Source organism: Ascaphus truei, chromosome 3, assembly GCF_040206685.1.
Source record: "Ascaphus truei isolate aAscTru1 chromosome 3, aAscTru1.hap1, whole genome shotgun sequence".
Classification (NCBI taxonomy): domain Eukaryota; kingdom Metazoa; phylum Chordata; class Amphibia; order Anura; family Ascaphidae; genus Ascaphus; species Ascaphus truei.
In genome coordinates, this window is record NC_134485.1 from 216,773,992 (window position 1) to 216,918,170 (window position 144,179).

Here is a 144,179-nt window from a genome sequence, read left to right on the forward strand (position 1 = left end):
GGAGGTGCAAGGGGGGGGTGATTGGAGGTGCAGGGTGGGTGATTGGAGGTGCAGGGGGTGGGGTGATTGGAGGTGCAGAGGGGGTGATTGGAGGTGCAGGGGGGGTGATTGGAGGTGCAGAGGGGGGTGATTGGAGGTGCAGGGGGGGGTGATTGGAGGTGCAGGGGGGGTGATTGGAGGTGCAGGGGGGGTGATTGGAGGTGCGGGGGGGTGATTGGAGGTGCAGGGGGGTGATTGGAGGTGCAGGGGGGGTGATTGGAGGTGCAGGGGGGTGATTGGAGGTGCAGGGGGGTGATTGGAGGTGCAGGGGGGTGATTGGAGGTGCAGGCGGGGGTCACTGGAGGTGAAGGGTTTTTTTGGAGGTGCAGCGGGGGTCATTGGAGGTGCAGGGGGAGGTCATTGGAGGTGTAGGGGGATTCATTGGAGGTGCAGGGGAGGGTGGTTGGAGGTGCAGGGGGGTGATTGGAGGTGCAGGGGGGATGGTTGGAGATGCAAGGGGGAGAATGATGTGAGGTACAGGGGGAGAGTGATGTGAGGTGCAGGGGGAGAGTGCTGTGAGGTGCAGGGGGGGAGAGTGATGTGAGGTGCAGGGGGGGAGAGTGATGTGAGGTGCAGGGGGGAGAGTGATGTGAGGTGCAGGGGGGGAGAGTGATGTGAGGTGCAGGGGGGAGAGTGATGTGAAGTGCAGGGGGAGAATGATGTGAGATGCAAGGGGGAGAATGATGTGAGGTACAGGGGGGGAGAGTGATGTGAGGTGCAGAGGGGGAGAGTGCTGTGAGGTGCAGGGGGGGAGAGTGATGTGAGGTGCAGGGGGGGAGAGTGATGTGAGGTGCAGGGGGGAGAGTGATGTGAGGTGCAGGGGGGGAGAGTGATGTGAGGTGCAGGGGGGGAGAGTGATGTGAAGTGCAGGGGGGAGAATGATGTGAGGTGCAGGGGGGGAGAGTTATTTGAGGTGCAGGGGGGGAGAATGATGTGAGGTGCAGGGGGGAGAATGATGTGAGGTGCAGGGGGGGAGAATGATGTGAGGTGCAGGGGGGGAGAAGGACGTGAGGTGCAGGGGGGGAGAATGATGTGAGGTGCAGGGGGGAGAAGTATGTGAGGTGCAGGGGGGTGGCATGTGTGTGGTTTGCAGGGGGGTATTGTGTGTTTGATGTGGAGAGGGAGTATTATGTGTGTGGGTGAGGGGGAGAGATGGGGGTATGAGAGATAGATGGGGAGTATCGCAAAGGTTGATAGTGAGGGGTTCTGGGGGAGATATGAGGATGATGATGAGAGGTGCTGGAGGAGAGATGATGATGATGATGATGATGATGATGATGATGATGATGATGATGATGATGATGATGATGATGATGATGATGATGATGATGATGATGATGATGATGATGATGATGATGATGATGATGATGATGATGATGATGATGATGATGATGAGTTTACCCGTGCGGCCCAATTTTTTTTTCCTTGGAGCAGTTCAGCCCTTCTCGCTTTACGAGTTGTGCAGGCCTGGTTTACATGATGCACAGATAATTTATATCATGTATACATTGTCAAATTCACTGTTTTTATTTTCATTTCTTAGATATTGATTTGGCTTGGTGTTGTTTGATATTGGGAGATGTGATATTTTTATTTCGGCATGTATATCCTTAACCATTTCTTTGTATATTGGTTAATCATGCACATATATAATATATAATATATTATATATATATATATATATATATATATATATATATTTATTTATTTATTTATTTTTATATATATATATATATATTTATATATATATATATATATATATATATATATATATATATATATATATATAGAGGTATCAGTACCGTGTTAGCCGAGCTTCAATAATCAAAAAAATAAAAAAATAAATAGATGATACCGTTCTGTGGTTAACGAAATGCTTTTATTTGTGCGAGCTTTCGAGATACACTGATCTCTTCTTCCGGCGATGTTACAATGAATGAAGCAAAAGGTAAACTTAAAAACAGTGTCTCTTGGAATGTTATCAGCACAGATAAAATTCCAAGAGACACTGTTTTTAAGTTTACCTTTTGCTTCATTCATTGTAACATCGCCGGAAGAAGAGATCAGTGTATCTCGAAAGATCGCACAAATAAAAGCATTTCGTTAGCCACAGAACGGTATCATCTATTTATTTTTTTATTTTTTTGATTATATATATATATATATATATATATATATATATATATATATATATATATATATTATATAGGCACGATGAAGCCACTGTACAAAAGAATGGATGAAGGGTGGGTATCGGGGCAGGGTGGCTTAGCCCCTTAATTACCTTTGTGGTTATTAACCGATAAGGTGATTAAGGGGTTAAGTGATATCACAATGTATTTGCTATGTATTTTTTTGGCAACGAAGGACAGAGGGCAATTGCTGACGGAGGGGATTCATATTGCTGAGGTTAGTAGAGCTGTATTTATTTTATTATGCTAGTTAATGTTAATTTGTTTAATAATGGACAAATAATCTATTATCCATATGTTATTATTTATTTCTTTAAATGTATAGGACAGGTTTATTTTTTTGACATACAGGGTTGGTTCCTTAGGTCTGCGGGGACCTCTGGAGACCACCTGAGGACTCCCCGGACACCAACGGGTACAAGGCTGCGGACCCACGGGGGACACCTGCGGGGAAGAACCGAAGGCTCCGCGGACCAATAGGGACCACCCGAGGGCCCCCAGCCCCCTGTGGGAACCACCGAGGACCCCCAGACACCACGGGCCCACCCGTGAAAACCCCATTTGGGGTCCACAGTGACCCGCGGAGACCACCTGGAGGCCCACGGCACCTGACGGGGACAACCCGTAGGCCTCCAGACCATGTGGGCACCCTACCGGGTGGGTAGTGGGTGAGGGTGGTTAGGCCTCACAGGTGGGGGTAGTGGGGGGTATTTAGGCATCCTGAGTGAGTGGTGAGTAAGGGTGGGTTAACCCCCTTAATGACTGTCACGGTTTATAACCGCTAAGGTGATTAAGGGGTTAGGGGACATTAGATTGGCTCTTTTTATTCTTGTGTATGTTTTTCAGCACCCGAGGGTATGGACGACGATGAAGATGGGGATGGCCTTCATCGTGGGTGCCGGACAAGGGTAAGTGCAAAATGTATTTCTTTTATTTATTGTGATTAATGTATTTTTAAAGGGCAAATGCATTATTATCCATATGTGGATAATAGTAATTTTGCCCTTTACGGTATTGTATGTGTTAGGGGCAGGGGGGTGGGGGAATGTCCCCATTAAACATGCTATTGTGCCTTAACCCCTTCATTGCCTTAGCGAATAGCCACTAAGGTAATGAAGCTGCTTTAATATATTTTATTAATAGTGTGCGGGAGCAGGGGGTCTCCTGAGCTGAACCACATTGATTTGTGGCTCAGGGTCCCACTGCTTCCCGAGTTACAGTCCCCGGTATGGGGCATCGGATGCCAGTGTCACCGCCATCTTTATAGCGTCCAAGATGCAACCTGGGCTCTATAAAGATGGCTACGACACTGGCATCCGATGCCCCATACCGGGGACTGTAACTCGGGAAGCAGGGGGATCCTGAGCCACAAATCAATGCGGATCAGCTCAGGAGACCCCCTGCTCCTGCATAATATTAATACAATTTACATGAAAGCAGCTTCATTACCATAGCTGCTGTCCGCTACGGTAATGAATTATTGTTTATTGGTATTGGTGTTTTAATTATAGTGTACATGTGCAGGTGGTCTCCAGAGCTGAACTGCATTGGTTTCAGCCTCGGGGACCCCCTACTTCAGGAGATACAGGCCCCGTTATGGGGTGCCGGTATCCCCATAACTTGTAAAGCTCCCGCGTCACGTGACTGGGACATTAAAATTTTGCAGGGGATACCGGCACCCTATAACAGGGCCTGTATCTCCTGAAGTAGGGTGTCCCCAAGGCTGAAACCAATGCGGTTCAGCTCAGGAGACCCCCTGCACATGTACACTATTAAATAAAAATAATACTTGTACAGCACGATCGTCTGTAAGAGCCGTGCATTGAGACACAGCGTCTCCATGCAGTTCTTAGAGGCTGCTTTATTTATATCAGTTGTCATGCTATATAACTTTAAGCACGATAGCAGGGGGGAAAGAAGGTGCTCGCGCAATATGGCACTTTTTGGCAAGGCAGGCCGAAAATGCGCCGAGCAGCTTTAGTAAATAGCGCATTTGGCTTCACCCTTTTGTGCCCAAGCTAATTTTTCCCATTTCAGTGCAAATAATCGGAGCTTAATAAATCACCCCCATAGTATCTGCGCTCCTCCCTTTGTGAAGTATGCAGCTGGTAAAAGAATTGAAACAACAGAGGGATGGGGAGTGATCACAGGACCATACCAATTGTATAATGTAGTTAAATATGTAAGTGAGGTAATCAAAAAGATGGGTGCAAACTGTGAACTGAAAAGTGAATCAGAAAAGGGGAAGGGAAACACAAAATGGATGTGCACCCTAAAAGAATTCACTTATATGCACACCAAACTAATGTAAGAATTAACTTTTAATAAGTACCTTAAAACATATATTACCAAAGTAATGTGTAATGTGGATTAAAAATATATTAAATCAGAAATATCTGGCATCCGTGTCTTTAATTATTGAGTCGTGCTGTCCCAGATGTCCACTTAGTATTAGTGGGGTACAAAAGACAGAGGATGCTTGGAGTCAGGGTGTTACCCCCTCTGGAGCAACGATGAGACCCAGTAGTGAGAATATATAGTAGTTCACAGATAGAGCTTCCTTGCTAGATAGACCAGCGCTGCGCACTGCAATAAGGGCTTGGTGTGTTAAAGTGCAGGTGCCTGGGTAGTAAAGTTAGCACATACAGTGTAATGATAATACAGACACTGCAACATACATCCACCAGACACAGCAGTGCTGGGGTGAATAACACAGAGATAACTGAGAAAGCACCTCACATAGAGTGCAAGGAAAGCAGGTACACAAACTGTAGAAATAAATAAATAAACGACTAACTGCTATGGTCTGCAAAGTTAGAACCAGGAGACTACAGACACTACATTAAAACAGCTCCAAGTAGGAGACTGACAACATTGCGCGTCCAACGCGCGTTTCCCTCCAGCAAAGGAGCTTCTTCAGGGACAAATTTTACTGGGGGAGAGAGGTCTGAGCCCTTTTATACCCCTTCAATACCCTAATTACAAAATCAATTGCTGTCAGCTGTTGCACATGCGCACTGATCTGTGCAGTTAAAAGCATGACAAAGCCAGTAACAAAGTTTCCATATTATATGGAGCGCCTTACCAACTCTTCAATTAGCATACAGGTATTATAGATCTCATTTTCAATCTTCCCTTCATCCTCCACTGTAGAGAAGGTGAGTGTATATGGCTGACAGAGAGAAGTATATGTCTAAGTATTAATATTTCACATTAGGATATTTGTGCACCCACATTTTACTTTTAGGCCAACTTTCAAACTGCACCAAATCACAAATAAGCATATGCTTCATTTATTTAACCTCTTCAGGGCACTTTCATATACTTGTTACAGTGTTTTCCCCACCCCCTGGGAGATTATGCTATTACTGGTCTTTGGTGCATGATACCAGCTGGTAACAGGAGGGCTGAGCTGTACGCCGATGGTAGTGGGGACACAGGATCAGGTTTCTGGGGTACATTACCCACATGGTTCTCTAGCAGTGCAGCGCCTCCATCTGCTGTAGGCTCCAAATAGGTGAAGATAATCTCCTACCATAGAACTATCACCTCTCCCCCCAGTAAGATCACACACTAGGCGAGAGTATAACAACAGGAACAGTTTATTCTCTCTCTTTGTGCAGCACAGTACATGGCAGGGTTCTGCCCAATGCAGCAACTGTCAGCTACTCACTGAAGTATGGTCCCTGGACATTCACTACAGGCAAAGGGAACCTGCAGCAGACCCAGATCATCCTTGCCCATCTAGCAGGGGCATCGGTATGGAACACACTCACTCTCCCCTGAGGGGAAGAGAACCAGAGAAGGCCCAATAGTCAGGCTCTTGGCAGTGTGACTTGCCTCTCTCAAGTAGGTAGAGGCACTGCCAAATCTGGGGTGGCACTGCCCTCAAGCAAAGCTGGGAGGAGGGCACCAGGTCTGTTCCATGATTGGATATGCTCAGGCCGGATGTCACCGCCTCCCACTGTCACACAAGTGCAGCTCCAGTGAGTGGAAAAAACCCATATTGACTATTGGCAGCCTGATTGTACCAGGACTTACTGCCAGGAGTAGGGCAGTTTAGTAGCCATAGATGGCATGGCTACATACTTCACAAGTTTAGTTCACTGGACAATAAGAAATTGTATATATTCAGTGTAGGTACCTGCTAAACGGACGAGGTTGGCAGACTTGAATCATGTTTTGATCAAAAGATACAAGCAAGTGACTCCTTTGTTACACAGACTTAGGATCTAAATGTAGAAATGTCACTAATATACAGTATTTTAACCCAATTGGTAGGAGTGCAGGAATTGTTCTTTGGTTTCCAAGGATACATATTGTGTGTACACCTTTTGTAGCTAAAACCCTCTCCCGTCTGAAACCTCTCACTTGCTGTCACACACCTTTGGAATGCCCTTCACCTCAATATCTGGTAAGAACCCTTACTTTCTACTTTAAGGCTCATCTTAAAAAAACCTCTTTGATGACGTATTTGAGTAGGCACAAAGTACTAGATCCATGGCTAATACTATATTGTATATGTCAGTTGCACTTGCTATAACACCATCGTACTGTTTCTGTTATCCTACTTGCCACTTATATTGTAAGCTCTTCGTGGGACGGCATCCTTTTCCAAATGTTAACATTTATGTCTGTAGTGCTTTTTCCCACTATGTCACTTATTATTGTGTTATATTTATACTACTGCTGTGAAGCGCTATGCACGTGGGTGGTGCTGTACAAATAAAGATATAAATACATACTGTACATAATATCAATGTATGCTTCTTCAACATTTTGACTTCTTAATGCATTTAAAACCGGCAAGACCTACATAGAATCAAATGCTTTTTCATAATCTATGAAATCTAAGATGACTGGCAGATCATATTCACTACTTTAGGAAATCACTTCTTGTGCAACTTGAATGTCATCCATTGGGTTGTATCCACTGCAAACCCTTGCTTGTTCTCTAGGCTGTGCAAAGCCCATGGTCTGTAGCATTTTATTAGTGAGTATCTTCTTAAAAGTGATTGGAAGTTGACTGATTTGTTTGTGGTTCTTGACACCTTCTTTGTCTCTTTTCTTGTGAATGAGGATAACTATGGAATTGCTCTATCGTTCTGGAAAGAGCTTTGCAAGGATTATCTCTACTTCTTTTACAGTTTCTTTCAAGATTTCTTTCTTTTATTAGCTTCTTCCCCAGTGTGTGTGTGTGTATACAGATGCAGCGGCCGTTATTCGAACATTTCACGCGTTGTATCCTTTTGCTTATCAGGTCATGGTGCGTGATTTCTCGAAATATTCTCATGTTAAAACGCGAGATTACTAGTGTTTTGATCGAGTGCAGAAAATAGCATGTTAGTGTTGTCTGCAATACCATTGACTAACTGAAGTGGGCGATCGCGAATTGTTGTCTTAAAAATCTTATTGCAATTCAACCTGTCTTTTATTACCGGACAGCACTTCAAGTGTGTGTAATTGTAATTTGAAGATTAACCTTATGAGTTTATACAGTATACATGGGAAAGGAGTCCTTTCTGAGGCTCCTTAGCCAAAAATACATCACCTCTTCTGCCGAATGTAAAATATGTTTTCTGCAAATGAGTGTTTCTCAAATTGGAACCTTGTTGAAACCCATATGCTTGTCATCACATTTCTGCGCATGCGTGTCCTGATGTTCCTAATTAAATATCTGTACAAACACAAGGTAAGGAGGGCAAGGGGGGAGGAGAGAAAATCCTCGCTACAGCCTAACTGTAGGTGCATCGATCAGGGGCAAAAACTGAACAAATACACAAAGAGGAGAAAATAATCCCCTATGTTGAGAGCACTCTAGAATGGCTAAGTAACTGATATCACCAGATAAGAGACCTACAACTAAAGATGTAGGGCTCTATGCACTAAGCGCCGAAAAAATGCATTCGGCAAGTGTTCCCTATCGGCATGATTTTGGCGATTTGCCCTCGCAGTATTCAGTAAGGGCCGAATCCATGCCGATCCCTGCTGAATCACTGCGAAAGCAAAACGCAGATGAGCCGGTGATAAAAGAGCCTGGCTCCAGATTGCCTGGCGATAGGCCGTTTCTGCCGATATTTGTTTGCAGCAGAGAGAGACCCGCCGCTCTCTCTGCGCAAACATCGGCAAAATAAAAACATATCAAAACCACTTTTACCCATAGTGTACATGTGCAGGGGGTCTCCTGAGCTGAACCGCATTGGTTTCAGGTCCGGGGACCTCCTGCTTCCCGAGATACAGGCCCCTTTATGAGGTGCCGGTATCCCTCTGCATTTAAATGTCCCGATCACGTGATCGCGGAATGTAAACAAAGCAGAGGGATACTGGCACCCCATAAAGTGGCTTGTATCTCGGGAAGCAGAGGGTCCCCGGACCTAAAACCAAAGCGGTTCAGCTCCGGAGACCCTCTGCACATTTACATCATGTGTAAAACACACATATAAGTAAACAATCATTCCTTACCTTAGCGGATAGCCGCTATGGTAATTAGGCAGCCTTAATGTATTTTTAATAATAGGGTGCGGAAGCAGGGGGTCCCCTGAGGTGAACCGCATTGATTTTTGGCTCAGGGACCCCCTGCTTCCCGAGTTACTGGCCCCGGTAAGGGGCATCGGGTGCCAGTGTCGCCGCCATCTTTATAGAGCCCACGTCGCATCTTGGATGCTATAAAGATGGCGGCGACACTGAAACCAATGCCCCAAATCGGGGCCTGTAACTCGGGAAGCAGGGGGTCCCTGAGCCAAAAATCAATGCGGTTCAGCTCAGGGGACCCCCTGCTTCCACACAATATTATTACAATACATTAATGCTGCTTCATTACCATAGCGGATAGCCGCTAAGGCAATGGAGGGGTTAAGGCATAATACAGTAATGGGCAAAGTTACTATTATCCACAAATGGATTATAGTGCATTTGCCCATTTTAAATACATAAAGAACAATAAATACATAAAATACATATTGCACTCACCCATGTCCGGCTGCCACGATGAAGGCCATCCTCATCTTCATCCTGGCCATGCCCCCTCCATTGCTGCAAAACAGAAACAAGAATAAAAACATCCAATGTAATGTCCCTAACCCCTTAATCACCATAGCGGTTAATAACCGCTACAGTCATTAAGGGGTTAACCCACCCTCACTCACCACTCAGGAGGCCTACATACCCTCCCCCACCAATCCCCCACCCCGTGAGGCCTAACCACCCTCACCCACTACCCACAAGGGAGGCCTACCCACACACCCTTGGGGCCAATACCCCCTCCCCCCACCCCCAGTACCCACAATAAAAACAACACACAGCCCCACAATAAACATCATTCTATTTATTAAATATATTACCCAACCCCTTGTGACCCCCCATAAATACATGATTTATACTTCTACATACAGGGTTCATACCACAGCCCCACGCGAGTCCCCGGCGGGCTGACGGGTCACCTGACAGACCTACATGGTACCAGCAACTTGTTTCATACAGGTTCTGGAGGCCTATTGGTGGGTCCCGCCAAGCGCCATGGCCCCCAGGTGGTCTCCATGGGTCACCGTGGGCCACAATTGGGTCCCCACGGTAGGCCCGCGGATGTCTGGGAGCCCTGGGTCAGACCCACAGGTGTCTGAGGGGCCTCGGGTGGTTCTCACGGTGATCTGGGGACTCACGGGTGCTCACTACGGGTCCGCGGTGCCCCCACGGATGTGGGACCACCGGTTCTACCCCGCACACTACAGGTCCACGGTGCCCCCATGGATGTGAGGCCACCGGTTCTTCCCCGCAGACTACGGGTCCGCGGTGCCCCCACAGATGTGGGACCACCGCTTCATCCTCGCAGGTTTTACCCGCGGAACCACCAGCCTGATACCCGTGAGATACCTGAGGATACCGCAGGTGGTCTCCAGAGGTCTCACGCAGAACCAAGGAACCAACCCTGAATGTAAAATAAATAAACCTGACCTATACATTCAATACATACAGCCCCCCCCAAAACCAAAGGTACAATAATGTGCAAAATAACTATTATCCAGATAGGGATAATAGATTATTTGCCCATTATTAAACACATTAACTAGCATATTAAAATAAATAAAGTACTACTGACCTCATCAATAAGAAGCCCCCATCGCCAGCAACATCCTTGTCTTTCGTTGCCCACAAAATACATAGCCAATACATAGCCAATACATTGCAATTACATTCAGATATCAATTAACCCCTTAATCACCTTTTCGGATAATAACCGCAAAGGTAATTAAGGGGTTAAGCCACACTGGCCCGATACCCACCCTTCACCTCTTCATTTGTACAGTGGCTTCATCATGCAACTATATATATACACATATATATATATATATATATATATATATATATATATATATATATATATATATATATATATATACACACGAAGGTCAGTCAGCACACTGTAGTAGAAAAGGTTGTAATAGCAGATGCTAGTCCCATAGAGAATAAGTATGATACGAACCAATCCAAAGACCAGTAAAGAGACAGCAGACCGCACGGGGTTAATCCAAAAATCTATATTCACAACATGAAATACACGTAAGCCAACGTTTCGGTCCCACAGAGAGACCTTCCTCAGGGCCGTGCAACCCACAAGTGCAAGTGACCAAACATATATACCCTCACCCATAGTGCAATGCAAACAAAGGGAACCAATCACCAACATGCAATCAGACAAAATATGCAACATAGCTGTGCTCCGTGCCCCCTCCCCTATTACCTGATTATCCAAATGACTCATCATGACATGAGAGTAGGCACTTAAACTATTAGGAGAGAGACACCCTTAGACACTGGTCCCAGGGTCTACTGCCATTGCGGGGGAAAGTCGCGCGCCGCGCATGTGCAGTGGGCCAAAACATATTGACTGCCGGAGCGCCAGCAGTTAATGAGGCGTCTGCTCACAGCTGTGATGCGCGGCGCACTCGCCCTGCTGGCGCTCCGGCAGTCAATATGTTTTGGCCCACTGCACATGCGCGGCGCGCGACTTTCCCCCGCAATGGCAGTCCAATCTCATCTCATCTTCCAATCAAAATCCTCAAATGTCAATCAAAAGCCTCAAATGCCACTCAAAACATTGCATTTACATTGTATACATGATGCATACAATCTATGCACCATACATTCTGCAAATGAATGTTAACAATAACATATTCCAAACAAAATACCAATACATCCAAACAAGTATACTATTTAAACCAATCCAGTAACCATAAATCAATTAGCATTCATTAATTAAATCACTAAACAATTTAAATTCCATCCATAACAATTAAACAATTAAGTAATTCAATCGTTGAACAGAACAAGTTATCCTGTACCAAAAATAATACAATATACAAAAGCAAGCCTCACCCTGACCTAAAGTACACCATACAATAGCAAAAATTACATCTATCTAATTTTAAAATACATGACACAACACATTTATGCATAGCAGCAAACCAAAATCATTTTAAACACAGCAAAACAAGCTTTTAAAACAACATCATTTCTTACTCTGTATGTATATATCGATCTAGACATACATACATACATACATACAGTGGCAAGAAATGAGATAGCCAAAAAATAAAAAAATACACATGTAAAAAACCTTAAAAAAAAATGAACAAGTTAAATAAAATACATTTCTTTAGTTCACTTACCATTACTTGACCCACTCACCGACTCCCGTTGAACAGCTTACTCTCGAACCAATCAACGCACAGGAACCCATAAAATAATAAACCATAAAATAAAAAAACATAAAATAATAAAACACGACAATCCAGGGGTCTTCTATTTGTAATCCATCTTCATCTGTATTCTTCTTTCTTGTATCTTCTTCCGGGGTCTTCTTGTCGTCTTCAGCCACACCCTGGTCTTCTTTCTTCTCTGGAGGTCCTTCCTCCTCAGTATCTGCCTCCAAAATGAGACGACATAGGCTTTTAAAGGCCTATGACTTCACATTTTCGTCATGGTTCCCATGGCCCTGATTGGGCCGTGAAAACCATGTGTTTTGGCCGAGAAAAAAAAAATTGATGACGTCATTTAAAGGCAATGAAAGCACAGCCAATCAGAATGGCTTTGCTTCAATTGCCTTTAAGATGACGTCATGAAATGAAACATGGCCGGCCTCACATGGTACAATAGCCAATCAGAGCGTGGGAACTCCATCCCAACTCTGATTGGCTCTAGTACCATGTGACAGGCTTTCAAAGATGTCACATCCGTTCTCCCCCAAGCCTCTGTCACATGGTGACAAGTTTGGGGCATCGGTGCCAGTGCGGACGCCATCTTTATAGAGCCCACGTCGCGTCTTGGATGCTATAAAGATGGTGGCGGCACTGGCACCCGATGCCCCATTCCGGGGCCTGTAACTCGGGAAGCAGGGGGTCTCTGAGGCAGAAATCAATGCGTTTCAGCTCAGGGGACCCCCTGCTCCCGCACACTATTATTAAAAATACATTAATGCTGCTTCATTACCATAGCGTATAGCCGCTACGGTAATGAATTATTGTTTATTGTTATGTGTGTTTTAATACTAGTGTAGATGTGCAGGGGGTCTCCTGAGCTGAACCGCATTGGTTTCAGGTCCGAGGACCCCCTACTTCAGGAGATACAGGCCCCTTTATGGGGTGCCTGTATCCCCTGCAGAATATAACTAACCCGGTCATGTGACGCGGGAGATTTAAACTGCAGGGGATACCGGCACCCCATAACGGGGACTATATCTCCTGAAGTAGGGGGTCCTCGGACCTGAAACCAATGCGGTTCAGCTCAGGAGACCCCTGCTCATGTACACTGGCGACACACTTTATTCGAGCTCGGCTAGTCCCACGAATTCGGGTATACTCGGTTGTATTGAGGTTTGTGACTGTTTTCTGCCCGAGTGCATTGCGTTATTTTCCAGGCAGGGATTGAAGCATTTTATTCCCGCTGGCTGCAATACTGCACAGTATATATATATATATACTGCATTACAATTCATGAATTTATGCCATTTGGTAGACACGCGAAGCATTGCAGCCTATTAAATCCTAATCATTATCATTTAACAGATCAGCCGCCCGTCAGCCAGGCATGAACCATGGCTGGGAAGGCAAACGCAACGGGGCTTGTCTGAGGTGAGGAGCGGCGCATTCCAGGTATCTGCCAGGTACATACTGGGTATTTGCTCGAATAAAGTGTGTCGCAGCAGTACACTATTATTAAAATGTATTTATTTAGTGTACGATCGCCTGTAACAGTCTTGCATGGAGATGGCATATCTCCATGCAAATGTTACATGTGGCTATTTTTTCAATCAGCTAGTGAACGGAAAGGTTCAGAACGCTAGCAGGGGGAGAAAAGCAACTCATACGCTGTGGCTGTTCTGAGCTATTTTGAGCAGGTACGTTAAAAAATGGCCTCAAGTCCTTAGTGCATCGCGTCCCGGCTTCACTTTTTAACGAACCTGTTTTTTGGCCAAATCAGAACGCGAAGCCATTGAGCTTAGTGCATAGCCGCCTAAGTATACTGTCCCTCAGTATGAACCAGAAAGGTACTACATTTCCAAATAGTGGAATATGTGGTTACAATATTAACTGATGTAACCAGCGCATAAGAGATAAATATGTTCAGTTTTTGCCCCTAATCGAAGCAACTACAGTTAGGCTGTAGCGAGGGTCTTCCCCTCCTCCCCCTTTCCCCTCCTTACCTTGTGTTTGAATCATATTTGGAGTGTCTTCTGCTCCTTTCCCCCTCAGCACGCCCACTGATTATGGCAGGTTTTTTATCAAATAAACCAAATCTCACCAAATGGCAAACTGAAGCCAAGGATTTTTTTTACAACACACTTACTGTAGGCGAAACTGATACACCAGGACAACCTCCTGTGGTTAATATTAAAGACTTCTTTCAGGATCTCGATTTTCATTTAAAAAAACAGACTAGACTCTGGTCGTTAGCTATGAGACATACATTACGGATGGTCTAATTCCATGAGGACTTACTGCTGCGGCTCATTTTATTCTAACACCGCCGGGTTTTCCCTGGCTTTTTCCTGGAATGCGACGCACTTCACCGTGAGCATGCCGCATTCATTTTGCGTTCTCAGTCACATGTCATGCGCTGGTCATGCGCGGTTGACGCGCGGTTGATGCGTTTATTGAGAATGGTTCGGATTTAATAGGTTGCAATTCTTCACGTGTCCGCCAGATGGCAGATATTCATGAATTGTAATGCGCATGCGCTTCAGTAATGTGTCGACTTGCAGGTGTTTCGTTTAAAAAAGATACCACAGTGTGCTATTGTAAATTGGCCTTGAGACTGTAGGAAGAGGTTGCAATAATGTATCAATTTAGGCTTTTCATATTAAAGAAAGACAAAGACCAGTTTCTGTTACAGTATTCTCCAGAGAGCCGCCGCCATGAGTGTTCAAGTGCAGCCAATTTTCCAAAAACCCGACAGAAGTTACGCGTATTTGATATGGGCTGCGATGCGCAGTAAGCAACTAGCTCCCATCTCAAAAAGGATTACACGCAGGCACAGTGAGGCTTTGTAGCTCGGCTATGGACGGATTAAGAACACAATGTCAAGATTCAGAAAATTAACGACTCTGTGGAAGGGGGGGGGGTTTGGTGAGTCATGCGCAGTAAGCAGCTAGCTCCCATCTCAAAAAGGATTACATGCAGGCGCAGTGAGGCTTTGTAGCTCTGCTATGGATGGATTAAGGACACAATGGCAAGATTCAGAAATTAACGACTCCGTGGAATTTCAAATCCTTGAGCTAGCCTTGTGTGTGTTCATGGGGGAGGGGGCTACAGCTGCATGAATTTCAAAGCTAAAACATACTTTAATTTCAAAAGGCAGTTCATCATAATAATACACCCCTAAATACAGTACGTAAAAAGCACACAAATCAACCATGTGCAGTCAGACGCACAGGGTCGCAGTCAAAAGCTACAGCACAGATTGAATATCGTAATACAGTAAGATGGTTTTTGCAGGCTTGTGAAGAAAAAAAAAATTACAATAAAAAATAATTTTTTAATTTTTTTTTGGTCACTCACTCAGGCAAGCAAGCAGTAGTGGGCGAAGTAACAGGTGCATGCGTAGTAATCACCTGCTGTCAAGCAGGAATGTGATTGAAACCAGACACATGTTCAAAGGAATGGTGTGGGAGAGATGTACTGCATTGTAGAGAAGATAAGAAGTTGAAATACCCTGCAGTGCAGTTAATTATCCTGAGCGAGGGGAGAGCGCTGTATATGCTGAAATGTGACACTGTACTGTACACACCTACTGTATGCGTTGCAACAATTTTCACATGACACATACTGTACAGCAGCACAGCACTGCAAATGCATGTATACTTTAAATATGCAAATTTACAATTACTGTGCGCGCACACACAGATTGTGTACTGACGTAGGTTGAACCGCGAAGGTATTAGACTTCCAAGACAACAGCTCGCAAACGCCCCCCTGAGTTTTTACATGGCATTGCAATATTGCAGGCAGCGAGAATAAAATGCTAATATCACGAGCGCGAAAATAACGCAATTCATTCCGGGCGAAAAAAACGCACCTAACCGGGATAATCTGAGAGCCGCGGATCTAGCCGACTTAGACTCAGGTCGGCCGTCACTGTAGAATCAATTTAGCCCCTGCTCACAATATCACAGATGAACAGTTTATGAAGGACTGGGATATCATTCTGGGCAAATGCTCTAAGTCACTTTTGCAGCTATTAGTAGACTACCAAACAATACAATTGAAACACCAGAACTCCAAAGTTGATCAAATATTGGTAGAAGTGGAACAGTGGAAAACACACTCAGAATTTATTGACCTAGAAAATAAATTACAGTTCAATATAGACAAATACACCAGGGACCTCAAAGAAAGGAAATACAAAAAATATCAGAGAGATAAAAAGATAAGTAATATAACCACACAACAGGAGACATTAGAAACCTCAACTGAATGGGAGACCTCAGACGTGGAGGAAGAAGCTTCTAAGCATCCAAAACACCATATGCAAACGCGGTTCCAAGAATCAAATCCTTTTTTAGAGGATACCAGGCCTCCAAACCCATAAAGGGGCAGAGGAAAACCAGGAGGGGCAGAAGACGGCCAGGAAGAAACAGGGGGGATTGGGAACACAGGAGGAACAGAGGCAGGAGGCACAATTAAACGAGGGGGTGGTGTAAGGAATCCACACCTCAGTTTACTGTTTGCCTTGCCTTATATAAGCTTGCTGCATCCGGGACTTAAAGCGGTCTCTAGCTGATTGTATACGCTCCCCTGATTCCCCTTTAACCTGGGATAACGTGTACCCTTTGGAACTGCTTGACGCCCAAGAGGCACTCTATGCCCTGGCCTCATCACTGGACATTCATCTAGTACAACAGGGCGCCCTCCTCATGTTGGATCAATATCAGGATATACTCCATGTACTTTCCTTAACACTTGACATTTGTATAAAAGAACAGGACCCCCTCCCTGCCAGCTACGCTGCTGCTTGGCAGATCTCCTATGCTGCCAGACCTGTTGCTAAACCTGTGGGGGTACCTCCCTCTCCTAAGAATGGCCAAACCATCTCTCTGTCGCTGCCCACTAAGGAAGAAGCTGCCACGTTCCCTAATCCTGAGTTAACCTCCCTAAATTCTGTCCCTGAGGTTATTCCGATCTTAACCCCTGCTAGTCAGGCCTATGAGTCCCCCACTGTAAATCCCTGCATTCCCCAGGTCAGTGTGTCTTCCCTAGCACCAGAGAATGAATCCTGTTTGCCCTCTTATTCTAACCCAAAAATTCTAAGCTCTGTTCCCGAGGTTTTTTCGGTTTTAACCCCTGCTAGTCTGCTCTGTGAGGTCCCCACTGCTAACCCTAGTATTCCACAGTTTAATGTTAGGTCCCTAGGGCAAGAGGCAGAACCCCCTATGACCCCACTCTCGGAGACTAGCTTCTATTTCCCTGATTCTTGGGTACAGAGTAATTTAACCCTTGAGGTTTTTCCTATGTTAACCCCTACAGGTCAGCCCTATGAATCTCCCTTGGTAAATCCCTGTAGTCCGTCAGTCAGGGATACCTCCTTAGCCTCAGAGGATGAACCCCTTATGTCCCCTGACTCAGCTAAAAATCACGGGGCTACGCCCCCTGAACTTTCGGCAATAATACTGGCTCCAGTTAAGAGTATTCTGGAGCCGTTTGTTTCTCTAAACCTGTTCGCAGAATCCCTACTCCTAGGTATTTTGCTGACCCCGTCTGTCACTCAGAGAGCTGAAACCCCTGCTTCCGAGCATAGATCCCTTTTCGTGGAATCTGTTGTCGTTTCTGATGTCCCAGACACTCTTTCCCAAATACCCACTTCAGAGACCAGCACAGTCGTGGTTGCCCCACTTGCACTGTCTGTGGTCTCCTTTTCTCAAATCCTAGGGTTTAAAGTGAACAGTACATATTATGTCCCTTTCCAAGTGACCCCTTCGTACATCAGCATATCTGCTGTTGCTCCCTGAGTACAATTACAGTCAGGGTTCCCCTTTTTGAAGGATCAAGTTTTCAAATGTAAAACTCCCTTTATCCCTGATTTTGTAAACCTGCAGTCCCTTCTCACTGTAGTTAAAGGTTCTCAAGCAGCCGCTGAGTTAAGCTCTGCCGCTGCAAAATCTTCTGTTGTAGAAGCAATCTTGCCTAGCTTACTTCTGTCTGTCCTTTCTGTGATGCCTATCACCTTTACTAAAATTTCTGTTTTGCAAGGTATTTCTCCTATTAAGTCTGTGATACCTGCAATTTCTTTAATTGGTTCCAAAAACCCTGTCACTAAGTTTCCCATGGAGTCTGATGCCCTCACTAGGGATTCTCTGTGACCCAATTCTGAAACAAGCGCAATGTTCTCTGATTTCATTACAAGCAAGATGTCCCTTGTTTCTATTGGAAAGTCTACCCCAGTTTCTCTCACGGATCATGCCACAGCCTCCGGGATCATTAAAAATGACTTTAAGTCTGGGATGCCCACTCCTGTAATAATACTGTTTCACGCTGATTCACCCACAGTATTTGGGGTATCCACTACTGACTGTATGTCTACTACCACAAACTCAGGGTTATCGCATTTGGAACTTTCCCTTTTTTCAAAAGATCCCGTCTTTGAGATGGACGTATATTTCTCTGTGTCTTCCACAATACTTGGGGTACTTGCTATTGACTGTCCTGTCCCAAAACTAGGGTTACCTCTCAAGAAGGTGCCTGGAGCTACCGATGTTAAAGACCCTATGTTTAAAACAGTAACAATTTGCATTGCTTCTCCCACAGTATCATGTGAAACCTGGGTACCTGGGACCTCCACTCCGAAGCCAAGCTCTAGTTCTCTGTCTTCTTTCTCTGTGTTGGAGGTACCCAGCTTTAACCCCAAGACTTTTTTTCCCTAAGGCTGATGCACCGTTTAACCGCCTGCCTTTTTTTTTGGATAAGATCTGTTTTCTCACCTTTCAAACAGACTCCTTACACGCAGGTCTCTGTGCGGTGCCCAAAGTGCCCTTTCTGGATGGCATATGGCCTTTCTCTAAGACGAAGATACCCTTACTGGACCTCGTCGCTTTACCTGAAGCGTCCGTCCCTATTCTCTATGGGTCCATTATGGGTATAGACATGCTTACTATGTCCTTCACCAAGGCCACAATTTCGGAGTTGATTCTCTCTAAAGATCACAAAACAAAGGAAGCGGATCCTTCTTCAACTGCCAGTACCATGACCAAGGGTTGCATACACACTGCTACAGACTCTTGGAAATTGCCTCGGATAGCAACCCTGTTTTGTATCAAAAGTACCGCTGCTATGGTGTGTAGTGAACCCTCCCGCCCCATTCCCTCGCTAACCATCACCCGGAATTCCTTGGAAGCTAAAGACTTTCTCAACTTCCTCCGTGCTGATTTCACTATAGACATTGCCTTCTCTGAAGATCCCTCTGCCAATTTTGTCCGACAATCTGTGTCCTGTGTCCCGTACTCTTGGACTATTACTATGCACCGGACACCGGACTACTGTCCTTCTGATGATCCCATTCTGAAGCCCTCAGGTCCCATTGTCCATGTACCAAGAACTGCAGTGCCACCGCTGTCTTTTATGGCACTCGCCAATGTACACCTGGATTGTGGACTTCATTTTCGCCGGAGACACTTCAGGAACAACTCAATGTCTCCCAGACCTATGAATGGTCCTGTCCACCCAGGCTTCTCACCCAGTGGTGGGGGTACTGTAAGGAATCCCAACAAACTATGGGATTTCAACGCCACCTCTTACCTAAGGAGGTTTAGGAACAATTCCATGTCCCCCAAATCTGTGATGGTTCCTGTTCGTCCAGAGGTCTCACCTGAAGGGGGGGGTACTGTAAGGAATCCACTGCTGGCTTTGACTATAGCCTTGCAGAATCATGCAGTTGCAAGCTTCCCCTGGCAATCAAAGGCACATGTGCTGCCTCTTATTGCAACTTCTGCCCTGTGCTACTTCATTGGAGGAATACTCACACACCCTCCTCCTGTGATTGGATCTCCGCCCTTTATATTCTAGGCGTTGGCACTGAACCAGCGCCGAGCATAATTTCCTACCTGGACGTTACTGTCTCTGCCACAAACCGCCCCAGGCCTCACTCCAAGTGTTCTTACCTTCCAAGTTCCTGAGTATCCAGAGGCCTGTTCCTGGATGTCCGTGCTGAAGCGTTGTTGCCAGCACTGGTACCTGCTGCATTCCCTCCTAGCAGTGGCTACCCTTCCTCTCCTGCGGCCTGCTGCTATCTCCTTGCAGTGGCCTGCCCTGGACGTCTGTGCTGAAGTGTTGTTGCCAGCACTGGTACCTGCTGCATTCCCTCCTAGCAGTGGCTACCCTTTCTGTTCCTGCGGCCTGCTGCTATCCCCCTGCAGTGGCCTGTCCTGGACGTCTGTGCTGAAGCGTTGTTGCCAGCACTGGTACCTGCTGCATTCCCTCCTAGCAGTGGCTACCCTTCCTTTCCTGCGACCTGCTGCTATCCTCTTGCAGAGGCCTGCCTTGGACTTCTGCACTGAAGCGTTGGTTCTTCCCGACGCTGCCCTGCGGTGAACTTCGGCCAGCCTGCTGTCTCCTCCTGCTGAGATCGGCGTCATGGGCCGAGGCCGCTCCTCGCGCAGAAGCCACCCCCGCGCTCACGCTCCTAAGCTGTAACGGGGAACTCCTGACTTCCTATTGCCGAACTCCTGCTTCATTAACGACGATGCTGCCTTCTCCAATCCTGACCCTGCGATGTACGACTATGAACTGCACACTCCGGATCAGTCTGCGTGGACTAAGGTCGTGATTATATAACCCCACCTCAGCCCCGCGGTCCGGTCCCGGTTTGTGGCGAGCATCGGCGTAACAGAATAATACCGCATACCTAAAAATAAAAGAAACATGGGTTAAAAAACAATTTTAGTCCATATCGAATTGGATGAATATAAATATTTATATGTATTTTCTTTTTTGTATTGTGTAATCAAAACAGTAGACTAATGTATATTGTTGTTGGTGTTGTTTTGTTCCTACTACATACAGGGAGTTATATATATTTATTTTATATTATATATATATATATATATATATTTTGAGTTGATGTTATAGTAAATATTAAATATTAGTTAAAATCATTTATAGATGTAGGTTCCAATTTAATTGGTTAATTTTTCATATTTGATGAATGTTAGATTGGTTTTAGTAGGATACTTCTTTTGCACTTTATGCATTGTGAGTGTTTAAATTAAATTAATTAAGTGGTTAGGTTATTCTCAGTGTTTGGTGCGAACAATACAATTGTTTATGATTTATTGTGAAGTTTTATAATTTATTAATGTTTATTTAATTCTGTTAATTACCGTTTTGTGGTGAATCAGTAATCAAGGCATGAGCTTTATATCATCCAGCCTATTTCATTGGCTGTTACTGACCAATCAGATCCCCCTGATGAAGTCTCTTTTACGTGACGAAACGCGTAGGGCTGGTGACGTCATCACGTGTGGGTGCGTGCACGTGGAGTCCTGGGCGTCCTTGCGATCCAGTCAGCTGAATTTCCAAGTGCTGGCATCTGATTTATGCAGGAGCAGAGTTCACGGAGGCACTGACAGGCTTAGCGATTTGGCGCCAGGTCTTGACAGGAGTTGGTTGTGGCTATAAGCTGTTCAGGAGTACTCTGCCCTTCTTGGACTCCCCCACCCCCATAGATGACTACACACAGAGATTTCTCTCTCACGTATGGTTGCGTTTTTTAATCCTGTAAGTGCATTACCTTTGGGCTGCAGTTTTATAATAAATGTACTCTATTGTTTAAACAGTTACATGCTATGGAGCTTGCGCTTCTGTTTGTTTATTGTTTATATATATATATATATATATATATATATATATATATATATAAGGAAAAAAAGAGGAGAGAGCGCACGCCCATAGCGAAGGGAAATCCCTTTGAAAAAGTTAGCCGTGACTGACGAAACGCGTCAGGGAGCGTCATTACGTCAGACGCACTGACATTGAAGTCAATACCAAGCGCTGGAGCGAACTTATCCACGCGCGAGTGCTACAGATACCTACACTATACGGAGCTACTTTCTTGGACTTTCAAACAGCACACCAGCCCTGGATATCTGCGGGGACGTCGTTCCTTTACAATCGGAGCCTGGGACTGCCCCAAGAGTATGCAGTATTAACCGGATGGTGGTTATTATTATCACATATGCTTGATTTTATTGTACTTTTGTAAGTACGTTTTTTACCCCCCCTCCCCCCCTTCCCCTCATTAAATCTACCATTTTACGCTATGGGCGTGCGCTCTCTCCTCTTTTTTTCCTTTTAGATATCCTGTGGACGTGGTTTGTCCACATTGAGAGCTGCCGGAGACCCTCCATACCAGCACCCATACATTATTACTGGAACCATTTGAGGACTGGTTTACCTTTTTTTTTTTTTTGCTTTTTTCTTTATATGTTGTTTTGTATTTTGTATGGGCCTATTATATGATTTTTAGGTCTATTTTGCTTATGTCATTCAGGGATACACCCACAATAGTTCACATTTGATTTAGATCATTTTTAGCAATTACATCTACACTGGTTCACTTCAATCAGAGGCGCAGCTTTTTTCTTTTTCTGTTTGTCATATATATATATATATATATATATAAAACAAAAAAGTGTGGCGCCAAAAAATAAAAATATAATAGTGATATAATAAATTAAATATGACTATAGTTAATGAATAAAAAGTTGTGTAAAGTGAATGATGTATGAAAGGGTTAATATCTCAATTACACTAATGTGACCTAGTGCATATTGATACAACACAGCCAATAAAAGTGTACAAAACAGTGCATGAACGTGCTCAAAAAAGAGAAAAAGAAAGACACAAAAATCAAAGGAGTCCACGGAGACGTGTTGCAGTATCCAGAACCGGATGGTGGTGATATAATCACAAATTGCCTTTTAACCATTTGCATCCTGTGAGTGCGATTCCTACCCCCCCCCATTTCCCATCCCCTTCCTTGTTTTAATAAATTTTATGCAGTATTATGCTATGGGGCGTGCGCTCTCTCTCTCTTTTTTTTTTGTCTATATATATATATATATATATATATATTGTGACAAACAGCTTACTCCGGGGCTCCGCTGCTTGTCCGGGACGGTTAGAACACGGTCTTTTGGGGTAGGTTAAATGAGGAGGCGTCACGTACTGTTCCTTTAAACAGGCTGTGCCTGGTTTATTCAGTCCCAGGCACTGAGACTGCCACAGTGCATACAACAAAACACATCAAAACAAAAGCTGCTCACCTGAGCGATAACTTAACTTAGATTTCCCTAACTCAGGGTGGAAGTGGCTTTTCCACTTTCCAACAACAAAACAAGGTACTTTTGCAGAGTTAGCCAAATGAATAGAACAATTGAACCTGTGTGGGGAAGGGGCTTCTCCCCACTGTGTTCAGCAGCCTTCCAGGCTCTGGAGAAGAGACAAGAGCAAACAGGAAATCAGTCTTACATACCTGATTTCTAATTAGCATGACAGGTGACAGAAATCCCTCAGTTCCAGCGCTTGCCCAAAACTGTGGGATGGAGTGCATGTATTATAAGGCTGCACTCCCAGGCCAGACAGGATAGAAACTGTTCAGTATCCTGGGAGCCCTATATATGGAATTTATTACCATCCCCTGGTTTCTGTCACATATCCTCCCCCCCAGCTCAGACCCTGAGGGATGAGCGACCATGGATATTAGGGAGTGCATCCTTGACAACCCGTCAGCATTGCCATGTTTGTGCCCTGACCTGTGTTCCACAGAAAATTTAAAGGGTTGTAGGCTTAGGAACCACCTGGTCACTCTAGCATTCTTTTCCCTGTTTTGACACATCCAGGTAAGGGGTGCATGATCTGTGACCAACCGGAATTTTCTCCCCAACAGGTAGTATTTGAGCGTCTCTACAGCCCACTTTATTGCGAGACACTCTTTCTCTACTATGGAGTAATTTTTCTCCTGGGGATTTAGTTTCCTACTTAAATAAAGGATGGGGTGTTCCTCACCTTGAGACTCCTGGGAGAGTACCGCCCCCAGCCCTACCTCAGATGCGTCGGTTTGGACTACGAACTCTTTGGAGAAGTCAGGTGTGACCAACACTGGTTGGGCACAGAGAGCTTCTTTCAGGCTTCTAAAGGCCTGTTCGGTTTCGGGGGACCACTTTACCATAAGTGGTCCTCTTGCTTTTGTGAGGTCGGTTAGTGGGGTTGCCTTAGTCGCAAAATTGGGAATAAACCTTCTATAGTACCCAATTAACCCCAAAAAGGTCCTTACTTGTTTTTTTGTAACTGGCCTTGGCCAACCTTGTATCGCCTCCACTTTGAGTGTTTGGGGTTTGAGTAAACCTCTGCCAATAGAATACCCCAGATACTTGGCCTCCTCCAGACCAATGGTGCATTTAGCGGGGTTAGCAGTTAGTCCAGCAGACCGAACTGCGTCGAGCACAGCTTGGACCTTTGGAAGGTGGGATTGCCAATCTTCACTATGGATTACCACATCATCCAGGTAGGCAGCAGCATACCGAGCATGTGGTTTTAAAATTTTATCCATCATTCTTTGGAATGTGGCGGGAGCTCCATGTAAGCCAAAAGGCAGCACCCTATACTGAAAGAGGCCGTCTGGGGTTGAGAAGGCTGTCTTTTCTTTTGCCCTTTCTGTGAGGGGAACCTGCCAGTACCCTTTTGTTAGGTCTAGGGTTGTGAGATATCGGGCTTTACCCAGTCTCTCTACAAGTTCATCTACCCTGGGCATAGGGTAAGTATCAAATTTTGACACCGCGTTTAGTTTCCGGTAGTCATTACAAAACCTTGTTGTACCATCTGGCTTTGGGACTAAGACTATAGGGCTGTTCCACCCACTTTGGGATTCCTCAATTACGCCTAGTTTTAGCATTTTTTTAACCTCTAAACTTATAGCCTCTCTTTTGGCCTCTGGGATTCGGTACGGTTTAAGGTTAACTCGGACCCCCGGTTCAGAGACTAGGTCATGTTCAATTACGCTAGTTCTACCTGGCTGTGTAGAGAAGATTTCTTTGTTTCTGCTCACTAAATTCTGAACCTCTTGTTTCTGATGAACGGACAGGGTTTCAGCTATGCTAACCTCTGGGTCAGTTTCTTGACTCTCTGACGGACCTGGGGTTACTAGGGTTGACAAGACTTCTCTATCTTTCCAGGGCTTGAGTAGGTTTATATGGTAAATTTGCTCAGGTTTCCTCCTACCTGGCTGTCTTACCTTATAATTTACTTCTCCCACTCTTTCCAAGACCTCATATGGCCCATGCCATTTAGCAAGGAATTTACTTTCCACGGTGGGAACCAGAACTAGTACCCTATCACCTGGAAAAAAATTCTGACCCTAGCACCCTTATTATACGTATTCCTCTGTGCTTCTTGAGCTTTCTCCATGTGTTCCCTCACTATGGGTAGGACTGCAGCAATGCGGTCCTGCATCTGGGCAACATGCTCTATTACACTTCTGTAAGGGGTAACCTCGTGTTCCCAAGTCTCTTTGGCTATATCCAGTAAGCCCCTTGGGTGTCGGCCATACAATAGTTCAAACGGGGAGAAGCCTGTGGATGATTGGGGAACTTCCCTAATGGCAAATAACAGGTACGGTAACAAACAATCCCAGTTTTTCCCATCTTTATCGACCGCCCGCCGTAACATGCTCTTTAAGGTTTTATTGAACCTTTCCACTAAACCATCTGTTTGTGGATGATAGACTGAGGTTCTGAGGTGCTTGATTTTTAGGAGTTTACATAACTCTTTTGTTACTTGGGACATAAACGGTGTTCCCTGGTCAGATAGAATCTCTTTAGGAATTCCAACCCGGGAAAACAGAACTACTAACTCTTTTGCTATGTTTTTGGCAGAGGTGCTACGTAGGGGAACTGCCTCCGGATATCGGGTGGCATAATCTAATATTACCAATATATGCTGATGTCCCCTAGCAGACTTTATTAGGGGTCCTACTAGATCCATAGCAATCCGGTCAAATGGTACCTCTATTATGGGAAGGGGTACCAATGGGCTGCGGTACGCCTTGAACGGGGCGGTGATCTGACATGCTGGGCATGAGGAACAATAATTCTTAATTTCTGCCAGAACCCCAGGCCAATAGAAGCTTCGGAGAACCTTTTCTTTTGTCTTTTCCACCCCTAGGTGTCCCCCCAATGGATGACTATGTGCGAGGTGTAACACTACATTACGGAATGTCCGTGGTACCAACAATTGTTTAGTTGTAACTGATTTTCTTTTATCAACCCGATATACTAGGTCGTTCTCTACCTCGAAGTAGGGGTAAGCAAGCGACCTATCTGGTTGGCCAAGAGTACTATTCAGGTCCCGTATATTTCCCCTTGCTACCTCTAATGTGGGGTCCTCCCACTGGGCCTTCTTAAAACTCCCAGGACTGACCTCTAGGTCAGCGAGGGTCTTATCCGGTTCTGGGGTGGTAAGTGTCTGATCAACATCCTGATTTGGGGTATTCCCTACCAAAGTAGTGATGGGGAAGGGAATTTTACAGCACTCCTCCTTTTCCCCCTTCTTATTTGGGCCCTCGTCAACCTCCATTTCTGAAAACGGGAAAGGATTTATTTCTTCTAATACTTCGTTATGGTCCGCTATTGAACTCTGGGCGCTATTCTGAGCGGGGGACCACATTTTTAGAAAATGGGGAAAGTCGGTCCCTATTAACACATCATGTGCCAGTTTGGGTACAATACCCACCTTGAAATCTAAAGAACCAAACTCTGTTTCAAAAAAAACATCAACAGTGGAATATTCATGATTATCCCCATGTATACAACAAATTGCCATTCTTTGTGAACTGTTTCCCTGTTTCTTCTTAATGGGCAAGAGGTATTCGGACACTAGTGTGACCATGCTCCCAGAGTCCAGAAGTGCCCGAACCCTCCTACCATTAACCTTTACAGATGCCCACAGATGGTTATTCAAGGGGTCCTCTGGGCTAGGGCCCATACATTGGGACAACAGCGAATAAGGTTCCACGCTGTTGCATTGCATGGGCTCATCATTTAGTGGGCAGATTTTTGCTGTGTGGCCCCTCTCATGACAATTTACACATTTAGGTACATAGTCTGTGTCCCACTTAGAGCCTTTTCCCGGCTCCCCATGTTGGCTATTGCCCTTAGTGTGCGAACCACTGTTGCTGGTGCTGCGTGAAGGTGGTCGCCGCTCTTCAGCTCCCCTTAACCCCGGTACCCTTTTACCGTCTCTGGAAGAGTCCTGGAACCTCGGGTAGTGGGGTTGCTCCACGACTGTGGGTTGCGGGTGCTCTCCTGCTGCATTGTACCTTTCTACGAGGGCCACAAGCTCATCCGCATTGTGGGGGTCACTCCGACTGACCCAATGGCGTAAGGCAGAGGGAAGTTTCCTCAAGAACTGGTCCATGACCAACCGTTCCACGATGTGGCTTGCTGAGTTGATCTCGGGTTGTAGCCACTTCCGGGCGAGGTGGATGAGGTCATACATCTGGCTTCGGGTGGCTTTATCCATTGTGAAGGACCATGCGTGAAACCTTTGGGCGCGAACAGCCGTGGTTACGCCGAGGCGGGCGAGGATCTCGAACTTCAATTTTGCATAGACGTTAGCTTCGGCTGGCTCTAGATCAAAGTAAGCCTTCTGGGGTTCGCCGCTTAGGAAGGGTGCGATTAGACCAGCCCACTCAGCTTCTGGCCATCCCTCTCTCTGTGCCGTGCGTTCAAACGTGAGAAGATAGGCTTCCACATCATCCGAGGGTCCCATCTTCTGAAGGTAGTGGCTTGCCCTGGTCATTTTCGGAACTGGGGCTGCCGCTGCCAGTGGAAGGTTACTGATAGTCCCCCTCAGGATCTCGAGTTCCTGCTGTAAGCCCTGAGCGAACCGCTGTTGCTCCTCTCTCAGCAAGCGGTTTGTCTCTTGCTGGTTTGCATTCGCCTGTTGCAGGGCTTCATTCGCGTCTTTCTGGACAGCGACATTGCGTACCAGCGCACTCACCACGTCTTCCATCTTGTTTGGAGAGAGAGAAAAAAAACTTTTTTTTTTTTTTTTTTTTTTTTTTTTAAAGTTCTTTAACCCCCAGACCTTTTAGTGTTCTGCCCGCATTCTCCACCATATGTGACAAACAGCTTACTCCGGGGCTCCGCTGCTTGTCCGGGACGGTTAGAACACGGTCTTTTGGGGTAGGTTAAATGAGGAGGCGTCACGTACTGTTCCTTTAAACAGGCTGTGCCTGGTTTATTCAGTCCCAGGCACTGAGACTGCCACAGTGCATACAACAAAACACATCAAAACAAAAGCTGCTCACCTGAGCGATAACTTAACTTAGATTTCCCTAACTCAGGGTGGAAGTGGCTTTTCCACTTTCCAACAACAAAACAAGGTACTTTTGCAGAGTTAGCCAAATGAATAGAACAATTGAACCTGTGTGGGGAAGGGGCTTCTCCCCACTGTGTTCAGCAGCCTTCCAGGCTCTGGAGAAGAGACAAGAGCAAACAGGAAATCAGTCTTACATACCTGATTTCTAATTAGCATGACAGGTGACAGAAATCCCTCAGTTCCAGCGCTTGCCCAAAACTGTGGGATGGAGTGCATGTATTATAAGGCTGCACTCCCAGGCCAGACAGGATAGAAACTGTTCAGTATCCTGGGAGCCCTATATATGGAATTTATTACCATCCCCTGGTTTCTGTCACAATATATATATATATATATATATATATATATATATATATATATATATATATATATATATATATATATATAGTGCTTGACAAATCCGGTTGCCAGGGGCAACTGAATTTTGGCCTGGTTCTGTTTAATTTCCCCTGCACGCACTGAAAAAAAATCCTCCTATCTGATTGGTGTGACTCGACTTGGCACGTTGCCATTTTTTTTGGCGCACATCGAGGCTCTTAATGAGCCTGCGTATGGAAGCGGCCTTCCTTTCTATTGTGATCCTTCATAAGCACATAAGTACTCTCCCATGCCCCTCCTATGACCCCTACATGCCCTTCCAATGCCCTCTCCCATGCCCCCCACATAGCTCCGATCTCCCCCACATGCCTCCAATCTCCCCCACAAGCTTCCGATCTCCCCCACATGCCCCCGATCTCCCCCACATGCCTCCGATCTCCCCCACATAGCTCCGATCTCCCCCACATGCCCCCGATCTCCCCCACATGCCTCCGATCTCCCCCACAAGCCTCCAATCTCCCCCACATGCCCCCAATCTCCCCCACATGCCCCCGATCTCCCCCACATGCCCGCAATCTCCCCCACATGCCCCGATGTCCCCCACATGCCCCCGATGTCCCCCACATGCCCCCGATGCCCTACACATGCCCCTGATGTCCCCCACATGCCTCTGATTTCCCCCTCATGCCTCTGAACTCCCCCACATGCCTCGATTTTTCCACATGCCCCAGATGCCCCCCACACATACCTCTGATGTCCCTTCTTGACACGGTGATCAAGACCTGGAGCGGGACTCCCGGTGCCGGTTTTGCTTAGTCTCAAGCAGTTCCGTTTATTGTAGTAGTGTGTGTGTGTGTATATGTGAGTGTGTGTCAGTGTGTGTGTGTGTATGTGTGTAGACACCCACCCACCGTCAGTCACCTGCCCACCCACCGTCTGTTACTCTCTCTCTCTGTCACTCTCTCTCTCTCTGTCACTCTCTCTCTCTGTCACTCTCTCTCTGTCACTCTCTGTCACTCTCTCTCTGTCTCTCTCTCTCTCTCTCTCTGTCACTCTCTCTCTCTCTGTCGCCCTCTTGCTCTCTCTTTGTCGCTCTCTATCGCTCTGTCACCCTCTCTCTCTGTCGCCCCACCTCTCTCTCTCTTTCTCTCTCTCTCTCTGTCACCCTCTCTCTCTGTCGCCCTCTCTCTCTCTGTTGCCCTCTCTCTCTGTCGCCCTCTCTTCCTGTCGCCCTCTCTCCCTGTCGCCCTCTCTCTCTCTGTCACCCTCCCTCTCTCTGTCACCCTCCCTCTCTCTGTCACCCTCCCTCTCTCTGTCACCCTCCCTCTCTCTGTCGCCCTCTCTCTCTCGCTCTCTCTCTCTGTTGTCCTCTCTCTCTCTGTTGCTCTCTGTCTCTCTCTCTGTCACCCTATGACTCTCACACTCTCACCCACACTCTCTCTGTCTGTCTCTCACCCACACTCTCTCTGTCTCTCTCTCTCACCCGCACTCTCTCTGTCTCTCTCTCACACGCACTCTCTCTGTCTCTCTCTCACCCACACTCTCTCTGTATGTCTCTCACACACACTCTCTCTGTATGTCTCTCACCCACACTCTGTCTGTCACTCACCAACACTCTCTCTGTCTGTCTCTCACAACACTCTCTCTCTCACCAACTCACTCTCTGTCTCTCACCCACACTGATAATGTGTATATCAAGGGGGGACTCCATTTTGTTTGCTATATAACCATTTCTCTATAACCATTATGTACTAACATTTTAAATCTCAGAAACTAACTAAATGCCAAATGTCATACATAATTGTCTCTTCAAGTCAGATGTGAGAAAGTGACCTCTCACCCACTTAATGCCAACTGAACTCTGTTTGTTCAGACTTATTTAGCTCTGTAGAAACAGGAAATCTCGCCAGCCATGCTGACCATGACTTTTACGCATGTCTTACACAATATACTGTCCTGGAGAATGACATTTCCTTCAACTGCCTCCAAACTCTGTACTCAGGCCACTTCCCAGATCATAAACCGTCTAGCTGTCATTTTCTGAGATAGACAGACTATGAATTAAAGGGGAAGTATGTTACTCATATCTGTGTTTTTTCTATGCTCAAGATGGCTATATAACCTGACTCAAAATCTTTAATAAACAGGAGAACAGTTTTTGACAAAGCTTCACTGGTTGTCTGACTCAATTACTGCCTCCTCCGAGCTCGTCCGCCATTTTGTCTTTCCAGATATCAGTACTTTAAGAGTGGGTCTGAAGCCTCCGGAGGTGAATCATTTCAAGTGGCAGGAGACGTATTCTCACGCAGCGACGTTAGAGAATAGGATATTTTCACACACTCTCTCTGTCTGTCTCTCACCCTCACTCTGTTTGTCTCTCACCCACACTCTGTTTGTCTCTCACCCACACTCTGTCTGTCTCCCACCCACACTCTCTCTGTCTGTCTCTCACCCACACTCTCTATGTCTGTCTTTCACCCACACCCTCTCTGTCTGTCTCTCACCCACACTCTTTCTGCCTGTCTCTCTCACACACTCTCTCTGTCTGTCTCTCACACTCTCTAAGTCTCTTTCTCACACACTCTCTCTGTCTGTATCTCTCACACTCTCTCTGTCTGTCTCTCTCTCTCACACTCTCTCTGTCTCACACTCTGGATCTGGATATCTTATTAACCCTATATTTCTTAACTGCCTATACCTACACCGAAATAACCTATGCTGCTTTCTTCCAGATCTGACTCTCAAGCTTCACACGGGAGACATAGGAATCCCCCCTAACCCAGAAGACAGGCAGGGAACACCTCCCTTCCAAAAAATAACATTGTGGGAATGAGGGTACTTGGACATCGAGGGACTGCGGATTAGGTAAGATCCCAGGCGGGATTGCTGCTTTAGAAATTGTGAAGGGGTTCAGGAAACTAGTCATTCATATCTGGCTTTTTTTTACAGGTCCGACATTTATATACACACACCTATGTAACAAGGACTAATTGTAGTATAATGTAATACAATAAATAAACTTATGTCAAAAACAAATGTTGTTCTTACTAGGAATTTATTCAATTTATTTATTTACTTTTTTTAAAGCTGGACAAGGGGCGGGGCTAGGTGGCGAGTAGATTTTTTGGTTCAGCGAGTAGAATTTTGGGGGATTTGTCAAGCACTGTGTATGTATATATATATATGTATATATATGGGTGGGGGGATTAAAAACACTCAAAATGTGCAAGTAAAAATATAGCAGTATATGATATATAATCACCACCAAGGCAGGTATATTCCGCAACAAGTAGAGAGTCCAAGAACAGCTGGAATCAGGGACGTACCTTACGACATTACGTCATCACGTTGTGTGCATTCTTTACGGCCGGGGAGGAAATGGAGTTATACTGAGGCTTACTCTGATACCTTACTGAATTGGAGGATTTCAAGTGAAAACGGGGAGACAACGCTGTTTGGGAGCCTGATTCCAGCTGTTCTTGGACTCTCTACATGTTGCGGAATATACCTGCCTTGGTGGTGATTATATATCACATACTGCTATATTTTTACTTGCACATTGTGAGTGTTTTTAATCCCCCCACCCATTCTTCCCTACATTAAATGTTTCAGTATTACACTATTGGGCGTGCTCTCTCTGTTTTCTTTTTCTTATAGATTCTGCTGTGGAATTGGTTTTTACATTTGAGAGCTGCCGTGGACCCCTGGATCCTGTACATTGTCCTGTTGTTACCATTTCAGGACTCACCTTAGGGTTTGAACATTGGACTTTGAATTTGTTATGTTAATTATTGTCTATGTAATTGCTTATTCTAGTATGTTATTAATATTATATTATTATTAATGGTTTTATTATTTTTAGGGTATTTTGTATCACTTTTTGCTATTCACATATACTTTTGTTAATATATTGGCGCTACTCTATCCCTTTATATATATATATATATATATATATATATATTCAGCAGATATTACCAGATCTTGATCCGGAAAGAAGAGACAGCACACAGCCAAGTTGAAATGTCAATATATTGAGAATGTATGTATATAAAGAATTATAGACAGCGCCTAGGTGGTGAATCACTGAAAATTGTCAGCCCAAACCAAACATAATACACCTATATTGTGGTGATAAATGACTACTTATAATATTAATTGACAATAATGTACCTGTCCTGATAAGCTACTAATAAACTAAGGCTATAACACAAAATAATAAATTAAATTGAAATTAAAATAACTATAATATAAACCATTGAACTAAAATACAAATATGACTAATAACAAACTTATATTAATGTAGCAGGGTCCCCCCTGGTCCCCCTTACTTGCGTTCTATCGCAGGGACCTCCACTCCATTTGCAGGGAATGGCAGGGGCAAGTGCATTGCCGGGGGCTCCCGGCGACATCAGCTACAGGGCGCAGCCATGATTATTGTGTTTGCGCATGTGCGAAGGCTCGCACCTGCGCAGAAGTGTCAAGGTGGCCATCTTGCGATTGGCGCGTGATTGCACATGTGCAGAAGGTTGCCGGTGGCCATTACAGAAGTGCAGAGCTTCCCAGAGTTCGCGCAAACGCAGGTAGGGCTAGCGGCACCATTAGAAGTTCGCACAGGCACAGTAAACATAGCACACGTGGTCCTAATGTTAAAGAGGCCGCGGGGGAACTACAACTCCCAGCAGCCCCAGGGGCTGAAGCACATGTGATGCAACAGCAGCCAATAGGGCTTAGAGCTTCCTCTGCAGGAAAGGATACATTGTTGTGTGCTGCAGTGAGTTGTCCGTTGAAGCTGGGTCACAGTCAGAGGAGGGTAGGTAAGTGTATGGAGCCAGTGGCTCATGCACTAGGCCAGACATCCCCCTTAGGCCCCAGCTAGGCCCCAATCACCCCAGCTTGTGGTTACTACAGGGACTCCCCTTAGATAGGGACAGGGTCCTGTAGAACCCAAACAAGTGAGGGTAAAGCCAGGAAGTGTGAATCTCCTGACATTGCTGTGAAGGTGAATCACTCTCTGCAGCTGCAGAGATAAGAGACTTTCCAAAGGTGGATCGCTCCATGCGGGAGCCACCCACCGCCGGGAGCCACCCACCGAGATTAAGGACGTCGCAGAGGAAATCGCAGAGCGTCGGATCCTTTGTGAAGTGTCTGCAGCCCCATGTGCTAGAGCACTGGGGCAGGTATCGTATTGTAAGTGCACCAACACACCGGTAAATCAGGCGCTGATCCCGCCTATAGGTTTTAGGTTTCTTAGTGGACTCGTGGGACTCTGGGTACACAGTGTTGGGGGAGGAATAAGGTGTCGGGGTTAAGGCCCTATGAGAAGACGGGTAGTTGTGCCTAGTGTTGTTATAGCGGGACACTATTATTATTATTATTGATGATGTCTGGGTTATGTTATATTCTGCATATAGTAAACTGTTATACTTATACTCCTGTGTATGTGTTCATTTGAATGTGTCCTGCGAGGAACAACTCCCACTCTGCTGAGAGCCATCGCTGGTGGAGGCGCTGCACCATATAGTATTGTTCCATAGGAGGTACCACAGGCTCTCATTGGCGGAGGCTCAGGCCTCTTGTGAGCCTAACAGGTAAAGCACCACACCTGGTAACATATAGAGATTTCCCCACATGGTCACTATCTGCGATTAATGGGGGGAAACGGTGTTACATTAAAAAGAATAAATAAGACTGTAAAAAAATGTAAGTAGCAATGTAGATATTAATTGAAAAAATCTCAAGTCCGTGTATTGGATCACAATGAATCCATGATGAATAAAAAAAAACTTTAAAAACACATCTTGGATGCTGGCAGCCTTTCTTCTGGGGGTCAACAACCTCCCAAAGTGCACCTAACAGAGAGAAAATAAAAGTGCCCGATCCTCGTGTGGTACCAGAGTATACTAGGTTTAATAAAATAGAACTTAGCCAAATTCAAACTCACAATCTTGCCAATGTATAAAAGCTTGGTATGAGCTGATCTCATGCGCCAACGTGGGAGGAGAAAACGCTATCTGCCTGCTCCGTTTTGCGATGTAATCTCAAGGAACTTACTGCTGGTGTCACTATGTAAAGTCCTCCAGCAACCCAAGTTAGCAAAATTTTGGTTCCTCGTATAGCACGTTCCTAGTGCCCAGGGGCAGTCTCAACAGATTCTCGGCTCGATCACCTCTCACGTCAGTCAAATGGCTCTCGAGCAGCCACCGTAGATGTATGTATGTATGTATGTATGTCTTTATTTGTATAGCGCCATAAAATGTACATAGCGCTTCACAGTAGTAATACATGTCATATAAATAACAAATATAAATAACAGATCATGGGAATACGTGCTTCAGACATACTGTAAAAGTAACATTAAGGAAGGAGTCCCTGCTCCGAGGAGCTTACAATCTAATTGGTAGGTAGGGAGAACGTACAGAGACAGTAGAAGGGAAAAATAGTAAGTGCGTCTGAAGGGGGCCAAGCTTTGTGTCATGTGTCCATGATTATCCAGTGCTACTCATATGCTTCTTTAAGCAGATGTGTCTTAAGGTGGGTCTTAAAGGTGGATAGCGAGGGGGCTAGTCGGGTATTGAGGGGAAGGGCATTCCAGAGGTGTGGGGCAGAAAGTGAGAAAGGTTTAAGGCGGGAGAGAGCTTTAGATACAAAGGGGGTAGTAAGAAGACTAGATGAATCAGACAACGTGACTCTTCGCGTTTCTTCCATGACCGGATTTCATCAGGGGAAGAATTTACTCATTTTTTTTAAACTGGGCTGGGGGTGGGGCTGGGGTAAGACTAGGGGTGGGGCTAGGTGTCGAGTAGATTTTTTGGTTCGGCGAGTAGATTTTAGGGTGATTTGTCAAGCAATATATATATATGTGTACATATGTATATATATTTTTTTTTAATAAAGTTCAGTATGTTTGTATTGTGAGCATTGATTACTACTTTTCTGTGCTTAAGTCAATTTCCTAGGCAGAACAAGGCTGTGCTGAACATGATTTGATTGGACTGAATTTCCATTGAAAGACCTAGACATGCTATACATACTGTATATGCCAAGAAAGCTAAGATCATTATAAAATGATTCTAAAAATGCAGCAAGGATTTAGGTAAAACATCACATTTTTAATTACATTTTCTTATCTCTGAAGGCAGTAGTCATAGAGATAAATGGATTTCTTCTAATGCGTCTAATAATGTTTTATATTCGAAAGGAGAATTTAAGGATTTATTTTTCTGATTGAAGTGATGTTAGCTTGAAGATTTAAAGTATGTATATAAAGGTCTATAAAACAAGTTTTACCAAGTCTTTGAAAATTCACATTTTAATAAAAATATTAATATTAAATGTGAAGAAAAATACTTTGAGTGCAGTGATTAATATTATTTAGACATTAAATATAAATGACCACGGTTGCAATGTTATGTCTAATTGTGTGTAATTTAGTGTCTGAGAATTAGGGGAACTTTTTATGTGTTTAAAGGGAAAAAAATGATGACAAAATTAAAATAAAATGAATATTCTAAAATAAATTAAACATGTATAAACATCTGGAACAGCCTTTAATGTGTGCACCTGGCTTACAGTATATGATTTACAATTTTAAGTAAAATGAGTAATCGTACCATCATATTTTAGGCTGCAACATGAAGAGTTTTGTTGCTTTGTTTGAAACTGCTGCCTTTAATCAGTGCTGTGTGATTGAGAACTTGCAGTGTGTTCTGTTCCTGCTCTAGACAAGTGACTGTGTTGCTTCTATTAACATACAATACAACCAAATATACTACTATACAAGACCATAATTACTAAACTGCATTTAAAAAAGACAGTCCTGTGCTGTGGCTCATAACAATTGAACACCTTATCAGTGTCATTGTTTTTCTTAGAAAATAACATAAAGTACATTTTTGGCTCATTTTGTATCCTATGACAAATACGTATGATTTCCTTTTTTTTGTGTCCACTAAATTCAAGTCTGTTATATGATTATGTGTATCTGTTTAATTGCTGTTGTCCGTTTTTAGAATTTGAGAGGTGCTGTGCGCTGTGCGCTGTGCCTCCTGGCATCAGACTGAGTGGTATACTTAATGCGTTAAATGTTGCACACTAGTGCTTTTTTAATCGAGCAAATAAGTACTTCTAACTATTTTTTCAGTATTGGTTGTAACCAGCCCATTTAATGGGACGTCACTAGGGGTTATTCATGAAACTCCAATCGTGTTGTAGTAGTGCACATCATAGTTTAATGACTAACCACTACTACATGAAACATGCATTCCCTTTCCATAGGTATAGTGTCCATCCTTATCCTTCCTTTCCTCTTCCTTGGGCCTCTTAAGGAAAGATCAACATGAAAAATTATTATGTGTTTATCACAGGGGGAAGGGCCAAACCAGGTTTCTGCAAGCATTTATAAACTTGCATAAACTTGACTCTAATCAGAGCCCTCTCTTCTTACTGCAGCTGCTAATAATTTTACCAGTAGTTTAAACAATTACAGAAGGTGAAGGTGGTAATTTGGACATATATAATGTGGCAGTTGCTATGTTGGAGGCACTGGTAATAATTAGCATGTTGTATGAATATACATGTATGTGGTCACTTGCCCTGGATAGATTTTAATGGTATATTGTTTATTTGTTTCTTCTGTCTTTCTACAGTTTAGCATTTTTCTGCAAGGCCCTTAGGCTTTGAGCAATTCCGGGCTAAAGGTCACTGATTTGGGTATGTTTATGTTTATTACTTTGAAAATTAATAATACTATTTGTTTTTTTTATAGAATATTAACAATGTACACAATATTGCACACATATTTTCCTGGAACAATGAGTCTCTTACTCAAAGAGCTTACAATCTAATTTTGGTGCATGAAGCACAGGGATGAAGTGATTTTTCCAAGATCACAAGGAGCTGATGCTGGCATTTGAGTTAGGTTAACCTGATTCAAAAACAGTGACATTACCACTGCACTTCTGAGCCCAACTTGAGCACAAATTCATTTTCTTTATTTTCTCTGCGTACGGGACTGTGTATTAATCAAGTGTTTTCCCTACCGTTATCCCACACTGCCAATATCAGACAGCCAGAACAATAGGGAAGGAGAGAGAAAATGGTTTTGTTTGTGCAATTTCATGTTGAACAGACAGTCACATCAGCGAAAAAGGATTAGCTAAACAAAGTACCTAAAATCACCCCCATCCCAAGTTTTAACTTATCCTGTTTACAAACTAACTATAAAATTATATTTAATATACTTATATGTGGCGCATCTAGGTCAAACAAAAAAAGTTTCAAATACACATATTAACCCCTTAAAATATCACTGCCATTATTACATGTTGGTCCTTGGAAGTATTGCTTATTTTAAGGCTGGTGGTGGTTCCAGAGGAGGGGATTGAGACAACATTCCCCCATTTAGGGGACTGTAACATTGATGTTAGTTATATAATAAAAATATATTTTAAAATGTTTGTGGGCACCTGTATGTACTTCATCTGGACTGTGCCAGTAATCCGTGCAAATTTTAATACATTATCAAAACAGCAATATAATTAATTTGCATGGGATATGCTTTCAACTAACAAATAACATTTTCTGTGATTTCTGCCCATATTTCTATTTTTTTTTTTATTAATTCAGTTGTCTATATTGCTGAGTTTTGTGAGTCCCGAATTTTTTTTGATTACTGTAGTTACCAAGTCAAGGCTATACCTCATGTTGTGGCTAGTATATTTTGAAATTTAAGAATTTCATCTTCTCTTATGTTGCTATTATATAGTCTCTTCTTTTAAAAAGGTCAACAGTTCACAACCATAGTTAAAATGAACTTGTGCGCATTGTTCTGTTTAATCAAATGTCATGCTCTGGTGCATTCTTCTTATGGCCTCTTGTTCTAATTGATGATGATTTCAATTAAAATCTATCTTTCTTTTAATTCTTTCTTAGGGCTATAATTCTCTTGAAAGGGTTCTGGAATTGTGTTCTTCATTTGATATTAAACCCCAATTTTATTTGAGACATTTCAGAGGCTCTAAAATGGGCATGTTTATAGCAATTTCGATTGTATTCCTCAGGGTTTGTAAGCATTTGGCTTTGTCTGAACTACAAATGTTTCACCCCCCCCACCACACACACACACACACACACACACACACACACACACACACACACACACACACACACACACACACACACACACACACACACACACACACACACACACACACACACACACACACACACACACACACACACACACACACACACACACACACACACACACACACACACACACGATTTCTAAGCTCAATATCAGTTTTTAGATATCATTGGTAAAGAAAAACATTTAAAGGCCCAATCCATGAACTTGAAAGTTATACCTGATAATAAATGCATAACTTGCATAACTAAAATTATTCACTTTAGATACACTGCATAATCTCTTGCATTTCATGGAGCAATGATGCAGAATTGTAATCCTTTTGATTTAATTGAAGAATGCCTAAGAAAGTGCCTTTTTCACTTGGCTATCCAAAGGGTCATTACATGAAATGAGGAATAAAAGTTTAAAGGTATGCATAAACAAAACTGAGTACATTTCTTCCATTAAATAAAAAATATTTGCTATTTAGTATAGCCTATTACAGAAAAAACATTAAACTCAGGGTTCTTTATATGTTACCATGACATTCCAAATGCTCAAGAATAAGGTAACAAATAAAAGCGTGATACAAAGCTTTATTCTAAAAGCTGTAACATTATTTTTCAGTAGAAGTTTCTACATTCCCACTTCCATTAAACTACTTTTACACATTTTTTTTTCCTATAGACTTACTGTACAGGGTGATCACAAAACCTATTTAACATGTTTATTTCGATCGTTAAGTTCCAGTACAGCCATTTCTCACTGTTGTACACATGGCTTATAAAGCTGATTATTCATTTTTGCTATTCTTGCGACTTAATGTTTCATCTAAATGGTTATAAGCAATATGTTTATAAATCCACTTTCTTGCCAGCTTATTCAAATAAAACAGTTATTAAAATCAATATTTTATAAGAGGTAAAGAAATTACGCAAGAAAATCAATACAAATAGGTTTTCTACGTGGATGTCTGTTCATTTCAGCTTAATTGTTATTTGAAAATAATAGATGTTACTATCTACTTTCTTGTACACAAAGTAAAATACTTTTTCTTTCAAATGCAAAAACTTTTTCGCCGAGTGTTACAAAAGTGTGCAAATTGGCCTATAGGATCAGCTGAACCGCAGTTATTGTGGCTCAGGGGATCCCTTGCTCCCTGAGATACTTACCTCTTTAGGAGCTGCTGGTATCTCCTGCTCAGGTTTAGCTGTCCCGTCACATGGGTCAAAGAGGAAACTGGGACATCATAGGCAGCTTCCTATAGGCCAATGTGACCGAGGGCTTTAAAGCTGAGCAGGAGATACCACCACCCCATAAAAAGGTAAGTATCTCAGGAAGCAGGGGTTGCTCAGAGACGAAATGATTGCGGTTCAGCTCCTACTTCAAACCCACATATATTAAAATATTTTTTTTTAAACGAAAGCAGCAGTGCTGCTACATTTTCCCTCTTGCCCTGAGGCTTGCCCAAGGTATGTCTAAGGGACGGGCCTGCATGGTTTACCAATGTATCAGGAAATCCATTTTCCATGTTTTGGATGTAAAACAGACACGTAGTTAAGATAAGGGGACCTATAAACTGAACAGATTATGTTAATAGTCTACAACATACATGGAAACTAAACCTTTTATTCACAAGTTCCTTAGTCAAATGTGAATATTTCTCTGTCTATCCACATGGTAATTACAGTCTTACATTGTCCTGAAACAATCATCTGAATTACACATAGTGAGAGAACTGAAAGAAAAATGTATTATGTGTACACACTTAGTAGCGTGCTGTAAGAGAACTTGGCAGCTCCTTGCTTGCATACTTACAAATTCTGTACCACCTAGTGTGTACGCAGTAGACTGGACAACACATAGAAAGACAGGATGATTTCTCATAAACTGGGGTTAGATTAGATTTAATATGTACCTAAATGTAAGATTATTCTGGTGGTTTCAACTAAGTTTAATAGCTGGTTGGATCTACAATATAAATGAGTAACACTAATTTATAAGGATTTATTATGTATTCATTATTATGTATGAATATCATATTATTTTGTTAATGAGGATGTATTGTGCGCTTGCTTATGATAAAAATATACTGCAGTTGTTAAACGTAGATTCTGGGTAAAGGTTAACTTAGTTTTCGTTAAAATCAAGGACAGAACATAGAACACAGACAGAACCCAATGCTACTTCCAATGACACAGATACACAGTAAAGTACCTATATATATATATATATATATATATATATATATATATATATATATATATATATATATATATATATATCTAAACTAAAAACATATAGTCATTTAGTTTGATTCTTTGGCCAAAGTATCTTAAGCCTGCACACCAAACGCCAAGGTAGACCAAATCTGTGCAGGTCCTAACACTAATCAAATTCTTAATAACCTGTATAATACCAGAAAGAAAACTTTATAATAAAGATGTTGTGATTAGCTGCATAGTTCTTAGTTTGATTGAAGCTCTTATTTGCCTGTATAATACCAGGAAAAGCACTCTGAATTAGATTTGTCGCAACCAAATTGCATGCATGGACCTGCGTGTGTGGAAAATGAATGATCCTTAACCACTTGGAAGCATAGTGGGATGGGGGTGAGCTTGGAACCTGGGAAGGAGGAGCCACCCTCCCTTAATCAGCTGTGACCAGCTGGACAAGATTGGAAAACAGAGAAAACCAGTAAGCTCCTAATTTATATATACCCAAAGTAACCACAATATATATATTTGCATATGAGTTTCAAAACGGAGTGCTACTGGGCATGGCAATATATAGTTAAAATCAAGGACAGAACATAGAACAGACAGAGCCCAATGCTACTTCCAATGACACAGATACACAGTAAAGTACCTATATATATATATATATATATATATATATATATATATATATATATATATATATATATATATATACATAATTAGGAGCTTACTGGTTTTCTCTGTTTTGCTAACTTTGTTTTCGTACAAACAAATATGAACAGTACAGTAGTTAAAACAAAATTCTTAAGATTCTCAGACATTTATTATCCAATATATTCCAAAAGGCCTCTTTGTTAAAAGCTCACAAAGAAAACTGAAATATATATATATTGAATAGTGCACGAAGAATATAATTGTGATTACATTGCAGCAGAGATTTAGAGGTTAAAATGACCATAACCTCTTGAATCTATGCTGCATTGTAATCAACCAGGAATTAACATAAATGTGAGTTACTGATTTTTATACCATTGAATTGCTCAAATAAATACTCGGCTCACAAGAAGTTGCTTTGTTTTGCTTGTGAGTGAACACAAATCTACCACTTACTGCATAACAACTTGTGTATATTGCTTGCTTGTGTTAGAGCATTTTGTTGATAAAGGTTATTTTATTGTACTGTACCTTATCCTTTCTTAGATATAGTATGATTGTTTGACCAGTGTGGTAAAACAGAAACAGACAAAATGAAATTGAAACTTTCTTTGGTTTTAGCTTCAATTTGCTCATATTCTAAGGTTCATTACGAAGTTCAACTCAAACTTCTGAACAAACTTAAAAAATTATAAAGTTCAGATTTCAAACCTGTGAACTTGCCTATGCTTTGTAATTAGATACACTTATAATCCTGAAGTTGTTTCAACATGTTACAATAAACTGTATTTTTTTTCTCCCTGGTTTTCTTTTTTAAATCTCTTTGGAATGTAAACATAAGGTTTGAAAATATGCATTAAAAAAAATACATATAGCATATTATTAACTGAGCAGAAGATGGACTTTTGATCAGGCTTTTGAAGTTCTCAGTTAATAATGAAGCCTGCTACACCTGTAAATAATAAATGATCGATCAGAACAAAAAGAACAACACTAAATAAACTTGCCGCAAAAAGACTTCCATCCTCTAAAGTGGTGCAACGTTTAACAATTATTGAAAGCCACTGCAATAAATTTACAAAGCTTTGATGTTCATTTTCCAGTGATAAGAAAAAAATCTTTACATCACAAATCATGCCCCATAATCATGCCCCATAATTCTGGACGAGGACATGAAAATTAATTCGGAATGTCAGCTTTGTTGCAAGGAGAAAGGAGAAAAAGATGTGTGATGAGTTATGTGTTTCAAATACATTAACAGGAATATTGTATTATGGTTCAGTGACTCTCATTTCTATGTTACATAGTACAATGACTGAGCTTCCTTTTCAATTAGTTGAAAATTATATCAAATACTTTGATAAACTCTCCCTTTACTTTGAAGACGAAAGAGAAAAATATGATTTATAAAGCACTCTACGCAGAAGTCAGTAAATTATGATTGTTCCCATTTTATGACTATGAACTTCAATAATGCCATCTTCTCCATTAAGGACATTTTCTTTACATATTTTTATAAAAAGAAATACATTTGAAACATTTAGCAAAACTCTGCTTACTGTGTTCTTAAAAGTTGGAGGAAACGTAAAGGTGAATTATAATTGCAAACCCCGACCCTGCTCTTTTCTTGAGGACATCCTATTCACCTGTAAAACAACATGACATTTGTTTTACCCTGAACTGTTGTATATTTCACTGAAATCATTCCAACAGTTTTTTTTTTGTTTGTTATTACTTTAGGCTTTCAGTTGCTTTCAATTTCAATTGCACTTGCATGATCTTTGCATTTCAACTGAGGAACATTGACAAAAAAGTCTTTAATTAGAATTTCATTGGGATGCATGTGCAATGGGAATAAAGGAGGAAGCTAACTAGTACAGCTCCGTTCGCGGCTGAACAAAATACGAAAAAGGTCTTACAACATCTTGAATGGATACTGGACCGTCACGATACTCGAAGGAGTCCTCATATAAACACCCTCAAGAGGAAGGGGCAAAAGAAGAGACCAAGAAACTGGACACAGCAAACCTCTTCAGATGGCGCATGAGGTCTGTTAATGTGGAGGAGGCTGGAGCACAGCCATGTCAGGATGTCCTGGAGAACTCACAGGCTAAGCAAATGCCGGAAGGGGCCCTATGTCCATAATTGCAGGCACTATGAGAATATTAATGAAAACATTTTCGTCATTGCTCCTGAATCAAACACCGAAGGCTCCCTTTCTGATGACGGAATTATGTTTGGCTACTTACAATTGGCTATGTTTACAACCAGATGGTTTTAGAAGAAACCTTTGACACTATATTTTCCTGGCTGCTGTATTTTTCTATTTAAAAAGAACTGGGTAGGCGCTATCTTGTGCAATGGTACTGATAATAAAGTGATACATCGGCGCAAAACAACTAAACAGGTGGTCACTGTGAATATAGTGAAATAACAATGGTACTTAAATAAAGTGAATACATTTTAAATAAGGTGAATAAAATATTTTAAAGGTGCAAATATTTTACACATAAGTGATAAACCCAATAGGGTAACACAAAAAAGATGAGATGTCATCCCCTGCTCAGACCCTCTGGTAGGATTAGTCTTCACTCTTCCCAAATGTTGTAATAGATACACGAAATCCAGGGGGAGCATAAAGGAAAAACACAAAAGCACAGAAAATTTAAGTGCAGAGGAAAATAGCAGAATTGGCAATAAGCTCCAAATCTTGGCTCGTATAGAGTGTTTACTTACAGACTGTAAGATTTAAAACAGCATTATAGGCTATGGCAGTCAATTCATGATAGGTGTCAGTTCAGAGTCATCAGGGCAGCCCCAGTACTCAGGATGAAAGAACCCCAGATGCAGAGAGAGAGAGGAAAACACTGCATAGCACAGATCAACCAGGTATAAAATAGTTTAATCTAAGTAAAAAATGCACTCACAATGTGTCAAATAAAATCGGGCATGTCACACTATAATAGTGTAGAGAAGAGACCATCAGCAAGCCTGCTCACCGTCCCGTGGCTCCCGATAGACCTCCGTCTCCAGCCCCTGCTCCGTTGCGTAACTGCAAGACTGGGCATCTGACGTCAGATCTGGTTACCCTCCGGTGGCAGCTCGGCTTTCCACAGTTCCTCTCCAAGCTGCTCCGTGTGATAAAATGACTCATACTCTACGCGTTCCGCCACGCAGTCACGTCGGCTTCGAAGCATAAGTCTGAATGTCATTGGTCCTGGTTGTTCAGTGAGAAAAGAGGTGTTTCAGTGCAAAAACGTATTTCTAATGCAAGGGATAAAAGTGACTTGATATTAAGGGCTCAAATGTAAGGGTAAAGGAAAATACAACCCATTTATTAAATGTGAGGTGCTGCTCCAAATATACCTTTCAGGGTCAAAAACACAGAATTAAGAACAAAACAGGAGTGCAGCTCTTGTGGAATATGTGGAGAGAAAAAAAAATAGTGCAACACAGTATAATAAAATGTATTGGAGGATCAATTAACCACCGTCAAATGCACTCACAAACCCAAATTCTTTTCAGCATTAGGGACCAATGATGGAAAACAAGATGGTGGTCTGTGTATAGGCAAGGATCAAGATGGCAAGGAGCCATTGCCTTGACAAAGCACCATAGTGGGCTTGAAATATGTGGGAGGAGGAGTTTTGTCATTTTATGAAGTTTTCATTAAAGACTTTTTTAACCTTCAATTCTGGTGAGTTCCCCAACTTCTTTTCATAGCAAGCGGTAGTCCACTCGATCATTTTTTGTTTCTGTTGCTGCCTGGATCGGAGGACACCACCGGTTTCACCATTGTTGCGGGAGGAATGGATTAGTGGTGACACCTTGTGAGCGTGTGGCTCTACACCACTTAATTTGGAAGGAGACGGGGGTAAGGTGAAGCTTCTCAGGGGGTTACACAGCCTGGTGGGAATCCAACCTCTCTGTAAGTACCCCGCTTCTTATACACTGGCGACACACTTTATTCGAGCTTGGCTAGTCCCACGAATTCGGGTATACCCGGGTGTATTGAGGTTTGTGACTGTTTTCTGCCCGAGTGCATTGAGTTATTTTCCAAGCAGGGATTGAAGCATTTTATTCCCGCTGGCTGCAATACTGCACAGTATATATATATATACTGCATTACAATTCATGAATTTATGCCATCTGGTAGACACGCGAAGCATTGCAGCCTATTAAATCCTAATCATTATCATTTAACAGATCAGCCGCCCATCAGCCAGGCATGAACCCAGGCTGGGAAGGCAAATGCAACGGGGCTTGTCAGAGGTGAGGAGTGGCGCATTCCAGGTATCTGCCAGGTACATACCAGGTATTTGCTCGAATAAAGTGTGTCGGTGCAGTACCTTGCTTAACCCCTTGGTTTTTCTCCCCTCTCCCCGCATCTATACTTATATGTACCGGACATTGCTGTTATCAATTTAAAACACTGTTATTTGATTTGACTTACATTTTTGCTTCTGGAGCTGATATTCGTTTTTTTGCTCCATAGAAAACTGTAAATGGATATACAATTCCTGCAGGAAATGTGTTTTAGTACCCAGCTATCTTCATTAACATTTCTTGCAGTTATACATGTCATCAGTCCAAGAGGAAAAGAAATGGGGTGGCTATTATCTTTAACAACAAGATTCCATATATCATAGGAAAAAAATAGAAGGAAGATATATAATCCTAATAGGCACCATACATATCACTTAAATTACTTTAATTACTTTAGCAAATGTATACGCCCCAAACAGACCTGCCGAATTTTTTTACGATGGTTTTTGAATAATTTAGGAAAGATAACAAGAGGAAAGACTAATTGAATTTTGTATTAGACAATAGCATGGACAGATCTAGACTGACACAAGCTCGGGCATAAACGGGACAGAAATTACTGATCTAATAAATAGAGTCTTAAATATTATGTTAAGATTTAGCGAATGGTCAGACCTACTAAATGAGCCCCCATTGAACCTACCATACTATGGGGCCTATTCACTAAACTTCGATAAAATCAGTGCATTGCCGACTTTGTTTTATCATGCTCTAAAACATGTGGATCAAAACGGTATTCACTATGAAAAAACAGCATTATTTTAAAGTTCGGTGAAAAAATGCAAGTTAGAACAACTTTTGTTTTCTGTGTTATCCTGCTATAAGCCCTATCAATCGGCAACTGATTGTTGAAACTGCTGATAGGAAAAAAAAACAGCCTGGAAGAGCAGCATGGAAATGCTGTGTCTCAATGCACAATCGTGCAGTTAAAATAATTATTTTAATACTAGTGTAGCGATGCTGTAAAATGGTCTGCAGTTGTCTCTCCTGCTGGCAGTAAACCTGGTAAGTTACAGGGATGCCAGCAGTAATCATGGAGGTTTGCCCTCACACCCTGGTGAGGTGCCCTATGTATGGATGGGAGTGGCTACATACTCTGAGTCCACAGTTAGTGACATCAGAGATGTGCCTGTTTCCTGAGGTATATAAGGCACAGCACTGCCCAAAGTTAGAGTGTTGGGGGAGAGCGGTGGAGAGAGTTGAAAGAATAAGTCTGTGTTGAGATTTGGGAAATGAAGGGCCCACTAGTGCAGTAACTACTGGCCCGTTTCTACATCAAATAGCATAAAGCCTGACAAGGCCACACTGTGTCCAGGGACCTGGCACAGGGGTGATCTCCCTGCGGGGGGAGGGGTTCCCACTCCATTGGGAGGGCTTACCTTTTCAAGGGACAGTATGGCGAGATGTGCGGCTGAGCTAACTGCTGCAAGGGGCAGTCTGTCCATACCATCATCAATAAAGATGCCCTGTTCAAAGACAACACCACTGTGTGAGTGTGAAGTTACTCTCCAGTGGAAGTCACCATCAAGAAGGAGTTCCTCATCAGACCCATCTCCCTGCAGACGCAGAGATCCTGATGAGGTGGAGGCGCTGCACGTGATATAGGTAGGACTCGCACACACTACCTCAGCTGCCTGTCTGGATTGACAATCCCTGAACACCAACATGCGGGAGACTCAGGAGTCCTGTTGCCAACAGGTGCACCACCAGACATGACCATATAATGGGAACTGGTTAGACCACAAGGGCCAATATGAGATTGGGTGGGTCATACTAGAGGGAATACCCGTTACATTTGGAGGCTTCTGCTGAGAGACCTGTCAACAGGACAGGCTTTTGCTAGGCACACTGGGAAACAGGGAGAGTGTCTGCTGCCACTTTGTGCTGCGTGCGACGGAGCCAGGGGTAGTCAGGGGAGCTGCTGGAGCTGCAGACCGCACGGACAACCTGGGATCCTGCAAGGAGTTAGTGGCTGGAGCCGGATTATAGCTGTCCTTGTCACCTTGAGGTAGTGCTAACGGTGGGACGCCTAAAGGGATAAACTGGTAACGTAGGTCAGGAATCCTGGAAAGGGTCTGCGCTAGACTTACCAACAGTAGGTAGACGCGCAAGTACTGCATGGAAGAGCCAGAGTACTCTAGCCCATTCCAGACCACTTACTGAAGGGAGCACAGACTGGAAGGAAGGAGATACAGCAGACACAGAAAGAGCGAGAATAGCCTGAGGTAGTGCAAACACAAGTCAGATCTACATTAGGTACACAAGGTGGTGCACAAGGCATTTTTATTGTATCGGTGTGGCAGCTGCCCTGCAGAGAGGAGCTCCATGTACAATAAAACAATACACAGTAACCCAATGGCGACCGCAAGAATGGAGGATCCGCGCGGTGCGGAAGGTCCAAGATGGCGGACGGAGGCTGAGGGAGAGAGCACACATGGCATGTGTACGGGTGAAGAGCAAGCTACAGAAGAGACTTTTGTGAGCCTGCTGTGGAGTGGTGCGAAAGCTGTGGCTGCACCGTGTTGGTCCTGCCTAGGACCTTGGGGTATAACTCTGAGTACAGTGAGGATGACATTGTTGTGAGATATGAGGAACATGATGGACTTGCTTGTCAGTCGACGTACAAACAGTCAAATGCTACCTCAAACCATTAACAAAATTGACATTGCAAACCAAAATGGCGGTTCCCGCTTCCCTGGGAGACCGCGTTGGCCAGTTGCAGTAAATGTTGCAAATTCTCAACTTGCAGAGAGTTGGCCAGGAGTGGCGCCAACTGGAAAACCCCACCCTGATAAGGAGTATGGCGCGAAAGCTGAAGCCGTGCCCTCATGGACTATGACTAACTCAGCCCCGGTGCTGGGTCATCTGACAGATTTACGGGACCTCCCCCTAATCTCAACCAGGGGGATTGGTTTCCAGTTTTGGCAGATGCGGATGGAGTTAGCTGGAGGAAGGGTTGCCAACCCAGCCCCTGCACTTCAGTTGCGAGGAGCCAGACCACTATTGAGAGTGCCTCCTATAGTGACCATGGCCTGCAAATCTGAAGAGGGATCTCTGATATCAACCCATCCCTACTCAGCTCCAGGAGGCTTCCTGATACTTTGAGTGGCTGGTACAGAGACAGTGGCATGCCTATGCCTACAGTGTCGCCTGCTGGGGGGTGCTGTGAGCACTACAGCGTGATGCGCGCAATGTGGCCTTCAATATCTGTGGCCAATGCCGACATTCGTGCCGGTCCAGGCAGTAGAAGCCGTGGGAAATGTGGCCATGATATCGGCGGAACTCCCCGGTGCTCTCTGGAGGGAGTCTACTGATCCCGGAGAAAGGGGATCGGGCATGGCTATCAAAGCTTAGCCAGACGAGAGAGACAGTCACCGACGCGGTGATAAGAGGGAGGCTCACCGTCGCTAACCGAGCGGAGTGTCCCTTCCTAAAGCAAAGTTGGATTCCTCGGACGAGGAACCTGCAAGTCCTACCGCGGTGACGACCCGACCGCCGGTGAGCCACAGCGGCATTACTATCAAGAAAGTGCCACTCACCTGTGTCGTCGGTGAGCGGAGTAGGATATCGCCCGTGCAGCGGCAGCCCGAGAGGTGAATTCCCACGGCCATGGTGACCAGCAGTTCTGATGGCGGCAGATCCACCCCGACACCACGGAGCGGTAAGCAAAGTCCCTGCTTTTACCAGTCTCCGAGGGTGGCAACGGCGGAGGAGGAACGGTGCCAGGTCCAAGCGATGCCACAGTGGAAAAAGGCGTTGCCGGATGTCGTAGTGGAGGAAGAGGTCTCGCTTGGGGACCCAACCCAAGATGGTGGCGAGTCACGTGCGTTCCAGGATGTTGTTTCCGGTGGCCAGGGCGGAGCTGATTGGGAGATGACTGCGCCTCCTCGCTCGAGCAGTGTCAAACGATCGCCTAAGTCGAAGTGGAGCGTGCGATCGATGCGGAAGGTGAAGAGCAGTGAGACCGGAGAAGCGGAGAGCCTATGTGGTGGCACCAGACCAGGTAGCGGTGAAGAGCGGGTCGTAGCCCCGCGAATACTGACTTTCCGGCCCTATGCCCAATCTCCAGCCCTAGCTAAACCCAAGGCCCTAGTTAGAGCCCCGGCCCCAACCACCTTTTCCTTTGGTTCCTCATCGAGTGTAAGGATGTCCGGGGATTCCCGGGTCACTTCTGATGAATGGACTGGGGGGAGCATGGACTGTGTTACATCTGATGATGGTTCAGCGGGTGGGGGGTATTCTCGACAAGTGTCCATGTCGAGTGACTGCCGAAGTGTTGTAAGTGTCACACTGGAGAGTAGGCCCAAGAGGGCAGGATCTCAGTCCCGGTCTGCCGGGACATCCGGGGTGTCCTCCTGGGGGGAACTAGAAGAGGGAGAGTCAGTGAAGTCAGCTCCAGAGGAGATTAAGGAGACCCAGTGGTGGACCCCCTTATTTCAGGGATACGAGGCATGGATGGATAGAACCAGGTTCATCTTAGAACGAGATGGGGTGGTAGACTATTGGTGGGCCAAGGGAGAGTTCACGGAGGAGGCTCATTTGAAAGCAATGCAGGACTGATGGTACGATATTAGTCGAGGGCTAATAGAGCCATTGGGTCCAAGCAAATTGGAAGATCCGGTAGAACCGGATGAACCCCTGTCATGGGTGCTGCCAGGGAGAGCAGGGAATACCAAGTTGATAAGGGCCAGCCGAGCTGAAAGGGCCATTGTAGCCAAGTACAAAAGCTCACATGGATTAGAATACCCATATGTCCCCGAACCCCTCATGCAGGAGATAGAGGATCAGAGGGATGGGTGGCTACGAGAAACGATAGCGATAGATATGGTGAACAAAGGGGGCACAATTACTAGGTGCAGAGCAGAAGAAAGGATCTCTCGGCTAATGAGAGTGTGGAGCATCGGGCGCAGTATATACATGCACAAGGCTTTATATAGACCTGAGAGTGGCTTGCCCCGGGAATACAGTATCACTGTAACCGATGTGGCAGGTAGGGAGGTGAAGAAACCAGATCCTCGACACTATTATTAGGCAGACAGTATAGCGAAGTCTGTTTCTGAGATAAGTGCCCCCTGCTGGTCAGTGAGCGCTACAACGATAATTATGAAAACAGTAATGTTGCTTTGATTGATTGTGTGTTCCATTTTACGGTGCTTCCTGGAAAAAGGTACACCAAATTTAGGTCCCAGCCGGACCGATGGGGATTCACCAGGGGGAGATTGCAGCCATGCTGTAAAATGGTCTGCAGTTGTCTCTCCTGCTGGCAGTAAACCTGGTAAGTTACAGGGATGCCAGCAGTAATCATGGAGGTTTGCCCTCACACCCTGGTGAGGTGCCCTATGTATGGATGGGAGTGGCTACATACTCTGAGTCCACAGTTAGTGACATCAGAGATGTGCCTGTTTCCTGAGATATATAAGGCACAGCACTGCCCAAAGTTAGGGTGTTGGGGGAGAGCGGTGGAGAGAGTTGAAAGAATAAGTCTGTGTTGAGATTTGGGAAATGAAGGGCCCACTAGTGCAGTAACTAGTGGCCCGTTTCTACATCAAAAAGCATCAAGCCTGACAAGGCCACACTGTGTCCAGGGACCTGGCACAGGGGTGATCTCCCTGCGGGGAGAGGGGATCCCACTCCATTGGGAGGGCTTACCTTATCAAGGGACAGTACGGTGAGATGTGCGGCTGAGCTAACCACTGCAAGGGGCAGTCTGTCCATACCATCATCAATAAAGATGCCCTGTTCAAAGACAACACCACTGTGTGAGTGTGAAGTTACTCTCCAGTGGAGGTCACCACCAAGAAGGAGTTCCTCATCAGACCCATCTCCCTGCAGATACAGAGATCCTGATGAGGATGAGGCGCTGCACGTGATATAGGTAGGACTCGCACACACTACCTCAGCTGGTTGTCTGGATTGACAATCCCCGAACACCATCATGCGGGAGACTCATGAGTCCTGTTGCCAACAGGTGCACCACCAGACATGACCATGTAATGGGAACTGGTTAGACCACAAGGGCCAATATGAAATTGGGTGGGTCATACTAGAGGGAATACCCGTTACACTAGTGTACAGGAGCAGGGGGTCCCTAAGCTTAACTGCATTGATTTCAGTCTCAGGGACCCCCTGCTTCCCGATATACAAGCCCCAGTATGGTGTGCCGGTATTCCTGTCATTTTTAAATCCTCTGCGTCATATGATCATGGGATTTAAATACTGCAAGAGACACCGGTACCCTATAACGGGGCCTGTAACTCTGGAAGTAGGGGGTCTCCGAGTCTGATATCAATACGCTTCAGCTCAGGAGACCCCTGCTCCCGCACACTAGTATATAATACTAGAGAGGATCTACTAGAGAGTATCACATGAGAGAGAGGTCAGCGGTTTCTTTTCAAGACTGCCGGATTGCCAGAGCTAATAACCAGAGAGTGGAATAAGCCACAACATAGATGGTATAAGGGACTGAGAAATTTCTAAGTTGAAGTCTCGCGTGACGAGAGTCCGACACCCCAATGTGATGCGGAAGCGGTGAGCGAGGTCGGGTAAGCAGGAGGAAAGTTGCGTGTCTGGAGACGCTGAAGAATCCTTACTTTGGAAATCTTTTTCGGACGGATACAGTGAAGAGGGGTGAGTCAAACGGATAGAAGAAGAGGCAGAATAACCCCTTCACATCTCTCCCCCTCCCATGCTTCATGTTTCATCACTCTTTACTGCCAGCAAGCAGTTTTGCCCCAGACCAGCCACCCAGAATATCATTGTAGTGGGTAAGGTGAACAACTACTATTGATACTGTCTATACATCCTGTGTATTAAGGAACTGTGTCCAAAGGAAAAGTTAGTCTTTCTAAAGACTCACACATTGAGACATCATCCACTCATATAGCTCTTCTATAGTGATCCTTTCCATGATTGCAGCAATTGCACTTTTTATTGAGGTTGTATACCAGTTGTTGGTTACACAAGTTTTTTAATAAATTTCATATTATAATTGTCTCAGCCCTGCACTGATTGCTACAATAATCAGGACATTTCTAACATCAATTATAGGCTTGGTGATATTCTACTGTATGTTGGTCACATGTTGATCGAGCTCAATCGAGATAAGTTTTCTTTAGCCACAAAGTCTCTCCGTTTAATTTTCTTTGGTGTGGGATACAAAATTACATTTTTTCCTTCTACCTGTCTAGTTTATTTTTGCGCCTAGGTCATCTACGACAATTTTCCAATCTCGGCTGTGGTGAAGTCGTGGACCTAATTGGCTGCATTATATATAGGGATAGGTTGTAACTGGTAGCACCTCCTCCAGTTTTATATTGATAAATTGTTGTCATTACTGCACCGACACACTTTATTCGAGCAAATACCCAGTATGTACCTGGCAGATACCTGGAATGCGCCACTCCTCACCTCTGACAAGCCCCGTTGCGTTTGCCTTCCCAGCCTGGGTTCATGCCTGGCTGACGGGCGGCTGATCTGTTAAATGATAATGATTAGGATTTAATAGGCTGCAATGCTTCGCGTGTCTACCAGATGGCATAAATTCATGAATTGTAATGCAGTATATATATATATACTGTGCAGTATTGCAGCCAGCGGGAATAAAATGCTTAAATCCCTGCCTGAAAAATAACCCAATGCACTCGGGCAGAAAACAGTCACAAACCTCAATACACCCGGGTATACCCGAATTCGTGGGACTAGCCGAGCTCGAATAAAGTGTGTCGCCAGTGTATATTGTATTGATAATACAGTTTTGTTTGCGCTTATTGTTCTTTTTCACTATATATATATATATATACACACAACAAAAGACATGGGTGCCCAATGCCAAATCCAATTGACAAAACATATAAAGTAATAAGTATAAAGTTTAAATACTTCAATAATAATAATATTGACTTGGTTACTTAGTTAACCCTTTGGCCAAAGCGCCATAAGCCTGCATACCACGTCAAGGTATAACCAAAATTAATGCAGGTCCTACACTACACTGTGAACCTTTCCCTTTACCTCTGTATGAGGGGAAAAAAACATAGTAGATCCTGTTCTTTACAGCAATGTGAAAAGACCTCCCAAGTTAAAAAGATTAGGAGGCGTGAGCTCTGGGGGGAGATGCCACTTACCTCCATACAACTGTTACCAGTCAGAAATTGATTAACACACACATTACCAGCTAGCTCGAACTTCTACACCCACCACATCATGAATATATATTTATGTCAAAAAGAGTGCTACTGGGCATGGAAAATGTATACAACAAAAGACAGGGGTGCCCAATACTACATCCAATTGACAAAACATATAAAGTAATAAGTATAAAGTTTAAATACTTCAATAATAAAAATATTTACTTGGTTATTTAGTTAAACCCTTTGGCTAAAGCGTCATAAGCCTGCATACCACGTCAAGGTATAACCAGAATTAATGCAGGTCCTACACTACACTGTGAACCCTTCCCTATACCTCTGTATGAGGGGAAAGAACCATAACAGTAAGAGACCAGATTAAAAGAAGATCAAAACTGTAGTGCATTATAACACAAAAAAAGAGTCATTAGAAGTATTTATACCATATGTCACATAACTATGATTTGTAACCATGCAACTGATGTGCTTTGTCCCTAATCACCTCAAACTCCCACACTTTCTATCACCCCCTCTTTTATTTTTATGTATCCCCCAATTCTACCCTCCTCAATTTTATATGAATATTTCAAACTTCTGTAATGTCATTTACTATGTTACAAAAAAAAATAAAAATAGAATTTACCGTTGAATTAAGTGGTACCCTAACAGAATTCCTATAATAGGTAATGGCTCAAAAGCAGTACAAGTCAAAAAGACACCTTCTAGCACTGGAAGACACCTAAACCATTTAGATGCTGGAAGATTGGTAGCACTTCTTCAGGGATGCGACCATGTGACTGGTTAGAGTAGCAATCACATTGTTGTGACAATACCCCAGTGATGCTAATGGCCCTTCAGGTTGGTTCTGATCACGATTCACTGGAACTCGATCACCCCCTACACAACCAGTAAAAATTAAATGGCATTCCTTGAAAGTCCTTAGAGTCTTGCGAGTGCAGATCCTTGTGGTTTTCAGGGAACGTCCTAAGGGCACCCATGGGGTTAGGGCCCATTCACTTAAATAGGTTGTAAGTTGCCTTGGGCCCGGGAATAGCATCACTTAATAAAGTGATAGGGGTTACTTTCAATGTTTAGTAGTAGTAATTTATTTATGATTGTGCCCTATATGTGCTTGTGTAAAAAAGCATGCATAAGCAATCAAATATAGGCAAATGAGATACACCAAATGTTCGTGATAAGTTAATTCTGAGTTGCTGTCCCTTTATCTTATTTATTTACTTATTTTTATTATGTTTGAAACAAACATTATATATTTTGTATATTTTTATATTTACACTGTGCTGTTTAATATGATGTTTGTATACTGAGTAACAAAAATGTGAAAATGATACAAAGAATTGAAAACAAAAAACAAACAATTAACTTGCTATTGAAATGAATGAAGTTGTCAGTGAAGACTATACAATTTTAGTTAATACACCCATACAATTTTAGTTAATACCCCTTAATTCTGCTTATATTTTAAATGAACATAAATGAAATGAAATGTTGGATAATGAGTAAACTGTTCTTGAAGTTTATTGACATTATATGTGAAATTCTTGAATGAACTGTATATATTTTGGTAGTAACACTGTCGGTTGAGCAAAGCGAAAAAAAATAGCTTTCACAGTTTCTGTATTCACATAATGATAAGTGAACTTCAAAAATGTACCTATTTTATTTTTCTACCTTGAATATCTCCTTTCTGTGCACATGACTCGGTAATAAGCACAGAAAATAAAACTGATATACATTACCATAATGTGGCTGTGGTTGTCAGATGAAAATCTTGCATTTTCCCTAGATGCAACGGAAAATATTCACTTTGTTACCCTCTGTTCTGGAGGCAGATAGCATCAATGAGATAACCTGTTGTAACAGTGTGATAAGCTTTTGAAATACGACTCTACTTATCATTTAGCAAAATGCATATTATATGCTAATGTAAGAGAAAATGCAAAGGTAAGAATGATGCTTCTAGGCAGCATTTGCAAAATAACCAAAGTACTGTCTGAGAAGGTCTTACCTTCCTGATCTCTCTAGTTCTTCTTATCTTTCTCCCTATTCTTCCATCTCTCTTTTGCATTCCACAGATTAATCTGTCGTTTTCCTCCTGCAATGTCATGCCGAATTACAAGGTTAAGCTTTAAGAGAGTAGGCTCTCAGATAGAAGGACAAATTGCATGGTTTTACCATCTCGTAAAATGTATAACATTTTGAGCCAGATTTACTAAATGGTGCTAAGCCTTAAGGCACCTTATGTTCTATGTAAATTAAAATGCCATTAGGCTTAGCATCGTCTAGTAAATATGCACCAACAGGTATGTTCTGCCTTCTTAGATTAGTTGGGTAAACTGTAAAATCACATTAATGAGTGACACTAAATACCCATAAGAATTACTCAGAAAATATTGAATATGTGGACATACAGATGTACTGTACTGTAGCAAGCATTTTTGCTCCCATTGGCGGGTTATGGTGGGATATGTTGTGATATTCTGCGCTATCTTTAAGTAGAATAAAGCTTTTTACTGTACACCTGTAATGCCTACATTTACCTTGACAGAACTTTCAGAAACATAAACCATTAACTACAGTAAAAGAAAGAAACTGTTCTAGTGAGACTGACATTATCCTGTCAATCTGCCAATGAACCATGGAAACAATTTTGCTCAGCGAATTGTACTTCTCTCCAATATCAGTAGCATGAGCAAAATAGCCTGTGTAATCTAGTAAAACTGGTATTTTATGTTCTGGTGTTTGTTGGCTTTCAAGTATACTCTATGTCAAAAGCACATTAAAAATGTCAGAAATTAGATATTTATATTGTAGATATATTCCAAAGAATAACATACATGTATCATGTATGTCAAAAACACGTACAGTGCATAAATAAACTTGCAAATAAAATAATTCTGGTTTTGTTGGGAGTCCCCTCTTTCCGCACTAAAAAATAATCAATTTATATTAACCCTTCCACTGTGTATATTTTAAATGTTTTCTCTTTCATTAACTCATTTATATCTTTTTGGTTGCTTTCTTTCTCACCTGTTACATGACACTTTAAACGGTTAACATCCCATGGGACCAAACAAAACTGATGTAATTGTTATATTTGTTTAAAACTAGCTGATTGATGACTTTAGAAAAAAAAAGAAAAGTATTTTTAAATCATGTTTGAAAGTCTATCTTCTCTACAATGTTTGTAAATATGGTATTCTGGTGCTTCATGTATTTTTTTATATATCCTTATTTAACACTTAGGGGCCTATTCTAGTAGCCTCGACAACACACTTATCAAGGCTTTTGAGTAGCTATTCAGAAAACCTTGATAAGTGCACGGCTAAAGCATTTAATCACCATTTTTGGCACGTGCCCAAACTCGCCGTGCAGTGTGCAGTGATGACCCCCAAATTGCATTTTTAGGAAAATCGTGCAATTCTATTAGCCTCAATTATCTCATCGAGGCTTTTAAATTGGGTTTTTATCCCAAATTCTTCTCTCCAGGAAAGGATGGCGTGAAGCTAGTGATAAGGGCTGCGAGAGATAGACTTAGAAAAAAAAATGAATTTTTCCTGCATTGGATTTAAGCGGGAGATTCCGAAGCTGATATTCATTAATACCAGTTTCAGAGACCCCCGGCATCAATCCGATGCATGAAAAATGCATTTACAGGCAACTTATTACTTTAGTTGCTAACCGCTAAGGCAATGAAGCTGTTGACTACTAGTGCCATGTTTACTGTGGGTAGCAGGGGTGGGTGAAGTTGGTATTTCACCTTTGGTGGGTGTTTAGGCCTTGTGGGGTATTGTGGGTTGAGTTAACCCCTTCATTACCATAGCAGTTACACTGGCGACACACTTTATCGCAGTGCGGCCAGATCCGCAAGCCGGGAGATTTCCCGGCTTGCTAGTGGCCGCCCCTCGGCGTGCCGCGCGTCATAGACGCGCGGTCACGCGTCATCGGGAGCCTGCGCCCCCTGCACGCGTGTCCAAGGGCTCCCCGAGGGAGCCCTGGTGTCCCGCGATCGCGGGACAGCGGCAGGGGGTTCCGGGGGACCCGGCGGACCCGGCAGCGGTAGGGAGAGCGCCCCGATCGGAGGGCGCTCTTCCGCTGCTTCGGCGCGCGCCCGTCACACTCGGGCGCGCGCCAGGCTACTGCTGCGGCACAGAACGGGCAAATGCTCGAATAAACTGTGCCGCAGCAGTAATACCGCTAAGGTAATGAATGGGTTAACTCCTCCCGCTACCCTCCCGGTAGGTATAAACACCCACCAAGGGCAATATGCCACCTCCACCTATCCACAATAAACATTCAAAAACCCAACAATCCTACCACCCACCTCCTCTACCCCCAACAAACCCCCGCCCAACACATTAAGTACAGTAATGGGCAAAATTACTATTATCCAGATATGGATAATAGCTCATCTGCCCATTCTAAATAAAACATTAGCCAGCCAGCATAAATAAAATAAATAAAACTTCTACTTACCCCTGCCATGATGAAGGGCGTCCTCATAACCATCCTCCCCGTCTATGTCTACTCAGCAAGAGTACAATAAAAAATACAATCTAATGGCCCCTAACCCCTTAATCAATGTAGTGATTAGTAACCACTATAGTAATTAAGGAATTAACGCTCCCTCCCCCGCTACCCTCCCGGGAGGCCTAACCACCCACCCTGGGCCACTATACCCACCCTTTACCCATTGATTGGCACAGTGGTACATCTTACCCATATAATATGGGCATGATAAGCCACTATAGCAGTAAATGGACAACCTAAAAAAAAAAACATCAAGCCCAAGAATAAACAACAATCAAAGAAATACACAAGAACCTTAACACCACAAGAATAAAAGAACTAAAAAGCCTAAATTACACATCAATAAAATTAATCTAACACCAAAATAATAAAAATTATGTTATCCCAAAATACAAGAATATAATTAAATAAACAAACACCTAACCAACAGAACAATAAAATAAATAAAATCGCTAACCAACCAAACAATGAAATAAATTAAATAACTAACAATAAAACAATTGAAGAAATAAAACCGCTAACAAGTCCTAAAATTTAATAAAAACAAGCCATCCAAACACATAACAATTTAGTCAAAACAAGAAAAATAAATTGAAAAAATAACAATCAATTCAAAACAAGCATTTGCCAAAAAAATGCATTGTCAGTCAATGTGATGTCATCTCCAAGGGAGGGACGTCACATCCTTAAAACCACATGGCTGATATCACATGGTATTACAGCCAATGGGATTGAAGACAATCCCATTGGTTCCTGTACCATGTGATATGTTCCATTTTTTAAAAGGATGTGTCATCACTTTAAGGGAGGATGTCACATCCTTTAAAACCAATGAAGCATTTACATGGTACAGGAACCAATGGGATTGTCTTCAATCCCATTGGCTGTAATACCATGTGATATCAGCCATGGGGTTATAAGGATGTGACGTACCTCCCTTGGAGATTGTTACGCCGATGCTCGCCACAAACCGGGACCGGACCGCGGGGCTGAGGTGGGGTTATATAATCACCGACCTTAGTCCGCGCAGACTGATCCGGAGTGCGCAGTTCGTAGTCGTACATCGCAGGGTCAGGATTGGAGAAGGCAGCATCGTCGTTATTGAAGCCAAAGTCGGGGTAGGAGAAGACAGGACAATCGATGGCCGAAGCAGGGTCAGGATAGAAGACATCCGGGTGGTCGTAGTGGTAGCAAGGAATTGGCAACAGGCAGACAGGAGTTCCCTGCTTCAGCTTAGGAGCATGAGCACGGGAGTGGCCTCTGCGCGAGGAGCGGCCTCGGCCCATGACGCCGGTCTCAGCAGGGGGAGACAGCAGGCTGGCCGAAGTACACCACAGGGCAGCGTCGGGGAAACCAACGCTTCAGCGCAGAAGTCCAAGGCAGGCCACTGCATAGAGATAGCAGCAGGCCGCAGGAAACTAGGGGTAGCCACTGCTAGGAGTGAATGCAGCAGGTACCAGGAAATATGGGGTAACCACTGCTAGGAGTGAATGCAGCAGGTACCAGTGCTGGCAACAACGCTTCAGCACAGGAGACAGGAACAGGCCTCTGGATACTCAGGAACTTGGAAGGTAAGAACGCTAGGAGAGAGGCCTGGGGCGGTTTGTGGTAGAGACAGTAACGTCCCAGGTAGGAGTTATGCTTGGCACTGGTTCAGTGCCAAAGCCCAGGATATAAAGGGCGGAGATCCAATCACAGGAGGAGGGTGTGTGAGTATTCCTCCAATGCTGAAGCACAGGGCAGAAGCTGCAATGAGAAGCAGCACATGTGCCATAGATTGCCAGAGGAAGCTTGCAACTGCATAGGTCTGCAAGGCTATAGTCAAAGCCAGTAGTGGCTTCCTTACAGAGATGACGTCACATCCTTAAACAAAAAAAAACGGTAACATGGTGCAGAGACCAATAGGATTGGAATTGGACCATCTGACCTTAAAATGTGATGTCACAGGCCCTATATAAGGCCTGTTCCATCTCATTTTAGCTGAAGATGCCGACGGGTCAACATCTGATTTGGATTTAACATGGGGTTTGTATTACAAAGAAAGAAGATGGAAGAACAGAATATAAGAAAAAAAGAACAGAAGAAGATTGAAGAAGTTGAAAGAAGATGGAAGAAAGAAGACTGTTTTACCGGATGCAGATCGTCACAGAGGTTAGAGGCCGATTGCGGTGGATGACATCACAGGTCGAGAGCTTCCTGATACGCTGGGATTCGGAGGGTAAAGACTTCTAAAGGTAAGACAAATATTGAATGTATGTAATTGTCTTTTTTCAGGGTTTTTTATTGTATTTTTTTCTTTTTTTTTTTTTGATTGCCCATTGACTGCCAATGTATTAATCTGTGCCCTACAGGTAAATACAGTGACAGGCAATGGATTTTTTGGCAAATGTTTGTTTTCAGTGGATTGTTATTTTTTCTATTATATGTTTATTGTTTTGACTAAATTATTATGTATTTGGATGGCTTGTTTCTATTACATTTTAGGATTGGTTAGCGATTTTATTTCTTTAATTGTTTTGTTGGTTAGGTGTTTATTTAATTGTTAATAAACACACAGATACCCAACCAGCTCTGAGAAACCCCAAACAATACCACATAATATATATATATATATATATATATATATATATGTGTGTGTGTGTGTGTGTGTGTGTGTGTGTGTGTGTGTGTGTGTGTGTGTGTGTGTGTGTGTGTGTGTGTGTGTGTGTGTGTGTGTGTGTGTGTGTGTGTGTGTGTGTGTCAAAAGGAGTGCTAGTGGGCATGGCTAAATGTATACAACAAAAAACAAACAAAGATGCCCAAAGCTACCTCCAATGTGACAAAAATACACAGTGCAATACCTATATATTCTCATGAAAAAGGGTCATTTAGTTTAAACCTATGGCCAAAGCGTCTTAAGCCTGCTGCCACTTCAAGGCATGACCGTTAGCAGGTCCTAACACTACCTGAGTTAAAATTCTTATTTACCTGTATAATTACAGGAAGAATGATCTGCATTGGATCTGTCGTAACCCAGCAAAATGAAACAGACCTGCCAACTTGGAAAGTGGGGAGGGGTGAGCTTAAACCTTGAGGGGGGGAGGGGCTACTAACCTCCCAAAAACAGCTGAGACCAGCTGCACAAAGTTAATAAACACACAGATACCTAACAAGCTCATCCATCCATCCATCCATCCATCCATACATACATACATACATACTCAAAAAGAACGATTCCTGCGCTCCTACCAAATAGGCTAAGATAAAATAATATTCTCATGAAAAGGGGTATTTTGTTAAACCCTTTGGCCAAAGCATTTGTAAGCCTGCATGCCACGTCAAGGCAACCCATTTAATGCAGGTACCTACACTATACTGTATATACATGTAATAATTGTCCCATGGACTGGTGAAAACAGTGTTAAAGCCCTGAATGGGTTAAATAAAGCATGAGTGATGTGAGTAGTGCAATTAAAATCTGGCTAAAGCCAGTATCATACTTACCTTTGCTATAAGGTAAACAGGGTGCACAAATTCCCTGGTGTGAATATAATACAACTTACACATATACATCTCTCTGTCAGCCTTACACATTCACCTACCATTCAATGGAGGGTGATGTCCAGACTGACACTGGGGTGTATTATACCTGCACTAATTGGAAAATTGGTAGGGGCTCAGTAACTGCTATGTAAAGCAGATGAGCCAATAAACCTACCCCTATGACATTTAAGAGAAACTAAATTTAAAATGCCCTATGGGAATATGCAGCAAGGAAAAGGATTGCCTAACATTAGTGAGAAACTGTACATAATACCGCGCTCCTCCCTATAGAAGTTTGCTGCAGATAGAAAGATAGGCCTTACTATTATTACTTATTATATATATATGTGTGACAAAAGAAGTGCTAGTGGGCGTGGCTAAATGTATGCAACAAAAAAACAAACAAAGATGCCCAAAGCTATTTCTAATGTGACAAAAAAACACTGTGCAATACCTATGTATTCTCTTGAAAAAGGGTCATTTAGTTTAACCCTTTGGCCTGCTGTTTGTTTTTTAATTGTATTCTAGTATTTGTGACAACATAATTTTTATTCTTTCGCTGTTTTGATGTTAGATTAATTTTATTGATGTGTAGTTTAGGTTTTTTTAGCCCTTTTATTCTTGTGGTGTTTAGGTGCTTGTTTATTTTTATTATTGTTGTGTATTTTTGTGCTTGATGATTTTTTTTATAGGTTGGCCATTGACTGCTACAGTGGCTTATCATGCCAATATTATATGGGTTTGATGTACCACTGTGCCAATCAATGGATAAAGAGTGGGTATAGTGGCCCTGGGGTGGGTTGGTAGGCCTGCTGGGTGGTTATCAGGGGTGGGGCTTTAACTCCTTAATTACTATAGCGGTTACTAATCGCTAAGGTGATAAAGGGGTTAAGGGCCGTCAGATTGTATTTTTTATTGTACACTTGCTTCCAACGTAGGACATGGACATTTGCCCATTACTGTACTATTTATGTATTTATTTATCAAATGTTTTACCAGGAAGTAATACATTGATAGTTACCTCTCGTTTTCAAGTATGTCCTGGGCATAGAGTTAAGATGACAAATAATATATGGTTACAAATACAGTTGCATAAGTGAACAGTGTATACATTATATACAAGACAATGCATGCACAGTGAAAGTTAATATATATTGTAGGCGTATGTAACAGTTACAGACCATATTAAAACTATATGTGATGGGTGGGTTGTTGGGGGTAGAGGAGGTGGGTAGCAGCGTTGTTGTGTATATTTTTGTTTATTGTGGGAAGAGGGATTGGATGAAGGGGGTTGTTGCCACAAGAGTGGATGTTTAGTCCTACCAAGTGGGTAGCAGGACTGGTTAACCCCTTCATTACCATAGCGGTTTCCACTGGTAGTGAAGGGGTTAACTCCTCCCGCAACCTTCCCGGCAGGCCTAACCACCCACACTGGGGCAACTACCCCCTTCATCCACCCCCTCTGCCACAACAAACAGGCTATTGAAGTTGAACCCCTAGCCGCTAAGTTAATGAAGCTGTTTTTGTCTATTTTAAACTTAAATTTTTTATTGATGTTCACTTAAATACATATGACATCCATTATGTTCAGTAACATCCATATAAATCATAAAAACATATCTGTAACACCTGTATGTCTGCAGACCTGGCCAGTCCCCAGTACTGAGGTGGGTAAGGATATAACACACACCCACAGCAGTGAGGGCGTGCCCGGAGTGTGGTAATAGCGTTGCCGGGCCTGGTGAGTATGGGTTAACGTAATACTTGCTGAGTCCGGAGTGCCAGAGGTCGGAGGGTAATGTCCAAGTGCCAGAGTTCAGGGGTTGGAGAGAGCAGCGTAGTGATGTCCGAAAGCCAGGGTTCAAGGGCAGGAGAAGGTAGTGTAGTCAAGTCCAAAGCAGAGTTCAAGTTCAAGCCAAAGGAATCCAAACAAGGGAAGGGACAGGAACCAGGGCTTAAATAGACAAGGGAGCTAGCATAGACACTGCACACACAGGAGCTACAGGAAAGCTATGCAGAGCAATGACTGAGAGGACAGAGTGGGGTTATATGGGAAGAAGGGCCAATAGGGATGAAGGGAGGAGCATAGATTTGAGTGGGTTCTTGCAGGGATAGGTCAGTGAGAGCATGGGAGGAAACAGGGAGGTAATCAAGAGTTATAGCTTGCAACCGACGGGGGGCGGAGCCAGAGCGTGGGGGCGGCAAGTAAGTAGAGCGGGTGTGCGCGCCCTCTGTAACCCTGCTATGCACGCTCACCGCGCGTGCACCCGAGCGTGGAGGAAGACTAGCGGAGGAGGCGTACGGGACAGGAGACAGAGGAGATGGAGGAATTGAGAAACCAGGTAGGGAACGGCCAGCGATGACAGAGGCACGCCGGGGAGCGCGTGACCCATGATAGGGAACCCGCGATTGTGAATGCGCCCGCTTGGTGAGGGGACCGCGCGCATGCGCAGAGTGTGAACCAGGGCGTGCGGACCGTGCCGTGGAGGGACGGCTCAGGAGGGGAGATAGAGATAGGGGACATAGTGGAGCAGAGGAACTAGGCACTGTGGAACCTTGGGTGATGGGGACACGCTGGGAACCGCGAGTCCCCCGATCCGTTACAGTATCCCCCCCTTGAGGATCGGACTCCGGACGATCCTCCCAAGGTCTATGTGGGAACTTCCGACGGAACTGTCTGAGGAGTGCTGGGGCATGGATATGATGGGATGGTATCCAGGAACGCTCCTCCGGGCCATATCCTTTCCAGTGTACGAGAAACTGAAGTCTGCCCCTGGACCAACGAGAATCGAGTATGGACTGGACTTCGAATTCTTGTTGTCCTTATATGACGACCGGGTTGGGCCTCCGAGGGCGATCCGGAAAATGGGCATTTTGGATCAGGGGTTTAAGGAGCGACACATGGAAAACAGAAGGGATTTTCATAGTAGGGAGAATTGCAAGTCGGTATGCGACAGGGTTGATCCTTTCGAGGATCTTGAAAGGACCCAAGAATCTCGAGGCCAGTTTCTGGGAAGGAGTCTTGAGCTTCATATTCTTGGAGGATAGCCAAACACTGTCTCCAGGTTTGAATACTGGACCCACTTGACGTCGCCGATCAGCTTGCGTTTTCTGTCTTTGTACGGAACCTTGCAAAGCTTTTAAGATCTTTTTCCAAGAATTTTGAAGACTGGAAATGTTAGAATCTGCTGCGGAAACACCAGATGAAGGGAGGAGAGGGGAAGACTGCTGGCATGGAATCCAAAGTTAATGAAAAAAGGTGACTCTTGTGTGGATTCGTTTTTTAATGAGTTAATGGGAAACTTAGCCCAGGGTAACACGTCCACCCAATTGTCCTGTGATTCAGATATGAAGCATCTGAGATACTGTTCCAGCGTCTGATTCATTCTCTCCGTCTGCCCGTTGGTTTGTGGGTAATAACCCAAGGAAAATAGAAGGGAAATGCCAAGTCTCTGAGAAAAAGCTCGCCAAAACTTAGAAATGAATTGAGAACCTCTGTCCGAAACAATCGAAATAGGAACACCGTGTAATCTGAAAATTGCCTTAGAAAAAACGTCGGCCAAGGTGGCTGAATTCCTAAGACCCTTGAGGGGTATAAAGTGTGTATGCTTGGAAAACCTGTCTACTACGACAAGGATCGTATTCATCCCTTTAGAATTGGGAAGTTCCACAATAAAGTCCATTGAGATGCGTTTCCAAGGTTGTTCCGGAATGGGAAGAGGCATGAGGAGACCAGAAGGTTTGTGTCGGGCGGACTTACTCTGGGCACAGACTGGACAAGCTCTGGTGAAGTCAAAAATTTCCTTGTTCATCTTAGGCCACCAAAAGGTCAGTTTGATCGGGTCTACCGTCCTCTTGAAGCCTGGATGGCCAAGAGATCTAGAAGAATGTCCCCCCAGAAGTATTTTGTGGCGAAAACGCGGGGCAGCATACAACCGTCCTTCTGGCACCTTAACTCTCGTAGGAATATGAGCCTGGGCTTTATTGATTTCATCCAAGACATCAAAGTTGTTGGTGGAAATAATACATTTAGCAGGAAGAATCGTCTCCGAAGATTCATTAGATTCGTTCTCCATGGAGAACTGACGAGACAGGCGTCGGCCTTGAAATTGTTGGTGCTAGGAAAATAAGAAATTGTGTAACCGTGAAAAGAACAAAGCCCAACGAGCTTGACGTGATCCCAACCGACGAGCTCCCTCAATGTACAATAAGTTTTTGTGATCGGCGAGGATGGCTACTGGCTCCTTGTTACCCTCGAGGAGATGTCTCCATTTTTGGAGGGCCAACTTGATGGCCAGAAGCTCACGGTTCTCAACATCATAATTTCTCTCGGCCGAAGAGAACTTCCTGGAAAAGAATCCACAAGGATAGAGTTTTTCCTGTGGGGAAGATCTCTGAGAAAGCACTGCGCCGGCTCCCACATCTGAGGCGTCTACTTCTTTGGTAAAAGGCAGGGAAGTATCCGGATGCCGAAGGATGGGGGCAAATACGAAGGCTCTCTTGAGAAAGTCAAATGCTTCAATGGCCTCGGGGGACCAAACAGACGGATCAGCACCTTTCTTGGTCAAGGCAGTGATAGGTAGAGCAACAGTGGAGAAATTATGGATGAATTTCTGGTAGTAATTAGCGAAGCCAAGGTAGCGCTGCACGGCTTTGAGGGAGTTTGGCAACGGCCAGTCGAGCACAGTCTTCAATTTCTCAGTGTCCATGGTGAAGCATTTGTCAGAGATTATATAGCCTAAGAAGGCTGTGGAAGATTGATGGAACAGAGATTTCTCCATTTTCACGTAGAGGCGATTAGCACGAAGCCAAGAGAGTACCAGTTTGGTATCGCGAATGTGCTCCTCCAAGCTTTTGGAGAAAATGAGGATATCATCCAAATATACGATGATGAATGTTCCCAAAAGGTCCCGGAAGATATCATTCATGAACTCTTGGAAAACAGCACGGGCATTGCATAGGCCGAACGGCATCACTAAATACTCATAATGTCCCGAACACGTGTTAAACGCGGTTTTCCATTCGTCCGTCCCTTATACGAATAAGATTGTAGGCTCCTCTTAAATCGAGTTTGGAGAATATAGAGGCACCTTGTAGACGGTCGAAGAGTTCTGAAATCAAAGCAAGGGGGTAACGTTTTTTTACCGTAATCTTGTTAAGCCCACGAAAGTCGATACAGGGTCTTAAGGAGCCATCCTTCTTTTTCACGAAGAAGAAGCCTGCGCTGGCGGGGGAGGTGGAATTTCAGATGAACCCCTTCTTAAGATTCTCCTGGATGTATGACGTCATTGCTTCCATCTTGGGCACAGATCAGGGATAAGACTTTGACTTGGGGAGTATGGTTCCAGGAATCAAATCAATGGGACAGTCATAAGAGCGATTAGGGGGTAACACCTCAGCCTGGATGTTATTGAAGACATCTAAGTATTCATGGTATACCTTTGGCAAAGCAGAATAAGAAGATAAGGTGGTGTCGAGACCAGCGAGCACGGCAACAGAAGGAGAAACCGTCTTCTCTGCGGTATCAGCCCATTGGATCGGCAAAACATTGGTCCAATCAATACGCGGGTTGTGTAGCTGAAGCCACGGCAATCCCAGAATAACCTGGACAGTAGGGGAGTGGAAAACATCGAAGACCATTACCTCAGTATGACCATCCGCGGTAGTCAGGGTAAGTGGAATAGACTCCCAAATGATGAAGGCTGGTTGAAGCAGTCGTCCGTCAATAGCCTCCAGGCCGATGGGCGACTTTTTCTTGACTAAGGGTGTTTGTTTGCTGCAAGCGAAGGCGTGATCAAGAAAGTTGCTACCAGACCCGGAATCGATAAAGACTTCAACTTCTACTTGAAGATCCGGACCCACGAGAGTTATGGGGAGGAATATTTTCTTTGGTAGTTCCTTAGGGAGAGAGGGGCAAGGAGAAATAGTACCCAGTAGAAGCCCCTCTACCTTTACTGGGCATTCCCATTTCCCGGTTTCAAGCAGCAGTGACGAAGTCGGTGTTCTGGGGAACCGCAGTAGAAGCAAATATCCTCCTCACGGCGTCGCGCTTTCTCAGCAGCCCGAAGTTGTTGACTACCGATTTGCATCGGTTTCGGAGCGTCCAACGCAGGGAGGGCCACAGGAGGAGACCTAGGAGAAACAGGCAAGGACTAGAGAGAACGAGAACGGTGGCGCTCATGGCGTCATTCCTGAGTACGCTGATCCATCACTGAGGGCAATGAGTTCATCAAGGGATGAAGGCCGGGCGAGATCTGCAAGGTCATCTTTGAGAGACTCAGACAAACCGTGCCAGTATGCCGCAGCGAGAGCTTCATCGTTCCACTGGGTTTCTGCAGCGATGGTGCGGAACTCCACCGCGTATCTTGCAGCTGCCCTACGAGCCCGAGAGAGATGAAACAAGGAAAAAGCGGCAGTCTCCCTACGCGCTGGTGTGTCAAAAACCTGTTGGAACTCATGCCGGAATTTGGGGTAATCTTGGGTTATATCTGGTCTGTGTTCCCAGAGGGGAGAAGCCCAAGCGAGTGCGTCTCCAGAGAGTAGGGCATAGACGTAGGCCACATTAGTACGACCAGTAGAGAAGTGGGACGGGGACATCTCGAACTGGACGTCACACTGATTCACGAACCCTCGGCAAGCGAGGGGATCCCCGTCGTACCGGTTGGGGGGTGGAATACGTGGCCCCGGATTAGTTATAGGCACTGGGACCGGGGTAGATGGTGCCACAGGAGCTTCCCAGAGAGACAAATTAGAAAGTCTCTGTGTGACATTAATGAGTTGGTCGCTTAGAAATTGCCAATGTTCCATGGGGACACCTTGGCCCACCTCAGGGGGGTCTGCATTTGTTGGGCTCTGCATAATGTAACACCTGTATGCCCGCAGACCTGGCCAGTCCCCAGTACTGAGGTGGGTAAGGGTATAACACGCACCCACAGCAGTGAGGGCATGCCCGGAGTGTGGTAATAGGGTTGCCGGGCCTGGTGAGTAAGGGTTAACATAATACATGCTGAGTCCAGGGTGCCAGAAGTCGGAGGGTAATGTCCAAGTGCCAGAGTTCAGGGGTTGGAGAGAGCAGCGTAGTGATGTCCGAAAGCCAGGGTTCAAGGGCAGGAGAAGGTAGTGTAGTCAAGTCCAAAGCAGAGTTCAAGTTCAAGCCAAAGGAATCCAAACAAGGGCAGGGACAGGAAAAGGGCTGAAACAGACAAGGGAGCTAGCATAGACACTGCACACACAGGAGCTACAGGAAAGCTATGCAGAGCAATGACTGAGAGGACAGAGTGGGTTTATATGGGAAGAAGGACCAATAGTAATGAAGGGAGGAGCATAGGTTTGAGTGGGTACTTGCAGGGATAGGTCAGTGAGAGCAGGGGAGGAAACAGGGAGTAATCAGGGAGTAATCAAGAGTTATAGCTTGCAACCGACGGGGAGCGGAGCCAGAGCGTGGGGGCCGCAGGTAAGTAGAGCGGGTGCACGCGCCCTCTGTAACCCTGCTATGCGTGCACCCGAGCTTGAGGGAAGACTAGCGAAGGAGGCATACGGGACAGGAGACAGAGGGGACGGAGGAACGGAGGAACCAGATAGGGAATGGCCAGGGATGAAAGAGACACGCCGGGGAGCGCGTGACCCATGATAGGGAACCCGCGATCGTGAACGCGCGTGCTTGGTGAGGGGGCCGCGCGCGTGCGCAGAGTGTGAGCCAGGGCGTGCGGAACGTGCCATGGAAGGACGGCTCAGGAGGGGAGATAAAGATTGGGGACGCAGTGGAGCGGAGGAACTAGGCACTGTGGAACCTGGGGTGACGGGGACACGCTGGGAACCGCGAGTCCCCCGATCCGTTACAATATCATTGTAAATCCACTCGGGAGGGGGGTGAGGATTCAGGAATCGCGTCGCCTATGGCGTTCTCCCGCCTATAAGGATGCCGGTGCCTCCGCACCGTCTGCGCAACCCTCGGCCTACCCAGGGCGCGCAGTGGAACTTCCCCATACCTGCAGCCACTCCCGCGTACCGTCAGCTCGGCCGTCGCCGCGGTCCCGCTTCCCTAGGCCGCTCCACTGCTCCTTCTTCTCCTCGCGTGCGTGCGCCTCCCTCCGTCATGGGCCGCGTGCACTCCCTGCTTACAGGGCACGCGCCTGCACCCGTCCTTTATCCTCCACTCCTGCTGTGAGTCTCCGCCCCCCTACACCACACGGACACTTCCTGAGTTCTTTAGTGCTCACCTGTGCACCTTCAGCTGCACCTATGCTGAGGAGCTTCCTGCAGTCCTCCTTTTTCACCCCCCACCCATACTTTCTGCATGGAGCTTATGTGCTATTCTCTCAGTGATTCCACAGATTCAGACACGGCTCGTACGACTACCCTCTTTGGCTCTCAACCTCGGCTCTCCTCGGACTTTGTGTTCTCTGGCACCCCTCGATCACGACTTGGACCCCGGCTCTTCTCCTCTCTCTGCTCCCTGACCTTGGCAAGGCTTCCACGATTCTACTCCAATACCCGGTACCGGCAAGTATTGTCTACGTTACCTATCTCAGGCCTGGCAACGCTTTATTCCATACTCCGTAAGCGCTCCCTTTGCTGCGGGTGCGTGTATCCTTACTAACCCCTTCAGCACAGGTGATAGGTCTGGTCTGCGGGCATCACCGGCTCAACATTATGCTGAGCCCACAAGATGCAGACTAGACTGAAGTAAGCCAGGCCCTCTCTGATTTGCTTCAGCAAAACCAGGCCATGGCGGATCAAATTGTGGCTCTAACCCGACAGGTTGCAGAACTTTCGGCCCGAGTACTGGCCGATCCCCCTCCTGATGTTAACCCCTGGTCCGCAAGCACACCCAGCGGCTATGACGTAAAAATCCCGCCTCCCAAACATTTCGCTGGCGAACCACAAGAATGCAGGGGCTTTCTCAACCAGTCTGAGGTACAGTTCGAGATGGCTCCTAACCCCTTCGATACCGGGTGTAAGAAGGTAGCGTACATTTACAACCTCCTGACGGGCAGCGCCCTGGCTTGGGAGAGACGTTCTGACCTCATCCAAGATTATCCAGCCTTCATGGCTCAGTTCCAGCAAGTGTTCAACTCCCCCGCACGCCGGGAAATGGCATATGTTTCTTTTCTCCAGATCTCTCAAGGACGACAAAGCGTGACGCAGTATGCTGTAGAGTTCCGGACCATCGCAGCCGAGACTAACTGGGGGCAGGAGGCGCTACTATCAGTATTTTGGAAGGGTCTGGCTGACCTCGCTTGCCAACCCAGGCCGGATCAATTGGAGGTACTCATCGAGCAAGTAATCCGTGTGGACCAACGGATCCAGGTACGCCTCCCAAACATTTCGCTGGCGAACCACAAGAATGCAGGGGCTTTCTCAACCAGTCTGAGGTACAGTTCGAGATGGCTCCTAACCCCTTCGATACCGGGCGTAAGAAGGTAGCGTACATTTACAACCTCCTGACGGGCAGCGCCCTGGCTTGGGAGAGACATTCTGACCTCATCCAAGATTATCCAGCCTTCATGGCTCAGTTCCAGCAAGTGTTCAACTCCCCCGCACGCCGGGAAATGGCATATGTTTCTTTTCTCCAGATCTCTCAAGGACGACAAAGCGTGACGCAGTATGCTGTAGAGTTCCGGACCATCGCAGCCGAGACTAACTGGGGGCAGGAGGCGCTACTATCAGTATTTTGGAAGGGTCTGGCTGACCTCGCTTGCCAACCCAGGCCGGATCAATTGGAGGTACTCATCGAGCAAGCAATCCGTGTGGACCAACGTATCCAGGTACGCCGCTCCGAGCGCCAGCACCCTCGCTATTCTAATTTTCAAGCTTTCAACCTCATGACTCCAGACAATACTCCAGCATCGGCAAGCGCTACTACTTCTCTCCGTCCAGCCCTGGAGCTACACTACCGACACACTTAATCCGAGCAGGGCTAGTTCCGCAAGCCGGGGGATGCCCCGGCTTGCTAGCCCCACTCCCTCGGCGTGCCGCGCGTCACCGATGCGTGGTCACGCGTCATCGGGTGCCAGCGCCCCCTGCACGCGCGTCCAGGGCTCCCCGAGGGAGCCCTGGTGTCCCGCGATGTGGGGGACGGCGGCAGGGGGTTCCGGGGGAACCGGCGGACCCGGCAGCGGGAGGGAGAGTGCCCCGATCGGAGGGCGCTCTTCCGCTGCTTCGGCGCGCGCCCGGCACCCTCCGGCGTGCGCCAGGTTACTGCTGCGGCCGAGAACGGGCAAATGCTCGAATAAACTCAGCCGCAGCAGTACCTGAGCCGATGCAATTGGGTGTACAACGCATCCGCACACCCATACGACAATTCCGTCACGCCGGGGGATTGTGTTTCTACTGCGGATCCGTTGAGCACCTGGTTCCGGAATGCCCTCTGCGTCCGGGAAACAGAAACACCCAGTGAGTACTTAGGGGCTCTCTGTGAGTGTCATGTCTCTTCGTCCCCTCCTCAAGGGAGAACTCCCTAAGAAACTTACCATACCTGTCTCTCTTTCAGGCGATAAGTTCCATGTCTCTAAGGCAGCATTCATCGACTCTGGAGCAGGAGGAAATTTTTGGGATATTGGATTCGCCAGGCTCAACCACATACCACTCGTGAGTAAGCAGAGACCCATTGCACTGGTCGGCATTGACGGACTTCTTCTTTCTCCGGCATACATCTCCCTAGAGACAGTTCGTCTCCATCTGCTCTCACACCCTCACAAGGAGTCCTTGGTCTTTGACGCCATTCATGCGCCTGGTACACCCATAACCCTTGGTCTACCTTGGCTGCAGCTAAACAACACTCTTATTGATTGGACCTCCTCTTTCCCATCTCTTGGAAACCGAGGCCAGGTGAAGCACCCCAACATTTGACCAATACCACCACCCCCGAGATTACCCTTCCTCCTGTTTATCACCAATTCCAGGACGTTTTCAATTAGGTCCAGTCTGATCTGTTGCCACCCTACAGGCCCTACGATTGTCCGATCGACCTGGTTCCAGGGTACAGCTTGCCAAAATCCAAGATTTACCCCTTGTTTTGCCAGAGTCTCGGGCCATGGATGTATTATATAAAGGAGAATCTCAAGAAAGGTTTCATTCGCCCTTCCAACTCTCCGGCAGGGCTGGTTTTTTCTTCGTAAAGAAAAAGGATGGGTCCTTAAGACCTTGCATTGATTACAGGGGTTTGAATCGCATCACCGTTATAAACCGCTACCCTCTTCCCCTTATAACCGAACTGTTTGACAAATTACAGGGGGCTAAGATTTTCTCTAAACTGGATCTTCGTGGAGCCTATAACCTGATGCGCATCAGACAGGGGGACGAATGGAAGACGGCCTTCAACACAAGTAGCGGTCACTACAAGTATCTGGTAATGCCCTTTGGGTTATGTAACTCTCCAGCAGTTTTCCAGGACTTTATTAATGACGTTTTTCGTCGGGTACTCAACATTTTTGTAATTGTTTACTTGGATGACATTTTGATTTTTTCCAAAAATCTCCAGGACCACATTTGTCACACCTCCTACGTTCTTTCTCTTTTTCGTGAACACCATCTATACGCCAAGCTAGAGAAGTGCTCTTTTCATCAGACCTCTACTCATTTCCTGGGTTACGTCATCTCAGACGAGGGTTTCTTGATGGATTCTGGCAAGCTTCTGGCAGTAACAGAATGGCCAAGACCTAATACCCTCAAAGCCATTCAATGATTTTTGGGGTTCGCAAATTACTATCATAAGTTTATACGAAATTTTTCTTCTATTGTAGCTCCCCTTACAGCCCTTACAAAGAAAGGGGCAGACAATTCTGCTTGGTCTCCCGAGGCTCTCTCCGCCTTCAAGGTACTCAAGGAAGCATTTGTATTCGCCCCGATTCTCCGCCATCTGGACATCAACCTTCCCTTTGTGTTAGAGGTTGACGGCTCCGATTGTGGTGCAGGGGCAGTCCTGTCTCAGAGACCTACACCTCAAGACAAGTTATATCCCTGCGCATACTTCTCCAAGAAATTATCATCGGCTGAGAGGAATTACGACGTGGGTAACAGGGAACTCCTGGCCATGAAGATGGCTCTTCAAAAGTGGAGACACCTTTTGGAGGGGTCGAAAGAGCCGTTTACTATCCTCACAGATCACAAAAACCTTCTCTATATTGAGAACGTCAGACGCCTTGGCCCACGACAGGCTCGTTGGTCTCTTTTTTTTCTCGATTTGACTTTCCTCTTTCATGTATCCCCGGAACTAAAAACGTTAAGGCAGATGCTCTCTCCAGGCAACATTCCTCAGAGGAGAGACCTCAGGAGTCCTTGGAGAACATCCCACCACAGGAGAGGCTTCTTGTCACATCTACTTTCAAGAATCTTCATAAGATTGTACATTCTCAGAGACACATTCCTAAGGACCTGGTGATTTCCGACAACAAACTCTTCGTATCTCTCAAGTTTGTCCCTGAAGTCTTGAATTGGGGTCATTCTTCAAGATCCGCAGGTCATCCTGGTTTCAAGAAAACTCTTGACCTTATTCGTCGGAATTTTTGGTGGCCCAAGATGTCCCAAGATATTTTTTACCTGCGCCCAGAACAAGTCACTCCGTCAAAAATCCCAAGGTTTTCTGCTGCCTCTACCGGTCCACGATCGACTCTGGTCCCATATTTCGATGAATTTCATCGTGGAGTTGCCCAAGTCCAAAGGAATGAACACTATCTTGGTGGTCGTGGACAGATTATCTAAAATGGCTCATTTTATTCCACTTAAGGGACTGCCCACCTCTCCCGCCCTCGCTGATATCTTTACCGATCACATTTTTCGTATTTATGGTATTCCTTCTTCTATTGTGTCTGACAGGGGGTCCCAGTTTGTGTCCAAATTTTGGAGAACGTTTACCAAGAGATTGGGCATCTCTTCCTCTTTTTCCTCTGCCTACCATCCACAGTCCAATGGACAAACGGAGAGGATTAACCAATCCCTGGAGAAGTATCTAATATGTTTTATTTTGGATTCCCAAGATGATTGGACTCAACTCCTTCCTTGGGCGGAGTATGCTGTTAATTCCGCCAAGAACGAAGCCACCCATGAGTCGCCTTTTTTCATAAATTATGAGTTTCATCCTCCCTGCTTGCCCATCTCCAACATTGCTTCTGGGGTGCTGGCCGTGGACGAGCGGATTTCTTCCCTCCAGGGAGCTTGGTCCAGGATTCAAACTACCCTTCGCAACTCCTCGATCCATGATCCCACAGATCTAAACTCCAGGCCTATCGCCACCGTCGTTCTGCACCCAGGTATAGGCCAGGGGATTTGGTATGGCTCTCATCAAAGAATATCCACTTAAAGGTACCTTCCCCAAAATTGGCACCTAAATTCCTGGGTCCTTTTTCTATTCTAGAACAGATCAACCCGGTGGCATTCCTCCTCCAGCTACCACACATCATGAGGATTCCTAACGTTTTCCACGTTTCTCTTTTAAAACCATTCATCTCCAGTCACTTCTTCCCGGACCTGATGCGCAAGCCAGATCCAGTGACCATCCAAAATAATGAGGAGTATGAGGTCCACTATCTTTTGGATTCCCGCATGTCCCGCAACTCCAGTCCTATTGCAATGGAAGGGTTTTGGACCCGAGGAAAGGTCTTGGGTTCCTTTGAAGGACATCCACGCGCCAAGGCTTCTTAGAGCCTATAGAAGGAAATTTCCGGAGAGACCTTTTGAGGATCGTCCAGAGTCCGCTCCTGAAGAGGGGTTACTGTTAGGATGCCGGTGCCTCTGCAACGTCCGCGCAACCCTCGGACTACCCAGGGCGCACAGTGGAACTTCCCCCTACCTGCAGCCACTCCCGCGGGCCAAGAGCTCCGCCGTCGCTGCGGTCCCGCTTCCCTCGGCCGCTCCGCCGCTCCTCCTCGGCGGGAGAGGCGGTCCTTCCATCTCACGCACGCGCGTGCACCTCCCTCCGGCACGGGCCGCATGCACTCCCTGTTTACATGGCACGCTGGATCTTCTCCTAAGAGGGTTTAGCAGCAAAAGTTTGCCATTTTTTATTTTATTTCATTATATTTGAGCACTTTTGTAATTTATCACATTATCTTTATTCATATATATTTCATTTTCATAAGTAGCGCCTCACAATTTTTGTTTTTTACATGGCACGCGCCTACACCCGTCCCTTATCCTCCACTCCTGCTGTGAGTCTCCGCCCCCCTACACCGCACGGACACTTCCTGAGATCTTTAGTGCTCACCTGTGCACCTTCAGCTGCACCTATCCTGAGGAGCTTCCTGCAGTCCTCCTGTTCCGCCCCCCACCCCTGATTGGTCTCTCATACCTTATCAGGCATCCCTGAGCCCTCACTCATCGCTCGACATACTTTCTGCATGGAGCTAATGTGCTATTCTCTCAGTGATTCCACAGATTCAGACATGGCTCATACGACTACCCTCTTTGGCTCTCGACCTAGGCTCTCCTCAGACTTCGTATTCTCTGGAACCCCTCGATCACGGCTTGGACCCCGGCTCTTCTCCTCTCTCTTCTCCCTGACCTTGGCAAGGCTTCCACGATTCTACTCCAATACCTGGTACCGGCAAGTAATGTCTACGTTACCTATCTCAGGCGTGGCAATGCTTTACTCCACACTCCGGACGCGCTCCCTTTGCTGCGGGTGCGTGTATCCTTACTAACCCCTTCAGCACAGGAGACAGGTCTGGTCTGCAGGCAGCACTGGCGTAACACCGCCATACCTCTGTTCACGCATGGGAATACCTCCAGGGAAACATCTGCAGGCTGCACAGCGCGCAATCACGCACAGGTGATGTCACCAGGTACTGCGGGGGTAGGTCCCACTTCCGGATTGCGTGTGCAGCGTGCCCAAGCTCCGTGGCAATACTGATCACATTACACACTCCCACCTGTCTCCTGCACCACTCTAACCAATCATGGCTTCCGCTGAGGCCGCGCCTCCTCTCCGCCCCCTATCTCATTGGCTACTCAGGTTTGTATATGCTCAGCAGTGCCACTGGCGCTTTGGCTGAGCATAGATCCATGTATCGTTGTGCTTCACCTCTCCTTTGCCTTCGCAGTCTCATCTTGCCTTGTCTTGCTGTATCTCTGGCCTAGTGCAGGCATCACAGATGCCCTGCAAACACAACCTACCAACTTCTACAAGCTCTGACTGCCATGCTCCTAATATGCGAAAATTATCAATGTCCCCCTGCAGGGGAAGCTGCAGCCCTATTAGCTGTTGTGCAACATGTGGTATACCTCCCAGTGGCTTCTGGTGGTTGTAGTCCCTCACGGAGCTTCCCTGCTATTGGCCGCCTTTCTTGCACTCTTCTGTGCATGCACTATCTCACACTGCGCCTGCGCGAGCCTAGCAACATGATGGCACCCTGCAAAGGGCGCTGCTGGCAACACGATCACCTCACTGACCACAGCTCTTCCCCGTGCCTACTGCCGACACCTGCTCCTGCCTCCGCTGCTCAGCGCAACCCTGCCAGGAGGTAAGGACAGAAGGGGTGGGGGGGACCAGGGGGACCCATGCTATAGTTACATAATGTATTATCTATTTTTATTCAGTATGTTTCTCTGTGCGCTCATTCTTTTTTCTTTGTGTTTAGATTTATAACAGGAGCACCAAAACGATTGTCTGCTGAGGTAACAATGTAGAATTATACATTGTCACATGCTTTACATATAAAAAAGGAGGAATATAGTATTGTTGCTTTAAAAATTTCTTATAAAAATATTGAACACATATCACATTGAGAAATATGAGTTGTTTTAGTTCCCTTCAGCAGTTTATAATATCTGCCTTTTGGTTTGACTGTCTGAATGTTACAGTAAGTACATTGCCTCTCCTTTCTAATTTTACCCTATGTAGGGAGAGAGGCAATAGTATGACTTCAGTGTGGTTTCCATGTGATAATGAAAATCAGTTTCTAAAATAATAATACTAGTTTGTTCTTGTGTAGCGCTGCTAGTTTTACATAGCGCTTTACGGAGACATTTTACAGACACACTCTCTGCCACATAGAGCTTAATATCTATGTTTTTGGTGCCTGAGACACAGGGAGATAAAGTGGCTTGCCCAAGGTCACCAGGAGCCGACATCGTGGATTGAACTCCGTGCCCAGTTAGTGTCATGTTGGAATGATAGATCTGGATTTCCGGAGTGAGAGTCTCCTCTCTCTTCAGGTAAGAAACTGACTCTAAAATAGGAGTCTACACTGAACTATATGTATGTTACACCACCCCAGTGCTAATATGTTTACAGGGTTTTATGGACTACCTAGACATATTTGTGTAAGAAAGTACATAAAACTGCTTAATGGATAAAGAAAAAAAACAAATTAAATATGGACGTATTTATAGTGACGAGAAAATATACTTTTAAATTACCTTAATAATATTTAGAATTCATTAGATGCAGATTTTTTATGATCTTTGTAACCCAGGAAAGAACTGTAGGTTAGGCTGTGTATACATCATCTTTATTTGAGATAATTTGTAGATTTGTTTATCTTTCTAATGACACTTAATACTATAACATTATTATACAGCTTAAACTAAAATGCTGTTTAGCAGCTAAACATTAATAATGGTGCTAACTTGTAAGAATCAATAATCTATCATTAGAACCAAGATTTATATTTCCATCAGAGATAAACAGTTCTCTGTACTTTAAATGTATATTTAGTAGTAATAAGCACATCAGTTTTTTTGTAAAACACACAATCATACATCATACATTAATTTGCCTCCAAAACTTCCGTTTGTTCGAGGTTTAACCTTAACTTATTTCATGAAATATGGCAGGACTTAAAAAAAGAAAGTCTAAAAAAAGATATGGTCGTGCAGTCATAAAGAACATATTGCTGTTTTATAGATAAGATTGTCATGAAAAACAGGTGAACTGTTCTTTCTCTGTAGATAATATTAATAACATGAGTTTAAAAAGACATTCGTTTATACCATTGCTTTTACAGTATTAGAGTGTGCCTATGTGAAAATATGTATATTGTATAGTTCAACATTGCTAAATGTCAAAAAGCAATATTATATATTTATGCAATATTTGCTCACTTTGCGCTGCTCATGAATGTATAAAATAAAATATTATTAAACCTTTGTGCTTCTGTTTTAGGATTACTGCATGTGCTAGTTGCTTGTTAACTAACCAGAGATCAATGCGTTTCCAGAAGAAAAGGACTCTCTTTAAAAATTATTTGTGTCTGTGGCTTGAACGATAAACCTTAGACTGTGATAGTGATACCATATGAATGGCCAAATTGGCCTGGTGGGTCACAGACGGGAGGAAGGGGTTTAGAGACTTGTGGGAAGTGATAAAGGGAAGAGTTGATTATTTGAATTGGCATTCAAAGAGGGTTTCGAAACATTTTATTTTTAGCCCTAGCAAGTAAACTGTAAAGTGTAGTGACCCTTGATTTAGATGGAAAGATTTCAGAAAGTGCATACACTGTTACTTTTATAATAATGTTTAATCTCGACAATACTTTGGCACCATTCCCCTTGTTCTCTGACCTTCTCTTAATAAAGATCTCACCATAAATCATGCACTTGCAAACAGCCTGACAGACTAGATCACATAACAACCTTCTGACTGCATCACACACATACTTTCAGACAACCACCATCAACCAGAGTCTTATATTTTCCTTTTTCTTGAAGCCTTTCCTGACCGCTAGCCACCTTCCATCCCCTTAGTGAAAGGATGTGGATGACCATCCCTTTAAAAATTCTATTCTGCAGTTTTGTTTTTCAGTTTCTGGTCTATGCTTTTATTTTTGCACACGGGCACTGGTCTTTGGCAGATGTAATTTACTTTCTCTCCTAAGACAACCCACTATATTAACATACACATTCTTTTCACACGATACTATTTCAAATGAGGTGCAACTTTTATCCTCCTATTAGACACTAGTGTAGCCTGGTCCCCCATGGGTCCCCTTTGCCTGCCCCACATACCTCCGATGCATAGCGAGGAACGGCGGTTGGTGCAAGCGTCGCCGGAGACAGCGGCGGACCCGCTGGTTAGGCAACGAGGTGTGGCCAGTATGCAGGGTGCGCTCCGGTGCTCCGGAAGCTCCGCGATGGGATGCCGCCATTATTCATACCAGTGCGCATGCGCGAGATCGGCACATGTGCAGAAGCCAGTTGCGGTGGCCATTACAGATGCGCGCGCATGCGCAAGACACCTAAACAGTGGTGGCCATCTTAATTATTGCTCCGCAGGGGAACTACAATTTTCAGCATCCACCAGGGGCTGCTAGTAACATCAGCCAGCAGAGCCAATAGGGTGAGAGGATTCCCCTGCACAAAATTGGATACATTTGGCACACTGAGGAGACCGCGCCAGATGGAGCTGGGATAAGGAAAGGGTTGTGTGTGTGCAGGGTGTCTGTGGCCCCTGCACTAGGCGAGAGATCCCCTGTTAGACCCCAGCTAGGCCCTGAGCCCCAAATTAGCTTGTGGCTGCTATAGGGACAGGCCCCTTAGACAGGGACACTGCCCCACTTAGCATCATTAGTGTCAGGGACACAACAGAATGCTGTGCAGCAGTTGCGAGCTGTGGTGTGGGACCCTACCATCACTGCAAGGCTAGAGACTCTCACCACGGTGGGACACTCCCACCGGATAACACCCCACGTGGATGCGGACATCTTCGCTGACAACGACAGCGTGGGACAGACTGTTCTCTTGTCAGTGATACCAGGTGATGGAGCACCTGGCAGGTATCCCCATCTACAAGTGCACCAACAGTAATACTTCTTGTGGGCAGCGCTGTCACACATAGATTGGGTGGGTTGGCTCCTGTGGATACCGGGGGTTTTGGTGCCCAGGGCACCTTAGTACTTTGGGGTAACCCCCACCAGCATGTGGACATGGTGTTTGGGAGCACTGTGTGGGGGCTACGGCCCGTGATGCCTGAGTGTTTCTATTATTAATTTGTGTATGATTCAGTAAACTTGTTAAACCATACCAGTGTGCATTTCTTACATTGTGTCCTGTGACGGGGTTATGCGACACTGATAGGATCACACACGGGTGGAGGCACTGTCACTATACGATCCAGATACACCACAGGCTCCCAGCAGCAGAGGTTCAGGCCTCCTGTGAGCCACAGGTAAAGCATCACACACACACAGTAGCTGCCATATCTTCCATAGGATGGGGGAAACTGTGCTACACTAGTATGAGTCATAGATTTGTCACTCTATCCAAACACAAGTTACTAAGTGTATGCCACTCCCCTGTAGTGTTTCAACTTATTCCTAACATATTCTTTTTCGTTAGAACTAGAAACTCTTGTGGCTTGCTCTCTTAGAAGAAAAAATACCGAAGCAGCCACCAACATTCGACCACATAGAGATGAAAACTGCACTATGCTGCAATATCTCGAGAGGTGGGCCAAAGCAGACTTCAATGGCTCATCGGATTAACACAGCGGGGTCCCTGCTGTGTGAATCCTACTGGGGTCTACCTGTCTTAGACACATATTAAGAGACTGAATCAGTCACTCTATCTGTGCGCCTCTAACAGGCATTCACCGGGTTTTTATTTAATTTTAAAATGACAGTATTGTAGTAGAAGGTCTGCCTTAACCACTTCACTGCCTTAGCGGTTAGCCGCTAAGGTAATGAAGCTGCTTTTATTTTAATATTACAGTATTGTAGTAGAAGGTCTCCATAGATCAGTCACATTGATTTCAGGTCTTGGACCCCCTACTTCCCAAGTTACAGGCCCTGTTATGGGGTGCTGGAATCCTGGCAGCCATGTTAATATTCTCCCGCATCATGGCCCACGTGATCGAAGGATTTAAACAAACCAGAGGGATACCGGCACCGCATGAAGGGGCCTGTAATTCGGGAAGCAGAGTTTTTGTCAGAACTCTGTCCCTATGTTCTTTTAACCCAATAAATCCTTGAAAGAAATTCCTGTGTCCCATGTTGCATTGGTGAGGCTGTGCTCCAGTTCCTGTTTGGATTCTGCAATACTGTATGCAGCCTGCCTGCAAATCGCCAAAACAAGCCTCAAATTAAAAACACATTCAATTTAAACCAAAACAATTGATACAGATGAAGAATAAAGAAGACCCTCAATTGGATTACAAATTGAAGATCATTGCTTCTTTGTTTGAGAGCTTCCTGAAACGCCTGGAATTGGAGGGTGAAGACCTCTGAAGGTAAAAAAAAATCAATTGAATGTATGTTATTTTCCATTTCCCAGGTTTTTTCATTGTATTTTGTTTTTTTTTCATTGTCCATTGATTGCCAAAGTATTTATGTATGCCCCTTTAGGGCAATACAGACATACAGTGACAAACAATGCATTTCTTGGCAAATGCTTGCTTATATTTATTTTAAATATATTTTGGTTGTTTGCTTCTAATTATTTCTGGTATTTCTCTTTTGTTTTCTATTTTTTATTCCTGTTTTTTTGGTGTTTGCTTTATAATTGTGGTTTATTTTTGGTGTTTTGCTTTTTAATAATGGTGTTTATTTGGTGTTTTCTTTATCTTTTTCTTTTGTGTTTTGATTTTAAATTCTGGTGTATCTTTGGTATTTGCTTTATTGATTTCTGTTATTTTTTTGTGATTTATTGTTTTGATTGAATTTGATATTTTTGGTGGCTGTTTACTTTTTAGGTTGACCATTGCCTGCCATTGCGGTAAATCATGAAAATATTATATGGCATGATGTACCACTGTGTACATCAATTGGTTCATTTGCAATGTGTTTTTTCTGTGTGTTGTGTGTATTGTTTTTATTGTTTTATTGTGTTTTTATTGTGGGTAGCGGAGGTGCGTGAAGGGGGTATTGTCCCCAAGGATGGGTGTTTAGGCCTCCCGGGTGGGTAGTGGGGGAGGGTGGGTTAACCCTTTAAGAACTATAGTGGTTACTAACCGCTAAGGTGATGAAGGGATTAGGGGACATTAGATTGTATTTATTTATTCTTCTGTATTGTTTGTAGCACCGGAGGGCATGGACGGGATGAGGATGAGGACGGACTTCATCGTGGCAGCCTGGCAGGTGTGAGTGCAAGATTTATTTACTTTATTTATGCTGATTATTGTTGTATTTAAAATTGTCAAATGCACTATTATCTATATCTGGATAATAGTAATTTTGCCCATTATTGTACTGTATGTCTTGGGGGGGTGTATTTATTTAAAAGTATTTTTTTGGGGGGGTGAACACCATTGGTTCCGCAGGCAAGAAGGGACCTCAGACTCCCGTGGGGACCACCCCACGGCCACGGACACCCGCGGGGTTCACCCTGGGACCCCTGCGAGGATGACCCTGGGACATGGATGGTGTGCCTAAAAAAGGTAAACAAAGACATTTTTCTAAGTCCAGCTTCTTTTGCGCCTGCCTTTAGCGGACGCATTTTTCCAGCACGTTTTTAAAGCATGATTCACAGCACTGTTTAGAGAATCCCGTGGACATTAAGAAATCGGCGCGTTTGCCTTTTTTTGCCTGATCGGGCAGGTTTTGCATGCAGTCCAGAAAAAATGCCTTTTAAGGCCTATAAAGCACTGTTATCACTGCTTAGTGAATCGCGCAGCAGCCTGTATTGGCCTTTAAATCCACATGGCGCTCTTAAAAGACTTATCGGAGCTTAGTGCATAGCCCCATAAGGTTTGACTCTTGAGTTACAGTGTCTCTTTTGGGTGTAAAACTGGGACTCTCTGGATCCAGGGGCCGGCTTGTTGGGGCCACTAGAGATGGTACCTGACTGACAGGACCACTTCCCGACTCTTCCTCTGGTGCTGCCCACCAGTCTCCGTTGGTATTTGAAGAAATACCTTCCATTGGACCCTGGTTTTCTTCCACTAAAGCTTCCGGAATCCAACTGGAATCTTCCTGTTCTCTTGAAAGTTCATGGGGCAATGGATTAGGATCACTTCCTCCCACTTGAGGGATTGATAACAGATGATTCCGGTGCCAGACCTTTACTTTGCCCTCCGAATCTTTGATACAATATACTGGAAGGTCAGGCACCTGCAACTCCACCTCGAAGGGAGCCTCTCGCCATCGGTCAGCTAACTTGTGCTTCCCCGATATTCCCAGGCTCCATAGAAGAAATGTGTCTCCAGGCTGAAGCTCCCGATACTATACTTTACAATCGTACCTCCGCTTGTTGTTCTTTTTTAGTTTGGCGGTACATTCTTCTGCCAAGCTGTACGCTCTATGGAGGTTGTCCTTCAGCCGTTGTACATATTTATAGCGGGTAATGTTTGGTACCCGTCGATGGACATCCTTAGACGGATATCTACTGGTAGTCTTGCCTACTGACCGAACATCAGGAAGTAGGGTGAATAACCGGTGGACTTGTGCTGGTGCAATTATAAGCATGCACCACATGCTCCACTTGGTTGCTCCATCTGGACATCTCAGAGTCCTTCAGAGTGCCCAGCATATCCAGTAGGGTTCGGTTGAACCGTTCTGGAAGAGCATCTCTTTCAGGATGGTAGGAATTCGTGCGAGACTTCTTGATATTAAGCAGCTTTAGGAGCTCTTTGATCAGCTTGCTCTCGAAGTCCCTCCATTGATTGAAGTGCATCCGATTGAGAAGCTCGAAATGTACGAATTACTGTACTTCTCCCACAGTATACTGACTACTGTAAGAGCTTTTTGGTCCTTGATTGGAAAAGCTTGGGAGCACCGGGTATAATGATCCGTTATTACAATTACATTCCAGATACCCCTAGAGTCTGGCTCAATACAGAGAAAGTCCATACAGGCTAAGTCCAGGGGACCATAGCTCTTCAGGTTGTGCATTGGGGCTGCGCGTGTAGGCAGTGTTTTCCGCTGTATGCATCATAGACATCTTCGGCAATGGCTCTCCACTGATTCCCACATCTTGGGACAGAAGAAACGGTCTCTTATGAGTCTGAATGTCTTGTCAACCCCCAAGTGGCCGTGCTCATCATATAGGGACCTTATGACATGGTACTGCAAGTGCCTTCGACTGACATCCCAATGAGTCCACCACTCTGGGTTCGGAGAAGGCTACTTTGTCCTCCACTATAGCCACTATAGAGCACATTGCCCAAATCCCAGGACTAGGAATCTTTTCCCATTCACCGTCGTCAGCTACTGAACTCAATTTAGGCCTTCAGGACAGCGCGTCGGCTCTGACATTCAGGGGACTCGGCTTGTATTTCAGGGTAAACTGATAATTAGACAGAGCAGCCAACCACCTGTGACCATTGGCATCCAGCTTGAAGGAGGTCAGGATGTATGTCAAAGGGTCAGGATGTATGTCGGTCCAGCCCACGAAGGAGACCCTGTAGAGATAATCATGTAATTTATCTACCACAGCCCACTTGAGTGCTAGGAATTCCAGTTTATGGAGTGGGTAGTTCTGTTCACTTAGTGTCAGGCTGCATCTCACATAAACTACAGGCCAGACCTGCAGGGTATTTCTGATGTAATACCGCTAATATCCCGTTGAAGCTGGCATCCACGTGCACACCATATGGTTGCTCCGGATCATCATTGGCCAAGACAGGAGCTTCAGTGAGGCATTTCTTAAGCTCCATGAATGCCTTCTCATAGGTGGAATTCCACTTGTCCTCTAACGGATTTCACGGGGTCGCTGCTTTTTGCCGATGATCTTCTGGATAGATCCTCAACAGATTGTTGGGAACTTTGGCCTTGCTGGAGTACCCCTCCACGAATCCCTGGTAGTATCTGCAAAATCCCAGAAAGGATAGGAGCTCCACATAAGTAACTGAGGTGCGGCAGAAATGGCATTTGTCCAGGGATAACTTCAGACTCTCTTTTCGTAGTCTATCCAAGACCTTCAGAATACATTCTTCATGCATTTTCATAGAGGTGCAATCCGTCCCTAGAATTAAGATGGCACCTCTCAGAAAGGGAGTCCCAGTGCTCTAAAAAAACAAAACCCTCCTTCCTACACCACTGTCTTAGCCATGCATTAAGACCCCTAATCTCTGACTGTCTCCCTGCGGTAGCGCATGGCACTGGTAGTATTTCAGAAAATACTACCTTGGAGGTCCTTGCCTTAAGCTTTTGGCCTAGATCCCTGAAATCATTTTTTAGGACCCTCGATCTTTCTCCAACTTTGTCATTAGTGCCAACATTTACCAAGACCGTCGGGTCAATCCCAGCCCCCCCCAACAATCTGTCTACCCAATCTGCAATGTGTGGAACTTGAGCACCCGGGAGACAACAAACTGTTCGGTTCATTCGGTCATGCCAACAGATTGCCCTATCTACCTTCCTAATAATGGAGTCCCCTACCACCACAATCTTTCTTTGTATCTGAGCATCCAGAGTCCCCTCTGTGTTGGAAGAACTATTCCCCTGGCTGCTAGAGGAATCAGTCTTCCCCAGCTTTGCCATTTCTGCCCTGACACTCCCAATATCTTCACTCAACACGGCAAATCTATTGGAATGGGTAAGATCAGAACTGGCCTGCCTCTCTCTATTGCCCCTTCTTCTCCTTCTAACTGTTACACAGCTACCTACCTGCTCCTCACTAACAGCGCCACCACCTGCACCACTAGTCGAAGGGCCTGCTCAGTGAGCACTAAACCCCTTTCAAGATTGTCAATGTCCCTCAATATTGCAAGTTTCCTCTTCAGATTAGCAATCTCTGACTCTAAAGAGACCACAGCAGGGGAGGGTGGGTTAACCCCTTATTTACTGTAGTGGTAACTAACCACTAAGTTGATTAAGGAGTTCGGGGCCATTAGATTGTATTTTTTATTGTGCACCTGCGGGAACCACCTGAGGACCCCCAGACACCCATGGGAAAACCTGGAGGCCCCTGAACACCCGTGGGAACCACCCAACGACCCCCTGACACCCACAGGGACCACTTGGTGGCCTCTGGACACCTGCAGGTAACCACCCAAGGACCCCAGACACCCACAGGGACCACCCGTAGACCCCTGTAGGGCCCCAAAACACCTGCTGGGACCACCTGGAGGTCCACGGACAGCAAAGGGAACCACCCAAGGACCCCCTGATACCTGCGGAGGCCCCTGAACACCCACGGGAACCAGCAGAGGACCCCTGGACCACCTTGGGGACATCCTGAGGCCCCCAGACAACCACGGGCACCCCCGAGGAACCCCAGACACCCGAAGACCCCTGTGGTGCCCCTGCACACCCACAGGAACCACCTGGAATCCCCCAGACACCCACAGGGACCACCCGAGGACCCACAGACACCTGTAGGGACCACCTGAGGACCCCCATGAGGCCCCCAAACACCTATGGGAACCAACTGAGGACCCCCAGTCACCTGCAAGGACCACCCAGGGACCCCAGTTGGCCTCTGGTATCAAGCCTGTGCAGAAAAAATAAAAACAAATTTATGTGGGGGCACCGAGGTTGTGTGGGTTGTGCATTGTTGGTTATTACATATTGTAATGTTTATTGGGGGCAGAGGGGGTGAGTGGAGGATCAAGTACCCCTTCACTCACCCCATCTGCCCCCAATAAACCTGCAATTCTGCCTTAACCCATTCATTGCCTTGGCGGCTAGCCACTAAGGTAATGAAGCTGCTTACATTTTATTTTTATTCATAGTGTGCATGAGCGTTTGGTCTCCTGTGCTGAACCACATTAATTTCAGCCTCGGGGACCCCCTGCTCCCGAGATACAGGCCCCATATGGTCTGACGGTATCCCTGCCATGTAAAAATCCTCCGCGTCACGTGACCTGATGCCTTTACCAATGTGGGGATACCAACACCCTTTACCGGGACCTGTATCTCGGGAAGCAGAGGGTCCCCAAGGCTGAAATCAACTTTGTTCAGATCAGGAGACCACCTACTCACGCACACTATGAATAAAAATAAAATGTAAGTGGCTTCATTACCTTAGCAGCTATCCGTTAAGGTTATTATTTTTTTCTTTGGGGGGTGGGGGGTGTTTGATACTAGGGTGCAGGAGCAGGGGTTCTTCTGAGCTGAACAAAGGTAATTTCAGCCTCCTGGACTCGCTACTTCCCTAGATACTGGCTCCGTTATGGGTGCCGGTATCCCTCTGCTTTGTTTAGATCCCACGATCACGTGACCCACAGAATTTTTACATGGTGGGGATACCATCACCCCATAACGGGGCCTGTAACTCGGAAGTAGGGGGTCCCAGGACCTGAAATCAATGCGGTTCTGCTCAAGAGACCGCCTGCTACAATACTGTAGTGTTAAAATTTAAATAAAATCCCTGCTATCACCTGTTAGAGGCGCTTAGTTAGAGCTACTGATTCAGCCTCTCTCTTACTGCATGTCTCTTACAGTTAGACCCGGTAGGATTAACACAGATGTGTTAATCTGATGGGCCATTTAGTCTGCAGAGGACCATCTTGGACCTCGACACACAATATTTCTTGATTCACCCAGGTAAATGATCGGGTAAAGGCTGCTGCATCTGTATGTGTTTCACTACTAAGGGGATCCTGATGTTTGTAGGTCCAGTTTCTTTTAAAATCTGAAAATTGTGTGTGCCAGTGCTGTCATGTGTGGCCGCAATGTCCTCTGCAAGCGGATTGGAGAAGCATTCCGATCATATGATCATCATGTATGACATGTTAGTCATAGCTAAAATGAATGAAACTGTTGCCAAATGGAACGCAACAGTAACTAATACAAAATTATAGAATTCTAACCCCATCTAAAACAACAAGGGTATACAAATGCACAAATTGAAAGGGCATTATACATAGTTATCAATGCATGGGGGTATGGAAAAAACATATGGACAAATAATATAATAACATTTTAAACTAAATACATGGGAAAATAAAGTGAGAGAGACAAAAGTTAGTATACATAATATATAATAGGGAGAAGAACAATAGTTTATTGACCAATGCATCATTTCATAAATATAATAAAAAAAATAAAAATGTCTTGACATTTTTTTAAGTAAAATATGAGATTTATAATAAAAAGGAAGGATCAGTCTCTTATAAAGCAATTGAGATCAATGTCAATATCGAGACCATTAGGGTCCAATGTTTTGAGTTTCTAGATCCAGAGGGTTTCTTTCTGGGATAGAACTTTCGTTCGGTCTCCTCATGTAATCATTTTAGATAGATCTATACCCATATACAACAATCTGCTTGGGTCGGATCCAGGCTTCTGGATCACTGTATGTTCTCAAGTATCCAAGTTTTCAAGGGCCTGGTGGTACAGTCCTCATACTACAAATTGCAAGGACTCTTGAGAAGACACACCACATACAGTACTCAGTTTGGCAAATTATAAAGCACGATATATCAAATTCTTCTCTAGTATTGCATGAGATACATTTAGTATTACTCCTCTCGCAGTATCTGATTGGTTTGTATCTTATGTATTGATAAAAAAAATTGATTTAGCTGCAAGCCACCCTTCTCTGTTTATGGTTTCATTATTAAATTTACTAGGTGCCAATCTAGTTTTAAGATAGTGTACTTTTGTAAATATAATTTCAGGTTTTGTTGGTAGTGTTTCCCTCAGGACATTATCCGGTTGCAATATACTCTAGTGTATATTCAAAAAAGAATTACATTTTATACGAGTCTCTATTGAACTCTGTAATAAATTGTGCAAACATTTCTTTGTGGGATTTCTTATTCTGTTCATTCAAATGTCTCAGCTTTTATTTTAGGATTTTCAACTTCATCGTGACTGTATTCTCTATCTAAAAATCATTATTCTGATATGGTAGCCTGGTCTTTATAAACCAATTTAGAGGTACAATTTTGTCTCAAATGTCTAAATTGTCCATAGGGAATATTAAAGGTCCAATTATTTTAGTGACAGCTAGATGTACGTACATAATTATTGCTATCTACTTTTTTTTTTAACTTTTTGGTATTTACCTTCCCTTCGTCTACAAATATAGTGAGGTCTAAAAAGTCTATAGACAGATTGCTAGAACTGGAGGTAAACAATAGGTTCAAATAATTTGTTTTAAAAAATGCCCCAAAATTAATAAGCTTAGCATCATCACCCCTCCATATAAATATAATATCATTTATGTAACGCCACCAAAGGACCAGGTTCACACCAAACCATTGTTGTTAAACACGAACTGATCCTCCCAGACTCTGGAAAACAAATTTGCATAGCTTGGTGCAAACCCAGTACCCATGGCGGTGCCACTTGTCTGGAGGTAAAATTGCTTGTGAAAAAGAAATAATTATGCTCCAGTATGAAGTGTATATTATTAATAATAAATTGTATCTGATCTTTGTATAAATCCATAGACATGTTCTTTCCCACTGCTCAACAACCCTGATTGTGATTAATGTTGGTGTAAAGAGAGGTCACATCACGTGACCCATATAAAATTCTCCTCCCAGTTTAATCCTTAGTCTCATTGTTGGTCTTACTTCCGCTCTTTCCTCATCTGACACCCTTCCTCTTTTTCTCCCTAGTGGAGATACTATCCAGTACTCCTCCCATAAAAGGGAGTACCTGTTTTGCTATGTCCATTTTGGTATGAAGGCTTGGGCTTCTGCCACTCTCTCTAAAAAAGAAGCATTATGCTTTTGTCCTTAATTGTTGTGTTGACCTTATGGTATGGACTCCCATATTTAGGAAAATCTCAAGAATACCTGTTTTTTAACCTATTATTACTGTGTACTCTGGTTCTTGGTTCATATTCTCTTTCATCATTCTTTCTATATTCCCACTCATATCTTGGTTCTTCCCACCCTTTATATGGTTTATTTACTCTTTGATAAGGGTTAAAGTTCTGTTTATCTTCATTCCTGAATCTTTCATTTCTATAACCATCATATATATGATTCTGATGATAAGTAGGATAAGAATTCAACTCAACCCTTGAATTCATATTCCAATTTCTTACTTTATTCTGGGTATAATCGTCTTTATCTCTTTGGATATTTCTTCTGTTTATTAAAAATTATATCTTTCTCTAATACGCTAATTCTCTTCTTTAAAATGGAACCCCTCTCTTTGAATTCCTTGGAATCAACACATGATTCCTATTTATCTTTTAATAGGTTAATGGAGATATCCAATGACTCCAGAGAGCTCTTGTGGTGGGCCAGGATTAACCTCATTAATTTAAATGAGCAAATATCCAAACAATTTAACCAGGCCTGTAGAAATGTCTCATCCTCTAGATTAAAAGTAGGGAGTTTGAATATCCTCAGAACTCTGTGTATCCTCTCACTCTGTACATACTTCACTAGTGAAATCATGTCCCACCATTTTGTAGTTTCACTAGTGAATAGCTTCTCCCATTGAACAAAGTTCAAAGTTGTTTTAAATGTGGACATATTAGATGTGTCACTTGTTTACATATTGACAACAAGGCAAACAAATTTGTCACTAAGATCACCAATGTAGAATTTCAAGTAAAAGAATAAATTCATGTCTATATGCTCACTTGTGAATGTGGCTACCAATACATAGGACATACTAAAAGACCACTCAAAGAGAGGTTTCTAGAACACCGCAGAAATATAGTAGAAGGCTTTTCTTGACACTTTGCATACAAACACAACAAGAATCCCATTGGATTATCCATTATGGGAATTGAACACGCATTAAATCTGGATCACTGAGATGAGATATGTCATGGGAGACCAGTACTTTTAACACCTTTACCTTCCAGGATCAATTCAAAAGGCAGGACACAGTAGTGGAGTAAAATGGAGTTTATTCTGGTAATACCAGCAGGCATACAATCGAACACAAAATACAGGAAATACATGCTCAACTGGGGTCTGGGGGGAGTCTCTAGCCTTACTTGGTGAAGGGCTCCTGCTTCAGGAAAGCTTACCCTGTCTAGTCCACATCCAAGAACACCATGGCACTATCAACCAGATAGATACCTGGCTAACCCCGCTGAAAGGGTCTTCGTTGAATATTAGAACTTGGCCGCGTCTCTGGAACTTGTCCCCAGCTTGGCTAAGCTTTCCCAGCACCTCAATGCCTAGTGCTTTGCAATTGCGAGCAAAGCACTTTTTAAAAGCCCACCTGCGCTTCACCGGACCAAGCCTAGTAATAGTTTGGTTCTCTGATCGGGCAGTCCCTTACATAGACCTCTGTGTCCTATGTTCAAAATGGAAAGGGGGCTGGCGACCAATCAGAGAACGGGTCGTAACTGCAACAGCCAGTCATGAGCTGGGAACTAGACTTGTTGCAGCATCAGAGGAGGGGGAGTATCGAGGGGCTAGGTAGCCTGCGAGAACGAAATTTGAACTTGCCAATGTAACCGTGCCTACGAGCAATGGCTTCCCCTTGCCAGCCCTATACCTCCCACTGGGTAGGCTCCACCAAGTCTGGGAGAACCAAGAGGCACCCCTGAGGGGAGTCTTTGTCTCCGATCATGGTATTCCGCCCTTCCCCACTCATCAAATGTCCCGACACCTCTCGACTCCCATCCTCCCCTTTGATCAATCACCTTGGCTAATCGAATTACAGAGGCTGCCCCTATAGAGATGAATACACGTTTTAAAATTTAATTTTCGAGGTGCATGTTGGCGGAGTGACATGATGGCTGCTTGAGCACAGAGCTCCTCCGATCCCTGGGCAGGGAAACGGCACTAACAGTTTACTGCATGTCTGGGCAGAGTGCCAAACCACCAACATAAGCTGCTGACCACCCAGCATGATGAAGCCGCGCACAGAAAAGAAGCAGGCAAGTCTATCTACCTCAAAATTCTTTGAAAAAAACCGCTGCGGAAACACCCAGGAACCTAAGACGTGGCGTCACAAGACCCCCTTCAGAGTCAGAGGGAGATGCGGATGCTGAAGTCGGATCATCAGGAGGTATGAATGACAGTGCCAGACCTACTACTAAGGGTGATATGACAACCTACTGAAAAGTATGGTACAAAAGATGAAACGATCTACTGTAGTGCCAACGGTTATTCTAACACAAACCAGTGGCAATCGCCAAAAAGACCCAGGTACATGCTCGGTACATGCTGGGTTGTGTTTAAGGCAAGTTTAAGGCATTTCTGCATTGACTAATGGCCCATCAGATTAACAGCGGGAGTCCCTGAAACTGAATGGGACTGCCAGGGACCCCTGCTGTGTTAATCCGATGGGTCATTAGTCAATGCAGAAATGCCTTAAACTAGCCAGGTTACACCAGCATGTACCCAGCATGTAACCGGGCTAGTTTAAGGCGAGCCTTAGAATACTCGTTGTCTCGTCTGTAAGTAGTGTCGGAATTAAGAAGAGATTTAAATCAAATCCCCCCTAAATGACTCTGAGCACACAAGACACAAAGGAAACAGATTTATCAAGATGTATACAAGATATAGCATTATGGGATATTTGGAGGATACAGCACCCTAAAGAGAGAGAATACACATTTCATTCAGCTCCACATCAGTATTCTCAAGAATAGATAATTTTTTTATCAAGCATTCACTAATCCCAGCTGTAACAGACACAAAGATCAACGCAATCACCTTGTCTGAACACGCACTAGTAACATGCACATTTAAAGATTAACCCTACTAGAGAGACATAGAGAGAGATATGTGGATGTTAAACGACTCACTTTGGTGAGACCTCGGGTTAGTTGATGAGATAAATGCACATTAAACAGAATTATATGAATTAGTAAATATGTACATGAACACATGAACTAACAACATGTACTGTATGTGTTTTGGTATTAATTGTAGAAGATGCAAAGAGATCAAATGGATCATCACATGTGGATACATGTAAAGAACCTTGAACTAGAATCCAGATACTGAGATCTAGAGACCAGTAACTAAAGCAAGGAGAGCTCACAGGGGAAGAAGGAGACTATACCAAGGTACTCATGTCTAGACATTCGTTCAGTCCACCAGGTGCATCCTAAAGTGCGACCCACATTTGAAATCTTTCCTTCCAGAGAAAGCCTCCATCATATATAGGAAGGCTAGGAGTATACTAGCCCCTACCAAGCTCAGATCAGTTGGTTCACCTACCTCGTCCGCCACTGTGGGTCCTATGGGTAACCACAGGTGCGGACAAGGTCGTTGCATAACCTGCAAACATCTGGTTACCAGATCTCAGTTTAGTTATTACAGTAGGGGTACCACATATCATGTTAGGAGCCATATCAATTGTCAGAGCTCCTTTGTGGTCTATTTGATTCAGTGTGGTTGCGGCCTGCAATATGTTGGCCGTACCACACGTTCACTTTATATTCGCTTCCTAGAGCACAGGAGAAATGTTATAAAGGGGATTAATACTCATAGTATTTCCCGTCATTTTAAAACAGCACATAATCAGGACCCCAAAACTATCACTAACATGGGGCTTGAATACATTTCCCCTTGTGCTCTGGAGGGTGATCGATTCAAATTCCTCTGCTGACAAGAAACCTTTTGGATCCACCAGTTGGGCACACTTGCCCCTGGTGGACTGAACAAATGTCTAGACGTGAGTACCTTGGTATAGTCTCCTTCTTCCCCTGCGGTCTCTCCTTTCTCTGGTTACTTGTCTCTAGATCTCAGTATCTGGATTCTAGTTCAAGGTTCTTTACATGTATCCACATGTGATGATCCATTTGATCTCTCTGCATCCCCTACGTTAATACCAATAGTTCATGTGTTCATGGACATATGTACTAATTCATATAATTCATATAATATGTATATAATTCAATAGGATAGTTTGTCTTTTTCCCCCGCTTCTTTCTCTTTCATGCTTTTTCCATCTAGGGGCCTAGCACATATGTACTTGTAGCTACAATTTTGTGTTTAGGAGCTGTAATCTATGATAATCTATTTAATCAGATCCCAGGTCTGCACCGTACCCATCCTATTCAATATCTTAATATCCCAATATCTAGGTATTGTTAGGTTAAAATAGGGTTCCTATAATATTTAGAGAATTAGTCTCTGTTTGATGGCCCCCTCTCTTTTTTTAATTTAATTTATAACATTTGGTACGTTTATTTCATTTTACACACACACACACACACACACACACACACACACACACACACACACACACACACACACACACACACACACACACACACACACACACACACACGTATATATATATATATATATATATATATATATATATATATATATATATATATATATATATATATATATTTATATACAATTAATTTTTATTTTAAGTATTTTTAAATATTTATTTTTTCATTTTCATAATTTATTTTTGAATATTATATTCTTTCATGTTTCCCTTTGTGGTATTGTATTGTATTTATTGTGTTTATGTTATAACCTCATGTCAGATATGTAATAAGTCTATTTTTTTTTCATGTTAATGATCTAGTTAGTTATGTTAGTGCCAATATTTATTTGTTGCAGTTATAATTTTAGTTCAATTATTCAGTTTGATTTATTCCACTCATTAGTCTCCATGTATTTATGTCCATTGCCAGAGTTTTTATTTTTGTTATTATTGTCAGTCATTGTTTATCTTAGTGCCCATTGGGTAATCACTCACGATTTTTAACCTATTGAATGGCAGAAACGGGTTGCTAGGCAACCCTGAGGGCTTAAATACGCAGCCAAATCACACTCATCATTACCCCTTTGAGAAAGTTGCTTGTATGTGGCAAAACGCGTCAGGGTGCGTCACCACATCATTACGTCATCATGCATACGCATGACGAGGCCGCATCGAGCGCGGATTACAATTGCGGCCAGCCACTCTAGGAGAAATTCTCTGGAACTCCAAATGAACTGGTTTTGAATGTTTGAAGGAGCCTTTGGATTTCTGCATCAGCTATCATCTCTCTGCAACACTAAGGGAGAGTCGAATTGCGGATCCTGGATGCAGACTGATCAGATTGGCGGTGATATCATCACAAATTGCCTATTTTATATCCACCCTTGTGAGTGAATCCCCCCCTCCCTTCCTTTTCCAGAAATAAGAAAGTCAAACCGCGCTCTTGCTTCCTAACAGGATCTCGTAGTAGATCAACTCTTCCCTCTTGCAGCTGATGTGATGTGAAGGCACCCCTCCTCCACAGGTCCCGTCGCAGGATGGCTCCAAACGCGGGCAACAGCAGGGAATAAAACACAAAAGCGCACCGAGGGTCAAGATTTAATTAAAACATGTTAGTAGTAGTAACAATAAAAACTTACATATAAGGGTAAGTACATCCAGTATTAAGGTGCAGAGGAAACAGTCCTGGTGGTGTCCTGGGCATAAAGAGATGGTGCAGAGGCTTACAAGGTAGACCCACGTGCTGGGGCTGCCTGGCTCAGCACCATATAGTTCTTACTTCCGGGTTGCAGCTTCTCGCAGGACCCGTGAATAGTAGCCCGCCTCAAATGCCGGTTTCCCAGAGAAACTCACTCCGGCGTGCCGAAGGGTCTCTGGTTGTTGATGGGACAGCTGGGGGTAGGTACACCTGTGGGCTGACTTCTAGCTGCACCGTAGGGCTTTCGCAACGCGTTTCACACAGTGTTGTGCTTCATCAGGCATATTTTGGACACCTACGTGGAGGCCTTTTAAACAGTAATACTGGGTTCCCAATAGGGTAGAGAATTAGCCAATAGGAGTACATGCATAATAAATGCAATGCACTAACGAGGCTTAAAAGGTATTGTGAATGCAAACGGTATGCATTGAACCTTATATTAATAAAAACAAATAAATTTCATCAGCAATATATTAATAATTAAATAAAAGACACTGCAAAAAGCCACCCATGTAGGTAATAACCCATAATTGATCATGTAAAGGTATTACAGGATCACACTTGAATCACAAAGATACATGCAATAAATACATAAAAACACATTGTAAATGGGGGATAGAAAGGAAGGGAAAGAGGTGAAGGGTTTAAATAGATAGAGTGCAACAGATAAATGAGAGGAGAGAAAGAAGGATAATATAAAAAGAAAAAAGAGAGGGGGCGGGAAAGGGAGGGAAGGATGAGATAAACTAGCAGGGGGAAAAAAAAGGGTGAAGAAGAGGTAGAAAGAACACAAAAGAAAAAGAAAGAGAGGAAAAAAGAAATGAAAAAGGGAGAAAGAAAAAGGGGGGAGGGAAGGGGAGGGGGGGAAAAGGGGAGGAAGGAGTGAGAAGGGGGGGAGGGAAGTCCCAGGGGTATAGGGATTAAGAACTAAAAATGGATCTCAATAATTTTAATAATGGATAAAAAATCTCATTAGTCTTAATGCAACAACTAATATCTGTTTATCTCAAAAAGGGTGTCAGTTCGATATAATCATAGAGACCTCCTGGGTATTTGGACTGTAGGGTTAAGATCCAAAATTGCTCACGTTTGGCAAGTTGTAGATCTCTATCTCCTGCCCTCACATTGCTTTTTATTATCTCAATACCCATATATTGTACACCCACTGTACTACAATTGTGTACTTCTTTAAAGTGAGTCAAAAGATGAGTTAGAGGTTTGGAGGTCCCTTCTAGTTTAGGGATATTAGTTATGTTGCGTAAATGCTCCATAATGCGTAGTTTCAAATTTCGCTTTGTCCTGCCCACGTACTGCAGTCCGCAGCTACACTGCAGAATGTACACCACATACTTTGACAGACAATCAATAAAACTCGAAATTTTGAAAATAGTCCCTGTAACGTGGGATTTAAAGGTCTTACAGGTTAGCATTTTGGGGCAAATCTTGCACCTAGCGCATTTATGATTTCCCACGACTCCCAGTTGGTCCCTTAGATCTTTCTTGGGTTCTTTGTCTGTTCCCTTTAATAGACTAGGGGCAAGGATGGTTTTTAAAGTTTGTGCTTTTTTAAAAACAACGGGTGGTTTCGGGGCAAGGAATTTATTTAAAATTGGATCCATATGTAAAATGTGCCAATGTTTGGTCAAAATATTTTTTATGGAGTTATGGGAAGAATTAAATTGTGTCACAAAATATGGTGTCTCTTGTTTGTCTTTTTTATGGTTGACAGGGGGGGAATCGAGTGTGTGAATGTTATCGACTTCTAAGTCAGTGTTTTTACATCCTATGGTTTTGGCATGAATTTGTTTACTCTTTTTCTTTTTTAGTAGTAATGAATCCCTATTTTTATTCAGTGCTTTAAGGTAGGATTCGGATATTAATTCCTCCTGATAGCCCTTGTGTCTAAAGCGTTTAATCAGTATTTGTGACTGTTCCATATAGCTATCAACAGTTGCACAATTCCTCCTGATGCGGAGAAATTGGCTATACGGAATATTGTCAATGCACTTCTTTTGATGTCCGCTTTTGGGATGCAAATAGGAATTTACATTAGTGTCTTTAAAGAAAGTTTGGGTAAGAAGAGAGTCTCCCTTAATGGAGATTGATAGGTCCAGGAAAGTAGTATTGTCCTTTTGGACATTGCTAGTAAAGGTGAGATTAAAGTTGTTGTTATTTATTCTATCAACAAAGTTTTTAAATGACGTCTCATCGCCATCCCAGACAACTAGTATATCATCAATGTATCTCCTCCAGAGTTTTAACTGAGGAGGAGATACAGTGATACCCCATATATGCATCGACTCCCACCATCCCATGTAAAGATTGGCGAAGGAAGGTGCAAAGCGGGTCCCCATAGCAGTACCACAGTGTTGTACATAGTAGTCGTGCTGAAAAAGAAAATAATTGTGTTGCAAAATGAACTCTATGGAATCGTGAATAAAGTGACGCTGTATAGGTGGGAGTGTATCGTGAAGTGCTAGATAGAAATCTATAGCTTCTAATCCACCTTTGTGAGGTATTGATGTGTAAAGTGCCTGTACATCTAAAGTGGCTAGTAAATAGGTGTTCACCCAAGGAAAATCGTGAAGTAGAGTAAGAACCGAGGTAGTGTCTAATAAGTGTGAAGGTAATGTTGGCACAAGAGGTTGTAAAAAAGTGTCTACATATTGGGAAAGGTTAGCTGTGAGAGAGTTAATACCCGATATAATAGGTCGCCCAGGAGGATCAGTGAGGGATTTGTGAATCTTGGGTAGGTGATAAAGGATAGGGATGGTGGGAGCAGCGCAAAATAGGTACTCGTATTCTGCCTTACTTAGCACACCAGATTGTCGTGCACTTACAAGTAGTAATTTAAGATCTTCCTGATATTGTTTGGTGGGATCTTTGGATAGTTTCCGATAGGAATTACTATCAGATAACAGCCGTAATGCCTCCCTACAGTAATCAGTCCTGTTTTGAAGGACAATGGCCCCGCCTTTATCTGCCTCACGTATAATGACATCTTGATTGTTTTTTAATTCTTGTAATACTAGTTTTTCTTGTGTAGTTAGGTTATTAGTGTATTTATGTTTCCCATGTTCAATTTGGCACAGTTCTCTAAAATCCTTCTCTACTAATTTATTGAAGATTTCTATATAATGACCACGAGAGTGATAGGGATAAAAGACTGATCGAGGTTTATAGTTCGTATGGTTCACTGGACATTTAGAATGAGCATCCATATATCCCTCATCTGCTAAGTTGGTGAGGTCAACCAACGCAGCTTGTTCTTCTATGGTAAAGCCCTCAATATTTGAACATATATCGAGGGATGCTGCTTCAACACTGTATGGAGCATTCGAAAAATGTCTACCCAGTGTGAGTTTTCGAGTGAATTTTTGAAGATCCACATACAGATCGAAATTCTTAGCTTCACATGTGGGGGCAAATGATAAACCTTTACTTAACAGCATCATAAGTGTATTATCTACAGTGATAGATGATAAATTGTAAATACCGTTGTTAATCAGTGTGATATTGTCTGGGTGGGTTTTTTGCAGGGTTGTAATGATTCCTCCTCTCCCCCTTGTTCCCCTTCTGAATTCTCCATTTTTCTTGATGGTTTTTGTTTGGTCTCTGGTAGATGATTTGGATCCCAGGTTGGTATTGTTTGCCTGACTTGATTCAATCTGGCTAAAAAATCCTCATTTTGTGATTCTGGCAATGTTCCTAAGACCTCATATTTATTAGTCACTGGGATTGGGTTCTCTTTGATATCTTTAATGTTTGGTTGCTGTTGTGTCACTGTACTCCTTGAGTTCCTAGGGGGTTCTCTAGGGTTGTGATCACGTGTGTAGTGATACTTCTGGTAATGTTTATTATTTTTTGATTTTTGATATTTCCAATGACTAGGGTGTCCCGTGGGGTGACCCCATGGGGGTTTATATGAAGTGCTGTCTCTATGATGTTGAGGCGTGTGTCTATAATGTTGGTCGTGATGAGGAAAGAAGTGTGGATTGTGTTGATAATAATTGGGGTCTCTGGGTGTTCTGGGTGGTTGTGGATGATATTTGTGAGATTTATGTGGGTTGTTACTTACATGGTCTAAATTGGGAGTAGGAACGGGCGTCTTGGGATTATGTGAAGCATCTACTCCTTCCTGTTGTTTCTTGTCTCTCGAGTTATCCCATGATCTCTGTTGGTTTAGAGAATAGTCAAGTTTATCCCTAAGAAATTTCCTATTTTTGGATGCCAATATTTGATTTTCAAATTTCTTCAATTTAGAACACGTCTTCTGTAAGTTTGGGTAATTGATCTAAGCAAGACATTGATAGAATCTCATTTTTGATCTGAGTGATCTTGGAGTCTAATTCTGTTAGTTCTTTCTTTCTCTCTAACACCAGCAATCTGATCAATTCAAATGAACAATGATCAAGGAGTCTGTCCCACTCCTTTACAAATTTATTTGTTTTTATTAATATAAGGTTCAATGCATACCGTTTGCATTCACAATACCTTTTAAGCCTCGTTAGTGCATTGCATTTATTATGCATGTACTCCTATTGGCTAATTCTCTACCCTATTGGGAACCCAGTATTACTGTTTAAAAGGCCCCCACGTAGGTGTCCAAAATATCGCCTGATGAAGCACAACACTGTGTGAAACGCGTTGCGAAAGCCCTACGGTGCAGCTAGAAGTCAGCCCACAGGTGTACCTACCCCCAGCTGTCCCATCAACAACCAGAGACCCTTCGGCACGCCGGAGTGAGTTTCTCTGGGAAACCGGCATTTGAGGCGGGCTACTATTCACGGGTCCTGCGAGAAGCTGCAACCCGGAAGTAAGAACTATATGGTGCTGAGCCAGGCAGCCCCAGCACGTGGGTCTACCTTGTAAGCCTCTGCACCATCTCTTTATGCCCAGGACACCACCAGGACTGTTTCCTCTGCACCTTAATACTGGATGTACTTACCCTTATATGTAAGTTTTTATTGTTACTTTTTTTAAAACTAACATGTTTTAATTAAATCTTGACCCTCGGTGCGCTTTTGTGTTTTATTCCCTGCTTTTCCAGAAATAAATGTACTTTTTTACGCTATGGGGCGTGCGCTCTCTCTTCTCTTTCTCCTGTAGGTATCCATTGGATGTGGTTCTTCCCTTTTGAGAGCGGCCGGAGACCCCCATACCAGTATTAATTATCCAACAATTGATGGACTTTTCTAAAAGGACTAGTTCTATAACTTCTTTTTTTTTTTTTATTTCACTGGTAGCATATTTTGTTTAATATTATATATTTTTTGCATCTATTTTCACCATTTATGTGTATATGATATACAGTATTTCTACACTTGTATAGGGTTTAGTCTTACCATTTTATATTATTATTTTTATTTCACATTTGGTTTATTATTTATTTAATATCACTTTGGCGCTACTTTATATATATATATATATATATATATATATATATATATATATATATATATATATATATATACAGATATATATATATATATATATATATATATATATATATATATATATATACACAGTATATATATATATAATGTTTTCTTTTAGTATTGATAAAGTAATCAGTATTGTTTTTTTTAAGTGTATTGTTGATTTGATTGGGTTAGGAATTTTTTAACCACCCCCCCCCCCCACACACACACACAAACACACTTTTCTTTTTCTGCACACATCCTTTTCTATTATCTTATTCAAAAAACTTTTTGTGAAAAAAAAGTAAATTTTTGTTTCTATAACTTGGACTTGTGAACTTTACCTCAGTCAAATCAGACGCGATTCACGGGTAAAATTATGGGACAACCGGTAAAGTTGTCCCAAAACATTTTACACACATTTTAACACTGTTTTTCCCCCCACCTACCAACCAACCTATGATGGTTAAGAGGTCCAAAACACACAGCTTGTCCCCAGCTTATAGTGCTGATAAGCGGCCGGGGACCCATGACTTTAGGGGTAACCAGCCAGGCTTCACCTTTATTATGAAGGCTGCCTACACCCACAGTCATACTTTCCCCCTTAAGATGAAGGCTCTGGGGCAGTCACCACATCAGGTGGCTTACCAAGCAGGGATGTCCTGGAGGCATCTTTATCCAATGTGATATGTCCAGCCCACTGCTACTGTATTTTAATTTCTTAATTCTTGTGATGATCTCACACACTTTTATTTGGTTTCAAAACCATTCATTCTGTCTCCTTTCTCTTTGATTAATACTCAGCTTGTATCTTTCCATACTTCTTTGTATTTTCTGAAGCTTCTGACTTATGTTTGAATTTAGGGACCACGTTTCACATTCATACTGTATGTGGTCATGGGCAGAATACACTGTTTGTAAACTTTCCCATTGAGGCACAGTGGAATTCTATTCCATTTATTCTGATCTTTAAAGACTTGACATATATGTTGAACATCACTTTGGTCTTGCTGAGATTCATATGGAGGCCCACTTTCTCAGTTTGTTGCTGGAAGTCTTCTGGACTTGTGGATAAATAACAATGTTATCTGCAAATCGTAGGTGACTCAAGTAGTCACCATTGATTTTCATTGCTTTTTCTTCACATTCAATGTCTTGAACAATTCTTTGTGTTGCTGTGAAAAGCTTTTTTTGACATGGTGTCTTCCTGTCGTATTCCTTGCTGATTCTTAGCTTGCGTGTATCTTCATGTGGTCCAATGGTTGATGTGACTTTCTGTGATGGTGAGGGGGTAACCAGGCCATAAATAAAGGAATTATGCCTGAGTGGTTACCTCTGAACATTGTTTCAGGTTTTAGATTGTCAGCTCTTCAACCTGTGTATGGTACCTGCAATGAATGTATTGTATGATAATAAAGAATTTGTGTATCTTTGGCCTATCCAGGAGTTCTAACCAATGGAAATTCTCAGGTTATGAGTTTCAGTGTGAACTTTGCGGTAAATGTGTTGTCAGATGGTGTCTATGTAGACAGGGTCCAGAGTTACTGGAAACCCCAAAAATGTATCCGGGAGCTGAATCAGATTCCCGGGCACATGTAGACACCGACCTCAGACAAAGTCCTCCCTGAAAAGCAGGTACGCGGCTCACAGCCGGAATGCCCTGCTTCAGCACAGACCATATATATTGTTGCAAGAGTAAAATTATTTCTAAGTCCAGCATCGGTACAATAGAAGCAACTCTAAAAATGAACCTAAGCATTTTTTGAAGCAACATTTTAGTAAACGACTTAAAGGAAGGTCTATGAGCTCTGAAAATGAATGAGCGCATCTCTTCAGTAGATCATGGGGGATGAGGGACTTAGAAGAATTTTGTAAGATTTTTATTAACGTGGTGTATAATGGTATACCCTATTTCCTCGATTCTAAGACACACCTTTTTTCCGATTTTCACGTGTCTGAAATTGGGGTGTGTCTTAGAATCGATGAATTAAAAAAATAATATTAAAACAAGTGTCTATAGCACTAACCCCCTCTTTTCACTTACCATGTTTCAGGAGAGGTCCCAAGTCAACGGAGGACGAAGCGGGCAGCGGGTGTGTAGTGGGAGTGGTCCCAAGTCTACAGGTGAATGAAGATAAGAAGACAGCGGGCGGGTGTGCGGCGGCGGCAGGAGATCATAATAGCAGGAGAGCTGAGCAGGAGTAGAGCGGCATAGGGGAACGGCTTGGGAGGTGCACACTGTAACCGGAAGTCAGACACCGGTCAATTTCTGGTGTTACAGTGTGTACTTCCCAAGCTGTTCCCCTACGCCACTCTGCTCCTGCTTAGCTCTCCTGCTATTATGATCTCCTGCTGCTGCTGCCACCACACGCCCGTCCGCTGTCTTATCTTCATTCACCTGCAGAATTGGGACCTATTTTGCCGCACTCCCACCCACTATCCATCTTCAATCATCTGCAGATGTGGGACCTCTCCTGCTTCCACCGCTCGCTTCATCCTCCACTGACATGTGACCCCTCCTGAAACATGGTAAGTGAAAAATTGAAAAAGTAATTTTCCTCGATTATAAGGGCCACCCCCAGTAAGTATGTTTTCTTCTGTATATTGTAATCCACTGTGTGTGCGTCTGTTTCTAAGGAATAAATTGCAATTTGTTTTACTTCTTGGTTTTGCTCAATGAATGATCCTGGTAAAAAGGTGTAAATGGCTGGTCTCCCGTAACACTTTCTCGTAAATTTATAATATCAATGCATGCTTCTTCAACAATTTGTATTTCTAATACATCATGGACTTCTGAGGTGTAGACGGAATCAAAAGCTTTTTCGTAATCTACGAATCCTAAAATTAGTGGCAGATCCTATTCATTATATGGGGAAATCACTTCTTGTACTACTTGGATGTAGTCCATTTTGTTATATCCTTTGCAAAATCCCACTTATTCCCTAGGCTGGGAAAAGTCCAGGGTCTGCTGCAGTCGATTAGTGAATACAGTATTTTAGTTAAAATCTTGTGTGGTTGGAAGTAGACTGATTGGCTTGTACTTTTGATGTCTTTGTCTCCTTTCTTATGGCATTACTCAATTTTTCTGATATTTAATTATTCTTCAAGCAGCGTGTAAAGAGTTTTGCAAGGATTTTCTGTACTCTTTCTCCAGATACTTTCAAGATTTCAGTTATAATTCCATCTTCCCTGTGATCCTTCCCCATTCAAGCATTTTATGGCTCTTGACACTTATTATTGAAATACACATGGTACATTATTGATGGTCTCTTCTCGCTTATCCTCTGGTATATTATGGCCGTTGTTATCTGTGTTATTATAGAATTTCATGTAGAAGTCCCCAACTCTCTTTATGATAAATGCACAGTCTTTTATTGTTAATCCATCATCTTGTTTGAGTGCAATGATTTGCTTCTCCCCAATCATAGGTTGCTGCTTTGACTTCTTTAAGCTTTAGTTCTCGTACAATAGATACTATAGAGAGAAACCTCGCTCTAACCCCTTGTTGACAAGAAATGTGTACCAAAGAAGGTACACTAAAGGATCCCTTTCGCAGGCGCACCGCAGACCTTTATAGTATAGACGGTCAGGGGTGGATGTAGTAAATATAGTTTGCTTTATTTTAAATTACTGTGTAAACGTGTAATTAAAACAGTATATAGTGCAGTTCCATATACTTTAATTAAAAGATAGACAGCTAACGTCTATTCAATCTCTGCCAAGCGTCTCTCCGAGCTCTTGGGCACTAATTTATACAGTATAGTATATACACAGGATACCTGTTATCCTTCCAGTCACAGTGTCCGTGTTTGAGGTAAGTACAAGTGGACAAATATTAATATTAGTGTTTTTAAACACGTGTCCATACATAGGGAGTACAAATTAAAGTATATGGAACTGCACTATATACTGTTTTAATTACACGTTTACACAGTAATTTAAAATAAAGCAAACTATATTTACTACATCCACCCCTGACCGTCTATACTATAAAGGTCTGCGGTGCGCCTGCGAAAGGGATCCTTTAGTGTACCTTCTTTGGTACACATTTCTTGTCAGTTCTCGTACAATAGTTTTCTTCACCATATCACAGCTACATTTTCTCTAAGAGATCATGTAAAAAAAAACAACTGTAGGCATGTGATGTGACGCAACCCATTGATAATCTAATGCAAATTGGGTAAAGTAGTAATTAAATAACAAGCAAGAGGATAGTGAAAAATATTAATCTTTTACCGACGTAACAAAGGGAAATGAAAAAAGAATCTCTATACACTACCGACACACTTTATCACACTGCGGCCAGATCCGCAAGCCGGGAGATTTCCCGGCTTGCTAGTGGCCGCCCCTCGGCGTGCCGCGCGTCATAGACGCGCGGTCACGCGTCTTCGGGAGCGTGCGCCCCCTGCACGCGCGTCCAGGGGCTCCCCGAGGGAGCCCTGGTGTCCCGCGATCGCGGGACAGCGGCAGGTGGTTCCTGGGGACCCGGCGGACCCGGCAGCGGTAGGGAGAGCGCCCCGATCGGAGGGCGCTCTTCCGCTGCTTCGGCGCGCGCCCGTCACTCTCGGGCGCGCGCCAGGCTACTGCTGCGGCCAAGAACGGGCAAATGCTCGAATAAACTTGGCCGCAGCAGTACGAATCCAATAAAAAAATGGGGTTATCCCCCTTAACTGATGCTCAAGAATAGGCAGAATATTGATAGTATTATCTTCATACATTATTAGTATAGTTCATGTAGCTGCCTTGTGGGTCTTGGACTAACTGAATAGGGAGGGGGGTTGAATATAGTGGGAGGAAGACCTGGAGATGCTGGTGAACCCATCGTTTGGCGTTTACCCCGGCAGACACTCGAATCACTGCACCGCAACCCCCACAAGCCCTAGTGTTTCACACAGTATCCTGGTGCCTGTCAGCAGGAACGTACTCACAGTAAAAATGCCTGATTGCCTGTATTTCAGCTGTAGATCAGATCCAAATCAGCATGCTCCAGCTGGGATATCCGGAAGTAAGGTAGTGGCAAAAGGCAGTGCACTGCTGATCGGTAGATAATAACTTAAACCAAGCGCAATCATTGAAAAATAGGAAATTTAATGTGAAGTAGGAATATACATAAAAACTAACTCTGACGCATTTCGTCCCAGTATAAAACTTTGTCAAAGAGTGACTGGTCTGATCTCCAGGTGATCTTTAAGTAGGTACTTGGATTGAGTCAGGGAGGTGTGTCAGATAATACTGCGGGGAAAAAAACCACAATATAGTGATTTATATCATAAGATCACATTGAGACCCAAAAGACATTTAAAACAAACATGTTCAAATACAGACATAACATATAGAAAATAAAATTAAAACAAAGATGATCATTTAACTACTAACAACTCCATAAATAAAGATGCTGTATAGCAAGAGACTAAAAAAGTAACCAGTAAATGTGGCAAAGTGTAGATAAGTAAGCAACACGTGTTGAATGTGTCTAAATCTATATAGACAAAATGTAACCAATTAAAAAGAATTGATAAATGTTATACAAACGTCCCTAATAATAAACTCATAAATGATAAAATAAAACCATATAATATAGAACCTAAATGTTATTGCAAAATATATTAAATATTAATATTAAATGGATAAGTATAATAATTAGTTGAAAATCTAATAATAAGAACAGTAGTTCATAATATAAATAAATATGAGTCTTAGTAATATAAAACTACAAATACTTAACTGAAAAAAATATAATAAATAAATATGATATGATATATAAATACAGGACTAAATAAACCTTGAATATCTTGAACTGAGACTATCAATTAGTTAGAAAATTGTATTGTATGTCTTTATTTATATAGCGCCATTAATGTACATAGCGCTTCACAGCAGTAATACATGTGGTAATCCAATAAATAACAGATAATATAAATAACAGATCATGGGAATAAGTGCTTTAGACATTAAGGAAGAGGAGTCCCTGCTCCGAGGAGCTTACAGTCTAATTGGTAGGTAGGGAGAACGTACAGAGACAGTAGGAGGGAGTTCTGGTAAGTGCATCTGCAGGGGGCCAAGCTTTATGTGCCATGTGTTCAGAATATTCACAGTGCTATTCATATGCTTCTTTAAGCAAGTGTGTCTTAAGGTGGGTCTTAAAGGTGGATAGAGAGGGTGCTAGTCGGGTACTGAGGGGAAGGGCATTCCAGAGGTGAGGGGCAGTCAATGAAAAAGGTTTAAGGCGGGAGAGGGCTTTAGATACAAAGGGGGTAGAAAGAAGACATCCTTGAGAAGAACGCAAGAGTCTGGATGGTGCATAACGAGAAATTAGGGCTGAGATGTAAGGAGGGGCAGAAGAGTGTAAAGCTTTAAAAGTGAGGAGAAGAATGGAGTGTGAGATGCTGGATTTGATCGGAAGCCAGGAGAGGGATTTCATGAGGGGAGATGCTGAGACAGATCTAGGAAAGAGTAGAGTGATTCTGGCAGCAGCGTTAAGGATAGATTGTAGGGGAGACAGGTGAGAGGCAGGAAGGCCGGACAGCAGGAGGTTACAGTAATCAAGACGGGAGAAAATGAGGGCCTGAGTCAGAGTTTTAGCAGTCGAGCAACAGAGGAAAGGGCGTATCTTTGTTATATTGCTGAGGAAAAAGCGACAGGTTTTAGAAATGTTTTGAATGTGAGGGGTAAATGTGAGAGAGGAGTCGAGTGTGACCCCAAGGCAGGTTGAATGATCGTAGTTCCAACAGTAATGTGTAAGGCGGTAGTAGGGCCAGGTTTGGGAGGAAGTATGAGGAGCTCTGTTTTAGCCATGTTGAGTTTAAGGTGGCGGAGGGCCATCCAGGATGATATAGCAGAGAGACATTCAGAAACTTTGGTTTGTACAGCAGGTGTAAGGTCGGGTGTTGAGAAATATATTTGTGTGTCGTCAGCATAGAGGTGATAATTAAACCCAAAAGCTGTTATTAGGTCACCTAGAGAGAGTGTATACAGAGAAAAGAGAAGAGGTCCCAGGACAGAGCCCTGGGGTACCCCCACAGAGAGATCAATAGAGGAGGAGGAGGTATTAGCAGAAGAGACACTGAAAGTACGATGGGAGAGGTAGGATGAGATCCAGGATAGAGCTTTATTCTGAATGCCAAGAGTATGGAGAATGTGAAGGAGAAGAGGGTGGTCCATGGTGCCAAATGCTGCAGAGAGGTCGAGTAATATGAGCAGAGTGTAATGACCTCTGTCTTTGGCAGAATGGAGGTCGCCAGTTATTTTAGTGAGGGCTGTTTCCGTGGAGTGAGCAGTGCGGAAGCCAGATTGTAGAGGGTCTAGGAGAGAATAGGTGTTGAGAAAATGGAGCAAGCGAGAGAATACAAGACGTTCAAGGAGTTTAGAGGCAAAAGGCAGGAGGGAGACAGGCCGATAGTTAGAAAGACAGGTAGGGTTAAGCTTGCTGTTTTTGAGTAATGGTATGACTGTTGCATGTTTGAAGGAGGATGGAAAGGTTCCAGAGCAGAGGGAGGAGTTAAAAATGTGCGTGAGCGTAGGGATTATAGTAGGAGCAAGAGGTTTTAGGAGATGGGAGGGAATGGGGTCAAGAGGGCAAGTGGTAGAGGGAGAAGAGGCGATCAACAGCGACACATCCTCCTCTGAGACAGTGGAAAAAGAGTCAAGGAAGGCAGGAGGAGAGTTAGGAAGAGGTGTAGGATGGGAGGAAGAAACAGAGGGGATGTTCTGACGTATGGATTCCACCTTTTCCTTAAAATAGTCAGCAAAGTCCTGAGCGGAGATGGAGGAAGGAGAGGCAGCTGAGGGTGGTTTGAGTAGAGTATCAAAGACAGAGAACTGTCGGCGTGGGTTAGACTTGTGCATGTTGATTAGTGAAGAAAAGTAGGCTTGTTTAGGTTGCGAGAGGGCAGAGTTGAAACAGGATAGCATAAATTTGTAGTGAAGGAAGTCTGCGAGAGTATGAGATTTCCTCCAGAGGCGTTCAGAGGAACGAGTGGAGGAATGCAGCATGCGCGTATGGGAATTTAACCAGGGTCTAGGGTTAAAAGGGCTAGTGCGGCAGAGAGAAAGCGGGGCATGTAGATCAAGAGAGGAGGACAAGGCAGAGTTGTAGTTCCTGACCAGTTTGTCAGGGTCTGTAGCAGAGCTTAGAGAGGAGAGGGAGGAGTGTAACGTGGACTCAAAGTCAGGTCAGTGAATAGAGCGCAGGTTTCTGCAGAACCGGGGGGTAGATGGAGGTGGAGAAGGGGAGAAGCGAGATAGAGAGAATGAGATGAGGTGATGGTCAGAGAGAGTAAAAGGGGAAATGGAGAAATCAGAGAGAGAGAAGTTTTTAGTGAAAACCAGGTCTAAGTAGTGGCCATCCTTGTGGGTGCTGGCTGCAGTCCACTGTTGAAGGCCAAAAGAAGAGGTTAGAGAAAGAAAGCGGGAAGCCCAAGGGAGAGAGGGGTCATCAATGTGGCAATTGAAGTCCCCAAGAAGAAGAACAGGGGAGTCTGAGGAGAGGAAGAAAGAGAGCCAGGATTCAAAGTGAGAGAGAAAGGCAGAAGGGGGGTGAGTAGAGGTAGGTGGGCGATAAATGACCGCCACATGAACAGGGAGAGGAGAGAAGATCTGGACAGTGTGAACCTCAAAGGAGGGAAAGGCAAGAGAGGGGGGAATAGGAAGAGTTCGGTAACGGCAGAGAGAGGAGAGCAGGAGTCCCACACATCCACCCCTGCCATCAGGGCGCGGAGTGTGGGAGAAGGAAAGGCCACCATAAGAGAGGGCAGCTTCCAGAGCAGAATCAGACTGAGAGAGCCAGGTCTCAGTTATAGCAAAGAGAAGCAGGGAGTGAGAGAGAAAGAAGTCATGCACAGAGAGGAACTTGTTAGAGAGGGAGCGAGCATTCCAAAGGGCACAGGAGAAAGGGAGAGAGGAGGGAGTGTGGCAGGGGATGGGTATGAGGTTGGAGGGGTTAACACCAGAAGGAGTAGAAGTTGTATGTGGGAGGCGAGGACGAGAGCAAGTAGAAATAAGGCAGGGACCAGGATTGGGAGAGATATCCCCAGAAGCAAGGAGGAGAAGCATGGATAGAAAGAGGATGTGTGAGGATGATTTATAGGGGTAAGAAAGGAGTTCATGTGAACTGAGAAGTGGGGCAGAAAGGAGAGATGGAGATATATGAATAGAGTTAGAGACATAAGGAGACTGGTGGAAGGAAGTGCATAAATTGAAAATAAGTGAGGTTGCAGCAAATATAAAAAATAAAGGCAGCATCACAGCAATAGTTAAGTGTTGAGATGTGCAGTCTTAGATAGATGATATCCTCTTTTCCAACGTAGATCAAAAGCAGGAATCAGAAGCAGTAGGTGGTCTCCACTTTTCCACTTCTTTTTGAACTTCCTTTTTAAACTTCATATTCTACTTGAAACATTTCTACTTAAAAGCATATCTGCTTACAAGCATGGCTGCTAGCAGCAATGGCTGTTAGGAGTTTATTTATATACTTTTAGAAAGTCACCTGGTTGGCACAACAAACTTAATTAGCACATGTGAGGGTAGTTAAAGCAAATGGTTTTTCTAAGGTGGGTGTTGCCTTGCCTTGCCCTGCACATGTGTGAAAGCTGAATTATGCTTAAGTTCCCATTCTACATCTATTCCTGAGGTGTTCAAGGTATTCAACATACTGTATATATCCAAAACATGTATTTCTTATTTAATTTGTTTAATCTATCACCCCCTCTAGGGTAAGGGGGAATGTGTTCGATCCCAGAAAATGAGAAGTTAGCAATACCCCCTTGAGGGCAGGAAGAAAAATGGCAGGCCACTGGATGTGACATGTCCTTTTTTATAATAAGTCATACATGTTTGATTATTCTAGACCATAACGGTCTTACAGTACAGCCTATATATTTTTTTGTGACAGCCACATTGTAAAAGATAGATCACAAAACTTGTACAGTATGACAATTTATAAAGTAATTTATACAAAATTTTGAATTATTAAATGTTATAAATGTAATAGCATGTATACAGATGGAACACTGTCCACAGGCAAAGAATCCTTTAGGAATACCTCATTTTCTAAAATGAGGAGATTTAAAGTTAAAGTCTGTGTTCTATGACAGAGAAAGAGAGGTCACGTCTAACGTGATCCATCTATAATCTCTTTCCATTGTATATCTTGTAGAGCTACAATTAGATCTGAGCTATCCCTAATAAAAGACGGAAAGTGGAATACCAAAGGTTTCAAAAAGCTGTCCACATATCGCGATAACCTGCCTCCCAAAGATCCAATATTCGCAACTATAGGCTGACCAGGAGGGTCTTTGGGAGATGGTGGAATGCTGGAATCACGGGATGTGGACAGCTCAAGAACTCACAGTCCTTCGAACTCAAGACACAGAATTTTACCTAAATCAATACGTTCTGTGAGTTCACCCAGATAAACAGAAGTGAGGTCTCTCCTCAAAAGTGTATATAAATTGGTGCCATTGAGTTGTCTGAGTGCCCCTCGCTGATATTGCATGGTCAATTGTACGACAAGAGCACCCCCTTTGTCGGCATTTTTTATAACAATGGTATTATGATTTCTCAATCTGTCCAGTTGCTGAATTTCTGAATATGTTAAGTTATTAGAAACTCTCTGTGAACAAGAAAAGTCATTAGCCAGTAATCTCAAGTCCCATTCCACTAGTCTCTCAAAAGTGGTGATAAACAAATCCAGATATGCAAAATACATACTGTATGTACACAGACTCCGTAATCGACTGGACCTAAAGTATTATCAAGGGTAGTGTATCCCTAAAACCGATAAAGAGATACTATAATATGCTAAAGTATTGCTAATGAATAAAGTAATCCGATACTTAACCGTCTGTGGAAACTTTCATATATATTTATATATATATATATATATATATATATATATATATATATATATATATATAAATATATATACACACAGGATCATGAATGCAGACTTAGTGATCATAATATTTATCTTAATATATGTGATATATAAAGGGCACTGTCAGATAGGCCATGACAGACAGATAAATTAATGGTAACAGGTGGGCAACCCTTTCTTCTTGCCCGTTCCCACCTTAAAAGAAATGTGGTACTTCCCTCCTGTGCCTCAAAAAAGTCTTTATGATATCAAAAATCAATAAATGGGTCTGAAAAGTAACATTGCATGATTCCTGTGAAGGGCTTCCTGCTTGTTTGCATCCTGCTTAACAGCTGCGGAGACCTTGCAGCCATGGCAAGAAGAAGATCATAGGCCTCTGATATCAGAAATCTGTGCAGTCCCCTCTGCTAATGGTGCTCCTAGGGCCCAAAATACACTTGGGGCCTTAATTCCAAAGGAGTTGGTGTAGCAGATCTAGAGTTCCAGGTTATAAGTATTATGGTAATAACAGATGTCTCAATTTCAGAGGACACATTCAATAAGACTGTAAAATTTCTGTATTGTAACAAAAAAAATATGTAAACACATTTATACAGATAAAGTCCTACGTTCAGACGTGTCCTCCTCGTGGGAGCCCACCCCCCTCTCCCGGGCACACACTAAAAGCGCGCGTGAACTTCACCCAGCTTTTTAAAAGTCACAGCCGGTGAAAGCATGATGCGAGGAGGAACAAATTCCCCTGCGGGCAGCCAAAGGACTGCCCACGGATCATTCTTGGAGGCATGACGAAACGGAAGACTGCATCTGTATATTGAAATAATAAAAACAAAAGTTGGATAAATCGAATAAAATATCAATCAATCAATGAAGAAGGTTCAGATAAATGCTCTACAACTTATATATTCAGCATAGTGTGGATAGGCTAATGTTCAGTATAGTATTGATTCAGTATTTTATTGATAATCCAAATACCAGAAATAGATCAAAGTAAGTTATTGAAAGAGTTACAAGATATTCTGAAAATACATATATTGGTAACTTGAAGGAATAAATTAGGAATATTGACCCCAGAAGAATATGTTTGTGATATGATACCATTTTTTACTTTTGCAATATTTATTTGTGCTATTGTAACACATTATTTGACTGTGTTATTGGCTCTTCTTTGGTCTAAATAAACCCATAAAACTTGACGGTGGAGAATGGTGTAAGAATCAGATTAGAGCCATATAAATCATAGAAGACTTGAAAGATTTTTTTTCAATACTGCAACAACTGCAGAGTTGACTTTTTGTGAGATTGTAAATGATGTTTACATGAGTGTTTTACTTCTGCTACATTTTTTCCTCATGAGTCAGATAAAAGAAAAATGTTCAGTTGATATGGGAGTGCATTGGTATGTAGATAGGGTTTACAGGTATGCATACACTGTAACCAAATATGGTAACATGTTTTCTGTGTCTCCAGAATAGCACATCTTATTATTTCACAAATAATAATGACCTGGAACTGATAATGATCTGCTTTCTATTCAAATAGCCTGGCAAAAACCTGTTTTTTCTTTTTTTCAAACCAAACAAGGTATTTCTAACACAGATTCCTCTACTGTGTTTTGAATGAACAATATCAACAGCTAGTTTGTGCCATTGTCTGATCTTAATAGCAGTATTTCAGGACTTTCACCATGAATTAAAAGAAATAGAAAAGATAACGAGAAAGCAGAATAAAATAAAAAAATATTGCTCAGGCAACAAAGGAGTAAAATAGCTTGAAAATACAAATAATTAGATTCCGAATCCACTAAAGCATTTGTGAGCAATACATTAATTTCTATTGGGAATAGAAAAAGGCCTTTGAAAAACAACAGTTAAGCGAGCAAAGAAAATAGCTGGTTATTACTTACAAATACAACTGTTCAAAAACATTTTCCTGCACAATATTTACTTTTATTGTTAAATAAAATACAACTACAGTACTGTATGGGAGAAAATGGAATGCAGTAAACAATGTACGTAATGTTAAGAGACAAAACCAACTATAAAAGCCCTATTTTTCCTTGAACTCACAAACAATAGCTTTGATTGTGTTCCCTTTTCTCTTATAGCTGCATATCTTATATTGGAAATATATTTTAAAATTGCGTTTTGGTTTTTAAATAGAGCATAGATATTAAACGAATTTCAGAATGTATAAATTGAAACTGTGGTAGATTGAAATACCACAAAATAACTACAAACAAGAGCTGGTTATATTCCATACTCCATTTCCCCCCTCACTCTAGTAGTAACAGACTTTATTATGAAGTTCTTCAGTCAGTTCTTGTTTTTAGTGGGAGATCGAAGCAGAAGAATATTAAGCATTCGATACAGTCAAAAGAAAGGCAGCAAATAAGTCCAATAAAGGTGTAAATTCTAGGCACAGTCCCGATATTTACATTGTCCAAAAATAAATCCAAGTTACAGGTAAACCTTGGAACTGTGTGTTGTATTTACACCTTTATTGGACTTATTTTGCTGCCTATTTTTTTTTTACTTTACAGAATGCAGTACTTGATACACTTCTGCTTCGATCTGCCAGTTACTCCACTGTCCCATCCCCTGCCCACAGTTGCACCACAGCACATGATCATGTACACTGTTACATTTGTTTCATTTGTTGTTGTGGTTACAGATCTACATGGGACAAAAGGTGGACTTCCCCTGGCACTTGGACCAAGTGGGATAGTTGAAAAACAAAAAGATAAAAAAGGGGAACAGTGGTGTGACAGTATAATTACAACCATACAAGTATATTATAGATATATGATAGTAGCACTTACATGTGCTTCTTGATTAGAAGAATCTTAAATTGAGGCAGCCAGCATATCTGTAAAACTGATCATCTAAGCTTTTCCTTAAAGGATCTGTCTTTTCTTGTGTGCCTTATTTAAAAACAGATAAAGAGTTTATTAAAACAATTCCGGATAAAATGTATACATTTTCCTCTCACAAACGCCTATCTTGATTTTTGTGCAAGTCAATACAAGGCTTTTCAGCACAGCGGGTAATCCCTGTTTCTCTCCATCTGGTCATCTACATTACCAGAGACTTCTGTAAAACTCTATAATATTTCCTCTCTCGTCCTCAGGAGTCTGATGATATAGGCCACACTCAAATAAAGTTGTGTGCTCTCCGCCTTCCTTTTCATTTAGTCCTAAGTGGATGGCATCTGAGGATGTACCGAGCATTTTGATTTTGGGTCACGTGGATATCTTCTGGCGTAGTGAATGTCTAGCAGAGCTGGCGCAACACCTAGCTTTCTCAGGGGTAATGACTTCTGTAGTGTTGTTCTGTCCTTAAATAACAACTTTTAGTTGTTAACCTTTCCCTAGCTTGTATGGGGGAGCAGCTTTGTTAACATGTGAAAACGGGCACTAGCTGATTATTTACATATTTATACACTTTAATATAAAAATACATTAACCTGTACGTCTACCTTATTTTTGACAATTTAAATTGGGAAAAAGATATATCCAAAGCCAAATCTATATATAAATTTACCCTTGGTATGTATCAGATATTTTCAAAAAGTAGTAACATTTACGTAACAATGATTAAAATACTGTTTGAAAAAAGTTGCAACATTTACACCATCTTTAATACTTCCATACGATAAATTGTTTGAAGAAGTATAGGATTTATCCTAATTATTTATTTATAGCAAATTTCAGTAGGACTATTGTTACAATTATAAAATGAAGGAATTAGATTGGAGGAAAAGGGATGATTTTAGCAATAGTTGATATTTAAGATTTATATAAATGTAGAAATCAAAAAGTTCACAAAAATCATAATTTTTTTCTGAAAGATGTAATTCATGTTGCAAATATTTGCAACAGGAATTCGAGTGTTTTTTTTAATGTATTCATATGTTTATATTATAATTGAATATGTCTTTTCAATCCGACAAAATATATAAAAATCTCGTATGCCCCATATATATTTTTTTTTAATATAACTTTGGTTTTATTGAGTTTTTTTCATTTACAGAATACATATACAACTGATATAACTGTAAGCTTATTACAAAATCCTTTTGTTGTATTTTAACATATATCCAAATCATACGTTGTGGAATAGGGAAACTTAGGGAAATGCGGGGAGGGAAGGGCGGGGGGGGTCAGGAGGGTGGGGTGAGGTGCGGAGCTCGCTACCCGTTAGTCAAAAAGTATCTGGGAAACTGCTATCTTGAGAGATCCCGGTTCCTGATCTTCTCTGGGTGTTCTTGCCTGGACAGGGGTCTAGGGTGCCCCTTACTGGACTCGGCAAGAGTGTTCCTGCACCCGTTAGTCTCTCTTGTCCCCAGCTCAACGCCTTTATCAAGGGAAAACGCATCTACTACTATCACAGCAGGATGGTATCTCTTTCCACTCCCGGGATGTCCGTCTTGGCCAACCAACCGTCCAGGTTTTTAGATAATTTTCGCCAGAGTCATTGACCAAACTTGTAAATTTCTCCATCTCGCATACAAATCAAATTCTGTTCCGAATCTTGGCAATTGAAGGAATGTCGGGGAGTTTCCACAATGCTGCGATCTCGCACCGAGTTGCTGTTGCGAAATAGGCAACCAGTTTATTACTTTCTTTAGTCCACTCTGGAGTCGGCCTATTTAACAGGAACCGCCATGGATCCAGGGGAATTTTAAGGACAAAGATCCTCTCTAGCCAATCTCTAATTTTTCGCCAAAGCGGTCTAATCCTCGGGCAGGACCACAGCATGTGTAACAGGTCAGCTGTTGCCCCGCACTGTCTAGGGCACAGTCTAGAGTACCCTGGAACAAATTTAGATAATTTCATGGGAGTGTGATACCAGCGCATTAGAACTTTATATGCGTTTTCCCTTAATGTCGTGCAAGAAGAGCTCTTAGCTGAAGCCATAATTATTTTAGCCCAGTCCTCTGCCTCTAGTTCTTCGCCCAAATCTTTCTCCCACTGGTCCATGTACCTCAGTTTGCAATCAACCTTAGCCCCTGAACCGATCACCTCCTTGTACAATAGCGATATGAGTCCCCTGGTATCCGTCTCAACTAGACAAAGCTTTTCAAATCTGGTTAGTGGGGGACAGGGGGAAACATTTATATAGAATGCTCAAAGTTAGAGAAATCTAAATATCTCCGAAGGGGGGATGTTAGATTCCTCTCGAATTTGTGCAAAGGGCTTAATATCTTTCCTCCCCTCTAAATCTCAAAGCCTACTGTATATATGCCTAATTGCTTCCAAATTGTAAATTCTTTTCTGTACAGGCCCGGAGCAAAGTCTGGGTTGCCCCATAGCGGGGTCATCAGAGATCCTTTCTTTGTCAAAGTGCACCGAAATTTATTGGACTCCCAAATAGCTAGTGAGTTAGCCACAGATGCCAGCAGCTGTTTCATCAGCTTCAAGGCTGTTTTGGGTAACAAGATCATGCTTTTCAACTCTATTGGAGAGCAAGCTTCACTTTCCAATGCTACCCATCGTTTCGAATCCGGGTCTGTGTGCCATTGGGAAATTTGGCTTAATTGTGCCGCTTTGTAATAAGATATCAAACAAGGTACCGCCAGGCCCCCCTCCAATGTTGGTTTCATGCCCTTTACTCTCGGCTTTTTCCCCTCCCATATGAATTTAGAAATAGCAGACTGAAGTGAGAGTATGTCCGTCAGTCTAAGTGGTACCGGTAGCGTCTGAAACAGATACAAAATGCGGGGGAGGAGATTCATCTTGATGCTATGGATCCGTCCGATGCAGGATATTTTAAAAGATGCCCATTTTCTGAGCTCTTCCTTTAGATCTCGGATCAGTCTGGGGAAATTTGCTTGATATATATTTTTGTACTCTTTGGGGATGACTACCCCCAGGTACTTCACCCCTTGTTTTGGCCAATTAAAGTTGAAATTGATCTTTATCAATTTTTTAATCTCATTCGGGAGGCTTATATTCAGGGCTTCAGACTTAGATTGGTTGATCTTAAAGCCTGATATGTCGTGGAATTTCCCCAACAAGTTGAATAGGTTCGGTAGGGATGTAAGCGGCCGAGAAATTGTTAACAGGACGTCATCCGCGAAAAGCGCTATCTTGTGTGTCTGAGATCCTACTTCAACTCCTCTGACGTCGGGATTATTTCTTATTTGGGCTGCTAGGGGTTCTATGCACATTGCGAAAAAGTAGGGGGGATAATGGGCACCCCTGTCTTGTGCCACTTCTAATTTTGAAAAGGTCCGATGGGAAACCCTGGTGGACTACTTTTGCTGCCAGCCCTTGGTATAGTGACAGGATAGCATTGATCACCCGAGCCCCCAGCCCAAACTCTCCAAGCGTGGCACTCAGGTATGGCCAGTCAATCCTGTCAAAATCTTTTTCAGCATCCAGACTCAACATCATAACTGGGATCGTAAGTGTATTGGCTATATCTATCAGATCAATGATCCGTCGGGTGTTATCTGAAGCTTGACGACCCTTTATGAACCCGACTTGATCTGGATGTATGAGTCTGGGCAGGATGTGACTAAATCTATTGGCCAGCAATTTAGCGTAGATTTTGATGTCTGTGTTAATAAGCGAAATGGGCCTGTAGCTCGAACAATATAATGGGTCTTTCCCAGGCTTATATATTACTGAGATAGACGCTTGGAGCATCTGTTCCGGGAACTCCGCTCCCTCGAGCACTGCATTGAACATTTTAAGGAGGTGGGGGCCCAGAATCTCAATGCACTTTTTATAATAAAGATTAGAGAACCCGTCGGGTCCTTGTGCTTTCAAGGGTTTGAGGTTCTGAATAACCTGGGTAAGTTCCTCTATAGTGAAGTCTGCATCTAATGCTTCCCTTTCCGAACCACTCAATCTTGGTAGGTGTGAGCCCTTCAGGAAGTCCCTCATGACTCTTTTGGTTTTACCATTATGTGCCACTTTTTCTCCATTATAGAGATCCTCATAAAAGCTCCTGAATTCCTCCACTATAAGTTTTGGGTTAGCTGTTTTGGCCCCCGATTTTAGCCGAAGCTCCCGAATACTAAAATTTGGCTGTCTATTCCTCAATTTGTTAGCCAGTAAAGTATCTGGTTTGTTTGACTTATCATAGAATAGCCTCTTGGTCCAACTCAACGTGGTATCTGCCTGGGAGGTCAGGACTAAGTTAAGCTCGATTCTAGTATCTTGTATTTCTTTAAGTATGGCCGGACCCTGATCACGCTTATGCTTGAGAAGTAGGTCTCTTAACTTTATTTGTAGGGATGTGATTTTCGCGTTTCTCTCTCTTTTTCGCTTAGCTGCTAGTTTAATAAGGGTCCCTCTCAGGGTTGCTTTGTGTGCTTCCCACAAAACCAGATGAGACTGCACACTGCCTGTGTTAATTTGGAAGAATTGATCTATTTCCTCGCTAATTATCTGTTCCGTCCGTGGAACTTTCAATAAAGCCTCATTCAGTTTCCAATTTGCTTCTGGCCTGTCTAGGAACTTTTGAGTGCACCGTAGCTCTATGGGTGCATGATCCGACCATGAAATATCATGGATCCTTGAATGGGGGATCTGCGGAACCAGTCTGCTAGAGACAAGGAAGTAATAGATTCTGCTATAGGAGGTATGGGGATGAGAGAAGAATGTGTAGTCCCTTTCTAGCGGGTGCATCTCCCTCCAAATGTCTACAAGATGACTCTCCCTGAGTCCCTTCTGTAAGGCATCTATGTATTTTCTCTTGTTAGGCTTGTAGGGTCCCGACCTGTCCATTCCCGGGTTGATCGCCACATTGAGATCTCCCGCCACGATTATATCTCCTTTGACAACTGATCTCAAAGTATCGAAAAACTTCCGAATGAAGGAGGGGTCCTGCTCGCAGGGAGCATAAATCGTAGCTAATGTTATAGGCTGAGCTTGGATTGTGCCAACTATAATTAAAAACCTACCATCTTTGTCTCTCTTAACCACCTCCTCTATAAAGGGGATATTGTTATGCATCAGGATCGCCACTCCTCTTTTTTTTTCCGTCCTTGCTGAGGAGAGATAGAACCGTTTAAAGCTCTTATGCCAATATTTAGGGGCACTTTTGCTGCTAAAGTGCGTCTCCTGAAGGAACACTATATCAGCCTGCTTGCGTTTGTAATCTGCTATCGCTATTCGGCGTTTGCCTGGGTTAATTTGGAAGAATTGATCTATTGTTTAATACCTTTGGTATTATGGGAGATCATGATCAAAGACATTGTGCATCAGGGTGGTGTTTACCGCTGCAATTGCTAATTCTTGTGTAGGTCTCCCGGACCCCTGAGCCCAGAGGCTCCCATACGTCTGCTAGGTTCTGAGCCCGCACCTCACAGGTAGGGGATGGAGGGGAAAGGAAGGAAAGGAAAGGGGGGGACAAAAAACTGAGTGGCCGATGCTGATTCTGGTCAGCAACTGTCCCTTGGCCCTCGGGCTAAACTCGCGCCCTGGAATGCCCAAAAAGGGCTTCCCTATCCCCAACCATCGCCTGTGGCTGGGTGCCCGAGGGACTTGTCTGTGCATTATGGTAAAGCCCATTCCTGCACAGCTGTAGTCACAGGCAGTCGGCCCAGGTGGTCCCGGTCCCGGCACCTTTTATTACAATCATCAAAACATATTTTAACTTTTAAGTAACTTGTGTACCTATTCAGAACAATATAGGTATAATACTGAACCTAGTAACAGTGAAACTTATTAAACCTTTGTTATCGTCCCCAGCCAGCTGTGTGCCTTCCCCCGAATTATGGAGTGTAAGATTCTGTGTTGCGGCAGAGTTCATTTTGTGCGACCCCTTCTCCCTCGCTGCATTAGACCAACTCATGGGGGGGACAGTTCCTCAAAGTCAGTGATACCTTGTTTAACGTTAACCAGTAATCTAATTTGTGTGTAGACTCTGGCTCCCATTCCTGTCTTCATTCTGAGATCTTGCCACCATATCAATCCCAACCCCCTCCCTCCACCCCCTCCCGCCCCATGCTACCAGACTCTTTAGTGCTGTATCGGAAGTTCCGCTTAGGCTGGACCTGCTGTGCTTTTATTCGCTGGTCGCGGAGCAGCTGTGAGTCGTGGTGAGAGCCCTCTTGATGACCACCCCTCATATCAGTGCGGCCCCCCGATCCCTTCTCGACTTTCTGGTAGGTCTTGGCTGTAGGGATTGGAGAGACATGTTAATGATAATGTACTACACCAGGATGGGGATATACCTCCTATCAAGTCCTCTCATCGGACTTGTCCTATTATCCCTCCTGACCTCTGGGCTAAGTTGACCCCTCCTTTATTCTCCTATCCTTACTTAGGCTACCCCCTACTTACTTGTGCTATGCTTCTGCTTGGGGCCTTCTTATTTCTTCCTTCCATTCCCTCCTTCCCCCCTTCTCCCTCTCCTCTGCCTAACTCAACCTCATCTTACTCCCCCCCCCTTTCTCTCCCCCTCCCCCGAGCCTTTATTCCGCTTTTATCCTCCTTCTCATTCTTACTCCTCTATTCTCCTTAATCCCCCTCCTCTCCGGTTCACACCTCCCTCGGTCTCCCTTCATCCCCTACTCTCTTCCTCCTATCTTCCTCTTTATCGCTATCCCCCTCTAGAGGCTTAATCCTGCCCAAGACCGCTTCCTCTCTCAGCTGTGTCCGCGCCCCCCTTCCCCTCCCGCTGGTGATAGCAACTTATGGTAGGCTGCTGTTGGTCTTGCGGCTCATCCTCCATGTTTGTTCCGTCTCCGTCTCCTTCCGGCCTCTGATATCCTGTTCCGCTCTGCGTCTGTCTCCAGATGACGTCACCTCGCTCGACACACTGCTCCTCTCCACTCTCACGGCTCCAGGGGGATCTCGCTGCCATTCTGTCTCCCAGGCTCTTCTTTACCACTATGCCGCCCTCCGCCACCAGGGGTCTCACTCATCGCAGATTTCCATAGACTGCGCAAGATGGCCGCTGTTTCATTTCCCGCCACCAGGAGGTCACTGTCTCGTCTATCTTCCCCACATACCAGCAAAATGGCCGCACCATGCTCTTCCCGCCACCAGAGGGAAACAGATCTCTTGGCCATTCCTCCGCAGTGCTGTGAGCCAGGGAAGGCTCCTTTAATTTCTGGCTTGGGGACTTTTAACTACGGGGAAACTCTCAATCCTTGCACTTACTTCCTGAAGGCTCCACACGCTGCCAGTCAGCCTCCGGTGCAGGAGCTTCCACGTGGCCCCGCTGTTCAAGACTCATGGATGAAGTCGGTAAGCCCAGCTTTTTTAAAAACTCTGCGCCCCCCTCCAAGTGCTTTATGGTGAAAGCCACTCCATTCCTGATCACCATTAGCCCAAAGGGGAAGAGCCAACGGTATCGGATCCCATTGTCATGGAGGGTACTAGTAATGGCTGAGAGGGCTCTCAGTTTTATTAAGGTTTGTGGGGCCAGATCTTGATAGACTTGCAAACGTACCCCTTAAAATTCCAGGGTCTTGGCAGTTCTTGCTATTTGACAAACACTCTCCTTTATTTTAAAATAGTGGAGCCAAATTATTATATCCCTTGGGGGGTCTCCTTGTTGCGGTCTAGACCGCAGGGCCCTGTGGCACCTGTCAAACTGCAGTTCTGCTTCACTTTTGTCGGGCAGTATATGCTGGAGCCAGTTTGTTGTGAATTCTTCAGGGTCTGACACTAATTCCGGGACCCCTCGAAGGCGGATGTTATTACGCCTGTCCCTGTTTTCAGAGTCCTCCTGTCGGTCTTGCAGGTCAGATATCATTTTGTGCATTTGGGCCATGGATTTGTCATTTTTTTGTAGGGAGTTAGAGTGTACGTCCATTTTATTTTCCAGTGTGTTTGTCCGTTCCCCTATACTGTCTATATCTTTTCTGAGCTTCCAAAGCTCCTTCTGGAAAAAGGTCTTCATCTCGGAGCAGAAAGCCTTCATGTCTGTCCTCGTGACCCAGTCCTGGTCCCCGGACCCCGCTCTACTTGTCAGTCTGCTCGCAGATCTGTCACTCTCAGAATCTGAGCCCGCCATCGGCCCGCTGTCTTCCCCTCCACTTGCGTGGGCTGGATCTCCTTTTTGAAAATAATCTGTCACTACCGATGTTCTTTTCCGTGTGACTGCTTTTTTGGGCATCCTTGGGGGTTCCGATCGCTAGATCACTGCTTTTCACTGTTTATTTTAGATTTTTATTGTTGTTAATTAGCTATATTAGTGCCGGCCGGGACAGAGCCTCTCAATTAGGCATCCATACACCTAGCCACTGCACATGCGCCTCCTATGCCCCATATTTTTAATATCTTTTTCACTTCCCATTGATGTTTGAAAAAATTTGACACATCCCAAAAATGTTTGCATCTCATTTGCAGTGATGAATACGTCCCCTACCTTAGAGAAAGGAGGACTAAAAATGGGGAGCCAATAGATGAAGATGGAGAATAAATAGGGGGACAAGAACAACAGGAAGGGGAAGTAGAAGTGTCGGTCAATGTATCCATGGTAATAGGATAAAATATCTAAAGTGTAACTTTGAAAAATGGGCGGAGATAATTGTTAGTAACAGGGGGAGGTTTGATAGAAAGGAGCAAGAACTTCAAGGATGGTGCATGTCCAAAGAATAAAAAAAACATTATCTAACTGGGTAAATTCAACCTCACAGAAAGGAAACAAAATCGATGTCTATGTTCAATCCTAAAGGAGCTAAGGATTTTAAGGTATAAATCCAAACGGATTCTTTTTGTGAGATCTTCATAATGAAATCCCCTCCTCTCCAATCACTGGAAACTACCTCTATACCACTAAATGATAGATCACGGGGATTACAGTTATGTTTCAATTTAAAGTAGTTGAATGCACTATGTGTTTCCAAGCCCCTTTCCATATTTCTAATGTGTTACTCCAACCCCACTTTCAGTGTTCTAATTGTTTTCCCAACATATTAAAGTTTACAGCTACACTCCAACAAATAGACAACTCCCTTGCTATGACAAGAAATATTGTTTTCGTTCGTGAATGTCACATAATATATTGGAAGCAATTTCTTTTACTTTTGAATCTTTTCTGGGATTGCCCAGACACGCTCTGCGCTGCATACATAAGAAGAAACATTTTTACTCTCTCCTTAGCCAATATTACTCTTTTTTTTATTTTAAGACACTTGGTACCAGTTGCTGTTTAAGGTTGGAAGCCCTTGGATACATAACTCTTGATTTTTCAGAAATGACAGCTCTCAAAAGTTAATTTTTTATGTACCAATGTTTTTCCAAAATGTTAGTGATTTGTTTGCTTGGTTACTACACTTTGTGATGAATGGTATGAACTCTTGCGTTTGGGCTTGTTTATAGTCACTTTGTCTTTATATGTTAATATATCTGATCTTTCCATTCCTTCAACCTTCTGAATTGTTTTTCAATCACTCTTGTATAATATCTTCTATAAAAAACTTGGTTTTGAGTGGAGCTATTTGGTTAATATAATCTTACCTTTTTGAGCAATTCCTTTTCATTCTCTTGAATTCTCCATAGGGAATATTTTCAAGCCAATTGCTCTTATGGCTGCTCATGGTTAATACTGTATTTCCTCGATTGTAAGACGCCACCGATTGTAAGACGCACCATCGATTTGGCCCTTACAATCAAGGAAAATTACTTTTCACTTTCCAAGTTTCAGGAGAGGTCCCATGTCAGCGGAGAATGAAGCGGGCGGCAGCGGCAGGAGTGGTCCCACATCTGCAGATGGTTGAAGATGGACAGCTGGCGAGAGTGCGGCGGCGGGACAGGTCCCAAGTCTGCAGGTGAATGAAGATAAGAAGGCAGTGGGCGGCGTGTTGTGGTGGCAGGAGATCATAATAGCAGGAGAGCTGAGCAGGAGCAGAGTGGCGTAGGGGAACGGCTTGAGAGGTGCACACAGTTACACCGGAAGTTGACCGGTGTCTGACTTCCGGTTACAGTGTGCACCTCCCAAGCCATTCCCCTTTGCCGCTCGGTTCCTGCTCAGCTCTCCTGCTATTATAATCTCCTGCTGCCCCCACCGCACATCCACCCACCATCTTTTATCTTCATTCACCTGCAGACTTGGGACCTTTCCTGCTGTACTCCCGCCACTCACCCGCCACGAACCCGGCACACTCCCGCCCCCCGCTTTATCCTCCGCTGACATCGGACCTCTACTGAAACGTGGTGAGTGAAAAGATGGGGTTAGTACTGTAGACACTTTGTTTTATTATAAAAAAATGAATACATCGATTCTAAGACGCACCGCGATTTGAGACATGTGAAAATCAGAAAAAAGGTGCGTCTTAGAATTGAGGAAATAGGGTATATAATTGTTACAGTTGAATGGTTTAAAAAAACATCTTTCAATGGATAGAGTTCTTTCCACCATTATTTCTAAATCTAGAAATTAATTTTTCTCTTTATTTATGTACTGTATGGGTGAATTTTAAATTGCAAGTGTTTAGATTTATATATAAAAAAATTATTCCAAATCTCTCTCCTCCACTCTTCATATGAGGAAGACCTCATCTATGTATTATCGCTAGAGTACCAGGTTTGCGCCAAAGATGTTGTTTGTCCAAATTAAATGGTCCTTCCACCAACCCATAAAAAGGCTGGCGCAACTTGGCGCAAACCATGGCGTACATTGAATCTGAAGGAAATGGTCTCCTTCAAACCAAAAAAAGTTGTTTTATAATATAAATGAAATCCCCACGATGATAAACTGGATTTGATCTGCATCTATGGGGCCTATTCTACTAGCCTCGATAATTTTTTGCCATATCGAACGGTTTGGCATGATCCATGTTACCCAAGAGAATTCTTACAGGAATGCTTTTGGTTTACAGAAATCATAAACTGTCTTTTTAAAATAGATTATTTATCTACACCTGGAAAAACATTTCAGGAGAGCTATTGACAACCAAAAGGTTTATTCAGATCCACAACCTGTCCAAACATCTCATTGATTATCAGGGACTTAAACAACAATACTGGGTTTCCTGAATTAACACCTAGACTCCCAGGAAGAAACAGCTGCTACTTTCCAATCAGTATGTGACATGTGCAAACATTTATTGATAGATCTGGTATTTCTAGGTTTTTCCCATCATCTTCAAAAAAAAACACACAATTTGGTTTGAGCATACATCCTCATGTTAGCTATGGTTTAGAGAACACATTTAAACTAGACAGATTATTAGTTAGGAAGAGGAGGAGAGGAGGAGAGGAGGAGAGGAGGAGAGGAGGGGAGGAGGGGAGGAGGAGAGGAGCAGAGGAGTAGAGAGCTCATAGAAGGTAAATATGATCATAATTCTTGTGCACTTGTAAACCTGTATATATATCTGTGTTTTATATCAATGTATTGTTTTGTTAGGCCTGTAATAAATACACACCTTATAAGGAAGTAAATGTAGTATTACTGTGTAAGTCTTATATTTTGTTGTTGTTCTAATAAATATTGTTTATATAATTGAAGCCTCTCTAGCATGTCATAACTCATAAACCAAGAGCATGCACGTGTGAATGTGTTTCATATTGGAACACATATCTACACATTCATCTCCCTAAATAATAGTCTGCCATATAATTATATTAATTATTATAAGCCAGCAATACTTTAATAGATGAATAAACTATAAATCCATCTATATTTCTATTTCTGGATAAGGCTAAAAATTATAGGTAACAATCCACATCGCAGAACTATATAGAAAAGAAAAGAAAGAAGAGAGCACACAACCACTCATAGGGGCCTATTCTAGTAGCTTCGATAAGATTGCTGCCAGTTTGTACTGTTTGGCATGACCCCACCGAACGGTTTAGCATTTGTGTTATCACAGTATTCAGAAGGAATCTGAAAGCATTTCCACAAGTCTCAAACCGGTGGCATTTATTAAGTATAATTGTTTCAGGATTAGGTGTGCTACTGTATTTTCTAAGTGGTAGGAGTTTAGAATAGGTAAAATCCTGTCTCTTATCCAAGAATTTCTAGCATTGAAGTATGCAGTTTGACTATGCAATTTCTCTTGCATCTTGTTATGTGTCATGGGAGACAAGGCAGTTTACACCTTTTTACAAGGATCATTGATTGAGCAAAACAGGTAAGTGAAATAAATTGTAACTTTATTCACATGAAAAGGCATACACACAGTGGAACGCAAAATACAGACAAAAATACACACTTCCTTGGGAATTGGGGTAAAACAATAGACTTTCCTCTGTGCATGGAATCCTAAAAAGGATTTTCCCCTGACCAGGACTTAGCCCGAAATGTCCTGGAACTCAAATCGGCATAAAATTCCAGACGCCACCTCTACGTTCTCCTCTGTAAGACTTGGTTTCAAAAAGAAGGACTTAGAAAATATTCTGGGCAGATATTGCTGTGCCTTGCTATTCGTGCAAGAGAACTTTTGAAAAGCCTGCCACCCTCTTTCTTGCTGGAGACTGGATACACAAATCTAATGGGAGCATAGATTCTTATAGTATTTCTACCTCCATTCACAAAATACTACAGCCCATCAGAAGCGTGAGAACTTTCTCAGCAGCGAATCAGAGACAAGCCAGTAGAAAAAACAGGGTTAGCTGGAAATCTGAATGAACCAAGGGTCATGTGCAACTTGGCACCTCTGTCCCTGGTTCCCTCAATGCCACCCGCGGTGGCTGGCTCCTCCAAGTCTGACAGAACAATTGGCCAACCGGACTTGGGTGCTCAATCTTTTCCTGCTGCCCATTTTCTTCTCACACCTCTGGCATCCTCTGGCTGCTTTGAACTCCGATGTCTCCCAAACTTACTGGTACCTAACTTGGTAGCCATGGCAGTCTCTTGGACACTGGTTCTGAAAGCCCACTAACTTACAGTGCATAAAACACTACACTTCATTAATTACATGTATTAATAAAATAAACCTTTAATACATCCATATGCCCTCGGTATGGGGAATAGAAAAGTATACTTTTATTCCTATCAGCCTATATTCCCCACACACTATCTACAGAACTTAGCTTGACTCTGAGAGTCCCCCCACAACCTTATGTTTGGGGATATCCATAAACCCAATACTGGTTCTGGGATACCTGGCACTAACTGGGGTACACTTTTCAATCCTGTGCCTCATTTTACCTTTCGGGCTGTGCTGAAGAATGGGACCCTAGTGGTGAGTCGCACAAACATTTTCAAGGGGAATTATTACCAGTTCAATGTGCCTACATGTATGTGATAATCAGGCATGATTCCCGGATAAAGTTTTGGGGTATCCAGCAACGCTGGATCCCGACTACCTAGGCTCATTCTGACAACAATTCCTCCAGAAAACCCACTTGAAACTCATGCCATAGCAATCCCTGCTCTTTCATATGCCCGAAAAGATAAAAATACAAAAAATATATTTATTACATTTCATGAATTGCAAATATACATTGTTACTGGCTCAAGAGCTAACCCTCTTGAACCCATATATACGAATCAGGGTTAATCATTCATGGGCTTTATTGAGAGCCTGGTTAACCTTTTACCATCACACTGTGTTCAGCTGATGAGCTGATATGGGCCAATATACTTACTGTACATGCACTCTAGTGTTTTTCTAGCTTTCTGTCTAATTACATTTTTAAGCATTCTTCATATTTTGTTTATATTCAACTATGCAGTATATATATTTCTGTTTTCTTTAACTAACATACAGATGCAGCGGCTGTTATTCGAACACTTCACGCATTGTATACCTCGGAATATCCATGTCATGACGTGGGATTTCTTCCAACCATACCGCCTTTAGACACGAGTGCAGGCGAGTACAGAAAATGGCATTTTACTGTTCTGGTTTTTAAACACCTGAAATTGACACAGTAGAACAGTAGCCTTCCCTATCGGCGCTGCCTGAGGAATCTATGTGTGGACTGTTACTGCTGCGGCACATCTGAGTCTAACACAGTGCCGTTTTTTCCCTGGCTTTTTCCTGGAATGCGACGCACTTCACCTGGAGCATGCCGCATTAATTTTGCGTTCTTAGCCACGGGTCATGTGCGGTTGACGCGCGGCTGATGTGTTTATTGAGAATGGTTCGGATTTAATAGGTTGAAATTCTTCGCGTGTCCGCCAGATGGCAGATATTCATGAATTGTAATGCGCATGCGCTCCAGTAATGTGTCGACTTGCAGGTGTTTCATTTAAAAAAGATACCACAGTGTGCTATTGTAACTTGGCCTTGAGACTGAAGGAAGAGGTTTCAAAAATTTATCAATTTAGGCTTTTCATATTAAAGAAAGACAAAGACCAGTTTCGGTTAAAGTATTCTCAAGAGACCCGCCGCCCGCCATGAGTGTTCAAGTGCAGCCCGTTTTCCAAAAACCCGACAGAAGTTACGCGCCTTTGATATGGGCTGCGATTAATGCAACAGATGATAAGATGGCAACAGTTGTACAAATTTATCAGTATTTTATCGAAAACTATGACTTTTACACATTTTCGCCAGCTCCTCATACGTGGAAGCGTGCAATAAGGAAAAGGTTATGTAGCGATCCCTGTTTTTATCGTATTGAGCCACCATTTGTTGGAGGGTATTGGTGTGTATCACCGGATTTTTCCTGTATCTATGATCATACAGACAGCAAAAGGTGAAGGGTCATGTTAAAACCAACTAAGAAATAACAGTCACTGCCAAGCAATGCACCAGCACCGGCTTCCAATGACGGTCCCGACGTCAGTGACAACCCTGAGCCTGAGCTGGATTTCGCGGCTATGGACGGATTAAGAACACAATTGCAAGATTCAGAAAATTAACGACTCTGTGGAGGGGGGGGGGGTTGGGTGACTCATGCGCAGTAAGCAGCTAGCTCCCATCTCAAAGAGAATTACACGCAGGCGCAGTGAGGCTTTGTAGGTCGGCTATGGACGGATTCAGAACACAATGGCAATATTCAGAAAATTAACAACTCTGTGGAGAGAGGGGGTCGGGTGACTCATGCGCAGCAAGCAGCAAGCTCCCATCTCTAAAAGAATTAGAGTACACGCATGCGCAGTGATGCGATTGACGCTCGGCTAGGGACGGATTAAAAACACAATGACTAACTAACTTCAGAAAATGAAGGACTCTGTGGAGGTGTCTGTCGATAAGAGTTTGTGTGTTCGTGGGGGAGGGATGAAGTATTAGTTGTGCAGCAGTTCAAAGAAATAACATACTGTACTGTACTGTAGAGTACAGTAATTTCAAAAGGCAGTTCATCATAATACTGTAATTTGATCCCTACACCCCCAAATACAGTACATAAAAAGCACACAAATCAACCATGTGCAGGCAAACGCACAGATTTAATATCGTAATATCAAGATTCTTTTTGCAGGCATGTGGATCAAATAACAGTTAAAAAATCATAATAAATTTTTTTTGGGGGCCACTAAAGCAAGCAGTGGTGGGTGAAGTTACAGGCGCATCTCAAATAGAATTACACGCAGGCGCAGTGACGCTTTTTAGGTTGGCTATGGAAGGATTAAGAACACAATGGCAAGATTCAGAAAATTAACGACTCTGTGGAGAGGGGGGGGTTGGGTGACTCATGCGCAGTAAGCAGCTAGCTCCCATCTCAAAGAGAATTACAAGCAGGCACAGTGAGGCTTTGTAGGTCGGCTATGGATGGATTAAGAACCCAATGGCAAGATTCAGAAAATTAACGACTCCGTGGAATTTCAAATCCTTGAGCTACTGTAACGTTCATGGGGGAGGGGGCTGCAGGGTACAGCTGCATAAAGTTCAAAGCTAAAGACATACTTTGATTTCAAAAGGCAGTTCATCATAATAATACACCCCCAAATACAGTACGTAAAAAGCACACAAATCAACCATGTGCAGGGTCGCAGTCAAAAGCTACAGCACAGATTGAATATCGTAATACAGTAAGATGGTTTTTGCAGTCTATTGTGGAGAAAATAAAATAACATTTTTAAAAAAAATTTGGTCACTCACTCAGGCAAGCAAGCAGTGGTGGGCGAAGTTACAGGCGCATGCGCAATAAATTCCTGCTGTCAAGGAATGTGATTGAAACCAGACACACGTTCAAAGGAATGGTGTGGGAGAGATGTACTGCATTGCACAGAAGATAAGAAGTTGAAATACCCTGCAGTGCAGTTAATTATCCTGAGTGAGGGGAGAGCGCTGTATATGCCGAAATGTGACACTGTTACAGTACAGTACACGCCTATGCGTTTCAACAATTTTCAAATGTGACATACCGTACAGCAGCACAGCACTGCAAATGCATGTATACTTTAAATATGCAAATTTACAAATACTGCACGCGCACACACAGACTGTGTACTGATGTAGGTTGAACCGCGAAGGTATTAGACTTCCAAGACAACAGCTCGCAAACGCCCCCTGAGTTTTTACACGGCATTGCAGTATTGCAGACAGCGAGAATAAAATGCTAATATCACGAGCGCGAAAATAACGCAGTTCACTCCGGGCGAAAATGACAAAAATACGCACCTAACCGGGATAATTTGAGAACCACGGATCTAGCCGTCTTAGAATCAGATTGGCCGCCACTGTACAACAATTTTCTTTTCTATAGTGGCAAGTTTCCACTTTAATTACTGAGCTTTGTTCTGATAGGAGTGGTACTGGTTAATCTGTATCATTTGTTTTCAACTCTATAACCATTCTTACTCTTATACATTGTATTGCTAAGACACTTCTCTGTGCATTTTATATACTATTTCTGATATAAATGTTATATCCCTATGTGATTTATTGCGCTAATATTCTTTACACATATAATTACTAGCAGTTAAAAAAAGGACACAAATTGCATTTGTGAGATTATATTGCTAGCTAACAATCACACAATTCCACTAATAATAACAACATCAGACAAAATGAACATTGAGGATTATAGGAATGGCCATATGCCTAACTAATTTGATAGTCCTCATTGTATTATGCAATGTAACTCTGTATTCTATAAACTCTTCATTTTCCTTTGATCTGTGAAAAGCAAATACACAGTAAGATTAGAGAATGGAGTTTCGCAAACTTTGTATTTTATTATTTATTGTATTTCTCTTATTTTCTTTACATAATTATAATGTGGTATAGGGTCCTGAGCTGAATTGTTGTCCACATATGGACATATGTGGAGTAAAGCAAAAGAGAGATTTCCTCATTATATTTAGATGAGCTGCATAATACATCCATCAAGCAGCCAGAAGTGGAATTATAATAATATGACTAGTGCTGGTTTGGGGTTTGTCAAGCATCTCTCAGCTTCTGTACTTTCAGGACAAGTGACAGGATGCCTCAAGTTGAATACATTGTTTGAAGTGGCATAAAATCCCACAACCACTACAGTAGCAACAACATGATTATAAAATGATGTACTGGATATTCTTAGTAATGATAGTGTAATCAGCGTGTTATTGTAACATTTTTACTGGAATATATTATCATGAAACGTTATATACCATAATAACTAGTACTAGAATATACTGACCCCAAATGGTTAAATGAAATGTACACAAATACATATATAATATTAAACAACTTTATAATGTAAACATTGTGGCGGCTACAAGGTTCTTCATTATAATCATATTGGTATGGAGCAGAAATATGTTATTAATATATATATATATTTAAAACTTAACTATCATTTTTTTAATTGGAGAATTTTTATAAAAATATACAGCTGGAGGATCACATTTACTCCTAGCTATGCAAACCCACACATGGGATATTGGGAAGAACAATACATTTATAATAACAATCCCTTTTAATGACTTTTGTAAAGTAAAATTAGTAGTAATAATTACCTCAACAACAGTTTGAACCTTCAATTGACCTCAAGCTTAGACCCCTCTAAAATTGAGTTCCTAGGTCTCAAGCTGTACAGTATTTTAACATGCATATTGCTGTTTGTACATTCATATTGGGGTATGTAATTGTTAATATAGTATGTACTGCTGCGGCTCATCTGAGTCTAACACATCGCCGGTTTTTCCCTGGCTTTTTCCTGGAATGCGACGCACTTCACCTGGAGCATGCCGCATTCATTTTGCGTTCTCAGCAACGGGTCATGCGCGGTTGGTTGCAATTCTTCGCGTGTCTGCCAGATGGCAGATATTCATGAATTGTAATGCCATGCGCTTCAGTAATGTGTCGACTTGCAGGTGTTTCGTTTAAAAAAGATACCACAGTGTGCTATTGTAACTTGGCCTTGAGACTGAAGGAAGAGGTTACAAAAATGTATCAATTGAGGCTTTTCATATTAAAGAAAGACAAAGACCAGTTTCGGTTACAGTATTCTCCAGAGACCCGCCGCCTGCCATGAGTGTTCAAGTGCAGCCCGTTTTCCAAAAACCCGACAGAAGTTACGCGTATTTGATATGGGCCGCGATTAATGCAACAGATGATAAGATGGCAACAGTTGTACAAATTTATCAGTATTTTATCGAAAACTATGACCTTTACAAAATTTCCCCAGCTCCTCATACGTGGAAGCGTGCAATAAGGAAAAGGTTATGTAGCGAACCCTGTTTTTATCGTATTGAGCCACAATTTGTTGGAGGGTATTGGTGTGTATCACCAGCTTTTTCCTGTATCTATGATCGCGCAGATGGCAAAAGGCGAAAGGTCGTGTTAAAACCAACAAAGAAATGACAGTCGCTGCCAAGCAATGCACCAGCACCAGCACCGGCTTCCAATAACGGTCCCACCGTCAGTGACAACCCTTGCTGTCTATCCAGAGAGCCTGAGCCGCATTTTGCGTGCAGTTTTGATCAAGCTTGCATGTACCTATGCAATCTCCAGCCTCATCAGCTGACTACAGGTGGACTAGTCCCGCTGCAAACTATCGACGTGGATGATCAAGAACACTGGACTGGCAGTGGACCGGCGCCGGCGCCAGCTGAATGGGAAATTCTATGGTGAGTATTGTTGCCGTATTATTTTCTGTGGTTTTTTTATTTTGACAATACAGTATGAATATCGGTGCGATTCAAAAGTCAAGCGATTCTCCTGTAAGCAATATCATTGGCTGAGCGGCTTCTACAGTACTGTACTGCAGATACTGAACAATTGGTGGAACGCTAGGCACATGCGCATTGGAACCTTCTTGAAATGCATATGCGTGTCTGTAACAGGGGACTTATCCCTGTTCAGGTAATGTGCCTCTAATCCAGCAGTGTGGTGGTTAACTGCTGGTAGTCAATTAACAAAATACCACCTGCCTGATTAGATGGCTTAGAAAGCCTGTCTTTTGAAACAGGAAGAGAGAACTCTTTAGCTGACACCTGAGCTGAACTTGGAGACACACTTGTCTTGAGCTCTGCCAAAAGATAGCAGACCTGCTTTCAAGACACAGGGAAAACTTCTAAACCTGTATGCTGACCAACCCTGGAGACAAGGGAGCTGAAGCAGGGACAGTGAAGATTTTCCCTCCAAACCACAAGGAACAGATAAGACTTTCATTCTTAAAAGACTGCTTATATCTGCTTATTGCATACTATGTGTTTGGGGTTGGGAGAATTGCTTAACTAACGGAGATGTGAATTAATTCCATAGGAGTTCGCTAGAAATACTCCCAAGTGGATAGAAGCTTTGTTCCCCCCCACGTACCGTAAACTGTCTACAGTTTAGTGGCCATTGTTATTGATTAGGATAGAATACTGTACCTGAAACAGTATGCTGATGTTTTCCGGCCGTACAGTATAAAATACATTTTTATAAACAGTATACTGTGTAATAAAACCGAAAAACATAAAAACTATGCATTTATTCTACATGTAATACAGTACTGTACATACAGTATGTGTCTTCTATACAGTGCCAGTACATACAGTACAGTACAGTACTGTATGTGTCTTCTAATTTTTTTAATACTCTTGTACTGAGCATGCCTACAGTATACAGTACAGTGTGCCTGGACAGTAGTGTACATTCTAGAAACACTGTAATTTTGTTACAGTAGCAAAGGAGCCAATGGAACAATTAAAACAAATCGACATGTTCTTTTATTGGTGGAGTAAGTACAAAAACATTTATTTACAATTACTGTACAATGTAGAAACAGTTTAAGTGCACAGCATTTCAACAGATCAACAGGTGTATGGTTTACTGCTACAGTTGTGAAAACATTTATGTCAGTCAATATGGTTTACAGTCACATGTTTTAAAAACAAATTCTTTATTCATAAAATATACAAAACGCAACATCTCCTTTATTAAAGAACGGCAAGTCAAAACATATACAGTGGGATGGTGTGCAAAACAGTCTAGTGTACCAGTGTTTGCGGCCCTCAGGGACTGGAATTGTGCAGGTCCTGTGTGTGTGTACAGCAAGTTAAAACATTTCTGTATAAATACAAGTTAAAAACACACAACAACATCTCCTTTATTTAAGTACAGCAGGTCAAAACATGTACAATACAGTTCAGCAACAACAGTATGGTCTTACCTGTGATTAAAAAAAATCTTTATTCATAAAATACAGAATACAAAACGAAACATGTCCTTTATTAAAGAAACATTTACATTACAGTGGGATGGTGTGCAAAACTGTCAGTCAGACCTGCACCACTACAGTCCTTGAGGGCAGCAAACAGAACCCAGTTTTCAGGACAACCTTGAAAAACGTGCCTGTTTGCTGCCCTCAGGTACTGGAATTGTGCAGGTCCTGTGTGTGTGGACAGCAAGTTAAAACATTTCTGTATAAATACAAGTTAAAAAACACACAACAACATCTCTTTTATTTAAGTTCAGCAGGTCAAAACATGTACAGCAAAATTCAGCACAACAGTATGGTCTTACAGTTCCCTTGATTAAACCAGAAAGTCCACCATATTGTCCGTCCATGGCCGATTCCTTGCATGGCGCAAAACGCCATTAATGCAGTCTTGAACGCCTTTCATTACAGGAACTGTAATTGCATTAAAAGCGCCGCATTTCGTCCAGAATGTTCTTTCTTAATTTGGCAGGAAGCGCCTTTTTTACGCGATTTCCTTCGTAGTTCACTCTGAAGGCCCAGTCGCAGTACAACGAGTAGGGAACATGGTGCTTAAAAGTAACAAGGCATACTTGTATGGTGCACCAGCACTCATCACCCTATACTTCTCCATGAGCGCTGGTGGCAGATCGCACAGGGTGATGTCGGGCACCGTATCATATGTGAGCGTATGTAGGTCTTCTGCGAGTGGGTGGGCGATGGTAGGTTGTCTGGGAGCAAGCTTTCCTCCGGTCTTGGTCGCCGTGTTGTCTCCTGGCATGGTCTTGACGGGGTTGACATGTCTTCCTCAACGGCATACATGTACACTACATCTTCTGGTGGAGGGGGTGCGCTTGGTGATGGAAGGGGGTCGATACTCCCATTCATCACATCCATGTCACCACCCTGCTCCCGCGTCGGGGAAACAGAGGCATTAACACCGAGCAAATGATGTATACCTGCTATGTCAGCCTCTATCTTCTCCATCCGTCGATCCATCCGTTGATCCATATTTTGCATCCGTTGATCCATATGTACTGCACCGACACACTTTATTCGAGCAAATACCCAGTATGTACCTGGCAGATACCTGGAATGTGCCGCTCCTCACCTCTGACAAGCCCCGTTGCGTTTGCCTTCCCAGCCTGGGTTCATGCCTGGCTGACGGGCGGCTGATCTGTTTAATGATAATGATTAGGATTTAATAGGCTGCAATGCTTGGCGTGTCTACCAGATGGCATAAATTCATGAATTGTAATGCAGTATATATATATATATACTCTGCAGTATTGCAGCCAGCGGGAATAAAATGCTTCAATCCCTGCCTGGAAAATAACCCAATGCACTCGGGCAGAAAACAGTCATAAACCTCAATACACCCGGGTATACCCGAATTCGTGGGACTAGCCGAGCTCGAATAAAGTGTGTCGTCAGTGTAGCATCCGTTGATCCATATGTATCATCCGTTGATCCGTATGTAGCATCCGTTTGGCTACATTTAGCATTGTCTCCAGAAGCAGATCTATCTTTGCCAGCACAATATAGTTCCCGGGGAGATCCACACTTATCCCATTCAGCATCAGGTCTAACGAGCTGCTTTTTGTGCATGGCGTGTAGACATCTGGGTGGATGGGTGCAACGGAGGATGAGATGGGGGTTCAATGGAGAGAAGCGGCGGCGTCGACGAAGAAGGGTGGAAGAGGTGACCTGTGGATATCCGGTAGAGGAGAAGCGGCAGCGTCGTCGAAGAGTGATGGAAAAGTGACCTTTGGATTTCCGGGCGAGAAGCAGAGTCGTCTAAGAGCAAAGGAGAAAGTGACACATGGATTTCATAGGCAGCGTCGTCGGATAGAACTGGAGAGGATAGCCTGTGGGTTTCCGGGAGGGCGGCGGCAGCGTCGAGGACGAGGGGTGGAGAAGACGGGCTGAAGATTTCCGGGACAGCGGCGGCAGAGTCGTCGAATCGTATGTGAGGAAGTGGTCTGTGGGTTCGATGGGTTGGCTGCCAATCGTTTTGCGTCGAGAGTACATCACCGTATATCTTCTTGACATAATAAGGCTGACGTCTATGAAAACCCTTAGCCTTTGGGGTCAGAAGAAGGTTTTCTTTATTGGCCTTAGCCTGTCTCTTTTGCCTTGGCGTGGAAACGGCAACCGCCTTTCGCTTTTTATGCTTGACAGGCACAGCAGAGGCAAGTGGGTTCCTGCGTCCGTAGAATTGGGGTTGATCCATGGAAGCAGATGGTATAATGCAGTATCTGAACAAGGGCAAGTTCAGATAAAGATCATCGAGTGGTGGGCTATGCAAAGTGTGTAACCTTTTATGCATGGCAGCGAGGTACAGGTGTTGAAAGTGGGAGTACTCTAATGTGAGTCATTACTGTATAAATACACCATCCATTTTGTGGATTCACTGCACATTGAATACACATCGACTAAACATCGAATATACATTCTTGTGTTTGTATTTCTTTCTTCTCGCAGCAATGGTTGTTAAAAAGATTTCCAAGGATCTCAGCATGCAAATTAAGGAGATGTACACGAGCGGACACCGAATTGCTGCTATCCAACGCTGTTAGCTACTTCTGGCCTCGTTGTGCCATCAACCACCGTGAGCTATCATGCACACGGAAAAAAACGAGAACGCAAAAGGGCACCAAGGGTAACTAACGCGTAAGTATATTTATAAAACTTTTTAAAAAAATTAGATCAAAAAATGTACTGTATACCTACAGTACTGTTTCTAATATTTTTGTTATTTCTGTTGATTTATATTACAACAGTATATATATTTTGGTCAGAGAAAATGTGGACCCCGCACACACAGGATAAATAAATGTAACTAAATACCGACTTCAAGTAAATATTAAGTAATAAGTCAGTGGTGCTATATGGGCCAAGTTATGTAGTATGAGAAAAAGAGCAAAAAAGCCCCACACAAAAGCACTCTAGTATACTGTTATAGTACATATATCAAAACATCTTTATTGAATAGCTGTCACAAAACAAAAATAAAAGAAAGCAGAGAATAGTTTAAAACAAGGCATGGATCCCTTGTGCGTAAGTCTTGACACAAACCTCCAATAATCAATTCCAAAACATGGAAAGAACCGTCTCACATCAGACAGATAGTGTGATCAAGTGTCCCTGACAAGGTGATATGCTAAATACAGACAATAGAGCTGAAAAAACAAGAGGTGGCCGTGGCCAAATGTCCAAATCACAAAATGTCATAGCATGCTCTCCCTAAGGAATCTCTGAGATAGTCTCTAATGATGCAGTGCATAAACATGTGATGAAGCCAAAGATATAAGGCCTAGAGAGGCACACTTCAAATAGCCTGTATACTCATAGTCTAAAAGCACCTAAACGTAAGACATACAGCAAAATCATAGAGGAGGCAAGGAGCAAGAAACTCAAATCATAATTACGTGTCCCTAGGGTTGGACAGACCAAGGTATCCTGCCTACACCACCCACTCCTACGCGTTTCAGACAGATGCCTTCTACTGGGAGTGGTGAGGTAGGCAGGATAACATGCACACTTAAAAAGGATCTGTAATAAAGCCCTGAGCATCAACACCTGATGAAAATCTACAGTGTGCCTAATAAGTAAATGACTAGCAGGAGTGTGCATAGTAAACATACTCACTGCGTGTGTCTTAAGAAGCATCATAGAGAGGGACCCAATCAAATATGAATATTAAAATGCCCTCCCCCTCTGGAGAGGGCACTACTGGCAAAACATCCCCAGCAATGCGGTTGCGCCTGCGCGTGACATCATCAGGAGTTGCCCGATGCGTTGCTGTATGACTCACAGCTAACTCACATCAGCCAATAGGTATCCGTACCCTGGGGGCGCCCTCCCCAACAGAAGAGGGCATTGCTGGCAAATAACTCCCCTCTCATAGGGACGCGCATGCGCATGCGCATGACGACATGGGGAATCGTCCGATATATCCCCATGTCGCTCAGTGCTAGCGTACATACCGGCAAGTGAATAATGCGTTTCAAATGCGCATGCGCGGCTCAGTGGAGATAAGCCCCCCGTGGCAGGACGTTCCCTAAATAATGGAATTACGTCATGCGCATGCGCAGTATACACATATCAGTCCTGTCCCATTAAAGAGACAGAAATAAAGATCGTGCAGCCAAGGGGAGTGTATATGGTGAATGATAGTAGCACAACTCATACATAATTTCAAAGACCGATAAGCCACAAAATTGTGGACAAAGTGAACACCAAATGAGTATAAATCACATAAAGAAAAATGTGATCAAATAATGCAAATAAAAATACAAAGAAGCATAAGCTTATGCTCAGAATGACATCAATAGCACTGATCAATGATAGAAAAAGTTGTCATATAAATACATGCAAATACACTCATATCTATACTGAAAACACATGACACAGAAGGTATCATGAAAACATCCATAATACAGTGAAAGTACAACATTACAGCTAAAGAGAAAACAAAAAAATAGTAAAGCGTGGACATAAATTCTCATCACTGAGAAGTCTGCAACCTAATTCAAGTATTGAAAGGTGACAAGACAATTGTTTACAGACTGGTGGGGAACATAATGTCTTATCCACATGTTTGTCCAAGCTGTGATGTAAGATATAGGTATCCGCTAATTCCAACACTGACTCTTTAAAGTTCACTAAAACAAGTTCAAACTGTGAATTGATTCCATAGATATCTGTCCTTGTTGAAAAAATGAAGCTGGAGATGATATTATCATTGAGTTACTTGCATCTTCATCAAAGTGTATAAGTTGTGATAGTCTCTCCAAAAGACCGTCACACAGGTAGGGATGTATATCAGAATATGATCAATCTTATGACGTTCGCACCCAAATTCAGATGAGGATGTACAGTATGCCAATCTTCAAACGACGTGAATACATGCAAACCCAGGATCCTATAGGTAGACAGAGGGAGGGAGGGGATGAGAAAGAAAGGAGTGTATGAGATTCTCATCAATATTACACAGGATACTTATGTGTCTCACAATAACCACCCAGCTAAATATAAGACATGGACTTGTTGAGCAGAGTATGGATGAAAGGGTCTACAGGAACATAGAGAAGCCCAGGTAGTCATTGAGACCCCGTGGGATCATTGAGTCCATTTGGACTATCCACCTGGACTCTCTACGCAAAATAGCCCTCTCCAAATCACCACCTCTCATCCCTAAACTAACTCTCTCTATCGCAAACGCCTTTAGATTAAAATCAGACTCATGTACCTGAAGAAAATGCCGGGCTACCGATGTGATTTTCTTGAAGTTGTTAAGGTCTCTCGAGGCATTTTTGATGTTCCTCACATGCTCGAGGACTCTAAACCTAAATTCCCGTGTGGTCATCCCTGTGTAGGGGAGACCACAAGGGCAGGTGATACAATAAATTACCCCCTTGGATTTGCACCCTAGAAAGTCTTTGATTTGGAAGGTGTTTTTATGTAAGAAATCGGTGAACACATCCGCCTGGTACATGTGTCTGCAGGCAGAACAGTTCCTGCATTTAAAGAAGACATTATGTTCCCCACCAGTCTGTAAACAATTGTCTTGTCACCTTTCAATACTAGAATTAGGTTGCAGACTTCTCAGTGATGAGAATTTATGTCCACGCTTTACTATTTATTTTGTTTTCTCTTTAGCTGTAATGTTGTACTATCACTGTATTATGGATGTTTTCATGATACCTTCTGTGTCATGTGTTTTCAGTATAGATATGAGTGTATTTGCTTGTATTTATATGATAACATTTTCTATCATTGATCAGTGCTATTGATGTCATTCTGAGCATAAGCTTATGCTTCTTTGTATTTTTATTTGTATTATTTGATCACCTTTTTCTTTATGTGATTCATTCTCATTTGGTGTTCACTTTGTCCACAATTTTGTGGCTTATCGGTCTTTGAAATTATGTATGATTTGTGCTACTATCATTCACTATATACACTCCCCTTGGCTGCACGATCTTTATTTCTGTCTGTTTATATCGGACGATTCCCCATGTCGTCATGCGCATGCGCGTCCCTATGAGAGGGGAGTTATTTGCCAGCAATGCCCTCTTCTGTTGGGGAGGGCGCCCCCAGGATATGGATACCTTTTGGCTGATGTGAGTTAGCTGTGAGTCATACAGCAACGCATTGGGCAACTCCCAATGACGTCACGCGCAGGCGCAACCTCATTGTTGGGGATGTTTTGCCAGTAGTGCCCTCTCCAGAGGGGGAGGGCGTTTTAAAGATTCAAACATGATTGGGTCCCTCTCTATGATGCTTCTTAAGACACACGCAGTGAGTATGTTTACTATGCACACTCCTGCTAGTCATTTACTTATTAGGCACACTGTAGATTTTCATCAGGTGTTGATGCTCAGGGCTTTATTACAGATCCTTTTTAAGCGTGCATGTTATCCTGCCTACCTCCCCACTCCCAGTAGAAGGCATCTGGCCGAAACGCGTAGGAGTGGGTGGTGTAGGCAGGATACCTTGGTCTGTCCCCCCCTAGGGACACGTAATTATGGTTTGAGTTTATTGCTCCTTGCCTCCTCTATGATTTTGCTGTATGTCTTACGTTTAGGTGCTTTTAGACTATGAGTATACAGGCTATTTGAAGTGTGCCTCTCTAGGCCTTATATCTTTGGCTTCATCACATGTTTATGCACTGCATCATTAGAGACTATCTCAGAGATTCCTTAGGGAGAGCATGCTATGACATTTTGTGATTTGACCATTTGGCCATGGCCACCTCTTGTTTTCTCAGCTCTATTGTCTGTATTTAGCATATCACCTTGTCAGGGACACTTGAGCACAATATCTGTCTGATGTGAGATGGTTCTTTCCATGTTTTGGAATTGATTATTGGAGGTTTGTGTTAAGACTTACGCACAAGGGATCCATGCCTTGTTTTAAACTTTTCTCTGCTTTCTTTTATTTTTGTTTTGTTACAGCTATTCAATAAAGATGTTTTGATATATGTACTATAACGGTATACTAGAGTGCTTTTGTGTGGGGCTTTTTTGCTCTTTTTCTCATAGTATATATATTTTGTATATTTATATTTATATTACAACAGTATATATATTTTGTATATTTATATTTATATTACAATAGTATATATATTTTGTATATTTATATTTATATTACAACAGTATATATATTTGGTATATTTATCTTTATATTACAACAATATACAGTATATATTTTATATATTTATATTACAACAGTATATATATTTTGTATATTTATATTTATATTACAACAGTATATATATTTTGTATATTTATATTTATATTACAACTGTATATATATTTTGTATATTTATATTACAACAGTATATATTTTTTATATTTATATTACAACAGTATATATATTTTGTATATTTATCTTTATACAGTATTACAACTAAGAAAGAAAAGGTGATGTATATTAGCACTAATGGGAATTAAACCGTATGCCCTACTCGGAGGGTGAGCCCTAATGGTGAAATAGGCAGCCTGATAATAAACTGATAGTACATTCAGAATAGACAGCATAAAACAAAAAGAGATACCGGCGCCTAGTGAGTCCAAATGATGGAATCCTGGTTCCCCTGAGGAAGTGTGTTTAGACACATGAAACGCCTAGGGCCATTTTATTGTGAATTAGACATTAACAGTGGACAAGCAGTACAAGCGCTGAGTGATGTGGCTGAAAGTTAGAGGGACAAGGAGGTGCACATTGCCATTTCCTTTGGCTTCGTTGGAGGTTACCAGGCCTTGACGCCACATCCGATGACGTCACTACCGGTTCCGGCACACGACAGAGACGTCATTTCCGGTTTTTGTCAGCTAGGAGATACGGAAGGAATACACGGCCTCCAGGACACTCTGCGGACCCTCTATACGTGGCCAACAGCTTATATCAGTCTACTGCGATTTACTATCTGCCATCCTGTTCCACTTCCCATGCATGAAGTCCTATCTGAGTACCCAAAGATTTAGAGACTGTTGATCATCTTGGGACTTGAACTATTTCTACTGGATATCAGGATTCCATCATTTGGACTCACTAGGCGCCGGTATCTCTTTTTGTTTTATATTACAACTGTATATATATTTTTTATATTTATTTTACAACAGTATACAGTATATATTTTGTATATTTATATTACAACAGTATATATATTTTGTATATTTATATTACAACTGTATATATTTTTTATATTTATATTACAACAGTATATATATTTTTTATACTGCTGCATATTAATAGAACAATATATTGTATCCTGTTGATCTACTGTCTCTAATATTTTTACTTACCGGATTGTTTTTCTTTACTTTGTAGGGAGACAACTCTTCTGGTGGACAAAATA